The sequence below is a fragment of the Patagioenas fasciata genome, chromosome 3 (assembly GCF_037038585.1).
Source record: "Patagioenas fasciata isolate bPatFas1 chromosome 3, bPatFas1.hap1, whole genome shotgun sequence".
NCBI lineage: Eukaryota > Metazoa > Chordata > Aves > Columbiformes > Columbidae > Patagioenas > Patagioenas fasciata.
This window is the reverse complement of record NC_092522.1, coordinates 24,402,894-24,547,072: the sequence shown is the minus strand read 5'-3', so window position 1 is coordinate 24,547,072 and position 144,179 is coordinate 24,402,894. Positions and strand designations below refer to the sequence as shown.

Genomic DNA, 144,179 nt, shown 5'->3' with positions numbered 1-144,179 from the left:
AAGAAGAATCATGTACGTAAAACTGTCAGATTAGTGTGGGTGTATCTTCAAGGGCCGTGTAGCTAACATGCAAGGCAAATTACAATGGTGGAGCAGTTCACTGTAAACCAAATACTTTGAAGTGCTCATGCCTCCTTGTGAATGTTCAACATGTGGGATCAGGCTCTTTTTCATAAATCCTCTCTCCTCTTTCTTTGAGATTGATCACCAGACCTGGCATGCAACCCAGCACTTACAGCACTTACTTAGTCCCAATGGCTTCTTTGTCATCTGGACACTTCTATAAGCAAAACCCTACAGTAAAGAATCACTGACCTTGAGAAACTTCAGACCCTCTGTCTGGAAGATGTGGAGTAAGAGGCAGCTTTGAATAGAGTCTGGGAATAGAATCAAGTAAAGCACCCTCTGAACTACTCTTCATTATGTTGGCCTGCTCAAGAAGACATGTGGCTGTTTCTAAAGGTGGGATTCTTGGGTCTCATCACTCAGCCCAGCAGCCTGCATGCTGCCTGTGTCGCACAACAGAACAGAGTGGAGCACCAGCAGCTATGGAGGGTGCTCTGGTGTGCTGGGAGGGGTCTGTACAGTGCATTGCTGCAGTCCTTGCTGAGCCAGGAGTGAACCCACTCATAGTGCAAACTAGTTTAGAGGCATGGTGTTACCTCTCAGCAGAATTTAATAATACTTTAATAATATTTCAAACAAGTCTGAACACCAGACAATTTATATCATATACCTGCCCACACAAGAACAAGTAGACTTACTCTGGCCATGTGAAATATGAGGAAAATGCTTACTCACTCTGGACAAGGAACCTTGAGCCAACCGAGATGTTTACCACAGGTAGTTTCCTGGACATCTAGGGTTTCACTAGGAGTCTGACTCAAGAAGTAGCCAGGCACTGCTCTTCACTTGGAGATGTAATGACAAAATGACATAAACATCTTCAGGAGAGGTGCTGAAGGTGTTGCTTGCTAGCTTTGTCTGCAAAGTGATTTTCTGCTCATATCCAAGACATAGAGGCATACAGAAATGATAGAATATTAGCAAGATCATCCTTCAAACCTGAGAGCTTCATGAAGCTCAGTGCAGAAAAGTAATTTTTGTGACTGAAATTTTAGATGACACAAAAATGGAAGGATGTGAGCAAGAAAAGCAAAGCATAAGATTAAAAAGTTCCTCCCATTTTTCTATCCCCTCAGATTCCTCTCTATTTAACCTTAATTAGTTTATTAACTTCCCATGGGTGTCCCGGGACAAGTAAGGCTAGAGGACGGATTTGGAGACTGGTCAATCTACATTGGGGGAACACCCAAGCATCCTGACATTGTCTGCTGAAGGTCTGAGAAGGTGTTAAGATCCTTGGAAGAAAAGCAGATAAACAACATGTAAAATCTGAAGTACGTTGCTGACATCTGATTAGAAAAATGTCCCACCTCAGAAAAAGGTATTTTCCAACACTCCTGCAGTTTCCTAAGATATCTGTGATGTCTGGTGTAGTACACAGATCACCATGCTTTGCTCCTGATGGTCAGTGACCGTTAATTAAAATTTTACTGTACACCCATCTTTTGAAGGATGTCTCCTCAGCTTACCATCTGGAAGGTTAATAACAGAATTGCAGGCCCTACTGCAACACTCAGATCCAAATATGAATTTCAAACACTTCTGATAGCAGCAGCTGTTCAGATCTGCATTTTAGGATGGTTCTCAAAGAAAGGGCCCCTTCTAAAAGCTTGGATTCTGTGTTAAGGCTTTAACAGGGCAAGAAGGGATTCTCTGAGTCTCCTCGATGGACACCACCCGAAGCCACTTTGATGAGTGAACAGCTTCAGCCAATATTTGCTGCCATCTTCCCTTACATGATGTTGAGCCTCAGGCCTGGAATTCAGGTACAAGTAATAACACAGGAAGGTTACAGCTCCTCTTTTAGCATCAGAGAGAGAAAGATTAGCGAAAGCTTCCTGGACAATGAACTTCTATGCCTTCTCTGTGACTCTTTAAAATGTTTTGGGAGACTCGCTGGTGACATGTTCACAGCTATGACAGCCATGGGTTGGTGTTCATAAACAAGCTTAACTCCTTCAATGGTCTTGGCTCTCTCTTTTCCAAAGAACATCCCAGTTCATTATATTTTTTAGAATTAAATAACTGCTGTTTGCTTGTGCCTGGCATTTGTAAAGGTTTCAGAACCAACAAATCCTGTGCTTTAACCTTGGTGTGTGGCTTCAACTTACAACCTCAACTAATTTAAATATTCTTTGCATCCAAGCCATTGCCTAAGAGGTGCAGAGGAGCACAATAACATATAACCCAGGTATGCTGTTCATGCTTGGAAAGTGAGGTTGCATTCTGCACCCTATAATCCATGTAGGGCTGTAGTCTTTCACCATACACAGATTATCAGCTACTAAAGTCAAAAACAGTTGACCAACCTGAGCTGTCCTATGTGCATGGGGTCTTGTTTCCTGGTAACATGTTGCAGCCCATACAATAGAAAAACAGCACTCAGAACTGTAGACAGTGTCCCCCAGAGAAGAAGAATTTACAGCTAGAGAAAAGGCTGTTACTTGGTACAATATTCTGACACTGCTTGGCATTTTGATCTAGTTCTGTTTGGGAAAACATCTCTTAATGGATAATGTCTCGCCTTATGAGCGATGGACAGCAGCTGCTGCAGAGGGCTGAGAGGTCTTTGGGTGATCAGCTGCACTGGGAATAACTTGAAGAGATGAGAGTTAATTAGTTCAGAGTAAACCAAGAAGGGATCTGATTAGCCAGAGTACTAAAAGCCAATTAATTCCAGAACACAGCTAAATGGCTTTACTTAGCTAAGAAAAGACAGCATCTGATAGCTTTTCCAACACTTGAGCTCTGATCACTAAAAAAAGACCTTTTCTTGCCCTCTCCCAGAAAATGTAACTCTGGATCTCTGGATGAGGGCAAATTTGGGAGGGGTTTTGCTTTTTTTTTTTTTTTTAATAATTTCTGCAAGGGTTTGTAAGATACTCAGCTACTCACGAGCAGGGTTTAATGTGGAGAAAAGCTCATCATCATGAACCAGAATCTTTTGGAGAACTGCTATTAGAAGCAAACTGATCTTTCTTGCAAACTTGAGTTGTCCCTTCTTCAAGTGGAATTTGCTGTCAGGCAATCTGGCCACCCTGGGAAGAGCATCACATTAGCCTTCCACCAGCTGGTCCCCTCTTCTCTGTCCTGTATATAACTAAGAACCCAATTATTTTCTTCCCAAGAATTGCACATTAAAATATCTAAGAACTCTGCTTGTGGTCTTAACCCATAGCTGGGACATTAAGAAGTGCATTTCTGGACATTCAAACACCTTCAATAGCTTGCGTTACATTTATAGGAAAACAAAAGCACTGTCAAGGCAGGCAAAGCTAAGAATGTGAGCAAGAAGTGGACCATCTGTGGGCTTGTGTGTGGCTGCCTGTGTGGCTGCTAACACTCAATTCCAGCTGGACCTGTCAGCTCCTTTCTTGTAAGCATGCTGTGAATGCAAATTGACAGGAATCCCCGGGCTTCAAGCCTCAGAACATATTCCCTTATGCAACGCTAATTGTTCACAACAGGAGAGATATCGCAGGAGAGGATGTTTGACTAATTGCATATCAAATTGCACCCAAGCCAAAAACCAATTGCAGAAGAGGCAGTATGTAATTTCAGATAGGAGGAAATGGGATCATGTGAATGCATGAGCTCAACCACTTAGATTCTGCTTCAATTCTCACTAAATATTCAGCAGAATTTGCAAGGCCATAAGCCGATGCTCTGCGTGAATGTGAATCGCATCCATAGCACGTGTGGAACTCTGTCTTGTATAATTCATGAGAATAGCCACACAGGGTCATACCAAAGACTCATCGAACTCAGCATCTTGTCTCTGAGTCTGAACAGTGAAGGATGTATAGGAAAAGAACATAAGAAATAAGATCTGCATAGCATGCTGCTTCTCCTCCTGTACCCTCCATCTACTGACAGTCACTAGTTCAGGGATTTCTGGAGGCTGTTGTTGCTTCCCAGAGCTTAGTGGCCCTTGAGAGACTTTTCTTCCCTGATTCTGTCTGATTGCTTCTTCAGCCCATTCATACTTGGGATATCCAAAACATTTTGTGGCAAGGAGATGCACAATTTAATTATGTATTGTGTGCAGATGTTCTTCCTTTCATTTATTATGATTAATAATTTCATGTGTTGCCTTCTAATTCCTGTGTTATAAGAAAGAGCGAACAATCTTTTCTTACTCTTTTTTTTTTTTTGCAATTTTCACTTCCTTTCATAGATTGCAGATTATTGTTTGGAGAAAGTTTAACCTTGAACTGACGCATCTCAAATATTAAGATGATAAGAGATCACATCTACTTGTCAACTTCCAGCTGTATCTTAATAGGGGGCCTGTTCTGGATTCGAGGTACAAGAAATGATGTCTTTGTAGTGTTCAGGTTTTGAATACAAATTACAGCATGAATCCGCCTCCAGCATTATTATCCACTGGGCTGCTGGGATTTAGAAACTCTTTGTATCCTGTCTGGTAACTATGGCCATTCTCTTATTTCTATACTTCATATCAGATCTGTAAGTACAAGGCTATGCTTTAGGTTGCCTTTAAAGGTATACAGCATTTCAAAGAAAATCTGTCCATGTTCAGACACAGAGGTTTGGCAGACCCCCAGATGTGAAGACCAAAAAAAACCCCAAAACCTTGTGTCTAACAGAAATAGAATGACAACCCTGTCCCCACTTTCTCCTTGTCTTCACATATAACATCATAAACGCTGCTATGAAGGTGTCTCTCTGCAACTGCTCCACCCATGATTGGCTTCTCCATCTTATTCAAAGTCTCATGTATATCTACTCTCATTTTATCCCATGTACCTGCTCCTAAAAATGTACCAGGTGCATCCTTCTAATTGCTTGCCATGGGTAAGCTTCTTGGTTTTGAAGCCGCTTGTATGAAATGCACAGTGGATGTGAAACGGCAGAAAATCAGAGCACTTGCATTTTGTCATCACCCAGTGCTAGTCTGAGTGGCTGTAAAAAACCACAAGCCTGGAGTTTTCAGGTCCCTAGCTCTCAGTACTCTCATAGCTCTGTTTCTGTTATACACTTTTTTTCCCCTTGCCATGTCTGAATTTTACTGGAAGTTCTCAAAGGTAGGAAAAGAGTGATATTTACAGTGCTGCTTTTATTTTTTTTTTTTTATTTGCCAGTGTCTGGGACAATTAACAAGTAAGTGCTCCTTGACAATGGTTCACTTCAAGTATGGAGCATTAACATTCTCATCAAGGGGAAAGAACCTAGTGCAGTTTCCAAGAGCTCGGGTTTTTTAAGGTCCTTTTTAAAACGTCACTTCTGTAGACAACAGAACATTTAGCTGAGTCATTCCCATGCAAACTGAATGAAATCTTCCTGTTGCAGCTCTGTGCGATCAATAGGGAGTGCATCATTTCAGGGGAGTATTTGTATAGCTCAGCATGGTAGTTTGGTTTATAGCATTGCCACGAGTGAGGGGATTCTGGAAAAACTGCCCAGCAAACAGTAAGCAAGGATGACGGCCTCATGGGACAGCAAGCTGTGGGTGACGGTGGTTACATAAGGACCATCAGCCCTTTCTGGCTACCCTGCCCTGCCCATATCTTGCTCTCATTCTCATCTCATGGCTCTGCTCCCAGCGTACATCAGGCCTTAGCAGGAGCTGTGTGTTAGCCAAAATCTAAGCAGGAACTGAGTAAACATTCCCACCTCTAGAAGTCCTGTTCGACCTCCACCCTCCTGTGTGACCCTGTGCTGTGGTTTGACTCCTAAAGCACCTGAACTCTGCCCTGATGCCTGCTAGAAAGGATGCTAAGACAAGGGATGTTCCCAAATTCCTCCCGGAGGAGGAATTCATCACCAAACAACATCTACCTAGTCCAGAATATTGTATGGCAGACATATTCAAAAGACAGAAAGGATAATTTATTGTGCACATCAGCTGTGGGGGCTCGGAAGTCACAGTGGATGACTTGGAGAAAATGAATTGGCACCTGCAATGACATTCAGAAAGCTCTGAAAAAGGCCTAGAGGAAGGAAAAGATATGATTTAGTACTGCTTTCTTCAGGAAACCTAGTTTATGAGAAATTGTTTGTGGCCCGGAAGAGAGAGCTATTGCAGGCATTGGGTACAGGCTGGCTCTGTCACCTTCTGCCCATGGGGAATGCCCTGAGAGACCCGTGCATATGCAGAGGTGCCCAGTGTCCCATTCGCAGGATGGTGTGGGCATGGTTGGGAACCTCTCCTGCCCAACAGTGCAATGTGGCACCACAACTCACCCAAAAGTGGCAATGCGGGAGTCAGTGGGCCAGATGAAGATAACGGAGGTCTTGTCCTCATTGCTGCCTTCCTTTTCTTCCTCCTCTTCTTCCTCCCCCGCTGCCTCCTTCTTGCCTCTCAGCACCAGGGCCAGGCAGAGCTGTAGGCACAGGGTGGTGCCGCTTCTGCAGAGGAAAGGCAGGCAGTGAGCTGGGAGTGGCCTCCTTGGGATCCCACTTACCCTTGGGACAAACATTGGTGCATGCAGCACCAAGGTCCCAGGGCCTGGGGCTGGTGCCAGGGTGTCTGTTCCCTGGTCCCAGGGCCAGGGATGGAGAAAAGGCAGCTGGGCTCTGAGGCTCTTACTGCAACTTGACGATGACCAGTTCCTCCTGGAGGAGAAGGCGGCGCCTCTCACTCCTCTTGCATCCCCGGCTTGGCCTCACGCCCGTGCTCAGCACTGACTCAGTGTCTGTGAGATCCTCCCTGCCGAGTGGAGAGCAGTGGGCATGAGAAATGCTGCTGCTACGGGGCCCGGCTATGCCCACATGACCCCAGCCCCAGGTGGGGAGTTACCTGGAGCCCAGAGCAGAACACAGCAGATGGGAAGGACCACCTCCTTCCACCTGCTGTCAATGCCCCTTGCCTTGGCCTCCACCATTGGTTCCTGACCTCCAACTAGACTTGGTCAACACCTTCGGGCGCAGCTGCTCAGCCGGTTTTCCTCCCTGTCTGCTCATCCAGCTCATGCTTCCTCAGCTTCTCCATGAGGCTCCTCTAGCAGACAGTGTGGAAAGCCTTCCAGAAGTCCGAGTGTACGACTGCTACCTTTTCCTCGCTTCCCAAGCCAGTCATTCAGCTATAGAAGGTTATCAGGTTTTGCAAGCAGGTTTTCCCTTGCTGAGTCCATGCTGACTCCTAGTTCCATTCACCTTCCTGTCCTTCATGTTTCCAGGAAATGCTGTGGCATCCCTAGCACCTCCATGAACATAGGATCCCCTTTTCTTATCAAATACGATAAGTTCAGGGTACCTGATCATATCTGAAGCTGTTACTGAAGTGCTTGTGTGCTCGGCCCTGATTTTGCACAGTTTTTCTTTCAAGCCTGTCTAAAAACGTGACTGTGAACATTACAGCAAACATTTAAGTTGTGCAGGGTCTGTCCTCATTAGTCTAAACAGAAGAGGAGATGCCACAGATGCATGCAGAGCAGGCATTGCTGAACGACATGAAGTTAATTTGATCTTGGATGAAGGGAGCCTTTGATTGGCAGCCAGCCCTAGGTACTAAGGGCACTGATGTGAACCAGCACGTGTGATCCCTCAGACACATTGGATTGAATCTTGCTGCAGTGTCCTTCATTGGAATTCCAATTTTGAAACACCCCAAAAAGCCAAGGGCAACTGGAACAGGAATTTTAAATCAACATGTCACTGTAGCCATTTTAAACCTGAATTCACCTTGTGTTTGAGAGCATATTTCCTTAAGCTATGTTCACGGTGCCCAGTGTGATGATGTTCATGAAGGGCGTTTTTTGTCTCACAGACATGCTGTACCCATGTTTTACAGAAAAGCACATGTTTTACAGAAAGGGAACAGAGATACCAGGGGACACTTGCTCAAGGTCAGAGCAGGTTGGTGTGGTGGAAATGGCAAAAGCACAGAAAGAATGTGGAAAAGGTAGGTCTGGTCTAAACAGGAGGGACTTAAATGACAGTGATATTGCAAGTATTTATACCAAAGCTGAAAGGAAAACACAGTGTCAAGACTATTTACAGTATCTCTTCTTTTTATTCTTAGTATTGGCAATGACGTGGCTTAAAGATAGAATAACTTTGACCTAAAACATTGCACCATACTTCAGATACAGTACGTGTGATATTTTCCTTAGGGATTTTCAACTTCTGATTATTATTCCTTACACTTTCTCATCTCCTCTTTCTCTTTCTCAATTTGACTGCCATTTATTTATGACACTACCCACCTCTGACCAGCCAGGATGTCTCATCTGAGCAATACTCCCAAAGTAAATTCCACTGAGGCTTAGGAGCACACCTCTTCCTGAATCTAGCCACAGCTGCCTTTCTTTATTACAAGAAAATCCAGATACAGTCACTATTTTCAGACAAACTCATGAACTCAGAGAGGTCACATGCAGTGTTTTGTACAAAACCATTAAAAGAGACAGCCTCCTTGACCCATGTGTTGTTTAGCTTAGCAGTAGGTTGAATTCAGTCCTGTACACAAGGCTCTGTGATGCACCACATTTCTCTCCAGTATAAGAGGACTTCCCAAGAAGTACCTGGGTCTAGCTAGCGCTGTTGCACGTAACAGTCCAGTACACAGTGGCCCTTATCGCTGTCTACAACTACCTGAAAGGAGGTTGTAGCATGGAGGGGGTTGGGCTCTTCTCCCTAGTAGCAAGTGATAGGATGAGAAGAAATGGTCTCAAGTTGTGCATGGGGAGGTTTAGACTGGATATTAGGAAAAAATTATTCACAGAAATGGTTGTCAGGCCTTGGAACAGGCTGTCCAGGGAAGTGGTTGAGTCACCATCCCTGAAGGTGTCTAAAAGACGTGTAGACAAGGTTCTTAGGGATATGGTTTAGTGTCATAATCAGGTTAAGGTTGAGCTCAATGATCTTGAGGGTCTTTTCCAACCAAAATGATTCTATGATTCTATGAAAGAAAACCCACTTTGCTGAATAAAACCAGAGACACAGTCATCAACTGTGAGGTGCTTTGAGTTATCCTGTGAGGCACTACATCATGCCACTGGTGACAATCCAGAACGAACAGTGGTGCGGGTCTTACCCTCAGACTCTTTGTAAGATCCTGGAGATGTGAATACAGACTCCTGATCCGAGCCTCAAGACTGAAACTGCCTCTGTTTTCTTGGGTAGATCTCTCTAAGCCACAGATGATATGGCAAAAATCCCAGATGAAAAAAGATAAAATTACATGAAAACTATGTGGCCCAGGGAGGAGAAGAATGAGAAAGGCCTTTGGTAATGCTACAGACAAGACCACTGTACTGTGTGGAGCAGCTAAGAGAAAACATACATTTTAAATAGGTCCCTTGGTAAATGTATGGTTCTTGTCCAGTCTTGCTGCACAGGACACAAATTTTCAGCCTGGACCCTGTAGCTCCTCAGCACATTCTGTAAAAGAGCCATTTGGCAAATATCCTGAACATATGTTAGCAGGTAGAGAGAAGTCAGAGAGTCACAGCATCTCTCTGTTTCAGTTCTTTTCCTGATGCAGAGAGCCTGTGGGATTACATGAGCTAGAACACAAGCCAGAGCAGCTCCTAGCACCTTTTCAGTTACCAGTTTGGACTGTTCAGGCCTGCCATGAACTCAAAAATCAATGTGATACGTAGTGAGAGTTTGTTGATTTGTGTAACTTCAGGGGCTTTGGTAAAAGCGTGTTATCTTGAAAATCTTTCCCCAGGCTTGAAATAAAAGTAGTCTTTATTACAGTGTAGGCTTAGCCAACTGTGCAGTGCCTCTCTGGATGTGTTCTTAACTAAGGCAATACACAGAGGTGGAGTAAGTGTGAAGTGACCTTGCCTGGAGAAGGTCAGTCTTACTAAAAAGAAACCCGAAAGCAAGTACTTCCTTTTACCAGAACTCCTTTGTCATGGGACAACATGTATCTCTCTGTTATGTCTGAGTTAGACACAGAGTTCTCATACTTGGTCTAGGAAATAAAGTCAGCAATTTAATTGTGGTGGTAAATAACCATTTTTCCTCCTGTAAGCAGTCTTTGCTCTCATCAACTGTTACACAGCCTGGTTCACATTAATCACAACCAAATTCCTGAAACCTGTTTCCTTCGACTGGAGACTCGAATCTATCATTCACTCCTGCTACTATCAACCTTGAATTCAGATCAAACTTTTTGAGAACATCTAATAGCAGTTGCCAATTAAATCATTAGGCTGTTATCTTAAATAGATGCAAATGTTACTGGGAAAACTATAAAGTAAACAGCCGTTAAGAGAGGAGATCTCTTATACTACCAAGTGATAATATATTGCTAATTGAGCAATGCTTCATTTTCCTAGGGTGAAAATACGACTGCTGGGAGGTTACAAATCTTGAGGAACTTGGGTGTGATTCCTGTGGATCTTCGTAACTACTGTGCCTCTTGAGCTTTGACACCCTCTCTCTTCAAAGAAAAACATCTGCAAAAGGAGGCAACATTAGTTAAACTTGTGTTTCCCTTATAGCCCATCAGCAAGCATGATTAATGTTCTGAAGACCAGAGAAAATCTGTCTTAGTATGGGCCCAAAGAATGACCTGAAGGATTACTGTAATTTAGTGTCTCATACATGGTTTGTGACGGCATCTACTTTCCCCTATTTGTACTTATAGGTACAGTTTCAACACTAGCTTAAGACCGGTCCTTTTTTTTCATGATAGCATATTTTAGCACCTCAAAGAGCATTTAGGGATTGCCTTTTCTTCTTGACTGCATGCAGTACACACTGCCTTAGAGAACATCCTGGGGGAGAAAATCCTGCATATTGTGTCTGTTGGTGAGTGGCAACCTATAACTCCTCCGGAGAAGGCAAATGCTTGTCCAGTGTGGGAGGCTGAGCAGTGGCAGCCTGGTTAGGCCACTTGTTGGAGTATGACGTGCTGTTACGCACGTTCCTCAGCTCCTATGTAGTGGCAGTAGATTTTTCGCCAAGCTTTTTCTTTCTTGTGCTTGACTTCCTGGGTTCGTCTTTTTCCTTCTCAAGAACCCAGCTTCTCATTTGCCTGCCTTTCATCTTCCCAAACACAGATGAACTAAAAACATAGAGTGAAATTTGCAGCACACTTAGTAATCCCAGATTCCCCCTCTAAGTATCGTTCTCCCCAGGTCTTACTAAACTACTCCTTCACAGGTGGCATCCTGATTTGCCATGCAAGTCCCTGAACAAATTTTCTTTGAAGTTTTGGCTGATGATTTCATTGCTATTCTTCCCCTTAGCAAATCCTGCTGTTTAGGAGCTACCATTTGTTATCACTCACCAATGCACTATGACATGAAAAAGAAAATTGCACAGATGTACTGGGAATGCGGTAACACCTGGCATCTCTGTTCTCTCTTCCTTTCTCTCACCCTGGGCACATGGATTGTCGTGCTTCATCCTAGAAAACAAAATCACAGAATCACAGGATGTCAGGGATTGGAAGGGACCTCGAAAGATCATCCAGTCCAATCCCTCTGCCAGGGCAGGAACACCCAGATGAGGTTACACAGGAAGGTGTCCAGGCGGGTTTTGAATGTCTCCAGAGAAGGAAACTCCACAACCTCCCTGGGCAGCCTGTTCTAGTGTCCTGTCACCCTCACCGTGAAGAAGTTTCTTCTCTATTTTACATGGAACTTCCTGTGTTCCAGTGTATACCCATTGCCTTTTGTCTTATCATTGGTTGTCACCGAGAAGAGCCTGGCTCCATCCTCATCATGCTCACCCTTTACATATTTATAAACATGAATGAGGTCACCCCTCAGTCTCCTCCAAGCTAAAGAGACACAGCTCCCTCAGCCTTTCCTCATAAGGGAGATGCTCCACTCCCTTCATCATCTTGGTGGCTCTGCACTGGACTCTCCAGCAGTTCCCTGTCCTTCTTGAACTGAGGGGCCCAGAACTGGACACAATATTCCAGATGTGGTCTCACCAGGGCGGAGTAGAGGAGAAGGAGAACCTCTCTTGACCTACTAACCACCCCCCTTCTAATACACCCCAGGATGCCATTGGCCTTCCTGGCCACAAGGGCACAGTGCTGGCTCATGGTCATCCTGCTGTCCACCAGGACCCCAAGGTCCCTTTCCCCTGTGCTGCTCTCTAATAGGTCGTTCCTCAACTTATCCCGGAACCTGGGGTTGTTCCTGCCCAGATGCAAGACTCTACACTTGCTCTTGTTATATTTCATTAAATTTTTCCCTGCCCAACTCTCCAGCCTGTCCAGGTCTCTCTGGATGGCAGCACAGCCTTCTGGTGTGTCAGCCATTCCTCCCAGCTTGGTGTCATCAGCAAACTTGCTGACAGTGCACTCTGTTCCCTCATCCAAGTCATTGATGAATATATTGAATAGTACTGGTAATATACTGATATACTGGTAATATATTGAATATAACAGAGTGGAGATGAGCAAGGAGATTAACAAGGCTGGAGCAGGTCACATGCCTTGGCTCATAAGTCTCTGAAGGCTGGACCTTTCATGGATTAGGAGGATCTCTAAGGTGTATATTCAACTAGACTATTGAAACTAGTTCCAAACTTGAAATTTGTGTCGAGTTTGTAGTGTGCCAGGCCATAATCAGTGGGGAAATTTTTGATGCCCCAAGAGAATTGCCATTACTTTGAACGTCTCTGTTCCTCCTTTATTCTAAATTGAGGTTTAAAAGCCGAAACCATGAGGGTTTTTTTTGCTTGAAGATGGTATTACAATCATATCAACATTTTGATTTCAAACATTTTTCCTGTAAATTAAAATTTTGAGGAAAAAAAACACAACTAATCAATTCATTGCTATTCCCATCCTGCTTCAGCTCCACTCTGAGACTGAAAATGCAGTAGATGTGATTTGTTTCAACACAGAGGCACTTTCTGACAAAAAGAGCATTTTGAATAAATGTTTCTCAAGTCGCTGTTACAGAGGTAGGCTGAGAGCTTTCCAACATCTCCCTTTGCCCGCTCTGCTACCTGCCCATTACTCCAACCCTCGTCTAAGCAGCTCGTCAGTGCCATTCGTATCACTGGGATATCAAAATAAAGGGGCTTCTTTATCAACAGGCAGACTCTGAGCTTATCTAAGTGGTTGAGGGAGCTGCCTTGGAGCATAGTTATGTGTAGGAGAGCCGAGTTGCAAGCTCCAGGCATGCATTTGGATTATGCCTTGAGATAAACTGGCATAGCTGAGGTGACTGTAAGAACAACATCAATGGGAGGTGTGCACGGCTGCAGAATGGCATCTTGCAGTACGAAATGAGAAGGGAAAAATGCTCTGGCTTTCCCTGCCCAGTGGGTCTTGTTCATCAGGATTTCAGGAGGTCAGAGAGTTGCAGATAGTAGGTGACACAGAGAGACACTCGGCATCAGCTGGTGTGCAAGCACACACAGCTTTATTTGTGAAATTAATATATTCAGTCCTGACATAGTAATCCAAGATAAGAGAGGAGTCAACTAGAGCTGACCTTATTAGGATGCAATATAATTAATTTAAAATTACTCATTTAGTGAAACTGTGATGATCAGTGTTATCTCTCCAGATGACAGGGTTATTAGCTTCAGGCTGCCTGAGGGCATGAAGTAGGAACCAACTGTAGTTAAATAGAAGGCATGTACATGTCACGTTTAACACATTAACACCCTCTCCCTGTTTTCTCCCCATCATACCCCCTGGCCATACCTCCTTGGTCTTTGACTTGTTTGACCTCTGGCATGTATTAAAAAACTACTAAGGGTCAGTACAGTCGCTATCGGTTGTGAACAAAATTAATCAGAATTTAATTTCAGCTGCTGCAACACTGTGTGAGATACAAGCACTTTCTTCAAACACCTCCTCATTTTCTATCCCAGCCTCCCAGATTTCATTAAAATTACCCAGCTGAACTTTATCTTGCAGTGTTCAGGTCACGTACACAAAATGTTTATCAAACAAGCAAAAACAGCCCCAAACCAACCCCAAATAAAAACAGACTAAGAAATGAATATAATAAGGACATGAAATGTCAGCCTTGGGGCACAGCAAAGGCACAGAGAGGGATTCAAATCAGCAATAAAAAAGATTCTGTTTATTCTTCAAAACATAAACATTTTTCAGATTGACATTCAGCCGCTTATAAAAAACAACACTAGAATCCTAAGAGTTAGTCTAATGATACTCCTTGGTGCTCCCTCACCCCAAACCTCTGAACATGCAGGCTCAGTCCTTGCTTCCTCTCCCCCAGCTGTGCTCCAGGGCTCACCCAAAGCCCGTGCCTGGCCACAGGTTTGCATGAAAGCAGTTGATGCAAGTTGGGATTGGTCCCGTGCTGCGAGTTTGATTCTGCATTGAGGTGTCTCTGTAAGACAGCTCCAGCAGGTGGGCATGGGTGGGAATCACTGGCCACACAACTGTGATGAATACAAAGTTAGGAGCATCCCTTTCTAGCTGGAAGTAAAGGATGCGACCACCTGGAAAACGAGAGGCAACGCTTTATTCCAAATGATTCCCCCTGTCATTTTATTTTTTTTCTTTCCTAAAGAGAAAAAGATATGCATCTCTATAATACTAAAATTCAGTTATCGTAAGGTTTATGGTTTTTATTTGAAATGGTACCTACCAATTTTACTATGTTTTAATGGAGTTATCTTTTAGAATAAATTCACAAGTTTTTTTGTGTGTTCTCAGAAATTAGCTCAAATTTAAAGTTTGGTGTCAACAAAATCAATACCTAGTAGCTTTTGCAATCTGCCCATGTCTCTTTAGAGACTGAAAATACTGCATTCAGGATAGAAATGGACATAATAAACTCCACATGTAAAAAAAAATAGAGATAATTGCTGTTTCAACAGCGAAAACAAGATCATTTCAACAAGGATAGGTCAGACTCTCAGAAGTCTCTTTGGGAGAGAAGATACTTGCAACACCTCTCCATCACTCATACATCTTTGGCTCATTCTGGCCATGTTTCTTAAATAGGTTTCTCAGCTGAGACCTTTAAAAATGGGGTGGACATGCCTGTAAGGGTCTTTCACCTTAATTCTCCTCTGATACAGCTTCTTCTGAACTCCAAGACAGCTCCTAACTCCCTGGTGCCACCAGGCACCAACCAGCTGAGAGCACCTAGCAGCACTTTACGGCAGAGCCCGAGAAGAGATGAAGTTTTCCTCTGCTTGTGAGCAACTGAGCTGGAAAGAAAACTTACAGAAAAGCTCTGCTTAAAAATGTCCAGGCTCTGCCAACAGGAGCTGGCGCATTATCATTTCAGTAGTCCTACCATGCACAATACTCACAGTATCTCTGCAGTTAAACAGTTCCAGCCATGAAATTGCTTTTGAAAACAAGTGATACTAACTCTTTCATCTGAGTATGAACTGCTGATAACCCCTTGACCCTTCCCCATGCAGTGAGTCATGATCTTCACAGTTCAACTCATGTCCAAAACTGAAATGAATCATGCTTATTATTTTTAGAGCTAGCCACGGGCACTGGCATATGTGAGTATATCCAACAAGGATGTTCTGAGGATTAAAACACCCTCCTAATCTGAACTGGAAAGAATGAACTGTTTTATTAGCTGATCTGACCTTTGCTTGTATTAGAGTAAAACTTGTGACTTCAGTAATAACTCATTTTTTATTGCCTTTTATTCCTCTTGCTCCTATAAACTCTGAAATGTGTGGTCCAGATTTTATTTCCTTTCTAATATCACTAGGAGAATCATGTACTGAGTTCCCAAACATTTATGCGGTGCAAATTCACTTGACACGAAGATGCCACTCAGGGTCTAGGCTGAAAAAAATACCAGGGCCTATTGTGTTTGGTGGAACCTGTATTCATCATGATGGTCTGGGACACTTGCTCAGGTTGATGGGTGTCACTGAGAAAGTTAACAACTCTTTTGTTTGGAAACTGAGCATGTAATTTTGTATGGATATCGTGGGTGACAGAAGATACAGGGCTCTGCCACTCTGCATGCGGAGGAACTTTTCATGTTTAAAAGAGGACTTGCAGGGTTGGCCTGGTGTTGCCTTTGCAGTATGACAGACCATCGCACACAGAGGTGCCAACATGATGTCATTTGTGGCACAACTGAGAGTCCAACCCAAGTCTCCCAAGTCCCAGTCTAACAGCACCTCCATGAGAATCCTCTGTCATCCTCCATTCACAGCCTTAGGAAGCACAACGGTAGGAAAGCCACTGGCAGCGCAGTCTGAGGTGCATTGCAGAGGGCAAGCGGTGAGATGGATCCTGAGGCTCAGGCAGCCTCACCTCTGTTTTATACTGGTTCTAATCAGGCTGTGCTGAAAGGCAATTTTTGGATTTCATTGTTTGTGCAGTGCTCATGAATGCGGCACCTGGTACACGTCTTATCCAATTTGAAAGCAGATCTGTCTCACAGATCTTGGTCGCTGCAATGGATGACAGGGAGACTGTCAGGCTGAAGCCTTGTGTTGCTGTGATTGCGTTAAAAGGGCTAGATGAAAAGGAGGCATTACAGTTTGTATACCGTCATCACTAAGAAGCATGTTTGCAGACAGAAATATTTGTCCCTTTGGGTACCCAGGCACTTCCCCTTTGGGGACTGATCTCTATCAGCGCAGCTATTTAAAATTCTAGTGGGTTTTTATTCAATTCCACAAGTAATTTTCTAGAGCTGTTAGAAAACAGGAATTATGAAGGGATGTTTTCAGGTGATCTGTGGACTACAGTCACCACTATCATCAGGTATGGGTTGTCCCTGTGCTGCACTTCTTAGGGGAGCCGTAGGGACCCAGAGAGGTTTTTCACAATTGGCAGAGAGCAGAATTATGTGAAATATTTTCAATACATGCCTTAGTGACCTCAAGCCCACACATTGTAAGTTATTTTTATAGAAAAAGACAATTACAATTTTATAGGTTGCCCTTTGCTTTAGAGTAATTGTTACTGGTCAAACATATTTCAGCCAATTCAATAACTGACCAGAACTGTGCTTTGCAAATACTTTTCACAGTCTCCATTGCCTTATAAGTCTATAAATAAAGATTAAACATATAACTTACCACTCAGTTGCATTTACTTAGGATGCTGTAAAAGCAGCAAAGGAAGGAGGAGGAAAAGTGAAATCATTCTGGGAAGGGCACAAGTTCCTTCTGCTCTGCAACACGTCAACTCCTCTCTGCTCAGCAGAGCAGAAGCTGACATCGGGCTCCTGGCAGCACAGAGAGTGAAGTACAAAGCGCCAGTGGTAACTGCACAGCAAATGAGCACAAGTCTGTTTGATAAAATGTGAAGCAAACACTGGTATCCTGGAAGTGATCTGTGTTCCATCCAGTGGACAATTGTGTCTCAAAGTGTCCAAGATCAAGTGTTTTGGAATAGCCACACAGATGAAGGGATATTTTAAGGGATAATGAAGGGATATCAACACCATCCAGTGACAATAAGCTCTGCATTTTAATCAGCATTTTAAAAAATATATTTCCTTTGATTGGTTTTAAATGTATTACTTCGATATTGTGTTTAACATCTTCTCCTGATGTGAAGCAGATTTTTGTGGGGAGAGGTCCCGGTAAAACCGTTGGCTAAGGAGTCTGGTTTTACAAAATTTGAAAACAAAGGAGGAAAGGAGATACAAAATCTAGCAAGCATTATTATGAAATTTTTGGTTGGTTTCAGCAAAAGATGAGGATAGGGCAAAAAAGATCCAGACCCCAGCTGCTTCCCAGTGGTGGTGGAAACGGAGAGGAACTAATGCTGTGTTAAAGCACATCTGTGCCATTGAAAAATGTGGAATACACTTCAGGTGTTTAACCTCAGTCATGTATGTAGGTGAGTGAAACAAAAAGCGCACTGCTGCCTGGCAGATGTGTTTGACAGTACTGGGATGTGTGTTCCTTCAAAACCAGACTCCTCACACTGGGATTTTGGTTTGCCTATCTTTTTACTGCTTGATAATGATTGCTCTGGCATGGTTTTATTACATATCTGCCCATACCATTCTGTATGTCAGTTACAATGATGGGATAAATAAAGGCAGCTGTGGGTATGGGTTCCTCATTTCTGTCAGCATGATGTGAAAATTAGTTACTCCCCAAATTAGATGGCACTCAAGAACACGTAGTCTAGCTCCTGGGTATTGTAGGACCAATAAAACTGTGGATGTGCACTGCAAATTGTTGCCTCTGGCTGTTGGTTTTAGGAGCTCTGAACAAAACCCTTACATCAAGAAGTGTCTCCACAGCAGTCCCACTGATTTCAATGGCACTACTCAAGTAGTAACTCTGTGTGAATAAGGATATCCATCTGGTCCTCGGAGATGTAGCTGCATCAGCTGGAGGATCTGTCAAGCATTCCCCAAGCTGTCTGTGCTCATAGACATACGGGCTAGTGCAAAATTAGGCCAGGGAGTATGCTGACAGAGCAACAGCCAGAATAATCTGAGCAGTAGATAAAGACCCTGTAACAATCCAAGAGTAGTTCCCCAGTGTAATTAGGAAGCGCACTGCTATGCAATTAAGAAAATTAATTAGAACTAAAAGTTTAGGGAGTGTAGGTTGAAGACATGTTGCAGCACAGTCTTGTCTAGCTCTTTTGAGATCTGGTGGTGGTAGAACTGTTTTTACAGTGTCGCTCAGTGAGTTGTATTCCCAAACTTCTCTCTTGACCATTCCAGTGGCATGAAGCATAATTTACTACATATGTCAGAATACTTCAGCCTACCAAAACCAAAATATGCTGTTCACTTGTTGCTCAATGCAGTTGAATCTCTTTGGTCCAGCCAGGTTCATTCATCTTCTAGCTAAGTTCTGATTTAGGTGTTTCCATCCATCCATGCAATGATCTTGAATTTAGGGATGGAAACATTTCCTCACCAAGTATTCTCAAGTTTATTATCACTCTGTTGCCAGTTACTTTTAAATGAAATAAAGGAGATGTGGCCAAGAGTATTTTACTCTATTCTTTTTTTTTTTCCACCCCCCCCCCCCCAGGAATCCCAAACCATAAGTGTTCATTCAGAGTATCAAAAAAAAGCTGAAACAAAAGAAAATCATATTTCTGCTGTTTGACGAAATTTAATCTCTACTATGTGTCTACTATGTGTAGGAGTTCAGAGAGGCTACATCTTGGTTTGACAAATACCTTGATTTTTCACGACATGCTCATATATACGCTGTTCTGGATTCTGGAAATGCACCTTGTCTTAAAAAAAAAAAAAAAAAAAAGAATATCTATCCTTATTTACAATAGGGCATCACTATTACATAGCTCCATTACATCAAGAATGGTGATAGGGCACGAGGTATTGAAGAGAGATAACCTTCAAACTAGAATATTATTGGCAGTCCTATGGGCAGAGCTGGCCCAAGAATTCTTATGAGGACAGGCAAAATTTAGTCAGTGCCAGGATCACTTGGACCCCCCGAAATGCAGAAGTCATAGACCTTTGCCAATGACTCATCTGTGTTGAGCTCACACCCATGAGCAACTTTTCTTTTGGGGCTCAGACCTCAAGCCACACTGCTCCATGGAGGAGATCAGAGTGCTCTGTCTCACCCAGACTTTCTGTATTCCTGGCATGTAAACATTAGAATTTATTTTGTAGAGTGGTCTAACTTCCAGAGGAAGAATGGAGAGACACCTCCACTCCAATGCCACCACCTCAGCTAGGGCCCCTCCTGGGGATGCAGAGGCTGACTTGCATCATCTAAAGAAAAAGGGGCTTGAAGGAGAGCTGCTCACATCCATTCTAGTTAAGTGCTTAAACCACTACACCACCATCTATGGGAGGAGAGTAAAAGATGTAGGGAAACAACTCCTCCACAGACATATTTCAGATGAAAGCAGTGCTATCACTGTGTTTCAAAAAGAACTGGATCCTCCTGAGATGCTTTAGGCATCCTCAGAAATGTCTGCTGGACTGAGTGTCTCAGAGGACTCTTTCCTAGAGAAACATCTAGTATTTGGAACATGGTTAGCTTTGAGTCTGAGACAGATGCCAAAACCTGAAGAGTGTCAAAACTTAAATATTTCTGCACCTTTAGAGAAACATAACTTTCAGGGACCTAAGCAGTTCAGGTACAATATCTGCAGCACCTCTGAGTGGAGGTATCTCCACAGGCAGACAGCAGCTGAACACAGGCAAGCCTGAGCGGTGCAGCTTTGGAGTTAGGCTTGGATGGAGGTAGGGGCCAGTTTAAGTGAGTGTCCCAACAATACCCTGGAAGTCACTAGTGAAGAGAACTGAATCTCAGGCTCCTAATTCAGAAGGCTGCACTTCACCTTTCTACTAACTTGGCAGAACATAGAGGAAATCCTGGTGTGACCGACCCACATCATTTTTAAAGCCATTATTTTTTCTTGTTGCTCATGTTACTGGTATCACCATACAATGCAGGGCATGAACTGTGAAATTCATTTTGCTTTCTCTCTTCATAAAGCTTCCTCATCGTTTGTGCTCTAGTTAGCTTGACCACTAAAATTTGGTTAGATAATTTCTCATTCAAGCTTTCATGCACCAGACCAGCATGTCTGAAATTCAAACGTTATCAGCATGTATAAAAGCACACACAAAAATCCCAACCCAAAGCTGAGATGAGTTCAAATTAAATTAGCATGTAGATGGCTGGCACTCTCTCCTGGAATTGACTTCATTATTATTAAGTTCACAACTGCCGCTTCAGATAGCTCCTTCTCTCAGGATTTTTACTAAAGGTACTTTACAAATTAGAGGTCAGGTTGGTACTTTATCATTTTCTCTCTTTTTTTTTTTTTTTTTTTTAAATCTACTTTCTTCTGTTTAATTAATTCCATGCTGATTCTTTGTGAAACTGCAAATATTCTCCTAGTTTTCTTCATTCACGGTTACCATCTCGCAGGCGAGGCTTCCCCAGCAGAAAATGCCATCCAAGGCAGAGGAGAGCATCCTTCGTGTAACAAAACCCGCATCCCCACACAGCCCCCAAGGATGCTGCTGCCCCAGGAGCACAGAGACCCCACAGGATGCCCCGCTGCCTGCTGCAACGCTGGAGACCACCAATAATCAACGCTCTGTTTGATGAGCACCATGTTTCCTGAGCTCCAGCTCCCTGCAATTTAATGAGCAAATACGATGAGCTTTTAAAATGTAGCAAAACACAATTTGACATAAATGGTGTTGGTCATAAAGCCCCTTTAAACTCCCAAGAGATCATACCTGCTTTGGCATGTGTGCTGGGTAAATTTACACAGCAGTCTAAGAGCGTGATTACAGCTTGGGAAAACACACACAGTTTTCCAAACTCATACAGTTTTAAGCTAGCTTAGTGACCATGCCGGATATCCTACTGGTATCAACTACCAAATAAATATCTTTAAATAAAATGAAATATTTGCTATTCCAGTCAAGCCTACATGGATGACATTGAAGTCCAGGTATCCAGAGAGCTGTGCCCAAGAACTGGCTTAGGAGTGCTGGCTAATTAGGCAGTTAAGGTGTGCAGAGAAAATAAGACACAGAAATGAAAATTCTCTGGAAATCCCAGATCCTGTGCTGTCTGTAGCTAAGCTGCGGCAAAAGGATTAAATTCATTATTAAAGAGAGCACTGATAATTTTATAATTGAAGCAATGCCACACTGTCCTGGTCTACTCTCTTTTCCCTTAAAAAGCTTCAGCAGACAAAGAAGTAGCCTGGCTTCTTTCAAACATGTGAAAAGCAGGAAGTGCTATGGGTACCTAGTAATAGATCAGTTTGTTTGCTTTTGTTTCTCAATTCAGACCCCAATGGCGAGGAGTTCAGCCACTTTGTAGTCTCTGATTTCACTGCCAGGCCAGTAGCATTCATGGTGGGAAGTTCAGTAGTGTCCCCATGGAGCTCTAGTGTTGAGTAAAGACACAGAGAAAACACCCACCTACATTGAAATGTGCTTAAAGTACTCAAGTGTTTATGATGAAATGATTTATGGTGTTTTCTACACAGATAGTCTAGCAGTTTTCCTGCAGACCACCTTCAAAGTGGTTCATGGCCTCAGCAGAGCACTGGGATGATGTTCCCCTTGGCAGTGATTGCAGCTATTCCTGCTGCTCCACCTCAAAAACTGGTGGTGATGGACCAGGTCTGCAGCACCAGTATAGACCCTGTTATCTGTGTACAGCTTGAATCCTAGCTAGCACGGAGTGAACAACTGAGGAGGACAATGGAAATTCTGCTTCAGTGGTTTTTTTACATATAGCAGAGGAACACTGAAACATTTTACCATATCAGCTGACAAGAAGCATGCAGCAGAGATAAAAATGTGACCATCTGTGCAGTTAGGAGAATAAGAGAGAGAATATCAAAAAGGATGTGGGAATTTAGGGAAATCTTAAATGCTTTAAAGCATGGGACACTGATATTTTCTGTATAAGAGCTAGATCAGGTTACTCCATTTAAAGTAGCCTAGGCAAACCTAATTTGGTGAGGGAGCAGACCAGCTAGCTTGAGCTTAAAGAAAGCATCACTGGTTTTGTTTTTATTGGTTTGGTGTTGTTTGTTTTGGTGGTAGGGCTTTTTTCTTTTTTATTTTAATGAATAGGAAGTGGGTTAGAAGAAATACATGAATGGCATACATGAATAGACAAAACCAGCACTGTTTTATAGAGTTTACTAAATAGGAGAAGAGCATTTTTTTCTCTAAGTGAGCCCTGCATGTTGTGAAGAGAGTGCACACACCTTCTTCCCTGAAAGCAGCAAGAGTCAAAGAAGAAACCATTTTCTCCAGCTCCTGACATTGTTCAGCTCCTGCATGGACAAAAGGCTGATTTGTTCAGCTTCTTCCTGGCTGCTATCCCAGCATTTTTCAGGTGCTTCTTTGGTACATCTCGCAGATCTGTTCTTACCAATTATTTTCTGCTTCTTGCTCTTTCTCTTCCAACACAACCCTCCCCAAGAACCACATTAGCCAAGCCCTCCCGCCCATGCAGGCAGGTGATGCTGTGCTGATGGGGGTCTGTGCTTCAGGTGAGAGCTGCATCAAAGATTTCAGAGACAGAGGAAGGAGTTAATGAGTGGCCAACAGTAACAAGTGAAGTAATTTGCTCTATTAAAAAAAAAGCGAGGATTTTGTGCTGTACGTGCCAGTTATACAGAGAGAGACAGACACCATGGCAACAAGCTTGTCAGGCAGTAGCAGGGCACTACTTTAAGATTAACTATCACTGGGGACATCATTAGTGGTGGAGAAACTTCAAAAGCTCTGGAATTTGGGTTCCTTTCACGCCCAGAATCTCACTTGCTTTTATGGACTTTATTTGAATCTCCTGTCTATAAGCTTAGGCTGGGATGACAACAACAGCAGGCTGGGATTTTGGATGCATCTTGAATAAGATGGAAAGAAGACACGTGCCCACAGTATCTCAACTCTTCCAGGCCTGCCAGGTTGTCTGAACTGTATGGAAATTAAGAACTACCATCGAGTCAGGTTCAGCGGGATTGTCTGAAGTAAAGAATGAAAAGGAGTTTGAAAAGGACTGCTCCTTCTGTGCTAACTCATAAGCCATGGATCTGATCATTAGCCTGCAGTGACGGAAAGGAAAGATCCCTCTGAAAATCTCACATTCTGGGGGAATGAGCAGATGACAGATAATTGCATGTAGGAGGTTGATTCTTTTTATCCTCCTAGCTCATAGGCAGAATCCCAAATTTCCGTGATTGTCTTGCACCTCATGCAGACATTTACTCTGGCGCAAAGCTGGTGTCAGATGCTGATGTGGTAGGATTTATATCCATGGCAAGTTCCTCTACAGGCAACCACAAGACAATTAGTACACAAGGAGTTCAGAACTCTGAATGTGGTCTAATGTGAATCACATTTTACAGGAGCAATGTAGAGAGTTCAGGTTTTCAGTTCATGAGGCTGTAGTGCAAATGAAAACATTTCTATGGGAAAGTGAAGAGAGAAGGGAAAACTCTGAAGAGCACAGTTTTCACACTGACAGGGAACGTATCACGAATTCATGAACCTTAGTGACTTGCCTGCATTATAGTTCTCCGTGAGTGCACTACTCAAATCTACTGGGATCTACAGTGCTTCACAGCTCCAAAAATGAAACATGGCAAATATGCAGGGTGTAAGAGTGCAGAGAGTCCAGATGCCCAAACCCTGGCTCAGCCCACCATGGCCCACTGCTTCCACAGGACCTGCTGCAGGCATTTTAGTCAAAAGGACTGAAAGAACTGATGGGTGCCGACATTTGTTCAGCATGGAGCACAAGGAAGGAAAATAAAGTGGACGTTAATAATCTTTTTGCAGATATGTCAAGTAAAAAGGAGAAATGCATTCAATCCCATGAAAAGGCTTATTCGGAGCAGTTGTTCTCTGAGACCTGATAGGCAAGTGCTGCGCTCAAAGAAAAAATGAAAAAGGAGGTGGCTCCTCTGGAGCTGCCTGCTTCCCAAAGATAAAGGAAGATGAAGAGCAGTACTCTGCCCATCCTGTACAGGTGGGTGAGAGCCATTGAGATAACTATGAAAATTACTGTGATGGGGGCATTTTGCTTAATGTAAAGGGAGAAGAACTGGGAGCATGCAATGGATTTCTGTGTATATTTGAGTTTTCCCAGCCCTGTGGAGAGAGGCCTCTCTCTGATCATAATTGGAATGAACTCATGAACAGCGTATGTGAGCAGAAAGCAAATCTGAAGCTGCAAGCAGTTAGCTCACCCTGCTGCATGGTTAGTAAGGAGATGTGTTGCATACTCCAGATATAGGGCAGGGAAGGACAAGTTTGTCCTACTGAACAGGCAGAGCATTCACTGGAAAATTCTCAAGGTTTTGGAGACCTCCATTTGCACCAGGTAGGTCTGTCTTTGAGGCAGGTGGAGGTATGTAGATGTCTATTGTTTGATGGCAGGCAAATATCTACCATGAGAAACTGGTGGCAATCTAGGACAGCTGCCTGTCAGTGATACGTGCACAGGGACAGCAGGGGAAAGCCATTGGTTCCCTCGCTGGCTGTTTCTATCCTGCAACTTGAACCAAGAAGTATTTCTTTATCGTTTACTGGGAGAGGACCCCTTTTAGAAAGGCAGAGCCGTGCACTGAGATAGATAATACATTCCATTTAGTCAGACCTCTGTAGCAAGCACCAAGAAGAAATGCTGGGAGATGTCAAGCGAGGCTTGGGGTTTGTCACAAGGCATTCTGTGTTCAGAGACAGTCACTGAACAACAGCTTTCTTCCTGCCTAAAGAGAGAACTTAGAAACTAGCAAGTGTGGAGAAAGGCCCCTCTCAAACACAGCACTGAAGAGAGAGGGGGATGGAGCCTTGGGGACACAGATCTCTGCCTGCCCTCCTTCTGCTTCTAGGAAGAAGTGTCAAAGACTTGTTACCTTGTCAGATCATTACTGCGAGTTACAGAAATGTTTTCCAATTGCTAAAAAGACTGCTAGATTATCTTGCTTGTATTGCTGTGATATTACTCTTCATAATATTTTGAAATTAAATGCAGGGAGATGTTTTTAAAAGGACAAAGGTTTCACAAGATCTTAAGAAAGCATAGCACTGTTAGCCAGTGACTGTTAGTTTCAGTTTCTTCTTTAAATCACGATCCACATCAGCACATCCCTCTCACACTCAAGCTCCTGGATCCCCTACACATGCATTTTATGTTCTTCTCCTCACACTTGCCTTCATGAGTCTCTGGGTTCCAACCACTCACCTCCAAATCCCACCTTTGCGCACCGAAGTACACATATGGACAAGCATTCACAGGAAAAAAATCTCAGCTGAAATCACTGCAGCAATTTGCCTATGGCCTTCCATCCTTGCTCCTCATCCTGGAAGACTGAGCCAAGACTCATGGAGGAGTACCATCATATCTGCCTAATTCCCAGTTCATCCTTGAGGCTGTGTCCATGCCTGATGCCCCTGTGCTCTCAGCAGCTCATCATCTGCCTCTGAGCTCCTCACCCCCAGCTTCTGGGGGAGTTTGGCACAGCCAAAGTGGGCAATTGGCTGGAAAGGAAGGGAGCCAAGGCAGCAACACAAATTTTGCCCAGGATCTGAGCATGCGTTTCTCTCTGTGAAACATATGCTGGACATTGCAGACAATGGAGATCCCTTACAGGATTTTTGAACGCTGCTGAACTTTGATGCACAGTCAGAAGTCAAAACAGTGTCACCTGGGACCATCTGTATTGAGTCAAAATTTGTGACATTTCAGCACGACACACAAAAATACTCTGGGCAGGAAAAGTAAAGGAGGTGCAGTTTGGGTTTGTTTGTTGTATTTTCTTGTTTATCTTTTTTGCTTCAAGAGTGATTTTATTTTCTGACAAGGGATCACTTCATTTTAGTGGGCTTAAAATAACTTCGTAGTAATAAAACCAAGTTTCTCTCCCAGCCTTCCATAACAAGAAGAATCCAAGTGAGTGTTTCCATGTTCAGAAGAGCCTCAGGAGTCTCTGCTGAATTCCTTGACCACGGTTCAAACCAGCGTGCAGCACAGCCACTGAAGGAGAAACAGAAGAAGGAGTCAAACCATCTGGAAGGTTCACAGGATGCCACTGGGGCACTCTACTAGAGCTCAGGGAGAACAAGATGGAAAAGGTTGGAGCTGACTTTTAATCTGTTGTACGTGTAGGTTACATATGCTCTGGAACTTGAGGGAAATTTATTGCCAGGTCCTGCTTCAGATATTGCAGGTGAGGTCTCTTCCAAAGGAAGACCAGTTATCCAGGGTAAGCTGCATGACTTTGAAAAATCCTAGGGTCGGAGTACACAATGTACAATTTCAGCTAGATTTAACTGTGACTGAGGGTCACTGGGCTCCCCAGCCATCCTCCTCTCTTTAAGCCAGTCATCAGCTGAAAGGACTAATTGGATGGACCTCTTGGGGCCCCTTCCAGCTGTTTCCTGAGATATATTTGTATTCTGCAAAGGGAAGACTCAAGCTGATTTCTTTATTACAGCTTCAACAGGAAAAATTTGCATTAAAAACAATGTGGCTTAAAAAAAAAAAAAAAAAAAAGAGCTGGCATCTTAAAAGGTTTCTTCTAATTCTGGCAGGTTGATCCGTACATTCTCTGCCAGACAAGAACAATTCCCTGCTGTGTGTTTTCTAGTGAATTGACCACTGCCCTCTGAAAGCAGACAGTGAAACACACCATGTAAGCATCTTCTTGAGCAACCTTTGGGGTTTTGAACATACCTTTACATTTTTGCTTATATAAGGTAAATGTTTATTCTACTAATTCAGACAAGCCTTCCAAGCTGAAGAGCCTTTTCACATAAACAAACTTGCCCTTTGAATCACTATTGAGTTTACCACATATAATAACGATTTTAAATAAATGTATTTCAGTGCAGTCCATTGCTGTAGATTAACCAGTTGTTACTTCAATGTGACCAGCCTCACCTCAGCCAGAGAGAGCTGGATTACTCCATTCTTGTCTTTGTCCAGGAGATTAAACACTTCTGAAAAGTAGAAGAGGGGGGAAAACATTGGATGTAAACCACAGAGTTTGACATGTAGAGAATTAGTCTGACAAAATGTAGAAGTGTGGCTTTTTGCCATGATCTGCTGGAAATTGGGACAAGTTCTGTAAGAGAATATTACAGCTGTTCTTCCCTTTTACAAGTCATTTCTAAGCCACTTGATGGGGCAGAATAGTCAGATCTACAGCAGCAAACTGAGATTTGGCAGCAGGACAACTATAAAATCTGATGCGGTAGCATCTGGTATGATCCAGGCACAAACCTGAAAATCAGGTCTGAGTAAGGACTCTAAATTATAACTGATATCATTTACAGGAGATGGGACAACTTGGGGACCAGAGCACTGACCATACAGTGTAGATGACTGTAAAGCAGTAGAGCATGGTAGGTTATGAAAATGTGTCCCCCACACTCCATGGTCATGCAGTCAGAAAGGCTTTTGCTATTTCTCTGCTGCTTTCTCCAGGAGACAGAATTTTGCTGGCACCCTCACATTTTCATGCAGTTTGCTGCATTCACAGTTAAAAGACCCCAAATACTTATGGAAAACCCAAAGTTTTCAGGAACTCCTCTTGGCTAATGAACAGAGGCACTTACTGAACAGGGTCTCCAGGCGGATCATACAGGCCACAAAGCCATCAAAATCAATGGTCAGCTTGCTGCAGGCGTAGCGGAGGACAATGCTATGCTGCACCTGGTCATTGAGCGTGAAACCTGAAGGCATAGGAAGCACACAAACCACTGACACAGCAGGTTAATATGCTGTCTTTGACATGGTTTATCCATGGACTGCTGCAGCTGCAGGCAGACCCAGATGAAGGATTGAGAACTATTCCTCCAAGAAGGTCTGTTCTACCTCTGCTGTGGGTCCTTTCCAAAGTCCATTGTGCTGGGTGAAGAGAGGCATAAAGTTCTCCCACAGCATTTTGTCAGACTGCATATTTCACATTGTTTCACAGCATAACCAGTCCTATGTTCCCCAGATAAACCCCTAATTAGTGAGTCTTGGTGACGCAGCTGAATAGCAGTGATTGTAGTTGAGCCAATCGCTCACATAACACATTGGGCTCTATTCAGGCCCATATGAGTGCTATTTCTGTCTCTGGATCATTCACATAAACTCCACCGAGCACAAGAGAGATGAAAAAAAAAGAGTGCTTCCCTAGATGGCCCTGAGCTGGCAAGCACTGCTCCAAAAAGTGAATAGCACACATCAGAGAGGATATCATTGGGGCATGCCTTGATCAGGCTTTTTTCACCTTCTCCAGTGTAGAGAAAGGTGGGGTGAGGAAACGAAGGAAAAAGCGGATTTGGACATAGCTCTAAAAGAGGACAGTTAGATTAGGAAATAATGAGGTCAAAAATAGAGCAAGTAATAATCAGATGGATAAGCAATGGTCACAGCATGGACAAAAATATCAGTGGTTCAGAATGCAGAACAGAGGATGATTTTTGATGTCTGTAACAGCAAAAAAAGGACATAGAGGTATGTGACTGTCAGTGAGGGAGAATGACACCAGCAGTGCTGTGATCTGGGAGACAGGAGGGAAGCGAAGACATTAAAGGCTCCACTCTTCTTCTGATGTTCGGTGGGGGGACTGCAGTGAACTGATGGTGTCCCTGAGCAGTACACTCACCTGCCTCTTTGAGGGCATTTCGCATCTCATGGGAGTCAATGGTACCAGAGTAGTCGCTGTCCACTTTCTTATAGATCGTCTGCAGCGGAGAAACAAGGGAATGTGAAAATGGCTTTTCAATGCGTGCCCATGCAGCAATGTGATGGTGCAAGGACAGGCAGGCTTTGGCTTTCATGGCTGGGTAACAACAGTAGTGAATACATGGTAACACAAGGCTTGCCCAAATGAAATAGCCACAGATCTTCTCGGATTTAACATTGGCTTTCTAGTCTACTCTGCAGCCAATGCCCTACCATCCTACCTGCTCCTGCAGATAGATCAAAGCCAAGACATTCGTGCCTACCTCTGCTGCAGCCACACCATCGCTCTGCTGTGTAGACACAGCCTGGCGTTTCTGATGGCTGAGGCAGGGGCTGCCCCTACAAGCCTAAGCTCCTGCTCTTTGAAATGTTCATGAGCAAGGGAAATGTTTCAAGTAGCTACTGCCAAGCAAGGCAGACTGGGTAACACATTCCCATGGGCTGGCAGCCTGCCTGCCTGCCTGCATGTCACACAGCAGCAGACAGGCCATTGAGGAACATATCCCATCATTTGGCAAAAACTGCAAGAGACTAAGTCCATTTTGCTTAGTATCTGAGTTGAGATGACAGATGCTTCCTACTGCAAACAGGTTTATTTTCCAGAATTAGAAGCCACCCAGACCTGCAGCTCAGGCTGGAACTGGCTCTCAGGGCTTGCTCTGCCAACACCAGCCTCAGGACAGAGCTGGTGCCTCCAGCTGAAGCAGAGCTGAACATCTTATGAACCTCCAGGACAGATGCTCCATGCTGACCAGCATCAAGCATGGTAGCATCAGACTTTCTTGAAAGGGATATCATCAAAAAAAGCAGGTCCAAGTTTGACCTTCCTTTAGACTGCTAGATTATGAGTACACTTCTTGGGATACTAAATCCTATGTCAGAAAAATAATTCAGCACTTCCACAAGATTTAAAAAATATAAAGCTGGGGTTTTGTAGGTCCTAAAGCTATGTGCTTCTTGTGTTTGTTGGTGCTCAGCTAGCAATGTAACAACAACAGCAGAGACATGTTCATATGAGCTTTAATACAGCAGGCAGCAGAGAACTGTCTTTGCCAGCAATGAAAGAGGGTTAATCTGGCTTTCCATAAGGTATTGCAAATTATGGAGAGTGGTGGGACCAAGGTGAAAGAGGATCTGCCTGTGTCCTTTTAAATGAATAGTGTTTCTGAGCCCCGGAACAAACTCCAGCCATGAGAAGGAAGGCTTCCAAGTATATCTGCCTGTGGTGACTTAACCCTATCTCGGTCCTGGAGCTGAGAGGCAAGACAGTCAGAAATATTATGTTACCAAATAATTTTGAATCTTCATCCAAAGTGTCTTGAATTCTATCAGTCCCAAGGTGCTGGTCCCATTGGTCTGGGCATGTTAAGGCATGGTTCAAAAATCAAGATTTCTCTATCCTTTGCAAAGCTGGAGAGCTACCAGTTCTGATGAAAACAAATCACTCATCACAGTGTCATCTCAATGCCATATTCATTCTCATTGGCAATACATCTCCACTTCACATAGACATGCACACAGATTTACATTTGCTTAGCTAAAGGCATGCCAGGAATTTCTAGGCTATCTGCGCTCTCAGAGAATGATAGATGGGATTGCTAAATGTATAAGCACAATTAGATCCACTCGCATTTTGTACAGTTAACAGTAGATTAAAGCCCTTAGGGAAACAAAGGACTGGCCTCCCAGTGGACAAGAGTTTGAAAGTAGAGACAGGAACTGCGAATGAATGGAGAGAATCAATAGTAGGCTACACAGTCTTCCCCCATGTCCTTCAGGGCCTTGAACGTCTCTTTCTATGGAAAACTATGCAGAAACAGGGAGCTGGCCCCCATGATGCTGTACTTATGGAGTTGCCCTGTTGGGCTTGGGAGGCTGTGGAGTGTAGGGCAAAGACATCACTTGTCCTAACAGCCAGTGGCCACAGGATCCACAGCTAATCCCTGCTGAGCTCAACATGACCACATCATGAGACCACCAGGAGTGTAATACTAACAGCATGGCTCTTGACCATCCCAGTGCACTGGTTACCTTCCCAGCATGTCAAAGGGGTACTGCGCAGATGTGCTGATCTCTCCTACTGCCTTGGCCCCAAGTGTCCTACAAGCTATGCATAAGGGAGGGAAGCACAAGTATGCACTTGTAGCTTTCCCACTCTGAAGAGCCTGTCTCTGCAGTCTCTCTGTAAGCAGTACCTGACTTAAGATGGAAGTCAAGGTTGTACTTAAAACCCATCTCCTGCCAAGCATGCTGTGTATGCATCCAAAACTGCACAAGTGCATACGGGCAGAAGGTCCCTGCTTCTCCTCCCTGCTAGTTTTAGGGACAAATTCAAGCAATGAGAGATGCAGAGCAGGTGAGAGAAGCAGCTGATGATTAAATGGTTCAGGTTTCTGCCACCCTGAGCTGATAGGGCTGCTTGGCTGAATTTTCTACCTTAAGCAATGTGCCTGGACAACTGAAGAGTAAACTTCACCTTATTTTGTCAGGAAGCTTTGCAAAAGAGATCCAGAAATTTTAAAGGTGATGAAATGACATTCAAAGGATACATCTAAAAGGCTGATCATCTCCCTGCAGGTGTTAATGTTGAATCCATCACTTTTAATATCCTTTCCTGCACAAAAAAAAAAAAATCCAAGTCAGAAATACTTTTAGGCAAATATTTTTTTCTGCAGACAACCTTGGAGGTATCAGCCACCTTAAAAACTTTTTAGCAAAGTAAATGCTCTGTCATTTCTTCCACTGTTCCCTTTCCCTTCAGCTGATAAACACGGCTTTTTTCGCACAGGGGCAGGGGATGCCATCAGTTTTGGGGGTGGTAAGCCTCTCTGTGTCCACAGAAGTTATGCAGCAGCATAATAATATCTTCCCATGGTGGTCCTCCCAAGAAGGTGCAGGGAATATAGTGCCTCTGCAGGGCATTGGCTGGCAGCACTTGGGAGGGGAGCACCAGGTGGTATTTCCCACTCCCCTCCTCATATTAGAGGGTCAACAAGCCCGGAGAAACTCATCTGGGGACAGACAAACCTTGACTTTTCATCACCCTTAGCTGAAAGAGCTCTGTTTCGCTAGCACAGACCCCATCTGTGTGCTGATGGCACAGATGCTCACTCTGCCCAGAGAGCAACTTGCTGTCTCTGCATCTCAGCATGTGCCTTTTGGCTCCATTCAATGGGAACTACATAACGTTACTTACTCTTCGCTAAAACCCGGTTTAGAATAGTTTGAAGTTCAGTTGCAGTCACTTCACAGTCCTGGACAGAAAATATACTTCAGATGTTAACAGGAAACTCATTTGAAACAAACTATATTCATTTGCTGTCAGACATCCAGGTACCATTTTCCTTCCATATCTAAGGCATGTAAACTTTTGTCATTTTTCTAAAACTTTGCATTTACCATCAGACATCACACAGAGGAGATCCTCAGAAACCATGAATATTTCCTAGCCTTTCAAATGGGAAATAAGTGGTTTGTCAGGTGCCATAGTGACACAACGCAATAAACGTCAGCTTATTAACAGGTTTGACCGAATTGGTTGACTGCTTTCGTTCTCAGCTAAAGAGGTTCAGGAGAGCATTTGAGATTTTCCAGGCTTATAGAAACTATAACCAAACAATACTAAAATTGCCCTCTCAAAACTCAAAAAGGTCTTTCTAACTAACAAAATGTTTTCCCTCTTCAGTGCCAGTGGCCACCTGTTAATTAAGAGAAAATCTGATGTGACAGCCACAGGCCAGCACAGCAGGGCTTTGTAGGTACTGAGGTTTGTCAAATACAAAAAATAGAGAGAAAGTTCAGTCAACAGTTTTCCGATTCCTGGGGCTTCTAAACAAAAAGGAAGGAATTGGCCAACTAGGCAATTGTCAGAATTATACACTAACTCCACAGGTAATTTATTTCACTGTGGGATAATATTTTCACAGTTTTCGCTCCCATTACCCCTATTCCCAGTGTTATTCCATGCCCTGTATTACCAAGGGAACAAATCACATTTTGCACCAATAAGTGGAACAATGTAGTAAAACTGCTCTGTTGTAAAATAAATTGAACTGAAGCTGTGAGTTAATAAAATGTGAGAACTTCTTGGTTTTTTGAAGACAGTAAAAAGAATCGGCAAGTCAAATATTTGCATAATCATAACAGAGAGGTCCTCCCAGTCTCTTTCTATCACTTTAATCCACTTACCTCTCCAGAGAGCTTTTGAAATAGAGTCTTAAACTCATCATCTATATCTTTGTTATCGACACGAGGCTAGAGGAAAGAGATGACCGAGAGTGTGGTTTACAAGGTGGTTCAAAAAAGGTGAGCTGTGGATATCATAAAGCAGCTTTACAGGGGACTATTTACAGCAATGGAAAATGAGCACTTGATCTGCGGCAACGGCAAAACAGAGGCACCACTTAAATCACGACCAGCCAGGGGCTGGCGTCATTTGGGAGTAAATATTTTCTATGATTGATGAAAAAGTTTTCTTCTGCTACCAAGGCAGTTTCATGAAATAGCTGCAGAGAAAATGTTGTTGCACCTGGCCAGAGCAATTCAGCAGTTCCTTGGAAGTCTGCTTTTGCAATTGCTCTCAGGCTGCAGGAAGACAATCTGCCCACAACTAAAAAACATTTCTCCTAAGCACAAACTTATACTGTGACCCCAGCTCAGGGGAGAAATAAAAATCCTACCCCAGTTTTGCCCCACATTTTGAAGGAAAATTCTGCTAGGACTAGACGTTTACCTCATATGGTTTTGCAGACACCACATCACCAATCATCCTAAGGAAAAAAAAAAAAACACACAAACAAAAAAACCAAATCACCAACGACACAGAAATTATGAGTTTACCATTTGCCTTTAAAATAATTAGCAAAACAAGTTGTTTTAATATAAGGTGTTAGCAAATGCACAGAACAAGCCCGCAGGTTTCCTGTTTCCCATGCTCCCTATCCCATCTCTGTCTGTCGCACCTCTTTGAACATATTTTCCTTAGGAAATCCAGCTTTGTTGTTCTTGCTTTATATCCAGACTCCTGTTTTTTCATTCAATGACTGCCATTGATACAACCCTTTTTAAAACTGTCTCATCATCATCATACTCCCAAATCCTACGTTCTTTAATTATGGGAACTTCTGCTTCACAGACCTGAAGAATCCAGTTACTGCTTGAGTGCTTGGTGGAGGCCATCTGAAGAGCCATGACTCTCTACCATGGTGTGCGTGTCACATGTAGTAGACTACATAAGAAAATAGGTCCTAGAAACAGGCCTATTTTGCTGGTTAAGGGAAAAGACAAAGCATAGGATGTGGGTGCAACACCTGACCTTTGCCTTTATATGCCTCACCAGCAGAAGAGGAGGCTTTATGGAGAAGATACGCACTGTGTTTTAGCCTGTTTCTCAGAAAAGACTCGCAGGCAGAACTCTCCGTTTTTGTAAGGCTCAAAAGTGGATGGCACAATGAGATACTCTCCCCGGGGCAACTTCATGCGGCTGGAGACTTCACGCAGGTTGACGTAAGGATCAGTCCGGGCTGCTGGTTGGTTCCTTGCGAAGAAAGCACGGTTCACATGAATATCTGTGTTATTTTCCAGCTGTGGGAGATGTGTTTTCGTTAGCAACCATTGGACAATTCACTGGTAAGCCAGACACCCTATTTCAATTGCAGTGCTTTAAAACCATCTCAAGATTTTCTTAACATAAAGAACAGATCCAAAAGTGATGGCATAAAAGATAGCCACCAGGGTTCTGGCATGGGAAACTGTCAGGCAGATAATTATAAGGGGCAAGGATCTTTATAAAGATTATCTTTTCACATGCCTCTTTACAATCTAAGATATAAAAGAAATAAAAATATCTTAACGTGTACTCATATCTGGCCAATCTGGTACAACTTAAGTTGTCCTTAAGTTGTCTATCTATTGAGCAATTTTTGCTTTCACATGCTGCTTGAGGACAAATTTCAATTTCAGAATATTTTTGAGCAATTTATGGTATGGGATAAATCTCCTAATTGCATAGGAACTGTACTCCCTTATTTATTTAAACAGACGGAAGAGAACAGTAAACAGGACAGAGCAGTAGTCACAGCAGTAAGACTTTTGGGGGCACGTTAGATGATTTCCCTAACTTACATTAGTAATACTAAGGGTATTTCTCTGGATTATGTGGAAAATAGTACTTAACTTTTCCTTAATATCAATATACTCTTAAGTAAGTGAAACATTGCATAGCTCATAAACCAACACACTGATGTAAAAAGAAAAAGTAGTGCAAGAATAACACCTCTGCTATAAAACATCTATTCATGACTTTTGCTCCACAGGGATGTCTTTCAAAAAGTGTGATTCAATGATCCACAAAAAGTGCTGTGTGGTTGACACAGGGCAGGGAACATTGGATACAGATAAGGCTTCTGGCTAAGATCAGAGCATACAAAGATGTTACCAAACTCTTTACAATAATTCCATTTTTCTGTTGTAAACTCTAGAAGAATATGTGTTTTTTTCCCCTTTTGTTGTTAAGATAAGATTGGATTTGGTATTTATTCAACAGCCCCAACCCTCTTCCTCATGCAGTCTTAAACTAAGTGGGACTGCAAAGATTAAGAAGCCAGATCCATATCTTTTTCAATATCTGAAGTTCATTTTCCCTTTGCATCTGCAAGGCTGTTAAAAGAACACAGTTAATTGCTACATGACCACACATTCATTTACTGAGAGAGAAGAAAAGGGCTGAAAAGCTGAGACAAAATTGGCAATGCAGGCTGCTAGACCTCAGTAATGAGTATAGGCTGTTCCTACTGCCAGAGGTCCCTGAGGTCTCTTTCTTCAGGAATGAAAAGTCTCTTCACCTCAGTATTGACATCTGGGAGGATTAGTGAAGGTTGAACAGGGTTTCTTCATTAACAGGAGCCCCAGCTCAGAGCTATAAAATGAATGGACCCACAGTGTTTGGCATTATTTCTAAACAACATTAGCTACATTTTCTCTATTTGAGACTGCAGACACTCTGTTCTGCTTTCACTTCTACTAAATAGAGTAATTCTGACCTCTGTTATGCAAACTTAGTGGAAGCTGAATTTCAACAAATATAAATGAAGTCGAGATTGGGACTCAGATGTTTGTAATAAAGTCTTGTGCCTCCGTCACTTGGAAACGGTTATTCAGAACTCGAGATTTTGGTCCAGTGATCCAAGAACAAAGCTCTCCAGAAGACCTGTTATTAGTAAGGAATAAGTCTTCCTGGTAGCTAAATTCTCCTGTGCAACAAGAGGTGCCCATCTGGAGGCCAGAAATCTTCAGCAGAGATTACATACCTCTGGGGGAATCTGAAAGGAAGAGAACAAACCAATGTTAAAGGGCTGCTACATAACGACATCCATCATCAGAAAAAAAAAAAAAAAAATCAGGTAAAGCCTCCTTTAGACACTATTTTCATTTTCATTTACAACCACATATTGTAGTATCAGTTATACATCAAGTTCTAGCTTGTGCGAGAGCTGTTGCGAAGGAAAAACAGTATCTTCATCCAGAGGAATCTATACAACATTTAATTGCTTAGAGAAGCAAACACCTGATATGGTGTTGTGAACGATACTATTAGTTGTAAATATTTCACAGAATCACAGAATGTTAGGGATTGGAAGGGACTTCGAAAGATCATCCAGTCCAATCCCCCCGCCGGAGCAGGAACACCCAGATTAGGTTACACAGGAAGGCATCCAGGAGGGTTTTGGATGTCTCCAAAGAAGGAGACTCCACAACGTCCCTGGGCAGCCTGTTCCAGTGTTCTGTTACCCTTACTGAGAAGAAGTTTCTTCTCAAATTTAAGTGGAACCTCCTGTGTTCCAGTTTGAACGCACTACCCCTTGTCGTACCATTGGTTGTCACCGAGAAGAGCCTGGCTCCACCCTTGTGACACTCACCCTTTATATATCTGTAAACATAAATGAGGTCACCCCTCAGTCTCCTCTTCTCCAAGCTAAAGAGACCCAGCTCCCTCAGCCTTTCCTCATAAGGGAGATGCTCCACTCCATCATCTTTGTTGCCCTGTGCTGGACTCTCTCCAGCAGTTCCCTGTCCTTCTTGAACTGAGGGACCCAGAGCTGGACACAATATTCCAGATGTGATCTCACCAGCGCAGAGTAGAGGGGAAGGAGAACCTCTCTCGACCTACTAACCACAGCCCTTCTAATACACCCCAGGATGGCATTGACCTTCCCCTACGTAAGCCTTTAAATGTTCAGTCCAGAAAGACAATAAGTAAGCTCCACTTTGCTAACCAAAACAAACGGAAAATTTCTTACAGCAGACCTAAAATCTAGTGGTCTACTGCAACTGGAATTTGATGCAAACATAAGGCTATCATCACTAGCAATCAGCCTGAGGATCATGAGATTGTTGTAAGGCAATTGTAACAAGAAACAAATTTCAAGATTTGAGCCTTTCTAAATTAACTGAATTGCTATGTTAATTTCTTTCTCCAAATATAAGGTAACTTTTCCAAAAGCAATTAGTTTTCTCGGGAGCACAGATTCCAGTGAGAGTCACAGGGAGTGTCCTCTCAAGTCCCAAAAGAGCTTTTGAAAATATTGTCCATACAACAATTCTCAGGCCTGAGATGGCCCCTTGAGACCTTAGGTCTTGTTCCTTATAACCAGCATACTAGGAGGGCCAGGAGCTTGGTGATGGGCACACTTAGAGCTATTATCAGTAGGCAATTTGAGCTGCATGACTTAAAAAAGCTCCGCAGGACAGGTAGACTTGAGCATACACCTTTTTGCCTTCTCCTGCAGAGAGATATGCTCTAGGTCACCATTCATGCTGTCCTAACTGGTCCTCCTCAGCCACAGCATCAGCTGCAATGATGTAAATCTACAACAGCACATGACCCAGGTAACTTGGATTGTACCTGGATGTCTACCCAAGATAAAGACTTTCAGAAGAAAGTCTTTATCTTGTTAAGAGTCACCCAGTCTACCCTACTGTGGAAAAGATCATGGAGGAGGACAGACAGGCTGAAATAGATGTAAAGCACAAAAGCTCTGCTAACTTTTCCAGGGTTGTACTCAGTGCTATGAGCAGACAAACATCCTTAATGTGTGAATTCAGGATGCCAATAAGCCAGGGTGCTTGGCACCACACAGATGGCACCTCAGAAATGTGCTCACTGAGAACCATTTGTATATGCAGACACTTAGGCACTAGGGAAAACCTTTCTAGTTTTGAACCATCCTGCACAAAATATATTAGCAAAAGTCAGCCATTCCCATCTGCTCCAGCCTGTGGTGGTTAATGATCTTCATCCAGTGGAATCCATACAACATTTAATTGGTTTTCTCCAGGTAAGATATTGGGACTTACAATACTGGTTGGAAATTTTTATATTTGTTTTTTTCCCCTCACATCACAGAAATTAGAGATGACACTGTAGGTTTTTTCCTACATTACATTTTTAGAGACAGAAGCAACACTGGAAGAATCAGGAAAAAAAAAAAAAACCAAAAAAATTTTTAAAAATTATTGAACCAGAACAATAGCATGGTAGATAATGAATCAAAACAATTTTCACATGGAATGGAAAAATAGTTAAAAAAAGAAGAAAGTGACTACTGAGCACTCATGATAGGCTGTAATCAGAAACACTTGTCTGGAATTGCCAGGCACCCTGAGCCTGCGCCCATTCACAATTTGTAAGAGAAGGCTCTCAATGAGACTGCTGCTAAATTATTGCCTCTAGTTTAACACTGCTTTCCTGTTAAAGTGGGACAAAAACTGGGCCTAAATTTATCTGAATCTTCCCATATTATGTGGGTCAGGAAGAAATAAGAGAAGTATTCGAATCATCTTGCAAAATCCAAATCTTACTGAAGTGTAGTGATGAATGTCAAGATGTAGCCTATCACTAATTTTTTCCAGCATTGAAGAACAGGGAATAAAGCCTTTAATCAGGAACAAACTGTACCTGGTAGAGTGAATAACCAATACTAAGCAGAGCTTCCCCCATTTTCTTCTGTCTCCTGCGGTTCTTCTGCATCAAGCCCACCACTATAGTACAGCATGGCTCATTCAAACTGCCTTCATGGTCATCATCTGGTTCGTCCAAACGGATTTTAAACTGGGGATTGGTCCAGTATGTCGCTAAGAATTCCCAAGGTGAGACAAAAAAGGAGGAGATTTTACTGTCATTGTAGTTGAGATGGCTGTCACTAGAATTACAGAGAGCATCTCTTTGGAAGGATGTTTTCACAGCTATGCTGAATATCAGTTGGAGCCGTGACAAATCAAAGCACCAAGGTAGCTCCTGGGGAGTAATGACCAACAGGGAGGAGCTGATATTGTTAATTCCAGTCAGTCATTAATCTCCAGGAAATGTCCTTGGCTGAGGCTGCAATCATTGCAAGAAGACCAAATGCCAGACAGCCTCTCCAGAGGTCTGACCTGAAAATGAATGGGAAACAACACTGCCACCGAACTGTGACACTTTCCTGGCCTACCCAACCCTTTGGAGGATTATTCCAGTCAGTAGCAAAAGCTGTGTATGCAAGAAAAGCAGACAGAGAAAAAAAAAAAAAACAACCAAGAATACAGCCATGAATTAACTGCTTAGTGGGTTGGTAATCCCTGACAAGGAAATAACTGTGAATTAGATCTTTGTTTAGACTGCCAAGCTTTTGCTTACTGTTTAAACCTCGCAGAAAGAGCTGCACCTCCAAGCCCTTCCCACCAAAGCCTCCTCCAGGTCACAAGCATTATTTTTTTAATTGTTTTGTTTGGTATTTCACAAAATGCCCACTTGGCTGGGTCTTCACCTTGGTAGTTCTGGCAGCCCCCAGCAGTCGAACCCCGTCTCCACTGTCCATTAAATAGGGTCAGATCCCATTTATTGACCTCGTTGCTTGTCAGTGTGTCGGGAGTCAAGTTGCAGATCTCAAGGCGGGTGAACTGCCTTTGAAAATCTGAAAATGCCATCCTGGCATACAGAAAGACCAGGGTTAGTCCATCAGCCTGCAACAGTTGAGGCAACTGCAAATGGATGTCTCTTCCCACAGGGCAGCAAATGACGGTTCTAAAGAGCTGCCCAAAGCCCCATTTTATTGAACTCTGAAACTTGGAACTGAGTTTTGGGAAAGAAAATTTCCAACTCCCTGAACAAGCTGTCTCCTGGCAATGGTTATTCTCAATGGCTGTTACACAATATGGGCTCAGACATACCATTTTCTGTCATCCCCAGCTGTGGGCAATCCCTCATGGACTATGTTCCATAAGTAAATTCACTAAAACTGGTGGAACAAAATGTGCAAGGAGATATCATTCAACAAGAGGAAGAGCTGGCCCTTATGAAAGCATCACTCTGTAGAAAAACAGTCTCTGCTTGGTGCCTTGCTGTAATTCTGTCCTTGATGTTTGTTTTTACTATTCCTAGTAGGTTTGCATGACTGATAGGCCTTGATCACTTCATGCTGCAAGCAGAGGTCTGTTCTCATTTCTCAGTGCCTTATGGTCCTCATAGTTGATTGCACTGGAAGATGGTGGTCATTTATCTTTCCAGACCAGGTCAGAGTGACGTGGGTTCAGTACTGATCCATATAATCAGCTAACTGGGATGGGCTTTCCATTAGGTCTGGGTAAACAGTCTCTTCCCAAGCTGGTAATCTAAACTTTTTCATTAGTATGTAGCATTTAGGTAAAAAAACAAACCTCAAAATGTAGAGCAGCTGAGGTTCATTCTTGCTACCTCATTAACTTTATTACCATCTGGTCTCTATATTTTGGATAAGCACTGAGTCATGCAAGCTCTAATAAAAGGTAATATTTGAATGGGAGATAAACAAGAGGCTAACAATGCATGCATGTCACTAGTAACCCTCTTGTTGCTGGCAGTTTCTCTCCATCCAGCTGAAAGGACTGCTTAAAGACAAAACATGCACAGAAAATCTCCAAAAGGTTAAGCTAAATGAACAATTCTCACCAAAACTCTCCATCATCTACTTGCTTATCCAGAGCCTGTTTTTGCTTGGGATCCACATAATTCCATTCAGGAGCACTGCAGACAAAGCACAAAAGCAAGCTGTTCAGTTGTTGCATTTTATTCTACAACGAGATTAGAGAGCTGGGCTCCCTCTTCAGTTACAGCTGATAAAGGAGTTATGTATTTCTCCAACAACTAGACCTCCCAATGGCAATACACCTGACTATATGGGGCTGGAATTAGACAGCAACCATATTTGCAACAAGTAAGCCCTAAACTGGATCATCGCTGCAAGGTGCCAGAATGTCCAAATACTGCAGACTGGCTGGATTAGGCAACATGCAGCCTGAAAGTCAAGCAGAGCTTCTCCACTCTAAGATCTATTGGGATGCCTCATAGTGTCCCTGGGGAAATGATATAAGCTCCACTGTTAGGGTCATGGGAGAACAAGAAAGCAAAAAGGTGCAAATAGAAAATGTACTGCAGAAAACAGCATTGCTCCTTTCTCATTCTATGTTAATGTGCAGCAAGCTGGATTCTGCTCTGGTCTGCTCTCATGTGATGGTGCAGCTCTGCATCTGTCCCATGGTAAAACAGGTGCAAGAAAATCAGATGGCATGTGTGTGTGCCTGAGGCACCTTATCTCGGGGCTGAGCAAAGCAGCTCTGATAAAGGTAATAATAATTCTAATGTTTATTTTCTATTATTAAGTCTTATACAACATCAGCATTGGTATTCCAGTCAATGAGGACAGGAAACTGAAATCTCAAAGTATTGTGTGAAAAAACATCATGGCCCAAATGTGAAAGTAAAATTTATGCCATTCTAAATATAAAAATAAAAGAGGTGTTGTCACTGTCATTCTCATGAGATTCCAAGACAGTTGAAGCCCAGATGATTTCTGATAGATATTCAAACTTCTGGGCCCCTAGCTTAGTCAATGTCCCCATTTTTTTCAAGATTCTGGAGTAGAAACCAAATACTGTTCTGATTCAAAGCACAGCAACTTTATAATTGAAGCAGTGGCAAAACGGTTTAGCTCTGCTGTATTTCCCAGGAATGGGATTGGTATGCGTAACCTACTGAGGTCCTGGCACCATCAGTAGGATCAGTCTGAGAAAAGCTGCCTGGCAAAATAATGTGGATATGACTTGTTTTGGGCTGCTCACAGTTAAAACGTGTGCTGTTCTCTCTCATTAGAAGGCTCTGCCTGAGCCTGGGAAGCATGTCCGCTGGGCAGAGTGGATCAATATCTAACCTTGCTAATAAATGAATAGTGTTTTATTCCAACTGATTTAGTATCTCTCCTAAATGTGCTTTGTGATTGGATTAACTTGCACAGTCCCCATTTGATTATTAAAAGACACCCAAATACACTGAAGAGAGAGAAGAAGCAGCGTATAAAAACCTACTTATCACTCCAAGCTCCAGTCCATTCCACTTCACCCCAGGGATTTCTAAGCCTCACTAGTTTCTCTGACCGTCCTCGGTAATATACCTAAAAGATCCACAACAAACGGAGCCTGAGCACTTCCATTATCCAAATCATCACGGGGCAATTGCTTTTCATACAGGATAAAACATGATTTGTACTTGAGAGATGCAGTCCATTACAATTTGCGATAGTTAAAAGACACCTAGATGCCTTCCACCCTTATTTTACGTTTTCTTCTACCACCAAGCGAGCCATTAGTGCAGCACTTACCATTTCATGTAACGACAGCAACCTGCAAGGTAAAACATCAGCTACAAAACAGCAGAATATCTACATCCTCAAAAGCAGGAGATGTTGCACAACACAGCAAGGTTGGAAAGAGGTTATTCAGCACAGACACCTCTGTAATGACTCCCGTTTCAGAGAAGCAGGGGTATCTAGGGCTCACTGTTAAGGTAAACCTAATGGAGGAGTTCATGAAAGAGCCTTTTACTCCTTTCTCATTAGTGCTGATGGCAAAGCAGATGTTCCCACGTCATGCAGTACAAATACATGGGGCTGCCTCCTCTCCTGTTTCTCCTTTCCATACCCTTCATTTCAGTAACAGTTTGGTCCACCTTCACATTTTGTATTCCAGTCTGTTGGTACAACACAAGTTGCAGACCGCACAGTATGCTCTATGTAACTACCAGTACAAAGCTTCTGACCTGGCTAAGTACTACAGACACTTTTTTTTTTCTGTAAAAGGGTGCATAAGGCAGCAATATTTTTACCTGGTCAGTCAGAGAGAGACATCAGAAAGTTAAAGGTACTGCAGTATTGCAGCCCCAAGCTGTTTTGTGTGATGGGCTTGGAGAGACTGGCTTACCTCTTCTGCTCCAGTGATAGAGTAAGCGTGTCCCTTTACCAGCTTCAGACTTGTGATTGCTTCTATGTCAGCTGCACTAGTTGTCTGAGACAACAAAAGTATACACATTTAGGACTATATATTGTGTATGAACACAGCTTTCATGAGCTAATCAATATGGGGGAAGATATCCAAAGTGGTATGCACAATGAATATCAACATTCGTGATGCAAAGTATATTAAATAGAGATGACAGGCATGGCAAAAGTCCATCTCCATAGTTACATGCCCCCAAATATGCAGTCCTAGCACAGCAGAGGTTTAAGAATGCACAATGAGATCTAAATCAAAACCCAATTCCCAGCTCAGGTAACAGATCCGGCCAAAACATGTACAAATATAATCTGTAACTTGAAAGAATTTGTACTACTGGTGTAAATAATCTTTAGGATTGAAAACCAAAAGCCAGAATCAGACTACAGGCTACAACAAAGTATCATGTCAAAGAGTTTGCCTCTGGCAGCTACATCTCTGGACCTGAAATGACACAGAATTTGAATGAGAAAAAATACTCAGAAAATGAAAATGTAGTTCAGGAAGACCAGTCTCCAGCTCATGACTCAAAGTATTATCACAGGCTGTCTTGTAAAAATGGAGGTATGACAGGAGTTGGTTATTTAGAACCTCATCCAAGGGTTTTTATAACTGAAATCAATAAAAGTCTCCCATTAATTGTACTATGCTTTTAATTCAGACCTTCCTACCTATGTCTAACACTGGTCTGAACTTTTGCTATAATATGGCCTGGAGCCCTGAGAGAAGGAATGAGGAGTATAAAGCAGCAACAGCCTCTTACATCAATGGAACAGCCAAGAAGTGACCCAGCTCTCAGAGCCTTCTGAATGGTTTGGTACAGGTTCGAAGGAGCCCTCCGCAGCTCATAAGATTCAGAGATGCCTCCAGTAAAATCCTCAAAGCCCTCCATAGTGGACCCTCCTGTGAGAGCTTCGTAAGAGCCATTCAACCTGTGGGAGACATGAAGGTTATATAAGGGGCCATCTTCACCTGTAAGCAATGGCACTGCAGAAAGAAGGGTTTCTAATTCAGTATCTCTCAGTCCATGTGATCATCAAGTGTGATCTGGGACACCAGAAGTAAAGCCCCTTGAAACAGACAGTTGGCAACACCCTTCGTGGACCTATGGGAAACCAAATAATGGGTGGAATAGAAGCTGAATTTGAGTAATGTGCATTGTGTCTAACGACATCCGCTTGGGCAGACAGCTTCTGCACACCCAGGAGCACTTCGTCCTGCTTAGCCACCGTACTTGGCATAGGCCTTTTCCAGCAACGCGCTCCAGAATTCATCGCCTTCCTCTGAGTGCACGAAGAGCAGCTTCCCGTTCTTGGTGGGCAGCCTGTCATCCACCACGACGTCCACCCACTCCCCATACTGCCAGAACTGAAGAAGAAAGAAAAGAAGATGAGAGCTGGTGTGCACATAATAGCTCTACACTATCATCTTCCTACACCTTCACCTGTCATCAGTTCTCCTTGGATAAGCCACTGTAAGGTTTCACTCCCATGTTGGACTCCTCTCCCTTGTAACAGAACCAAACTTTTCTCATCTCTGTGAAGCACTGACCAGGCTTCTTAATGCCTTAATAAAGTTTTGCTAAGAAGTAATATTAAAAACAACTTCTTGGACATAACCTGTGGAATGCTGTCTGTTCTCCATGAAGAGTTTACATGGTGGAGAGTCCAAAAAGATAGGTAGAACATTCTTAAATTTTTTCTTGTCTACTCTTTTAAGGTCAAATCCTTTGGGGAAAAATAATAATAATAATAATTAAAAAATTAAAAAGACCCTATAAAAATGGCGCAAGGAGAGGTCATCCAAAGGGGAAGCACTCAACAGTGTTAATCCCTTCTGAAAACACTGGAAAATGTGTGAAATGTTACTAATACTATTTTTTGCCTAAGCACTTGAAACATTTCATCTAGAATTTGATGCAGTCCTGAAAGGAAAGAAGATAGTTTACACAATACACCCTCTGCTGAGATGAGCTGGTGCAAGGGATAAGTATGTGCTCTATAATATCTCTCCTCACCAAAACACCTCTTTTAGCTTTGCAGGATCAATCCACCTTGCTCAAACCTGAGCCAAAACTCTAGTGAAAGCAGTCCCAGTGTGCTGGGTCTGCAGGCATGGAAATCCAGGCAAAGACACGGAGAGGGAAGGGAAGGGAAGGGAAGGGAAGGGAAGGGAAGGGAAGGGAAGGGAAGGGAAGGGAAGGGAAGGGAAGGGAAGGGAAGGGAAGGGAAGGGAAGGGAAGGGAAGGGAAGGGAAGGGAAGGGAAGGGAAGGGAAGGGAAGGGAAGGGAAGGGAAGGAGGAAGAGCCGCATCAGCCTGAATTCACTTTTCACATTCAGCAGCAACAGAGCTTTGCTTGAGTCGTGCAGTGTGATGGTCTGGCTCAGTTTACAAAGCCTGTATAATTCTCCAGAGCCCTACCAGCTGTGAGACAGCAGAACCTAGCCAGTGAACAGGTGTCATTTAATATTATTTAACTCTGTTCTTCTTTTCTTCCTCTCTTTTCCTCCACCAATTTCACTTACACACTGTAATTCTTGAATATTTACCCTGTGCCAAAGATACACACAAAAAAGCTGCTTTTAGCTAAACACTACAATTTTCCTCTTTCATTCTCAACATCCTAATCATATAGGTACCTGGAAATGAAAGATTCCAGCATAGTCCTTCTGGAAACTCTGAGCCTCAGGAACAACACGGTGCAGAATATCTGGATTCAAAGTGAGAGATGCAATGGCAGCTAGGAGCCAGCAATCACCTAAAAAAAACATGTGTTACAAGGCAGAAAAGTACATTAACAAATAGCGTTTTGCCCAGCTAATCCTTACACCACTATGTCATGCTCTCACCTATAATAAATACAAGCATTAAGTGCTTTGCAAGGTCCTGCTAGCCTCAGTATTGGTTCAGCGATTCATTCTTGTTTTGTTATTTATCTCTGTGCTCATTTTCTACCCAGCCAGACCACACAGGTATCTTGGAAAATCTGAGGCTGATCATGGTGGTGATTTCAATGGTCTAGTTTGGACTTTGCGATTTTGATTTTTGAAAGCTGTGAAACCAGGCTGCTTTATCCAAGCTTGTTAACACCCTCAGGAGACCAAGAACATAGTCAGAGAGAGAAGGCATTTAGGCCATGTGGGTTGCAAAGCCTGGGTGGGTAGTGCAGAGTTAATGACCTGTGGTACTTTAACTAGAACAAATCCACCACTCCCAGGAGAGGCAAGGGCTTAGAAGATGCTCAGAAGAGAGCAAAACCTCTCAGTTGATAGAAGGGCATTGGGACGTCCATCCCTGTCTTTTGGAGAAGATTTGATTGGCAGCAGGAACATCTGAGTGGCTATTGCTTCTTAGACCTTTCTTTGCAGGTCTGAATTTGAACCAGCACTTAGGGCTATTCCTACAGATTTGCCCATGAGTCTAATGGAAGCTGAAGTCTCCTGGGAACTCTGCAAACAGGTGAGTCCTTTCTCTGGCACGCTCCTCATCCTGGAAAGGACAGGCATGCCCAGTCCTCGCTGGAGGCTGGGTGTCTCACAGCTCAAGCTGTCTGCTGGGTTGGTTACCTGCTTGTTGTGGACTGGAGGCTGGATAAGTAGAAGCCTCTATTACACTAAAGGTGCTGCCCCTGGGAAACACAGTGACTCATGGGTTTCTTACAGTATTTGCATACTGCAAACAGTAAGAAGAACTTTTGTGGTTATGTGTTATTTCTGAGGTGTGCAGAAATTCAAGGAAGACAAAGCTGCTCTGAAGGTGGTAACATTTTCCTGGGTTCCTGTGGTTTACCTGTGCCAAGACGTGTTTCTCTGTGCAGGTGCATATTCTGCAGAAGAAATTGGTATAACAACTCTTGGTTCAGTGGAAATAAGCTAACCGAGAAACTGAGGAAAAAGTTTAACCTGTAGAATAATTCAATATCTTAGAGTAGCGGTTAACCCTTTATATTGATTTGGGCTTTCTGTTTTAGTGCCATGATGAATATAATTATAAAGGTGAGATAGTGGGACTTGCTTGGTGCTATGTGTTCTCTTCTGCCTGTAGCCCACTGGGAGGTACCCAGGTGCCTCCTGTGAACAGAGCAAGAAACAGCTTGTCAAACAGTAATTTGAGAAACACCTATAAAGAAGTGGCCCTGGTGTGATGATCTGTAACTACCTGAGCTGGCTGATCTGATATAGCTCCAAAAGTGTGATCCACCCAGTGTGCCAACTCAGATGTTTCTAATGAGGAAGGAAAACCTCGAATTACAATAGTATGTGAGGTACTGCTTAAGCCTTCCTTCAGGATTGTGTTATGTCAACCTGACTGCTGAGTTCAGGAAAAAGCATTCAAGCTGGAAGAGAGTTGAAAACAGCTGGATTATCTGCTTCTCCCTATCTGGTTAATATTCAAGAACTGCTTCTTCCAAGCTCAAGATCAGAGCATCCCAACACATAGGAAGTCAAGGAAGGGAGCCAGGAGACCTGTGTGGTTAAACAGGGAGCTGCTGGGTAAGCTCAAGTGGAAGAGGAGAGTTTATAGATCATGGAAGGAGGGGCTGGCCACTTGGGGAGAATATAAGGCTGTTGTCAGAGGGTGTAGGGAGGCAACTGGGAAAGCGAAGGCCTCCTTAGAATTAAACCTGGCGAGAGGGGTCAAGGACAACAGAAAGAGCTTCTTCAAATACATGGCAGATAAAACTAACACTAGAGGCAATGTAGGCCCATTGATGAATGAGGTGGGTGCCCTGGTGACAGAAGATACAGGAAAGGCAGAGTTATTGACTTCATTAATGTTCATAAATATATAAAGGGTGAGTGTCAGGAGGATGGAGCCAGGTTCTTCTCATTGACAACCAATGACAGGACAAGGGGTACAAACTGGAACACAGGAGGTTCCACTTAAATTTGAGAAGAAACTTCTTCACAGTGAGGGTGCCCAGGGCGGTTGTGGAGTCTCCTTCTCTGGAGACATTTAAAACTTGCCTGGACGCCTTCCTGTGTAACCTCATCTGGGCGTTCCTGCTCCAACAGGGGGATTGGACTGGATGATCTTTTGAGGCCATTTCAAATCACTGGCATTCCGTGATTTACCTGCATTTCTTATGAGAAGATGTTAAAAAAAACTTGTCCTGCTCATCCCACACAAGTGAAACTTGAAGAGGAAGTGTAAGGCAAGTTAAATGCTACTTTGCAGAAAAGCTGTTTGAGCAAAGAGTCCTTACTTGAAAAGTAATATTTCCCTCACAGAAGAGACAGTAAATTAAAATAAAAGGGTTGTGAGATGCTCAGACTGGAAATAGGAAAATGTTGCTGCTGTGCATATAGAAAGTAGAGTCCAAAAGCCTTAGTCTCTAGAACAACTATGAGCAAAAACCTTCTCAAGCTCATGTTCAACTTAGCTCTTTTACAAATTATTTTGCATTCTGTGGAAGAGGGCTCAACTTACTAGCCTAGAAAGTTCCTCCCAGCCCTAGGTATCTATGTATAAAATAAGCAAAATTGGAAGTGCACAAGGCCGGGGAAAAAAGGCTTTGAGAACCCTCTGTTCCAAGAAAATGTAGATGCAGGAAAAAACAAGATCACTCAGGCCTGCTTTGTATCTATTTTTTGAGGCTTTCCTTGGTACAGGTGTATGCCTTATGATGTTATAACTTCTGCTTTTGCTTGGAGAGATAGAAATCATGGTGATAAGCTCTTCAGAGGAGGAAGTTGAAAAGCCTTGTGAAGTTGGAACTGAAGCCCTTATTTTTTTTTTCAGCTACCCCGGATTTTCTTGCTTCCCTGGCTGTTCCTGGCGTGCTATGAAGCACAGAAGACTATTTCTGAAAAGGTGGGGGCCCTGGTATTCCTGGTGTATCCCTCTGCCCCTGGTGAAACCAAGGAAGGTCTGTAGCAGTGTGGAGTTGGTGCTTTCCCAACGTGCAACATTTGGAATGATCTCCCCTTCTTGGTCTAGGCCAGATTTTATAGCCAGTGAAGAGGAAGCTACTCTGGGCTTTGCTGAGGATGGTGTATGTCTGATGCACAATTAGGCAGAAGAATCAGTGAAATAAGAGGGGTTGCCTTAAATATGTTATTTACTTCTCTGACTCAGAACCAAACAATTTAAGAATCTCATCCCCTCGAGATGCCAAATGCAGCGTGAAATCCTTTACAGTTATCTTATAGTATGAATTAACTTCTAAGCATCTGGGAGAGTGAGTGGCACATCTGCCTCCCGCAAACACACCATGCAATCTGACTTCTCGGGGAAGCATCAGGGGCAACTCTGCTTAAAGCATGTCTGCAAATAATTGTATTGCAAGAATCACAGTGGTGAACCTGGCCTTAAAAGTAGCTATGCCTGCCTTGAGCAATGCAGAGTCCTGTCTCTAGACCTTACTTGGGAGCCTAATATCTTTGTCTAAGCTTGTTGCTGAACAAATATTAAACGCGCCCTCCGAAAGGAAGCAGCTGAGAATTGGCTGCTGTGCAGTAACTTTATAAAAAGGAAGGTTCATGTGAGGTGCCTAGGTGCAGATGGTTTGGGGTCATCTTTGTATAAAAGCGACAAGTTACATTCAGGCTCCTGTGATAATGGTTTTAAGATCTCTCAGCAGAGGGCCATGAAGTTGGTGAGGGTTTTGAAGGGGAAGTTGTATGAGGAGCAGTTCAGCCTGGAGGAGACTGAGGGGAGACCTCATGGTGGCTACAGCTTCCTCACAAAGGGAGGAGGAGGAGCAGGTGCTGATCTCTTCTCTCTGGGTCTGATGGGACCTAAGGGAATGGCAGGAAGATGTGCCAGGGGAGGTTTAGGTTGGACATTAGGAAGAGGTTCTTCACCCAGAGGGTGCTGGAGCACTGGAACAGGCTCCCCAGGGAGGTGTCACGGCCCCAAGCCTGACAGTGTTCAAGAAGAGACTGGACAACACCCTCAGACACATGGTGTGAACTGTGGGGTTGTCATATTCAGAGAAAGGAGTGGGACATGATGATCCTTGTGGGTCACTTCCAACTCAGGGCATTCTGTGATTCTAAAACAAGTTATAGAGGATGTAGGAATCTGTCCATACCAAGGAGCTTCCAGGATAGAGCACAGGTTGCCCCTTGTCTTCTTGTACACCACAATGGGATCCTGGCCTATTAATAAGGTTTCTCAGCCCTACTGAATAATATATTACTAATTCTAAAAAAGTACAAGTTGATAGTACATGTTCCTTTTTTCATAGTTCAACATCATTTTGCCAGCATCAAATTTCAGAGTTTTGTTAGTGGTTGTGCCTACAGTGTAGTGTGACAACACAAGCTCCCTAGAAAGGTATCTTGTATAGGACCACTAAAAGTTGTCCTCATTCAGCTGCAGGTTATATGTCATCTTTCAAACTGTGAGGAAACGATTTGATTCTCATCCTAAAAATGAATTCTTAGAGGAAGAGAAAATGAGGCTGATTGGCCATTTAATTAAATATTTAATAAGAATGCACTCCCAAACAATAATAATCAGAAAAATTACAATATAAAAAAAAGGTTTTCTGCTCACTATGTGTATTTGAAGTTGCAGCCCTTTGACTTATAAAAATAAATAGTCTTCTCAGCATTGGCCCTGCAAGGCTAAATCACCTACGGGCACTTAGACTGCTTTCTACTCAGCTTCCTATTTCATGAACAAAAGTTTCAGACAAGTGCCAAATACAGTGTTTACCACTGCTGCTGAATGTGCTAAAAAGAAGCCAGCATGATTCCTGGATCTGAAGTAATTTGTAATGTTGGTAAAGTCCAATTACTTTTCAGTCATGGTCTTGGGGTTTGTTTGGTTTGAGTATTTTTTGTGTGTTTGGTTTTTAATTGGAAATAAACAATTCTGACCCTGAATTTGTGGTAGAAATGGTAAACATGAAACCTAGCTGTGCCTAGCTCTGTGTGTGTCTGTATGTATATATTTATCTATACATGATATTGGAGAATTACTTTGACTGTTACTGTGCTTGAAATAAAATCACTCTCTGCTCACAGATGTACTGAGATGGCTCACGCTTTTAGTGCCATGCAGGCACCTCCTGGTTTACAGAGATAATCAAACTGCGGCAGATATTACTGAATCTTTGGTGACCTGGGAGCTGAGTGACTCCTCTGTATTGATGATGTTTACCCAAGTGTGCTGCACTTGCCGAGGCCATAAAATAAATGAGAAATTTGATTAGTTTCAGTTGTTACATAGTGCTCAGTTTCTGTTTAGCTGCCATCAAAGTGTCTAGACACAAAGCACCTAAACTCTTCATTGACCTGCTGATGGTGACTTTAAGCCAAAAATCCAAGTGTCCAATTCCAAGATCTGTCTGGACAGTTCAGCGGCATTTCTGTGCTGACTGTACTTTGGCTTGTTGCTATTCCAGCAATGCCTGGTGTTCAGAAGGGATCTCAAGACAATGCTCTGGCTCTTGCCTCCTGGTTTGTCAAGCAGATTTGACTTTCAGCTTTAGTCTCTGCTGGAAGCCCTTTTCAGAGCTCATAGGACCTGGGGCATTCTACTAGACATCAAGGAAGCATTGACCTGCTAGCTTCATAATTTCTGGCAGTGCAGACTGTTCCTGCTTTGAGATTTCTAAAGAAGGCATCCTAAAGTTTTCTGTGGAAATGAATTAAGCTCTGCAGCTCTGTACAGAAACTCAGAGGAGCACTCAGCAAAGGAACAAGCTTTCTTCTCTTTGGAATCTCAGAGTTGTCAGCTAATGTATTTTTTGAGATCTAGGAGATCTATCTTTTAGAACAAGGATCTCAAACGCCCCATGGGACTGAACATCAGAAAGGCCATGTATTAACATCTATAGCAAAATAAGTTAATAGTATTAAGTACTCTCCTGCCTACAGGAGCTCCAAAGGTTCCTTCAACAGGTATCAGATCCATCTCAGAGCTGTCAGGCTTTGGTTTGTTCTCCAACCTGCCCATAACTTCTGCAAAGCAGCCCAGAAGACAAGACACATACAAAGTCCACATGGGGTGGACTTTTCAGCTGGTGTGAACTGGTGCATCTGCGCTGGCTTCAGGGGACTTCTCCAGCTGACAGCCCAGGCCAAGGGAGCTGCAGTGCCTGGAGCTCCCTCTGAGCCTTCAGAACAAAAACTGCCCCATGAATATAGATGGTGTGGCTCTGGAAAGCTAATATTAAACTGAGAGGGTCTGAGTGTGTTTCATATTATTTAAATTAAATTTATGCCACTTGCTTAAGAGCTTCTGCAAACAATTCTGCGGTTAACATTCAGATAGCTGCAAGAAAACTTCATTAAAGTCACCTTTAATAGCTAAGGCTGTGTGACTGCATTTCAAGTTGTTACTAGGCTATCAAAAAGATATGGTTCAAAGAACATTTAAAATATTTCAAGTCTTTCAAGTTCCCATCAAACTTCCCAAGCTGATATTCATCTAGCTTATGCTGTTGTCAAAGAAATAAGTTAAATGGAGTGAGACTAACTCTGGGTTTTCTTGTTCCTTTTGTTCATATAAACCCAGACCTGCAGTGTTATTTTTAAATGAAAAGAAACATGTCAGAGCAGATTATTAAAAATAGGCTCTATTTCCCTAAAGGACTTGTTAACAGGTCACATACGTGGCTTATGTAAATATGTATTCAGGATCTGTTTCAGTAGAAGTGTTTTACATGAGGTCTTTAGTAACAAGGACTTTGATATTCAAGGTATTGGATCAAATACCAAAAGAGTATAGTATGCCTCAGAGATGTAAAGCAAATACCTGAATGCTAGAAGGGAAGTCCTCTGTCTATATTCTTATTTGTTTTCGTGAAGGGTCAGTGTGTGTAGAAGCGATTGTAAGCAGACTTGCAGGAACAAATTCGATTATCTTTGATTATTTTTTCTCTCTCTTTTTTTTTTAATTGATTTTTATTTTAGGCAGAGAGAAAATGAAGCTTCTAACAAAAGCAGAATCAGATTTTGGGGCTTTTTTCCTAGGTTGAGGGGTAGCTTTCAGAACTAGCGCTTGGGGTACTGCCCACCAAAGGCTGGCTTGGGAAAGCCCAGAGCCAGACACCATCCTCAGATACACAGGAGGTTTTTGGGTCCAGTTCTGTTGCTACCACTATTTGATGGATTTTGGCAACCCTCCCTACTGAAAGCCCATCTAGCACAAAAGACTGGGAGTCCCCAGAGACACTCAGGAGGTGACAGAAATAAAGAAGGGCTCAGGGTATTTGCATTCAGTTTCTAGACTTAACACAAATAATGCATTGGCCTCTTCTAGTTTGAGAGCAGGTAATAATCTTCAGTTCTTTAGCTTGTAAACTGTCAAGGAAAATGAGGTTTCACTTCAGGCGTACAATCTTTATTTTTTTTTATGCTGCTATAGAAACTTCCCAAATTGGAGGTGACAAGAAATGTTGCTTTTATTGCTTATCTGAAACATTCTCCTAAAATACAGTAAGTGATTTCCCCATACTCTGTTCCAGCATCCACTGAATAAATATCCTGGAGCAAGTATATGATTGGGCATCTTATTTTTAGCATTTGGAGCACAGGCCCACACACCAGGGAATTTTTTAGCAATTGCTTTAATGGTGCTGTGTTTACAGGACCGGCATTGGTATTATTTATTGCCAATGACTTTCAGAAATTGTTTGAATCTCATTTGCACAATGAATGGGCTAGAAGACCAGGAAGGTCAGGAGTACTGCGGTAAGCAGCTCAGGAGGGAAAAAGGCTGATTTCTCTGCGTCTAATCTATCAAATTCTCATTACTAGAGTTTCAGCCTTCTTACGGTTATGTGTAGTCAGGAGAGGTTGCTGCTGCTGTCTTCTGGAGCTGGATCTTATCCACAAGGCAGGCAGGGAAGGCAGCTCCTGCAGCAGCTGTTCGAAGGGGGAATAAAGGCCCCTTGCAGTTCCCTTCTGTCCACTCACATAGGAGCTCGGCTTAGACAGCAGCAAATATTGGAGAAAAACGGGCAAGGAAGTTTTTCTATGACGGATGTCCAGGAGAGGATGAGTGCTGTCTGAGATACATCTCATCAGCATCAGGCCCCAGTTCGAGGAGCTGAGCAGCTCTGCATTTTTTGGCTGTGTTTGCAGAGCGTTGCTGGTGCCTGGGCGCTCCTGTACCTGCTCGCAGCTTTATACCAAACGCTGTGCAAGCAGGAGGAGCATGAAGGGCTCAGGACAATTTGCTTGTTGTGGATGGTATTGTGAAGTTTATGTGCTTTGTTCATTTTTTACAATGTACTTATTTCTGACTCATGCCTGCATGGGACATCCTGATTGGCATGAAATGGCATTACACAGCCTCAGCCCCTGTACTGAACCAGTTCCTCCTCTGCTCCTTGGTTGTCATGTATTTGTTTGGTGTGAAACTGAGGCTGAAACTTGCTCTACCTCCCAAATAAAAATCCTTAATGACCAGGCTACCAGATGAAACCTCCCTGCTGACCCTTGTCCCCTGAGTCTTCGGAGCTGCTCTTGCTGGCATGGTTGTGAAGCCCACTCTCTTGCATCAGAGCAAGTGCTTTCATTATTAGGTTGGTGTCCAGCTCTCATTTTAAGCAGTGAAAAGCAAGTAAGTCAGCCTTCTGATCCACAAAGGAATAATTAGCTTCCTACCTCTAGGAGGCAGTTTGGTTTGGCATAGCTGTTACAAGCCCTTGTATACCCTGTCTCAGGCAGCAATGCTGGTCCATGAGTCCCTTTCCTGGGTATCATCTGCCTCTCTCCTACTATGTCTGGGAGATAGCCAATAAAATTGTCTGTGTATGAGGAATTTTTAAATGAAGCTTCATTTTTTTTTCTTCTAAAACAAAATTCAGAAGCACTGTACATACCCAGCTCTCCTTGGCAGACATCTGTTCGAGTAGCTCCTCCAATTATAAACTGAGGGTTGGCACATAACTCCTGAAAAGACACATTTTCAAAGTATGCATTACCATTTCTGCTCTGAAAAGTTCCCATTTCTTGTTTCAGTGCTCAAAAAATATTAAACACTTTCAACATATAAAAAATGTTATATCCTTTGTCTTCTCTCTGATTAACATGGTGTTAGAAAAATGTTGCCTTATTCAATCGTTGAGTCTGTAGGGGGTTTTGAGGCAAATCCTAAAGCCCTTGTCAGAATTTCTTGCTGCTGTGGGGAGAGAGGTGAAAATTCAACCTCAGCATTTGCATTTTATGTTATTTTGCTGTGGTTTTGGCTCAAGCAGTGCAAATGAGTTTGTGACCATCACTGCTGGCTCTGGCACTGGAGCTGTACTGAGTTTCCACTGCCACCGGTGTGGAGGATGTTCCCCCACCTCGACTCCACTTCCTGGGAGGCCAGTCATACAAATGCTTTTACTAGTGACTCTCGACTTTCTTCCTAGGCCTTTGGGGCCAGCCAAGTAGGTTATGGCAATGACTGTCCCTCCTATCCCAACTCTGAGCCTTCCAACAATTCATGCCCTATATTGGGAAGTTAGTAGTCTCTCTAGAGACAAAAGCCATCCTTTTGTCCCAAGCATTTTCCATGAGCTTCTGGGTGGCAGCAAGGGGCAGTTTATAGGAAACCTGACCTAGCGAGCATGGTTGAGGAAGCCTTGAGCAGTTACTAGCTCTCCCAGAGAGCAGCAGTTGTCAGCTTTGAGCATCCCATGGAGACAGGGACAACCCAGGACTTCTTGTGTGTGTGATGATGAACCAGTTTGTGAACCTCGTCTCGCAACAGGTGTGATCTCAGCTACATCCTTTTTGTTTCTGTGGTTATCCAGATTCACAGCTGTCTCGGTGGGTAGGAGTCAGGAGTAGGTTACCTACCTACACAGAAGAGGTTTTGTGTTGGTTTTTCTCTCCTCTCTCCGAAAGGGTGCACCTGGTGTCAGTCAGCTGCATATGACTCATTACTCACCAAGACACCTGTCCTTTCTGAGCCACTGCCAAGTGCCACATATACCTTTCACCCTTTCACATAACTGCATTTCCACCTTCTTTCTTTCTATAAACCCACTGTTCAAATTGGAAGATAATTCCGTGACGGCAGAGTGTCTAACACCCACTGTCTGAAAACCAGCAGTCACAGCCTGGGGGGGTGACCTTAGCAGTGGATATTTATTTTGCAGGGGGTACTTCTCCAGCAGGTCTCCTCCAGGTTTCCCACTGGGTCCTGCTGCCTGTTTTGGCTGCAGGCAGAAAAGTGAACAGTGACCCCATCAGCTTGCAATCGTGGACACAGTTTGCAGATGGAAACCTGCTGACCAACTCAAAAAGTCCAAGAAATGAGCAGGGCTGTAACCTCTGACAGGAGTCATCTGTGATGCAGAAAAATAGGTCAGATCCAGGTCCCTCCACAGGAGAGCAAAACGGAGGGTTTGTGTCACCTTGCAGCAGAGGTTGGGCTCTGCTCCATGCACAGGGACAAGCCAGTGGGTCCTGGTACCATGTTGCTCTTGCACAAGGAGCCCAAGTCTAATATAATGAGTTTTCAAAGACTGATCTTCTAGGGTAGGCAAAGCCTACATCCACAGTACTTCTTGCTGAAACATCCAGGTGACAGAGCAAGGTGCTGGTGGACAAATGGGGTTGCCAGGGTAGGAACTTGGAGCTATTAAACCTGCGAGTTTCTTCTCACTTTTCAAGTGAAAAAAATAATAAAAATCAGAGCCTTGAAATTTTCCCTTGTTCTCCTTGCCCCCATCAGAGGAAGGTAAGTCGTTCAGAAGTTTTTCCTTCCTTCCATTTTTCAGTTTTTCTTGATGTTGCAAGGAGGGGCAAAATGACAAAGGAGGAGCAAAGCAGGGACAGAAACAAATGACTGAGCAATGAAAGTGCAGAAAAATCACTGAAGCCCTGATTTTGTGGCTTAAAAAAAATAGGCACCTAATCTTTCCTGATGAAAATTACTTTTTTTAAAATGAAAGGCCATTTATAGGATACATGCATTCAGATAATAACGGTCCCAGTCAGTTGCTCTTTAACTGTTATATGTAACTTGAAGTGAGGCAGAGGATTTTATTTAGGTATTTGCCTGATTTCTTAGCGTGTACAGTGGCAAGACCCTGGTGTGGGCACCATTACGACTGGTGGTTGATCACTCCTGGGATGTCCTACAGTCTGTCTGGATACATGTGTGGCTTTGGCATCCATCTCTGGATTGTACCCTGAACTTACAACTCCATGGAGGTGGGACAGAGAGGGAGGAAGCAGGTTCCCATTAAGCAGTTATAGGATTCCTTGCTTTGTAAGGGATTAGAAGGTTAGAAGGTGTTGATTTTTTTTCCCCACCTCCCTTTCAACCTTGCTTCTGCTAACCATGGAGGTAAAGCAAGACAGAAGAAAAATACAAAACATACAGTAATAGTGGATATTCAGGCTCACCACTGCTTTAGCACAGATGTGCAGGTGGACTTTGACTAGATCTGGACCCAGTAAAACAGGCAGTTAAAGGCACTCTTACCGTGGGGCGCTTCCAGACTACCCCCTGGGTTTTGAAGGAGTATGGTCCAAGGTCCTGGTAGCCCAGGGCAGAAGGACAGGCTGGGAACTCCTCATCCTTGAAGAGGGCACCAGCCCGCAGGCACTGCTGCTTCAGGGTTTCATAGTCCTGCTTCAAATACTTGATGGCATTCCTGTTGGATCCAAGCCCATCCGCGGCCGCTCGCTCTTGGCACAGCCTCGCTGCGGCCCTGGACATGCCTGCCCACCCTCCCGGCGCGCCACAAGGCTCTGTCTGTGCCTCCTGGGCAAGAGGAGGTGAATACTGGCAGGTAGGAGGTTCAGGTGGAGCCAGGGCTGCCCTAAGGGCTCCAACAGCCCTGGAGGGAGGAGGCACTACAAGTGCAAATATGTACCCAAGATGCACCCAAGAGAGGGGGCAGGGAGCTGGTGGGGGCCACAGCCGGTGGGGCTGTGACTGTGGGCACTGCCTCTTCCTACTCCCACATTATTTGCTTTTTTGCTGCCTCTTTTTAAAATACACCTTTAATGAGGACCAAGGGGAGACTGTTTTTGCAGACACGCCTGTTTACACATGGAAAGTAATTGTGTGTGTATATGTGTGTGTGTATGTGTTCAGTGTGCTGAAAGTCAGGCTTGAGGACCATCGCTTAAAAAACCCCAGAAGACAGTTTAAAACTCCTTTCTTTCCTTCTGAGATGGGGCTCTATTCTGTTGGAGGGTTGCCCAGCCACAAATACAGGAGCTGGATATCTATTGCTACAGCTTACATGGCTATGGAGGTGTCATTGAGTTTTAAAGTCAGGAAAAGCTGAGAAGTTGAACCTGCTTCTGGCTTAAGTGATCTTTCTAAACAACAAAACAAAAAAAAACCTCTTTGGTACTCTCAAAGCAGTATGATTTATTTTATGAGTTAATTTATTAGCAATAAGAGGCATGAATCTGACAGATCGAGAGATGGCTACTGGGCCACATGACCTGCAGAGGGCAAGGCTACAACCGAAGAGCACGACCTAGGCCAAAACTTGAAAATGATGATACCAGATAGGAGGCATGCTGGTAACCCCTGTTTCCCATCTCCAGTGTGACCTTGGGCAAAAGTCACTGTACCTTCCCCATCTATAAAAACAGGATCTTACCTAGTGAGAAGCTAGCCATCATATTTACCGTCTTTTGGTGGTGCTTCCTGCATATAAAATGTTTACAAGCAAAAAAAAGACAGAGCAAGGTTTGGCTGCAGAAGGCTTCTTGGACCTTAAAAATAGTGGTTCCTGCTCTTGTAGTAGAAAAGTTCCAAGTTTCTACCCTGGCAACCCCCTTTTGTACTGACACAGGGGTATACAACTCCCTGGCAAGGTGGCTGCAAACTTCTGTAGATTCAAGAGCTGAAGCAGGAGTAATTTTCCACGGAGCACAGCTGCTCTCTGCTGTCTTCCTATTTAATGGCCAGGTTTTCCCAGGAAAGCCCACTGTGTGTCCAGCTAAGAGCTGGGTGAATAATAACTTTGTTTGCCAGAGAGTATGTTTGGTGACTACCCCTTGGTAGGTTTAGACAGAAGGTGTGGGGAAAAGAGAATTTTTAAGGACTGAAACCTGTTGAGATAAGGAGTCCAAACAGAGACTAGCCAGGTTGCTTGTCTGCAAATATTTGAAGAGCATGAATGCAAAAGGGGAAACAAATTGAGTTGTTCGGTTCCAGGTGAGCACAGATAGAGAAGGCTGGGCTGTGGAAATGGTTATCTAAAAATTAAATTACTACTGTTAAAACTGAGTAAAGGACAAGGATGGCCAGAATTTTGTCTCTGTTACATTTCAGTACTTCTGGGTGCATCTGTGTACTTAAGCAGAACAGAGAGTGTAAAAATAAAGGGTTGAGGGGAGAGTTTTTTCTTTCCGGGATGGATTTTTTTTTTTCCTGACAAATAGACTCATTCAGAGATACCCACTTTCTCTGCTCGTGAGACAGAATACTGGTTACTTTCGCTTTCTGCACCAGCCTCTTACACTGAAATTTCCTCTGTCCCTATGGCCCAGAGGCACACCCATTTTGCTTGCATGCTGTAAGCTTTGGCAAACTTGTTTATGGAAATTCACGGTGCTCCAACATTTTGGAAATGCCTTTTTCATCAGGAGTCTTTTGTTTCACATGTACTTTTTTGAACATATACTTGATATGCTCTGCGCTCTGTAACTACATTTACCGCTGGCCATGAGTGTGCACATAAGGGGTGAACCCTTATGCATCACCAGCATGTGATCATTATATTATTATTCCAGTAAAATGTGCTATATGATTTTTTCTGTCCTGTATCTCACATTTGGGAAGAGGCTGAGGACAACCATTTTCTCTGATGGAGGCTTAGATCAGGTAACTACCCAGTGTGTCCACCACTAACCTCTGCTCCCAGTGACCTGTGGAACAGCACTTCAAATCCATTTCCAAGCTCGATTAGAGGCAGAATTATTTATTTTGTGTAGAAAGCACTACACAAGCACCATCTAGAGGATATATAAAAAAGGAAAATATGATAACTGTATAGTTGTCTACAGCAAGAACTGACAGTTATTTTTGTCTGGCTCTCCCTGCTTTCTCCCTGCTTTACTTCACCTCTTCCCCTTTCTTCTTGATAGCGAGAGGGTGAGAGAAGCTAGCAGATAGAACAGGATAAACCAGGAAAAAGCATCATCTTGGTTTCAAAGAGGAATCTGCAAATTCCATAAAATCAAAACTGTTCTGTATCTGTGGAAATCTTAAGAAGAAAATAACTGCCAATTATCTAACAGTGCTAGACACATTTTTGCTGTAGTGCATTAGAGGGAAATGAAATGGCTCTCCTGTACTGCAGTGCTTTGCTAATGAGAATTAAAGCTGCTTAGTTGTATTGTAGACCCTACAGCATGAAAAGGGATTAGCTTGACTTAGAGAGCTTGCCTTCTCCTGTTTGAGATGTATGAGCTCCTACCCACAGGCAGACTAGTGCAAGCTATGAAAGGTCCTAAGTGTTTGTCTACAAGATTATTATTTTAGAGGTTGTGATATTTTATCTGAGTATTTTCTACAAGCTGCAGCCTAGTGGTTCCCTATAGGGAAATGCATCTGAAATTAGCCACAATTCTGTTCATTCTTCTGTAAAAGCCAGAAAATTGTTGGCGCTTGAGGAGGAAGAAGATGATGTGCTGCAGCCGGAATGCCTGCACCTCAGGTGTGAAGCCCTGCGACACATCCAGGCTGATCCGGGGTGACGCTTCAGCACCGGGAGTGGCTGGAATGGGTACATTTCGCAAGATGACCCAGGTCTTGCTGCCACCTCTCACCATGTTGGCTGGGGCTGCAGCCAGTCTTGTGCTGATGGGGAAAGCTCAGTCTCTCTCCAAATCCCAGCTCCAGAGGGGAAAGCAATTCCCTTCGTTGTGAAACATCACTGCTGCTGCAAGCCTCCTCCTCTGGGAAGCCATCTTCATACTGGTGGGGACAGGGCAGCTCCTGGGGATGAGAGCAGGAGCCCAGCAGGTTCATTGACCCGTCTCCCCCTTCCTGGCCATTTGCTCCCCACAGTTCCCCCAATATCTGTGTATAGTGGAGAGCAGATGAGCAAGAGGGGGAGGGATGCGATGAGATAGAGCATCACTGAGCCACTCACAGCTGCTGAGTGTGGGCATAGGGAAGAAGAAGCCCATCCTGTCTGGGACTCCAGGCTGTGACTGGCAGCTGGATGCTCCTTATCAGCAACCAGCATGAGCTGCTGCAGCAACAGCTGAAACCACTTTACTCGCAAAATGTGAGAGTTAGTGACTTTTTTGAAGACATACAAGTGTGCAGAGAGCTTATGAAAACGTTGAATTTATTTCTAAAGCTGTCTAGTTTTAGGGGGAGACTAGTGGGTAACTGTTCTTGAGGCTGCTATTTTACCCAGGAGCATTACACTGGTCTCACAGTCAAGTGGACATCGCCCCTTTCTTTGAAGAAAATGGTCATATTGTGGGAGTATGTAGAAGATCAAGGGATGGGCTCATGTAGTGGTTTAAATAAATTCCTTCCCTCTAACTCTTGACTTGTATCCACACCTGCTGCTGGGCTGGAAGTGGCTGACTTCTCAGTTTACATGGCCACAGAGGACTTTGTGGGTAGGCTGTTCAGATGGCTGCTGGTACAACCAACTTCCCATATATTAGGAGAAATTCTGTATTACACCAACATGTCTTTGTCTATCATCAAACCACCTGGGACAGTACAGCCCCTACATGTTTGGGACCAGTCTAACAGGCCATGGTGGCAAATATACCTGTTCTCTGCATTGCCCAAGGTACCTCTTACACCACCTACCTGAATGCTTGCTAGCTCAATTTCCTTTTCGCTTTGCTCCCTTGCTCTTCTGCTTTGGCTCTATCTCAATCCCCATCCCACCGCGAAGACTCTAAGAAAACTCTGGTGAGACTGACTGCACAGCACAGCCATATAATGTGCTTGTACACACTCAATCTTCTTGATCATTGTCCAAGCAGAGGCTGTCGGCGCACTGCACCTACTGGAAAGTGGCTAGAGGAGTTCACGAACCAAAACTGGCTTTGTGGGCCAGTGAAAACGACTGCTTTAAACTAACACTGATTTCCTTTTACCAGGACTATTGAAAAATCAGAGAAGTCTGATCTGTGGCAGCTGTACAGATTTGAACCACTGTGTGGAGCCAAACAAACACCTTTTGAGCAGCTCCAGAGTTCCTGGATCTGTCATGTTAGGATGCAACATGGTTTACTGAGAGTTACACTCCCAGGTGGTGAGGTGCTGTTGTCTCTTAGTCTCCTGTTTCAGCCGATGGCCTTCTTGCCTGTGAAATAATTCAGGAGTTCTTAATTAATTGAAACAGCCAAGAAAAATCATCCTCCGGTGTCACACTGTGTCCTGATGGAGTTTCAGGACAGCCTTGCTGGAGACCTTTGCTAATGGCTTACCAGTAATTGAGTGCACACAGCATGTACCGGTTCTGTTCAGAGAGCACTTATGGCACGGAACATTACTTGATCCACTTCCAGTTCTCCATGTGTGACTGATTTCCCACATGCCTGAATATTCAGCTAAAAATGCCATTCTTCTCTTCACTAAGAGAGCCCTCTGACCTGCAAGGAAGAACCAACACCTTCAAAGCAGAGTGAGGTTGGTCTGCACCTGGTCAGGTTTGGACAACCTCACAGGCAGCATCAGGACTGCTCCCTTGCATGGCCATTATCTACGCAGATGTGGCTGGCTGATGTGGCTCATAACAACCTCATATCTAACTTCAAGACGATTTTGGGGGCCTCCTTTTCTATACTGTGAATTGAATGGGCAGTGCTTACCTTGTTTCCCACATAGTTGTTTACGTAGGACCTGTGTTGAGTATAAGCAGAAGAATCATAAGTGGTTTAAGTCCAAAATCACTAAGCCAATGGACAGTGTTTCCTGGCACACTGAGGCACCATATAGCAGCAATGAAGAAAAACCTCTGATTTGTAATTTTCAAGTAAAACGTCCCACAACATCTCAGCAAACAGCACAGTCGTGTATTTTCTGGTTCTTTAGACATTTTTCAAACAATAATGTTCATTGTAGTTGGATAGGATGGCTCCAAACAACTGTGTAGTACATCCAGGGCTTGATTTATGACCCACAAAAGGAGGTGCCTCTCCTCCCGAAGCAGTGGGACAGCCAAGCGCAGGCGATGGGTGCAGCACTATGGGCTGTTGGTCTCTGCACCACCGCCCCGGGAATGCTGCCTGGCGCCCAGCACGTCCTGAGTCAGACCTAAAATACGAAACAAATGGTTTGAATTCTCCCTTGGAGGGATGCCGTAGTAGGCGGATGCCAGCAGCAGCATTTCAGCCATCCTCAGCAGCAGCACATTGCCAAAACAGAGACGCTCCTTTTCCTGCACTGCATGGTGGGGGTGCGTGTTTGGGGGGAAACTTGCTGTGTGCAGTTTGAGCTGCACAAGGGGGCTGTGGATGGATTCACACCAGCGGTGACAGCAACATGTACTTTGGTTACCACGAGCAAATCAAGCTGTAAATTATTTCTATTGCATATAACATTCAAAATTGTAACAGGATGACAACACAGGGTACATATTCATCTTCGAGCCATAATAGTATTTTCCCTTGGACTTTTTTTCTAAGTTTACAGATTTGGACATGGAGGTTCTTAGGCACGGGGTTTAGTGGTAGAGTTAGGTTATGGTTGGACTCGGTGATCTCGAGAGTCTCTTTCAACCAGAAGGATTCTATGATTCTATTCCATGAATTCTGGTGTTCAGGCAGGAAACACTGATATTTTTTTTTTAATTGATGAATACATGTGGCAAAATGGGAGCTAGGACTGGCACAGATGCAGAGCCCATGAGATGCCCAGCTGCGAGGGAGACGTGCTTCCCTGTGGGTCCACGGCGAACAGAGGTGGACACTTCGGGGGAGGGGGAATCTTCATCCGTGACGCGGAGTGGGTGCGGGTGACTCGCGATGCAAAGGGACTGGAGTAAACCGGGGGCTGGCGCCGGGCTGAGCGCTGGCTGCATCCGTGACACCGTGGGGGGAGGATGTCGGGCGGGGCCGGGGCGGGGCGGCGGCAGCAGCGGGGCGATGGCGGGGATGGCGGCGGCGGTGGCGAAGGAGCGGGCGGCGGCGCTGGGCGCCGGTCTGCACGAACACGCCGTCCCGTACCTGGGCCAGGACTTCGGGGCACTGCGGCAGGAATGCCTGCAGGAGGGGCGGCTCTTCCAGGACCCCTCGTTCCCCGCCGGCCCCACCGCCCTTGGCTACCGAGAGCTGGGGCCCAGCTCCTACAAGACGCAGGGCGTCGTCTGGCGCAGACCCACGGTAGGGCGGCAGCGGCGAGGGTTGCGGGTCCCGGTTGCATCGTTACGCGGCACCACTGCGCTTTTTCACTCGGCTTTTCTCTTCCCCGCCCCGCCCCATAAATTGGGGTTGATTTAATTCTGCGGGAGTGTGCGTGTGATGTTTGCGCTCTCCCTTCTCGGCTCACCCGGAGGGGCGTTTCTCCGGCCGCCGCCCGGCACCGGGTCGGGGCGCAGGCGCCCCCGGGCTCAGACCCGGGGGCGCAGCCTGGCCGGGCAGCACCCCAGGCGGCTGCAAAATCGCGGTTCGCCCGTTTTGTAAGGCTGCGGCCTCTCAGAGTTTTGGGGATGTCCCATCGCCTGAGGTCCGGTGCTCCGCCTGGACAACTAACAGCACAAAAGCCGTTCACATCTCGGGCCTGAATTCTCCCTGGGGTCAAACTGCTTACTTTGAGTAGCACTTGGAGCTGTCGCTTCGGGTAACTCTTTCTGTTAGCAGAGAGATGAGCTGACCACGATATGGAGGTTTCCCTCATGAGCCCTCGCTCAGGCTGCACCCGTGGCTGATGAAGCAGCCCTGTCTGGCCACAGGAGCCATCGGGTCAGATGGACTCTGGAGTGCCTGGGCATCTCTGAAAGACCCTGGTGTAGTCAGTGGTGGGGAGGTAATAGTGGAATGATGTGTGCACGTGTTTAAAAATGCAGTGGACCTTGTGGCACATACTGTGAAGTGATATGGCTGCCCACAAACTTTGGTCACCAGCTCCCGTTTTCACCACGCTTAGCATGATATCCTGTGCTCATCCCTGACCTGCTCCATCTCTGTGGGCTTGTCCTGCTGTTGTCAGTTGCTTAAGTTTGCTGCAGGTGGGGCCTTGTTCCCTTTCATCCCTGTGGATATATGTAATGCAAGGCTTGTTTCCTTCCCAGGAGCTGTGTTCCAGCCCACAGTTCATAGCCGGTGGAGCCACTCGCACAGACATCTGCCAAGGGGCCTTAGGTAAGGGGGAAGCAGAAAGCTGAGTTTTCCATGTAGGTGCTGCGCCAGGACACCAGAGTTTATACTAGGCTGCAACTCACTCTGTAAATATATCCTTTTGCATCCTACCACCTCTCTTCATATGAAATTAAATCTTTCTTGCACACTGGGACGCAGACAAAGATGCACACAGAGGCAGAGATTGTGTTCAGGAAGGAGCGCAGAGCCAGGCAGAGCAGAGAGCTGAGCCAGGCTGAGGCCCTCTTTATTAGCCATTGACAATTTATAGGTTTTACATATATGGGCCTGGACTAAGAGGTTAAACAAGATGTTTTTTCAATAACTGTTATTCCAAACACACCACCCTTGTGTCTGTTTTCAGTCATGTTGCCATGCATACCTCGTGGGCTGCTTTCTGACCCACTCATTCACACACCCAAGCCCAACATTCGCACATCATACATACAGGGGCGGTTTTCCAACCTCAGATATCATTCTCACTGGCCTGGGTTATCACTCCTTACACTCATAAAAAACATACTTCTGTATAACCTGTCCAGGGCTATTTAGTTGGAACCGCACGTCCTGCCGTTCCTGTAAGGGAGCATGTGTGTTTGTGCACCGAGCACAGCCTAGCTGCGTGCACTGAGCAGGGATGGCACAGACTGGTTTCCTGATGGCTTTTCTGATTGGCACCAGCTCCTTTCATGTCTGCATCCGTATGCCTGACAGCAGCCTGACTAATTTCTGCCTTTAGCAGTCTGCTTAGAAGAGCAGTTGCGTGTATAGTGGGGCGTTTCGTTCCCCAGTGGGAGAGATGCAATAGAGAGAAAATAAGTTATATGGAGGGATTCCCAGCTGCTTGCCAGCTCTCAAGGAAAACAAAACTGGGCTATTTCAGGAGGGATGGGCCAGCCTGGGGGAGGCTCCAGGGGACAGTGGGAAAGGGATTGGCTTAACTGGGCTGTACATGCATGACCATCCACATCTCAAAGCCTCTTGCCTGTCAGATGGGGTTTTAGGCGAGTGCCTCTGTGTCTGTCCTCCCAGAAGGCAGTGTGGAGGCTGGTGAGATGGGCAGCTGCGGGGGTGCAAGAGGAAATAAGCTGAAGTTGAAGCAGTGAGACTCCCAGTTATTCCGCAGCTGTAGGAAGAGGGTGTTAGGTTAGACTGATAGAGTGGTTGAGGGAAAGCTCTTGGTGTAGAGAAACATGACTCATATGTGCTGTGTGTTGTGCTTTTGGATTGGCAAAGGAATGAAGTTCTGTTTGCTTTTCATCAGCATAATATTAGCCACACAGTGGCTTCTTATTCTCTAATTCTGCTGCTGTTATTTGTGTTTTCATGTCCAAAAATCTAACGGATAGGGAAGCCTATTTCTCATGTTTTGAGCTTATGTTTTCTTTCAGAAGTTATTCAGGTTGGTGCTTTAGCAACTAGATACAATTTATGTAAAAAGCCCTGACAGAAAAAAATACTTAGATTGTGAATTTAGTTCTCCTCATACTCAAATATCACCTGTGGCATGAATTAGGCTCTGTTGTGTCATTGGTGAAGTCCTTAGCCTGTCACCAGCTTCCTTTGTGTGTTCTCTGCCCAAGTCTGCCCCACCACGACTTTTTTGGCGTAAAGGGTGTCCCAGTGCTTAACACATGTGCTAGACATCTGTCCTCTTTTTTTTTTTTCCTAAACTATGAAATTTCACAGCTAAGGAGCAGCTCAGTGTGAAATGGCAGTTTATTGTAATGCCATTTCAACAACTGGCATTTTGTTTAGATGCTCATTTCTGAAACTATTTAGTTACTTTCTGCCTTCTGCGGGCTTCCAGCTTTTCTATCCAGATGTTGTGGCAGCAAGAGCACTGTAAAGAAAGATTTGTAACTTAGTTTTCAGGTTGTAGAATTGCTGTTGGTAATGACAAACCTTGTTTTAAATTGATGAAAGCATTTGTCTTAACAGTCTTTGGACCAGCTACATGTTCTCATGAGGCTATATGATACTACCAAAGGATATGAACTGACTTATAGTTTATATTGTTTTATCTCCTGAAACAATATTCGAATAGGAGGTTGTTAATGTTCTTGTTTATATTACTGTTTTCACTATGACTAATTACTGCTATGACTCAACCCACTATCTTCTTATGAATATGGCCAGGATTTTGCTATTGCTTGACAGTTTAGTAGTTGATAAAAGATGACATGCTATTGATCTTTTTTCTATATAGCCATTGAGTTACTAAGAGTCTATATTGAATCTCTGCTTTTTCACACAATGAGGCTAGCAGATGTGCTGTACAAATACATTTTTTTTGCCACTGTGCGATCTGACACCAGCATTTGTATCGATCCATTTGTTTAAGCTTCCATTTACTTGAACTTTGTGTGCTGATACTGATGTCCTCTCACATGTAGATGAGGTTCTTAGGAACATGGTTTAGTGCCAGTGCTAGGTGAATGGTTGGGCTCAATGATCTTGAGGGTATCTTCCAACCAAAATGATTCTATTCTCTGATTTTATGATTTTAGGATATCACAAAGATTGCACTGGAAAACATCAGGTGGTCTTGGAAACTTGTGCTTTTTATGTTGCTTTTTTCCATAGGAAGCTTTTGTAGTCTATTTATTACCCAAAAGGCTTATTCACAGAGAAACAGACCTGTGCCCACGTAGAATTTCATCACTATTGCTAAGCCTTTCAGAACATCTTGGAGTACCACAGGGACAGATGAGGCATCTGAAGCACACGCGCCTGTCACTGCTGCAGCAGGCTGCTTGGCAGGGGATGCGTAACCGAGCAGCTCGGCTGATGAGCAGCGATACAGATGTTCCTTTTAGCCCAGGACTCTTCGGTCTGTGGGCCAGATGCAGTCTACAAATGTGTTTAATTATTTTTGGCCTGGACTATACAACTCTGCAATGCATAAAAGGCATAGCTGGTTGTGAGCACAGAAAAGGTTGTCCCTGCTACAAGGTTGCAGTTTGTTAGGTTCTCCAGACACCAAAGTTCTGTCCCTTGGGCTTTAGATTATTCTGGTTTTATTACTTTTTAGGGGAAACTTCTACAGCAAAGTATTTGGAGTTAGAGTATCAGAGCTGAAGTCAGTGATGGTATTTGGCAAAGAATAGCAACACATGGGATGTGGTGACTCATTACAAGCGGAGGGGAGGAACCAAAGCCACTGCCGAGAGGAAGTTTATTCACCCGTAACCACCTTCTCTGGAGGGGATGTCACCATGGTATCACAACACCGGGCCATACACAGCACAATATCTCTCATCTGCTGTTTGGAATCAGGTGTCTCCTCCTTGCATAAAAATGTGTGGAAAAATAATGAATTGAATAGGATTAATTTAGAAAATCAGATGAATGGTTTTCCCATGCTGTCATCCACTCTACTCTATGTGGGTTGCCACAGCCTCATGTTTCTAACCAGAAAACCTCCTGGAGGCCCATGGTGTTAAAATAAATACATTTAATAGCTGTTAATCTACGCTTATGAGTGTTTTAAAATAATGACGTGTCTGAGATTGGCCAAATGTACATTTTTCCTTTGACTTCATACTCTTACACGAGCTGTGCAGTGATCAGAGGAGCTGCCTTCCACTTACAGCCCTCCAGGCGCTCCATGGGGGTGGTTTGCTTGTCTCTGCTCTTTAGAATGACCAATTTTAAGCCCTTATGGCTGTTAATGCTTGCCTTCCAATTAAATTATTTGCAAAATTCTTATTTATAGCTGGAGATTAGGTAAAGGCAGAGTTGGATGTATCGAGATGAGAAGTAAAACAATGATAGCAGCATAAAGCAAGCATGACAGGAAAGATAGTACTTCTTGTAGATATAAATAAACTCGCATCTGTATAATATTCCCTTTTCTCATAACCTTATTCTGCCTACTGTATTGTGCATTTACAAAAATTCTCCATGATTAACCCAGCCTGGCTAACTCCTTTTAAATTCTTCATTTAAGTAACCTGTCTGTTAGCTTCCTCTTGGACTTGCCTTCTCTATCAAAGGAAAGTCACTGTAAAGAGCCTTACAAAAGGGCCAGTTCTTATAATTAAGGCTGTTCGTTAAAGACCCTGCTCAGGCTTACTTAGCGCAGGCTAAAACTCCAGGTATTATTACAAGATCTGTTCTCATCCAGGCTTTGAATTGTCAGGTCTACTTTTAGTGATGACTGTTCAGAAAGGGAGAGATGATATCTTGACTGTGGAGTGCTTTAAAATGTGGAAACCAAAGGGTGGTGTGTCTCTCATATATGCTGTGTCTGCCTTTTAACCTCAAGAAGGTCTTGCCCAGAGTTGTCTGCGTTAAGATCTATGTGTGTCTGTGTCCTGGTTTTGGCTGGGGTAGAATTAATTTTCTTTCTAGTGGCTGTGTTTTGGATTTAGTTTGAGAATAATATTTATAGTACACGGATGCTTTGGTTGTTGCTGGGTAGTCAAGACATTTTTCGGCTTCCCATGCCCTGCAAGATGCACAAGAAGCTGGGAGGGAGCACAGCCTGGATGGCTGATCCAAGTTGGCCAAAAGGGTGTTCCTTACCACACTTCTTCCTTCTGCTCAGTGTATAAGCTGGAGTTGGTCCTAGGGCACAAATACCACCGCTTGGGAATGAACAGGTTATTTGGGCTGCGGGCTGTGAGCAATTGCATTGTGCATCACTTGTTTTGTACATTCTACTATCATTATGACTATTTTCTCTTCCTCTGCTATCCTATTAAACTGTTCTTATCTCAAACCACAAGGGTTTTTTTCACTTTCTGATTCTCTACCTGATCCCACTTGGGGGGAGGGAATGAGCAAGTGGCTGCATGGTCCTGCTTGCCAGCTGGGGTTAAACCATGACAGTCTGGCTCCAAATTCTCCTTAGAAACCAGCATAAAGTTCAACAGAAAGATTTCTACAACAAAGTTGCTGTTTCTTTGTCTTCATATCTGTCTTGATGGGACAGCTAGAAAGTAAAGGAAATTATTTATAAACTCTGCTTATGGGCTTAGAGATCCTCTGGGGGGAGTTTCGCAGAATCACAGAATGTTAGGGATTGGAAGGGACCTCAGAAGATCATCCAGTCCAATCCCCCTACCAGAGCAGGAACACCCAGATGAGGTTACACAGGAAGGTGTCCAGGTGGGTTTTGAATGTCTCCAGAGAAAGAGACTCCACAACCCACCTGGGCAGCCTGTTCCAGTGCTCTGGCACCCTCACTGTGAAGAAGTTTCTTCTCATGTTTAAGTGGAACCTCTTGTGTTCCACTTTGTACCCGTTGCCCCTTGTCTTACCATTGGATGTCACCAAGAAGAGCCTGGCTCCATCCTCGTGACACTCACCCTTTACATATTTATAAACATTACTGAGGTCACCCCTCAGTCTCCTCTTCTCCAAACTAGACTCAGCTCCCTCAGCCTTTCCTCATGCGGGAGATGCTCCACTCCCTTCATCATCTTGGTGTCTCCGCACTGGACTCTCTCAAGCAGTTCCTTGTCCTTCTTGAACTGAATCGCCCAGAACTCTTTCTTGAACTTTGGTGCTTCTTATCTACGGGGGAAATCTCACTCAAAGATGTATTATGGCATTAAAGGATGTATGCTCTTAATCCAGATCCCTAAGCAGCTTTGTGACCAAGACTTCCTCAGTTATTGTGGTTGTGTGGAGTTGTTCACTTATTCTTTCAGTGCTGCTCTCTGCCTGCCCAGCCTCTGCCTTGTTTATGGAATAGAAATACTAATATTTCTTTGGAAGGGTGGTGGGACAGCTGCTCTCTGAGTCAGACTTGCTACTGATTGAAATCAGCACAGTTTTTCTGAGGATAGTAATACCAATGTCAAATACTCTGGGAATTTCTTGGGGTGGTCAGGTTTGCCTGGTTGTGTAAGGCTGTGCAATGTGAACTCTGCTTTATTCTGCAGATTGAGCAATTGAGAGGAAAAACACCTCCACAGCTGACTGCAAACAAGGGGCACAGGACATGCCTCCAGCTGTTTCCACCCACCTGACAGAGCATGCACAAAGTGCCTTCAGCTCTGCCTGAAGCTTTGTTGTAGAGGCCAGGAGCTGTATGGCTTTACCCAGCTGTGCCTTAGGACCAGCAGAGCTGCGCTGACCAGGCTCGGTTGCTCTCTTTCTGGGTTTATCTAAAGTAGTCTGAATGAGGGCATGGATCTGCCTAGCCATGGGAAGGCATCCTAGAAGTCTAGGTAAGTGTACTGGTACTGGCTTTAGCCTAGCTAGTGTAGGTCTGAGATGCCAGGGACTCACTTCACCTCTGAGTTGTGTGTGTCAGTTTGTAAAAGCCTTGCAGAGCCTGGGGTGTGCGCTGGGGTTGTTGTGCTGCTCTGACAGGCACCCATCTGCAGGTTATCAATTATGTGACCTATGTGTTGAGACCAGTTAACCTGATAATTTATATATTGGTGACTTGTCGCATGCCTGTTCCCAGTATTCAAGATGCTTTGAGGTTGCTCTTTGTTACAAGTCTCACCAAGGCTTGCTAATTTTTCCCGAGTGTGAATTATTGTTCTGCTGGAGGGACAGCAGCACAGTAGGGACAACAAAGATCCCCTCTCTTTTCCTTCTTTTAGGATTTTGTTGGTCTTATAAACACCAAGGAGCCTGGAGGTAAAGCCAAGGGTATTGTCCACCCCTGTGCAGTGCTGGGATGTAGATGGAGAGCGTTCAGGTCTCCTGTGGTGTGTGTTGGTCCAGTGCACACATACATTTACATCCATCTCCTTCTCCCACACTGCCTCTGACATATGATACTTCTACTGCCAAAATACAGAGCAATCCACCACTTTCTGGACCCAGAAGAGGCCTGTCACAAGCTGTGACCTCCTTTAACTCAGTAAGGCGACAGAAGGACTGTTTTGTCTGGGTTAATGAATTGACTTGCTGTGCGATGAGTGCCAGTGGGAGAAGAACAAGTTAAGGAGGAAGGAGTGGATGCGATATAATATTAATTCAGAGGTATATATATAGTACCAGTATGGCATTAATGCAGCCTGACCCACAAAAGCCCCAGTCAAAGTGCCAGGGCTGTTTTCTAGCAGGTAATTACATCTTGGACTTTAGGAAGCCGAACTCTTGTCCAGAAACTACCTGTTTGTGGGACTTAATAAAAACGGGATTCTCAGTATAGAAGGAATCTCTGGGCAGTCTCTCCCAGGTGATTACCATGCTGTTGGGTTTGTTCAAAGGCTTCTTTGGTCACCAAACAAACAAACAACAAAACACCCCAAAACAAAACATAAACCACTTTATGCAGGCAGGTTGTGTATGGGAGAGCACAGATCTAAGCTGAAGCCCTGTTGTTGCCTTTTGACAGAAGGGTTTATTTGCAGAGCTCTTTAATGTCCTCCTCTGTAAGGAGAACTTCTGTGAAGGGTAACTGCTAAAGCCCTCACTCGGCTGGGGGCAGAGGATCACACTGTTAATTGTAGATTAGCCCATCTAAGAATGTCTCTTAGTATCTTCTGACCCCAATCTCTTTCCCAGCAAGCACAATTGCTGTGCTTGGCGGTGCCTCTGAGTGCACCAGGGCCCCAGTGGGTGTGCAGCTCCCAGGGAGGATGGTCTCGATGCCACGAATGAGGCTGTGAGAAGAATGCTTTGCAGGGTGAAATGGATGTGCTGTCACAGAGGAGGGAGGGGAACATCCTCATTGCTTCGTAATCTGTCACAGGGGAATGGCAAGATGACTTTCCTGTTTGAAAAACTTCTTTGACACGACGATTTCTCCATTGCAGTACAAGCAGCCAGAGGCAGGGCTGAAGGGAAAGTTTTATGTTCGGTTATTCCCCTCTAGGTCGTGAAATAGTAAAAGCATCTCAGGTTTTGAAATTATTCTGCCATTTCACGCCTTCCACCTTTCATGAGATGCAAAAAGGGCCATGGGACAAATGTCATTCATAGAGCTGCTGCTGGGTCTCAGCTATGAAAAGTGATGAGCAGGCTGGAGGGAGTTGCAGGTTCCTTGTGTTCCTCCTAGTGTTATCTGAGCAGTGCTGGGTTTGAGTCTGAGAGTGATGAGGTGCTGCTTCTCCCTGAGATTTTCTCCCAGTTGCCCATTCGGACCCCAGATTCTCACCTGTGAGCTTTTGACCCTTTTCCTATAGAAGAGAGCTGGCTGTATAGAGGCAGCTGCTTTGCTGGCTTCTGACTTGCTGTGGGTGGCTCATGCTTCTTGAACCTACAGCCCTACATACACTGCAGGGTGACTGTGGGATGTAATACCAATTTTCCTGTGTTCACAAAGCAAGGCAACAACAGATCTGGTAATGCTAACAAGGAGTAACGTGTTAAGTAGTGGGAGTCAGGGGATCACCTGGGTCTGTAAATCCATAATCAACTTGTAGAAGGCTGCAGAAGACCCATGGCTGAGCAGAAAGGTAACCACTCTCTCAAAGTAACACTGGTTTCTGAAAATAATTACAGAAAACAGAAGTAATGTTTATATAGTTGTGGTCTCCTCCTCCCTCTGCTTTGTAGGAGAAGGTATGGAAAAATACTGTCCAGACAGCCTGTGCCCTGGAGCTCTGGCGTGCAGGCTTGGTGTATGTTGGCTCCATCCCAGGAAGGGTGAAGAGGTGTGTGGGGCTGGGGAACAGTGCCTGCCTTCAGACCTCTCCTGGCTCTCTGATGACCAGCACCAGAGATGGGATGTGGGACTAAACAGAGAGGCCTCTAGCAGGAGCCTCCAGAGGTATATGAGGTGAAAGGAGCTTCTATTGGTAGGAGTCTGGCAAGAGACCTTAAAGGAAGTTTGTCCATTGGGTAGATCTCTGGATGGCAAGTCAACAGGCGTTTATAAGCATAGAGGAGAGAAAGGAAAACAGGCTATGCTTGAGAAAACACTGATCTTCTGAGAAAAACCTGTACCCCTGAATACCTACGTATGCCCATAGGCCTGGCTGTTTGCCTTTTCCCCATGCTGCTTCCTAACCTGTAAACGCTCAGTTTTGTTTCACATAGTCCCAGCATGGGTGATAACTGTGCCGGTAGATCACAGAAAGCCTGCTTTTACTTTTTTTTTGTTACTTTGGTCTTGAGGAAACACAAAACTTACCTGGAAGTGGCCTGTCTTTGTGTGCATGCATTTGGCTTCCCTTGGAGGTAAAGTAATGGGAGGGACCATCTCATTGCAGCTCTATTAGTTATCATTATTAGTCATAATGCACAATCCCTATGCAGTACAAACCCTAAAGAATAAAGTTTGAATAAGTAACTTTTTTTTTGCTTTACAGGGGACTGTTGGCTCTTGGCTGCTATTGCCTCTCTAACCCTGAATGAAGAAATTCTGGCTCGTGTCGTTCCCAAGGACCAGAGCTTCCAGGATAAATATGCAGGAATTTTCCACTTCCAGGTGGGTGAAAAACTGGCCCTTGTCTTTTCGCCAGTGCTGTTGGCCAGGAGCTGGAGTGGCTGGCTATGTCTATGTGTTGGGTGTTTCTTGGAACAATCAGAGTGACATCAAAGAGTCATGCAGAAATCCAAGAAGGGCAATGGTGGTGAAGGACGAGAACCGCTAACTAAAGAGCTGGGAGTAGGGGCTGTCTTTGTGGACCTTCCTCCACTGGCAGATCCATCTGAGGACGTGCATCCCTCAACAGGATGGATGGAGCTGACTGCGAGGGGGATTGCTTTTCATCCAGGAAATTGGTGTTAACAGATCAGTGTCCTGGTGACGTGAGTGCACATCATGGGGTGGTGATGGGGAGTTTATTCTCTCTTTCCAGTTCTGGCAGTATGGTGAGTGGGTGGACGTCGTGGTGGATGACAGGCTGCCCACCAAGAATGGGGAGCTGCTCTTCGTGCACTCGGCAGAGGGCAGTGAGTTTTGGAGCGCGCTGCTGGAGAAGGCCTATGCCAAGTGAGTTGAGGCCAGGGTGGCCCTGCTAAGGCGAGGGAGACTGCTTTCACTCCCCTCAAATCTCTTCATGCCTCCTCACAGCATCCTCAGCTGTCCTGATACTACACCTATAAAATGTCAGCCTTTAAAACTTCTAGGGTATTGCTGCTGCTTGACTGCTTCTATGACTGCTTTAGTAAAGCTTTGCTGTCAGGTGCTTAAGACCAGTAGCCAAAAGTACTGGCTTTGCTGCTAGCCAGGAAAAATAGTTCTTGCATCTCAAGGTAAGACTGGTCCTGGAGTGCTGTCTTCTGTCACCTGGACTTGGGAAGCTCCATTTCATGTGCCCTGCGCATCTGTGAGGGTTTGCAGCAGCAGTGCTTCAGCGTGCAAAGCATGCCAGTCCACGTGCCCAGGTCTCTGTTCAGGGTGAAGATGGTCAAAACTGAATTTCTAGTTTTGGTCAGGGAGGAATTCTGCCATCTAACATTACTGTTTTTGATTGTCTTAAGAAACTGAGCTGATTTGGATCAGCTGAAAATCAGACCCATAGTTGTTAAAGGAATTAAAAGACTGGGTGGAACTAGAGAGGCAAATTGTTAGCCCTTGATTTTTTAAATATTATTTTTTCTTCAAATAGTGTCCATGATTTTTGTCATTGATATGACAGAATCTGTATACTTGATCATATAATATTTTATGGTGGGACTTTGCCAGTACAGAGGTCTAAGAAGCAAAGCTGAATGGGAGACAGTGCATTCATAGCCACTGTGGTGCTGTTGAAAGCAGAAATGCTGTGGCAGTTGGGGAACTGAATCCCTCTCTCCGAGAGAAGGGGACAATAGGGAACCTGATGGTTGTGTCTGTGACAAGAAGAAAATAGGGAGACTGATGGTTGTGTGTGTTTGTCCCCTTTCATGCAGGCTGAATGGCTCATACGAGTCTCTCTCTGGTGGCACCACCACTGAAGGCTTCGAGGACTTCACTGGTGGAATTGCAGAATGGTATGAGCTGCAGAAGGCACCACCCAACCTCTTCAGAATCATTCAGAAGGCACTTCAGAAAGGCTCTCTCCTTGGCTGCTCCATTGACGTGAGTTGGCGGGCCTGTTGCTGGACACTCAGCTCTTGCTGTGTGTGCAGACAGCTAGGGGATGTACCTGTGCTCCATGCACAGGAGGTGCACAGAGGATGCTGGTCCCCTCTGCCTCCACTTTTCTGCTCTCCTTTTGACCCCAGAGTGCGACATAGGCACATTCTCTTCTGGGGCATTATAATAGGTTGAAATCAAAATAGGTTAACTTCATGCATAAAAGCTTGATGTCTCTCGTGTTTTTCTTCCTTGAGACTTAAAGATTTTGCTGTTCCATAGGTTCATGGCAACAAACCATACAGGGAACTCATTAAGGGTCCTGATATATACCTTTGTTCTTAAGAGAGCCTGTAGCTTAGCAGCAGGTTGGTAGAGGCTGAGCGGATTTGGACAGAAAGTCACTGCTAATGGCTTCTGCAGTCAGATGTTCAGAGGTGGCAACCTCCATCCTTGCCATAGCATGTTTGTCATAACAATTGAGCCAAAATGTTCCCCAAAAATATGGGCTTTGTTCTGGAAGCAGGGAGGCTCGGACTGTCACCAGACCTTTAAAAGGTTTTATGGGAAAAGATGTTGCGAAAAGCTGAACCTGCACTAGAAGGAAAAGAGGAGCTTTGGCCCTCTTTCCTGCAAGGATTCAGCATTGCTTTAGTCTCACTGAAACAGACGAGTCTAAGTGCTGTTATTATGATAATCACCCTACTCCCAAAGGAGATTACATCTTAGTTATGTCTAAAGGGGAGGTAAACTGTTTACAAGGACCATGTTCATAATATAAACTGAAATGTTTCCTATCATTTTTTAAGTTAAATCAGAGTCACAGGAGAGGAAAGCTTCACAGCAGGAAAAGTACTTGGTTAACATCACTGTGCAACTTTGCAGCTCTTTCAAGGACTGTTTTACTAGTTTGCATTTAGATAAGAATCTGACATCTGGATTTTTGCCCCAGAATGGTACAAATCTCATTGAGGGGTGGGGAAAAGTAAATATATTCTTTTGTTGATAAATGCTGACACTTTCTGTATTATAAGCTAATTATTGGTGAGTTTAGCCTTTGAAAAAATCCTGTTAAATCTTCTCTTCCATCAGAGAAATAGTAACACAGAAGTTACGCACTACATGGAGAGTGCACTGTGAGCAGTAACAGGGCATGAACTGACAGCAGGAATCCTGCTTGATACCACCCTGCCTGTCTTTTAAACCTCAGATTTGCTTGTTTAAAGATCATGCACTTTCTGAAATGGTAGGAAGGCAACGGTAAACATATGTTTCATAAAGGTTTAAGTGTCTTTAGAGCAAGATGTCGAGCAGTCACTTTCTAGCAAGAACCGTTTTTTCTCTGCAGTATTGATAGGCCAGACTGCTCGAGTGTTGTAGTGGCCCTGAAACAGTGAGAGGGTGATAGGCCTTCAGGTCATAGAATCATAGAACAGTTTGGGTTGGAAGGGACCTTCAGATCTCATCTAGTCCAACCCCTCTGCCATAAGCAGGGACATCTTCAACCAGATCAGGTTGCTCAGAGCCCCATCCAGCCTGGCCTTGAATGTCTCCAGGGGTGGGGCATCTACCACCTCTCTGGGCAACCTGGGCCAGTGTTTCACCACCCTCATTGCAAAACATTTCTTGCTCACGTCTAACCTGAGTCTCCCCTCCTTTAGTTTAAAACCATTACCCCTTGTCCTGTTGCAACAGGCCCTGCTAAAAAGTCTGTCCCTGTCTTTTGTATAGGCTCATTTTGAGTACTGAAAGGCTGCAATAAAGTCTCCTCAGAGCCTTCCTTCTCCAGGCTCAACAACCCCAACTCTTTCACCCTGTCCTCATAGCAGAGCTGTTCCATCCCTCCAATCATTTTCGTGTCCCTCCTCTGGCCCCTCTCCAACAGGTCCATGTCTTTCCTGTAATGAGGGCTCCAGAGCTGGATGCAGGACTCCAGGTGGGAGCAGATAGAAATGGCATCCAAAGTGTAGCCTTTTCCCTTGATCTCCTGCATGGCAGGTCTGAGGGTGGTGGTGCTGGGGAAAGGTGACCTCTCCCACCCCGCTGCAGAGCCAAAGGGGGTGTTTTGACCCAAAAGCAAAGCACTGGGGCTTGTTGGATCTATGTATGATCCCCGATGATACCTGGGCAGCCTCAGACCAGTCATCCCTTGTGTTCCTCCTGGTACCTTGAGAACAAGGAGCTCATTGCATGTTCCCTTTGTATAGTGTTCGGAGATGCACAAGAGGGGATGCACCACACGGAGTGTTTTGGAGCCAGGAGGGAGCTTTGCTGCAGTGCAGGGCTTCTGGCATGCATCCCATGCCACAAACGTGGGCCCTACGGGGCTCTAGCACTGCTACACATGCTGCATCCCCTCTCCCTGCTCTGCCACACAGATCATTCTCGTTTTCTCTGTGCAGCAGCTAAGCCACCCCTGCGGCCTCCCAGCAAAATTAAAGCTCCATTGGAGGGGGAAGCTTTGCTCTGTTGGATCCCCTTCCATGGGGGTGGCCATGCTCACTGACTTTCTCTGCTCCTCCAGATCACCAGTGCGGCGGAGACGGAGGCAGTCACTTCCCAAAAGCTGGTGAAGGGACACGCGTATTCGGTCACCGGGGCAGAGGAGGTAGGTGAGCTTCCCGAAAGGGGTGAAATGCAGCGAGATTTGCATGTAGCCCTTCCCAGGCTGCGGCAGCCACAAAGTCACCTTCAAATTGGCAAATTCTTCCGTCTCATCCATTTTGTCAAATCAGGTTTTGAGTCCCTTCATTCTGAAGAAATACCGAATTAGTTGGTGTGTTTTGGATAAACACAAACTTGACTTCTTGGGGGTTTGACCAAAAAAAACCCCTGTTTTTTTCATGAGCATTGCTATTTCCCACTGAGCAGGGCGGTGGGAAGCTCTGTGCAGATGGCACACTACCCTCCTGGTGAACAGGCACCTCAGAACATTTCTGTGTAGCAGGCAGCACTGTACCTGAAATGCACAGCAAGATGTGTGAGAGACGTGTGCTAAGCAAAAAACAAACAAACAAAAAAGTTATTGTCCCTTAAATGTGGAACAGCACCTTTTAGCAGGGCATGGTGCTGGAACGCAATGTGCCTGTCCAAGAGCAGGTGACTGGCAAAGCTAAGGCAAGTGAAACCAGAAGAAGCAGATCATGGTGTCCTTCCAGGTGTGTAATGGACTGGACTTTCAGTTACTTCACCAATAATTGTTTCTGAAATAATTTCTGAAACTTTAGAGTGAGGCGTAGAGAGCTGCTGACGTGCTACGCTGAGGTGAAGGCTGCTATCAGACAGGTTTATGTGTGAGCATTTGGTTGTCCTCTTGCAGCAAAAAGCAGCAAAGGGGGAGTTTGACCATAATTCACGAACAGACATGACTTAGCTAAACTTTTCCATTGGAGATCTGTGCAGGCTTTGTAAGGATAGTTTATTTCAGGCACTGGAGCATCACCTCTGGACTTTGCACTGCTCCTGCTCTGTGCAGCTTTCTTGCCTTTGGGCTCCAGCAGTGCACCAGCTCCTTCCTCAAATTAGTACCATGTGTTCCCCATAAATACTGGGCGTTCCCACTGAAACTGGTACAATTTTGCTTGGCCTCTGTGTGCACAGAGATCAGCAGATAACAAGCCAGAGCCTCAGCACAGCATGAAGAGGGGCTGATGCTGCTGCACTGCGGGGCATTCACGTGGTCAAAGGGCTTGTGGCCAGACTGAGTGTCCCATCTCTTGTAACAGGCTCATCTTAGACGCAGGTAAAGTGAAAAAAGGCATTTGAACGTGAAAAGGCAGTTTATATACAGATGACAACTTTAGAGAAATAACCCTTTGTGTAATACCTGCTTTTTGGCAGGCCTGTAGCAGCTTTACATTCCATTTGCTTGAAATTCTGTCACAGGTATTTTTCTTAGCAGCACAAACTAGACATTTTGCTTATCATGAGGTTTGATTTGTGCATGCTATAAACCTTCTCTGGACAACCTTGGGTACATGGAACTCTTTCAAAATATTTTGGACCAGATGAGAACATGTTTGTGTATATACATTGTCATGCATAACACCAAGATACTTGCTCTTTCATATTCTTTAATTCCCATAGGAAAGGTGGAAGGGAGAGCAGTTTTGAGTCGCTGGGTAACTCTTCATACACTTCTGATCCCATCAGGTGAACTTCCGAGGAACAGTGCAGAAGCTGATCAGAATCCGAAATCCCTGGGGGGAAGTGGAGTGGACTGGGAAATGGAATGACAAGTGAGTAGATGGCTTGTGTGTTGCATACAGGCTTTCACTAGAGGGGTTCAGTCATATTTCCACTGTCATCTGTCTACTGACTACCTCAAATTCCTCTGTAAGTCACATCTGGATGTGATGTTTGCTCTCTTTCAAAGAAGCATCCCATCGCTGTCATCTCCCATGTGGGCATTGCTTCATGCAAACACATGCCTTTGTGTAAGATGCAGTGATTCGGCTGGTGGTTCCTAGAAGCCCCTCTGTAGTTTCTGCTTATTTAACAGCCTGGATTCAGCGGTGAGCTTCTGAAAACTTGTTTTCTAATAAGGCTTTAAAAATCCGTTTCTCTTGTTAGTAATGAAAACTGGATTTAACTCACTTCTGTGGCTGGGCAGTATTTATCCTGAGTCTTGCTTTTTCTAAAATAAAGCTCCATTTCAGTCAAGTCATTAGCACTTTTCTGCAAATGAAACTTCTGTTTCTGATCCTTACCTTGGATATTTAAGAAGTGAGGTATTGAATATCCCAGGTCTCTGAATTTTAATTCTGCTATGATTTGAAAGCCCTGGAGCTGCTATCATAGAATCATAGAATGTCATGAGTTGGAAGGGACCCACAAGGATCATCGAGTCCAACTCCTGTCACTGCATATGACAATCCCAGAGTTCACACCATGTGTCTGAGGGTGTTGTCCAGTCTCTTCTTGAACACTGTCAGGCTTGGGGCCGTGACACCTCCCTGGGGAGCCTGTTCCAGTGCTCCAGCACCCTCTGGGTGAAGAACTTTTTCCTAATGTCCAACCTAAACTTCCCCTGGCACATCTTCCTGCCATTCCCTTGGGTATCAGCTAAATATTGTGGAGTATTGCAGTTGTGTGGAACTGTAAGAAAGTGAAATCATTATGCCAGAACAGCTACATTAGGGTTTAACCTTTACTGTACCCTGTAGTTGATGTGGGATTGTTTTTCAGCTGCCCAAACTGGAGTGGTGTTGACCCTGAGGTGCGGGAGCAGCTGACTAGGAGACATGAAGATGGGGAGTTTTGGTAAGTAGCGCTGGGCTTCCATTCAGCCTGAAGGGAATGTCTTCTCTTCTTCTTTTCATACAAAGTAACCTCTCCCAGTACACACTCCATGATGAGTGAGCAAATTCACCCCAAATCCTAGTGCTAAATGGCAGTGGGAGAGAGGGAGGCTAGGCGAGGTGATTGCATTGAAAGCCTGTCCATTCTCAGGAAACGTTGCCTGTGGCATTGCTTCCCACAGGATGGCGTTCAATGACTTCTTGAGACATTACTCCCGCCTGGAGATCTGCAACCTGACGCCAGACACCCTGGCAAGTGACAAGTACAAGAAGTGGAGCCTGATGAAGCTGGATGGGAACTGGAGGCGTGGAGCCACTGCAGGGGGGTGCAGGAATTACCCAAGTAAGAGCACATGGTCACCACTGGGATGGAGAAACCCTTTATACATGTCTGCTTGGACTTTCTCTGGGAACTGATTCGGAGTGACCTATGGAGGAGGATGTACCTAGGGTATCTGGGACTGACATCTAAAAACTGCAGGTTTTTGGGAAATGTGGCTTCCCAATGAGGGTCTAGTTGTGATTGTAAAGGCAGGGAGGGGAGTATTAGGTTTCCTGCTCGCAGCTGATTTTGGAAATCAGAGCAGCATCTGTCCTAGCTGACATGTATATACCAACACGGCTGCTTTCAGCCTCTGAACAGTTTGCACAAATCTGCTTCCCAGACACTTTCTGGACAAATCCACAGTATCTACTCAAGCTGGAGGAAGAAGATGAGGATCCTGATGATCCTGAGAGGGGCTGCACTTTCATCATTGGCCTGATTCAGAAGCACCGGCGGAAGCAGAGGAAGATGGGAGAGGACATGCACACCATCGGCTTTGCGATTTATGAGGCAAGTAAGGCAGTACAGGTGCATGGGAGGAAAACTCACCCTGTAAATGGGGTAGTGCAGTTCTCAGACTGGGCTTTTTATCAAAACTCAACCAGGTTGAGTCAGACACCAACTGCAGCCAGGAAATTCCACTTAGATATTTAGAAGATCACCCTTCACAAAAAACAGTGGTCAAGCACAGAGACAGGTACTTGGAGAGATACATGGAATCTGCATTCCTGGAGATATCCAAACCTAGGCTGGACAAAGTCTTGAGCAATGTCATTAGTTTTGATATTGGCCTTGTTCTGAGTAGGGTGTTGGACCAAATGACCTACAGAGGTCCCTTCCCACCTATAATATTCTGTGCTTCTAGTTGATGAGCAGAAAAAGTATTCAAAAATCAAAGTGCAGAACTCCAGTCTGACCTTTGCTTGTCAGGCTGAGGTGAAAAGCAGCAGAATGGGAGCAGCCATGGTAGGAAGCAAACTTGGGGAGCAGAACCATCCAAAACACCTGTAAAACTTGTTCTACTGAAAAAAGGGTCAGAGATGTGTCTATGTTAACTCCTTAAGCAGGACATTTTGTTCTGAGCTGCAAAGCAGCAATACTTAACTGGCGGTGAAAATAAGAATAATGGTCTTGGCTGCAGATTGCTCTGTATCCATAAGCAAGATGTGCAACTGCTTGCCTTCTCAATATCCCAGCTTTGGAAAAGCTCATCCAAGAGCCTGATCCCTGTAGGCAAATAAGATTTAAAGCAAAGTTAGGTCCCCAGAACCCATAAGGAAACAGAGAACTGCATTATTGTCTTGCTTAGCCCTTGCCTCCTCTCCTGATGGTGGAGAGGTCAGAGGTTCAGGACAGTGAAAGAGAAGATGGGAAATAAATAATGGAGAACCTGAGTCTAGAAAAAACATGATAGGGCACAGGGTAGAGTCAGCAGAAAACCACAACCAGCCTGGCTGTGTCTGTGCTGGCCCAGGTGAGCCCCACCAGCCTCTGGGATGGAGCTGGGAGCAGAGCCAGCGGTTGGGCGACATGGGCTCAGCGCTCACCTTCCCCCTCGAGCTGGGTGTTTATTTTTCAAGAGTATGGGTGTACCTGGTAACCAACAGTGAAAAGCAGCCCTGGAGCTGCCATTCAACAAGCAAATAACTCTCTCCTTTTCTCCTTGCAGGTGCCCCCAGAGGTATGTAGCATGCATTGGTGCTCAAGGTGCAGAGTTGGGCCTGAATGGCTTGTGGGAAGAAATGGTTCAGAGGATCCTCCTTTGCTGCAGGACACTATTGACTGTGCAGAGTCCAAAGTTAGAGGCCATTTGTTCTGGAAGGGGCTTTGAGCCCATGCTGCATTTTCAGAGTGTCTTGCATTGGGATGAGAGCTCCTTGTACTGCAGAAACCCATCAGAGCTGTTCTTACAGGGGTCTTCTCCCAGCCCAGCCCCACACCTGCTTCCCCAGAGCACAGCTGCTTTTCTGAGGTTTGCACAGAGTTCATGTTTGACGCATAACTGGTATTCCAAGGAGGTGTTGATTTTCATTTCCCTAAGCACAGCCTTCATCCTTTTCTCTCCATTTCTGCCTGCAGGTAGCTAACAGGATGCCCTGGGCACTAGAGAGGGGTGTGCAATGCAGCGATGCTCGTGCAGTACGAGTCAGGGCTGCATACGCCTCTGAGCTGTTGCTCCTCATTATGGTTGGACTCAATGATCCTGAGGGTCTCTTCCAACCAAAATATGACTCCTCAGAGGAACGAGTGAGTTTGAGCAAAATGACGGGGTAACCCCATTGCAGGGTGTGCAGTACCTGTGAGGGTGCCTGCAGAGCAGCTGGGGCCCCTCACAGCTCCCCAGGCCATGCTCAAACCAGCTGCTGCCACACAGAATGGGGTTTCATCAGGAGAGGCAATGGTGCTACTTGTTAATTGCATTTTTCATGTACCTTTTGAATGCCTTACCAGTACTCTGTCAGCCACTTAGCTCTCACCCTAGCAGTCCAAAAACCTGATTTTCATAAAAAGAGACTCTAACTACAGTCCTCCTTTTCCCCAAAAGATGGAATTTTATCTCCCCCATGGCAGCAGGTCTGACAGGTTTTGCATTCTTAAAAATCCGGGAGGACGGGAAGGGAGAGATTTTTGAACTGTGCATGTTCCTGATGTTTGCTTCTAGACCCGAGCTAGTCCACCGGCAAAACCTGCACAGAAGAGTTTGTTGTGGAAGATGTTACACTCCAAATATGCTTGTAACTTTTATTTCCTTCCTGGAGCCCTCCATAAGAGACCTCTCTGCCTTACAGCAGCTTGGCTTCAGAAGCAGAGCAGGGCTGCGGTCCCCTGGTGGCACCAGCTCTGGGGACCAGAGGGACATCTGTACTTAGCCATCTTGCTTAGAAGAAAAGTAGTTGTGGAAGAATTTACCAGATGTCTTCACAAACTGTCCATCATCTGCAAAATATAAGCATGACCCAAATGATTTATGGAGGTGATCTGTAAAATACGTTTGCACCCACAGCTCAGGAGTACTGTGGTGGGATGCACCCACCTCCCTTTTCTTTTGCTTCTGTTGAACGGACTTTCTCTATTATATTTTTAATTTGTGAATACAATTGCATGCAAACTGTGGGGTTTTTCCTTCTTTCTTTGTTTTTCATAAGTTTTCTGGCCAGACGAATATTCATCTGAGCAAAAACTTTTTCCTGACCAACAAAGCAAGAGAAAGATCAAACACCTTCATCAACCTCCGAGAAGTGCTGAACCGATTCAAGCTCCCTGCAGGAGAATATATCATTGTACCCTCAACCTTCGAACCCAACAAGAATGGGGATTTTTGTCTGAGAGTCTTCTCTGAAAAAAATGCAAACTCCACGTATGTAGTTTTTTTGTAACTCTGTAAGAGCACTATTGGCATGTGGGCACCCTCTCGTCCTTCTCGTGGGTGTGGAAGGATGGAGCAGCACAGGGCTCCTGCAGGAAGGGGGAAATGAGCAACCACCTTTGTGGATGGGGTACCGGCGAGTCTTGTTTGTCCCTGGATTCCCCATGTGCAACTGAGGAAAGTTTGAGTAAATTTAGCAGGAAGGAATGGTGGAATAACAGTGACAATGACAATGATAATAATAATAATGATAATAATGTTACGTATTAATGCTATTTATTGATATAATAATTTGATTTTAACATAATTAAATATTTTGTATGGTTGATATTAATATATCACTGTAACAATTATTTAGTGAACTGTTATTATTTATTATTTCCAGCACTACTTGGGCAGACATTTTCAGTTATTGGGCTGTAGGCAGCTGAATTGGTCTGTGGAGAGAAGCAAACCCCAGCGAGCAGCAGGCTGGGCTCTCTGCTTGGGAGACAGAACTAACTGCATGTGGTCTTGGCTGTCTGGGAACACACTGATCACAAGGATTGATCCTCACACCTTTTAGATTAGGCTGGAAAAAAATTCGAGATACTTGCTCAGCCGAACGATACCTTTGATGAAATTAAAGTGGGTTTTAATGGAACTGGCTCAAACCACACTGTTAACTGCGAAAAAATTTAGACATGTCACGTCTTAAAGGGCAGCTGGGCTAAGGCCTTGGGAAGTGGTGTAGGATCATCTGTATTGAGCTCCCTCATTCAAAGCAAGCAAAAACCTTTCTACTGTTCTGTAATTGTTTGTTGCATGTTTCTGTGGCAGTGAGAAAACTGGGACGTCGGTTGTGTGACAGCACATTCAGCTTTTGATGAGCCCTTTGTGCTTATGCACCCTCCATAGTTGGGATGCTCCCACAGCAGCTGGGCGACAGTGTTAAAACACTTCATGCACTCTGGCACATCCAAATGACTTCAAGGCTCCCACTTTTTGCAGTTTTAAAGGAAAAAAAAGAATTAAAGTTACTAGATAAAGTTTGACTTGCACCTGAGAGCCTGGTCCTGGGCTGGGGTCTGTAGGCAGTAGCACTAAGTGACCCAAAGGGTCGTGTCTGACCCAGAATCCTATCTGTTGCTCTGCAGAACATTGCACAGTTTATAATGTGTTTTGAATCTCTTGTTGCTGTAGCTGGCAAAATACTGTTCTCGCTGGTGGGTACGCAGTGTGTGGTTAATTAATCCCGTAACTGTTGAACACATTGTTATTCCCGTCATTTAAAGGATCTCTCTTTAGCTGAGACTTAAAGCAAGGGCATCAGAAAAGTGACTTGTTTTAATTTCATTTTCTTTATCTTTCTAGGGTTATAGATGATGAAATTGAGGCCGATTTTGAAGAGGTATATCCTAAATATTTTAAATTGAAATCATTTTGTCATAAATAAGTGGAGTTGGAGTGCCTGTTCCCTGTGCAGGGCAGCATTTTTCTATAGGCATTAGCAAGAACTGGAAACAGATCTTTCAATGTCTATGGTTGAATGTCCAGCAAACGCAAAAATCATAAGCAATCATGGAAACACGTGTTATCCTTTATCCAGAGTGGTGAGCTTGGGCTTCCCAGGTAGAGGAGATCATGTGCTCTCTGCAGAGGTGGCAATGGGAAATTCCCTTTGTTTTCCAGGAATCTGGGAGTGCAGCCCTTTAGCTACAGGGGTGTTTTAGCACGTGATACTGTTTCTATCAGTAGTGGCTCATCATATGTTTAGACTTGCTGCAGATGTTTTGCCCACTAATGCATCTATCACTCTATTATTTTTTTCCTTTTTTTTTTTTTTGCCAAGATGAGAATTTTTGATTGATTTTAGTGAAGACAGCTAGTCTAATGGTAGAGAGAAAGTAGAAAGAAGTTCGGAATTTGGTTGTGATTTTTTTTAATACAATAATTAAAAAAAAAAAAAGAAAAAAGCAGAAATTTTCAGTTCCTGCAGCATTTGCAACACCAGCATTTCGAGGCACCCCTGAAAATAAAACTTATCAAAATCAAAGTAAAAGCGCTCTGTGCCTTCAACTTTGTCACTTAGATTGTGTCTCACTAGAGGAAAGGAAATGTATTAAGTCCTTCTCGGGCAGAAAAGTTCCTCCTTTCCATGTTCTCTGTTTCTCTCTTCTAGACTGACATCAGTGAAGATGACATTGAACCCAATTTTAAAAAGCTTTTTGCACAGCTAGCAGGAAGTGTAAGTTTTTGGGCTTTTGTTTGGTTTGGTTTGGTTTCTTTAAGGACTTACTGGTAATGTGTGTGAGTGGGTAAGAGAGATGCTTCCCCCAGCAAGGAGTTTAATTCCTGTGCTGAGTCAAATCTCCAGCAAGTACCTAATTGTGTGTGCAAAAATCTGTGTAGTTACCCATCTGCTTACACAATCGATTTCTAAGTGCTCCTGTTCTCTTCAATTGACTTTTATCTCTGCAGGACCCTAATTCTGTCCTTCAGGTGGAGGATTTGGTGTCTGTGCACAAGGGTCTCTCTGGGAGACAGGGAGGGCTGGGCTGGGCCTTCTCTGCAGGCTGCTCTCGCCTGCCCCAGGGCTCAGACAGACCCACAGCCCGGCCTGCTAATGCACAGCAGGGCTGCACTACTGGGAACTGCTGGTGCTACTTGGAATGGGTGTGGGGGGAGCTTACTGCTCGCGTTTCTATCCAAGGGAAACTAGAGCTCCAGGGGATGCTTGAGTTGGGCCAACTGACCCAAAGGAGTCAGAGGCTGCTTTTGAAATGGTGTCTGAAGCTCCCAGAGAGAGGGATGGAAAGGAATAGAATAGTGATGGATAGGATAGGATGGATAGGATAGGAATATAATTGGAATATAAATGGAACAGAATGGAATGGAACAGAATAGAATAGGAATAGACTAGATTAGGGATGGAATAGAGTAGAATGGAATGGAGTGGAACGGAATAGAAGAATAGAATAGAATAGAATAGAATAGAATAGAATAGAATAGAATAGAATAGAATAGAATAGAATAGAATAGAATAGAATAGAATAGAATAGAATAGAATGGAAATGGAATAGAATAGAATGGGAATGGAATAGAATGGAATGGGAATGGAATAGAATGGAATGCGAATGCAATGGGAATATGAAGAATAGAATATATCAGTTGTTTTCCTCTTTTCCACAGGATGCAGAGATCTCTGCCTTTGAACTGCGCAACATCTTGAATAAAGTCATGGCTAAACGTAAGTACCTTCCTCCAGCTGTGCCTTTGGGTGGCCACCAGCAGATTTCCAGCACAGCTGTGAGAGCACAGACTGCAGCGCTGGCCTGGGCAGAGTCAAACCTCTGGGCTCTGCCCCAGACCTTGGCTTGGCACTCCACACTGCCAAGGCCACATGCTGTCTCTGCTCTTTTGGGAAGCTGTGCCTGCACTGAAGGTGTGTTTTACAGGATGTGTGCTTTGGCAGGGTGCACGTGGGTGCCTTTTATACCAGCGGCTGCTACTGGGAATTGGCTGCCAGGAAGAGGGATGGATTTGATTAATGCTTGATAGTAATCAAGAGAAGGTATTCCTGTTACTTTAATATTGAACCACCCAGGATTCAAACAGCAGCCCAGCTAATGATGTGGAGTGTCCAGTTAGCAGTGGTGTATTGCTGGTTACCAAGCTTGATTTGATGTTCTTCCCTTGCATGAAGCTACCTACCACTGAAGGCCATGTTGTCGACAAAAGTCCACCCTTGTCTTTGCAGACAGACAAGGGCAGGAAAGCTTTACCTCTGTTTCTTGCTTCTGTAGCACACCTACAAACTAGACCAGCTGGGCTGTTTGCTTGAGGAAACATCACGGCTAACTTTTGCCCCAAGTCTCTTTGTCAGGAAATCAAAGAGGGATGTTTATTAGCATCCATTTGCCTGCTTCACTGCTGTGTCCCCCTCATGCAAAACAAGGACCGTCCTCTGAACATTTCCCAAGAGCTCTGTCATTCTTGCCTGTGTGTCCTCCCACCTGAAGCTCTTCCTCACTGCCCACACCTCTAAGTGAGCGTTGCCTCCCACTCTGCTGGATGCAAAGGAGATGGCTGAAGCCATAGCTCACCTCCACATGGGGGGTACCTTAGCAACATCAGGCAACCGTTTCCCATCTGGCATTTGAGGGAATTGTAGGAATATCTTCATGCAGTTACCTTGACCGCAGCTCTACAGGCACCACATCCTCCGCAGTCTGCCTTGCACTAGGTACTTGCCGGATCCCAAAGGCTTTGGATGACATGAATAAACCCCAGAGCAGGAGGCAGCACCCCCTGCCACTCGCTGCACTCAGCTGGCCCAGGCTGTGGCAGTGATGCAGCTGGACTCCCCTTCACAGAGTAGGATTTAAGCAGGCAGTGAATTGCCATTGAATAACTAGCAGGTGTAGATCACAAACAAGGCACAACACTAAAGTACACGTCACATAGAAGCAAAACAAAACAAAACAAAACAAAACAAAAACACCAAAATGGTAAAGCCATCTTGCCAGTTGCAAAAGAAGCCACCAATGACACAGAAGCAAATAAGGGCTAAGGTGTACATGCTGGGTACAGAGCTCACGAGCAATTTAGGAAGGTGCCATGGTACAGCATGCAATCATAATCCTGTCTTCTGCTCTTTCTTTACAGGCCAAGATATTAAATCTGATGGCTTTAGTATTGAGACATGCAAAATAATGGTTGACCTGTTAGATGTATCCTTTAAGGCTGTTCCCTTGACTATATTCTTCTGCCAGCAGTGGTGTAGGTGATCTGTTGCCTTTGCAGTGGTAGGTCCATACTGAGGTACTAGTGACTCCTGAGGGGGAAAAGCTGGTTTTACTGTGGGTACCCTGAATAAAAATGGTAGTCCTTGCTGTTGCTGCTGACTGGGGCTTATGCATTCTCCCAGGCAGCAAGGAAAATCCATTTTCAGACAGGAAGACCAGCTTTGAAGTCTCCACAGCTCTTGCGTGGTCTGGTGTAGCTGGAGACAAAGTGGAGTTTGTGCTGGGAAAAGGCACCTGACTCTCAGCATGGATTCTCCTTAGCCTTGAATCCTTCATCCTGCACTTTTGCCCTCCTAAGAATAAGGGCAAAGGTTTAGGATGAAGGATTCAAGGCTAAGAATAGTTGTGTTCAGTTTCTCTGCTGTGGGAGTTGAATTACGTAGGCAGAAAAAGGGAAAATTACCAAAACAGAGTGAAGCTTTGCTATAATTTGGTGTAAAATATGGCATTCTGTAGGGACTCCTTAACTGTTTTTTTGGGAGTGATGCAATGACCAGGTTCTTTTGTTAGCTGTATGTGCAAATACTCAAGTTGTCCAAATAACAGGCTTGGTTGTGGCTTTTCTTATTTATAATCCAGACTCATGCTGCTATAACTGTAGGTGTTGAACAAAAGATGCAGCAAAAATGACATCATCTTGGCCATTTTATACACCTGTTGAAAAGCCAGAAGGAACAGAAAGAGCTGGTGAAATGATCACGGTTTAGATGAATAAATCATCTTATTGATTTAGAAAGACAATAATTCTTGGACAACAGCTGTGTATTCAACAGGTTGAGTCCTTCAGAGAGGACTTAATGGTTTTTTAAGTATTAAATCACAACTGCTTATGTAAGTAAACTCAGCACAGGGAGGGGAAACGTATTTTCTTCCTTCCAAGAGCTTGCCTTAACTAAAGAAGAATGACGGGAGCGGTAAACTGGGACTGAAGGAATTCCACACCCTCTGGACAAAGATTCAGAAATACCAGGTAAGACTCAGCCTTTTGTCAGAACATGCAGCTGAATGTAGAGGTGATGGAGTGATGGTAGACACATTTGCCTTGGCCAATGTATACAATCACACTTCCCAAAGCAGGGACTCTCTCTTCAGCTCACAATGCATTTGTGGCCTTAGTCCCCCAGATTTTGTCCCTTGGAGTCCAGGAGTGTGACTGCTGGTCCTTCAGGCGCTCAGACGATGAAGAAGAGGTTGCCACCCTTCCTGCCTTTCTCTTGGAGGGGTTTTTGCTTTGTTTTAACTGGTGTCCAAATATGTTTAGCCTTCCCAATTAACAGTGCAAGTTTGATGTCAGTCTTGCTGCTTGCTTTGACAGTGATAGTGCCATTTTGCACAGGCGTTCAGGGAGTTCTCTGGAGTCTGTATCTGCTCCGGATACTGCATTAAAAAGACTTTCCAAAGCTGCTTTTAGACAAACTTGGAGATAAGTATCTGGTCCTTCAGACTAATGTTTGCAAACGCCCCTAAGCAATGTGCAGGCTGCATTGCAAAATGCAAAACTTCCAATGAAAGCCAAAGCATGCTCTGAATTGTTGGCATGTTTTGACTTTGAGCTTTGTATCCTGCAGAAAGTTTACAGGGAAATTGATGTGGATCGATCTGGTACCATGAATTCGTATGAGATGAGGAGAGCGCTGGAAGCAGCAGGTATTTATATCCGTCTCTCTTTAGGATTATATCAGTTTCAGACTAGGTTGACAGATGCTTGCTAGTTGCCTGTGTGTTACTTACAAGCTGAAAAAATCCTGTATTCCCAGACCTGAAAGGACTTGGTTTAATTTAGATGCTCAGCCTTTGTGTAGCAGTGCCTTGCCATGAAGACACTAGAAGCAGCTCAAATGAATACCAGGTTTGCAGTTATTTTCTTTAGTGACCAGCTTCTGGAGAAGCACAAATAACTGCAACAACCTGGTAGTGTACCAGCATATTGTTGTCTTTCAGTGAGTCTCTCTGGGTGTATATGGGTTTGGCATAAGGTGGTGAAACTGGGATACTGTGATCCGGGAAATGGAAGTGGCTTAAGCAAGGGCTGATGCTCACAAGAGCATTAAAATATAGTCAGTTGCTCCTGAGACCACTGAAAAGCAAATCTGAGTTTTGATGTTAAGTGAGGGAGGTATCGCAAAGCTGTATGATCCCAAATTAGCTTACCTTCTGGAGCCAACTTAATGTCCACATTTGGGCTCTCTAGAGCTTCCCCCTCAAGTCACCACTGCTTCATCTCGGGTCTCAGTGCACCCAGTCTGGCAGCCGCCTCGGCCACCTGGGGAAGGACCACAAACTGAAGCAGGTGGCTGTGTCCCCTAGGAAACCGAAGTACAGGTGTGGGAGCGCACATGTGACCTAGTCACAGCTCCTCATCTCTCCACATACAGAAGGGGTTATTGGGAGTTTCCAAAATGGATAAATAATACTCTTAAAATTTGAGAATTTAAGTAGCTAATTGGATTTCCGGCAGTACAGAAGGTTGGGGGTTTTTTGTTGGAGATTTTTGCTTTTTTTTTTTCTTCCTTTTTTAAAGGCTTGATGTTGTGCTTTTAGGGTTCAAGTTGAACTGCAAGTTACATCAAGTCATTGTGGCTCGCTTTGCTGATGAAGACCTCATAATTGACTTTGATAACTTTGTCCGGTGTTTGATTCGCCTGGAAACCCTGTTCAGTGAGTACATGCTTGATAACTAGACAGACTCTCCTGCTTTCTGATTTCAAGTCCAGAACACGATATTTGGAAAACTTTGTACTAGAACTGAGGTGTCTACAAAGCTGAGCTATGGAATAAATCTGGCAACCCAGTCTGCACACTCCTCCTTGATCTAAGAACCAGCCTTTTAGGCCAAACTGCTGAACCAGGACCGGTCTTCCATGCAAATAACAATGTTCATTAAAAAACAAACACCTCTAGATTGACAAATATTGTTAATATTACAGACTGAGCCATTAAAAATGTCCAGTCTGTTCATGCACACAAGTATACAGTAACTTCAGGGTGGCCCTATCTGGTTTGGTGTGTAGACTGTTGCCAAATTTTAGACTCTGGGGCTGAATTCCTTGTTGATCCTGGAGCATAAGGAAGGGGAAGGCTTTCCAATTAGCTCCTATATTCATCCTTGTCTCTCATCTCTCTCCTATCACAGAAATGTTTAGAAAACTGGATACTGAAAAAACTGGAACAATAGAATTGAACCTCGTTAATGTAAGTTCATTTAGCTCTATAATGCTTGTTGGTGGTGGGGTTTTTTTTGTTTGTTGGGTTTTTTTTTCCTGAGGGGAGAAGGGGTTTAACAGTAAAGACTATCTTGCTCCATTCTGTCTATGTACTCACATATATGCTAGATTCATAAAGCTTATGTATTTATAAGCAGTCTTAAGACAGGTTACCCTTTTTAAGATCTACCTACATCACAGTGTATTCTCCTAGCAGACAGACAAGGTTACTGTAACCCGATGTGACTTATCACTTCCTGGCAGTAACTGCAGCTGATACATGTGCAGGCTTCTTTCTGCCTTTTTTGTTGCCAACAGGATGAAATGTAGGTGCAGTAGTGACTCATGGTGTTGACCATGTCTGCTTCCTTCTGCACCAGGCGTGCCCTGTAGAAAGGACTAAGTTAGGAGAAAACTGCCCTCCTACACACATTCAACTTATTACCTGAACATAACATTTCCAGACCTAAATGAGCAATGTGCAAAATCATCCCCAAACTCTTCTGACTTAAATGAGTTATATATTTAAATCATTCAGGAAAGACCCTAAAATTATTTCACTAACAAGAGACTTTCTTCCTTATGCTAGAAATAACTTCCTACAGGTATTTCTACTAAAGTTAACCTTGGGCCATTTTCCTCTCTCGTTACAGTGGCTGTGCTTTACTGTCATTTGAGCCACTGCCATCGGCTCAAGAGACCACAGAAAGAGCAAGATCAGGTGACAATGAAGCAAACATACAAGTAATATCCCAGCATTAATGTGCCTTAACATACACATGGCAAATTTTGCACACAGTTATACAAAGGAAAGTGTTCTACTTCAACAACAGAAGAATCTGTTATGGGTCTGAAAGTCTTTTATATGCTACTACATATCCTCTCTACAAAAGCTTTAATTTAGTATAAATACTCAGGTCAAATTTTGAAAATACTGCTTTGCAAATATCTTTGTATTTAAGGTGTTTTCCATGACTTCTGGAAGAAAGCACATTATAGCCTGACAGTCTGGTGCTTTTTCAGTAACAGCTCTGCTCCATCCTGTGTATCTGAAACTAGCAAAGGGATAGCATTTAGGAAAGATGCAGGCCCCTTGTATGCTTTCTGTCAAGCTACAGAATTATTCTGGTTAAAAATTCAGTGAAGAATTTGAGCAGCAAGTATGTTTGACCAAACCAACAATTCTTTGCCTCCTGACCACTGAAAAGCCTGGAGCAGGATGCTGTTAGCACCAGAATCTTCCAAGAGAAAGCCCCTGTCTTCAGACAGAATCTTGATTTCTTGTATCTTATTTATCTTCCTTTTGAAAGACAAGAAAAGTATTTAAATAAAAAGATAATAGTGGAACTTAAGTTTGCAAGACTACTATTCCTTTTACAAATAAGCACATTTTTCTTAGACTCCCACTGAGCACATGCAGAGTTTTTCTTGTCAGGAATAGAATATGTTGTCTTTTAAAGGCAAAAACCAGCATTCTGGAGCTGACCAGGCACTGACAGATGCTCTGGCTGTATGTCAGCTGATGAAATGCTAAATAGTCTGATACTTTATCTGATACTGTAGAAGATTAATGCTTAAAAAAGCAAAGGTTTCCAAGACAGGTAGTTGATACTATATACCCCATAGCCAACCTATTAATATCATGAGGCTATGAACATAAGCAGACTGCTGCTTCCAAGAGTTTTCACTACTTAAGTTTACTTACCTAAGGAATTGTGTCCTCCTTCCTACCAACAATTTGTGTATTTATAGGCACCTTTTCAAAAAGCAGAAAAACATGAGGCTGAAGGGTGAGGCAGTGAGACACTTCACTAAATAAAGATATTAAATATTGTACATTATCAAATGATTATTCCCAAACAGACAGATATAAAGGATAGTTCCATGGGAAAGGCTTTATTAGGAATATACTTGTACCAAGTTTTTTTCTTAAGTATGTTCCTTAGCTTTTCAGGTTTACAAAGGCTATATGCAACTAAGAGATTTGGCTCAATTTTAAATGCAGATGGTCTTGAACAAACAGGGGAGGAAAGGTTCAATTTAATACAGAAAGTAGGTGAATGTCAGCATGATATAGGAAAGCAGCATGTTTTGCTGTTAAGATTTTCAGATGGTTCAATAAAAAATTGACACTAAAATACTCAGAGTTAAAGCTTAAGAGGAGAGAGAAGTTGAGTGGTATCACAGTTGAGTAGAAACAAGTAAGTTGTCGTGGACTACAGAAAGTTTCTACATTTAGTTTTCAAAGTACAAAATACAATAAATACATGAGACCCTTTGTAAAAAGAGGAATCTAAAACTACATTGTCTGTTACAGCACATAATATTTTGAATATATGGAATTCCTAAGATGCTACAGCATTTTTTAAAGTTATTGCTTAATGGATTGGTCACGTGGCTGTCACTGTTCAGATGCTTCTTCAACAAACATTCTGCTTCCAGCAATAAGCATTTGGGTGCTGCGCACATACTTTTAATTTCTCCCATCTGGAAAAAAACTCACGATAAATTTGGACGAAGCCAAGTTGTCTGTTTCACGATGATTCCTTCAATGGTAAAGTGAAAAAGTCCTTGTATTTAATGCAGAAAAACGTGAAATTCTTTTCTGCTGCTTTTGAAGAAATCACAGTGGGTACTTGAACATAATGGCTTGCTTAGACCAATGGCAGCAGAATTTCATTTGCTTGTAAGCATTATTTCATCTTGTACAATGCCCTCATCCATTTGCTAATGCATCAATCCTTCATTTGTTTTCAAAGCACATTCTTCATAGCTTTCAAATTACATTGTCATTGAAACCAGTCTCGTGATACTGGAAACCACACAAAATGATTTTTTTTTTGTAAGTCTTCCATGATTAGTACTTCAAGAATCTGGCTTCTGTGCTACTTCATGCCAAGCTTCTTTGTCTAGGTTTAATCCTTGGATACAGCTAAGGGTAAAACAGAAATAAGATTTTAAATTTTAGTGCTTTAAAAGGTTACTTTTATAAAAGGAAAAAGAAAAAAAGAAAACCCACTATTTGGCAATACAATTCTAATGTAATCTCTAGTACCAAAGTATGGCTATTAAAAACACCCAGAGCACTAACAAATATAAATTAGGCATCCTTAGGCAAGCTTAAAAAATACTAACCATGTCAGTACAAAAGGCTGGCACTGAAAAGTAATTCAGTACCTTCAGCTCTACTCAGCTGGGTGGGCTAGGGAAAGCATGGGGCTTTGTAAGTTAAGAGACTTTTGTGATCAATGAACTAGAGGATTTTTTCCCTGATTTATAAAAGAAATAGAGAGGTAATTCTGGTTTGCTTTCTCTTAATGCCTATCAGCCTTGACAGGAAACATCTGGGTGCATAAGAACCCTGGCACTGTAGGAGCTGTGGATAGTGGGTGGCCAGATAAATTCATTTGACTGCCCAGCAGTAAATCAGTAGCTGCCACTTTTTGGCCCCCAAGCTCTGTGCTGCTCACACATTCTGTCTGCACACAGAGAGGTCCAGAGACAGACTCAGCTGCAGGGTGACGATGGATGGGGGACAGCTCAACACAGCCGTGCTGGGATGCTTGGCTCCTTGGATCCCACTTGTAAAGGGCTTTGGGAACAACCACGGTCCTGCAAAGCATGGCCACTGGCATATAACAATAGAAGGATCCACTTCATACAATTAGGAAAGATGAATCCTCCATGCTCTAAATGGTGTCTGCATTGTGGGTTGTTTCAGCTAAAGTTCGCTTTAAACATGCCCTCTTCTCTCTTCAGCCAGGCTCTGGCTTTCTTTTCTTCCGTGGTCAGCTAATGATTAAGGGAAGACCAACAACTTCACCCACAAGGTTTGTCTCAGCCTGCTACGACTTCACCACTAGCAAAGATGAAGTCAGTCAGTTAAAGTAGCACACCACCTGATAGTGTTCAGATTATTTCATTTGGTATTAAAAGTCAGTATTTTGACAGTATCATCTTATTTGCATTCAGTTTTAGAGTGCTCACACAACTCAGGGAGCTAGTGAGTCACTAAGAAGGGCAGAGTACGGATGCAGATAATGTCATCCTGGTTTTTATTCAGCACACCTAACTGCAAAAAGATAAAGCTGCTATGATAAAAATAACTTAAGAATATACCAAACTACCAAATATCTTCCTCTGTGCTGAATATCTTAGCCTAGATTTGAGCTGCTATATTAGGAGTCCACTAATTGCTTCTGAGAATAACCACAAAATGCTTTGGTAGCCCTAAGTAGCATAACAGAACAGATACAAGAGAGTAACAGTTAATATCGGTCTTGGGTAGTTTTCCCCAAAGCTTGTTTGGATTGTGCTGTGCTTAGAAGGATGAATCAGGACCCCCATTCTAAGCTGTGTTGCCTTGTGCTTTTTATTCCAGAAGCACAGATACTCCTTGTGTTCTTACACATCTGTGCTCAGGCTGAGTGCACAAGCGAATGAAGCAGTAGCAAGTGCCTAATTCACCCTGGGGCAGGGAAAAAAAAAACCCAAACAACCCACAAGCTGCCATTTCTGACCATGTTGTACAGGGCTGATGGCTGCTCTCAATTTAGAAACGTTCATGACTGGAAAGGAGAAAACTGAGCAGAAATACTACGTTAGGGAGAATTTGACAGTACATTGTGGGCAGGCCTGACCTGAAAGTCATACAGAAATTAAAACTGATTTTGCATTAGATAGAGTCGCTCTGCAACACCTAACCAGTTTAAGAGTAAGGATTATCTGCATGAGGAAGGAGGTTCAGCCTCTTTCAAGCATCATACATCAAATCGGCTAAAATTCACAGCAGTTAATCTTTAGCACTGGCAGAACCTCTTATCTCCAGCAGCAGGGCAACTAAATATGTATGAAAAAGCTTAATGGAATTTTTTATACATGTCCATCTGCTATAGTTTTCTAGCAACTCAGCCATGAGGAGAAGCGTGGGGACATAATTGAAAATATGTATTATTTGTACACAGTTGATTTTAATAAAAAGGTAGTACAGAACATGATGAGGAAAGGAGCGGTCATCAATTAAAGGCCTTTGACATATTGTTAAATATTAATTAAAGAGCACAGGAGAAAAAGATCTGCCTTTATTTGGCAACACGATCTCTCTTTCAACACTAGCAAAAGATAGCCATAGAATTTTGCAGTGTTTGTCTTTAAACTCTGTGAAACCATCTCACATCACAAGGTGCACTGTGTACACCAGGACAGGGAAGGACTCATGACTCATTCTTCATACAGGTTTAGTTTAAGGCCCTTTGTGCTAGTGTATCATATTCTTAAAAAAGGGAAACCTTGTTCTGTTCACATGCTCAACAAAACCTTATGCACACATCCCGTTCCGATAAAAGTTTTGGGTGGGTTTGGTTTTGTTTTGTTTTTTTTCCTAAGATGGTAAAATAAGGTTCTATTAGAACCTGTTACATATAGCAGGGTAGTGATACATGCTGCTCTTTTATCTACCCATTAATATAATCTATGTTAGGTATCTAGACAGAGGGCATTAACCCACTCTGCCAAGGTGTTCAACTCCCCAAAGGAATAAGTGGAGAACATCCACTCCTTCCTCTTGACTTTTGAAATTGCACCCAGCCAAGATGCATGAGAATAATGCTGCATATACTCCACATATCAGGGTGGGTTTTTTTGACTCTGGAAATATTAAGGACTCACCCCTAGGAGGTTGCGGGGAACGTAGCCTTCCTTGTCATTCAGCCGTGCCCACCACCACTCAATTTCATCTTCATCTTCCCGGCGCAGGATTGTCATGCAGTCTCCCTCTTTCATTGAAAGCTCATCATCATTTTGAGCCTCATAATCCCAGAGTCCATAAATCACTCCTTTGTTCATAATCCCCATTTTCTCCTGGACTCCTGCAATGTTAAAAGCACAGAGCAGCTCAATACGACGACGGAAAGGCGACAGGGCAAGGAACAGCCAGGAGGGAAAACGGGGTGACAAGTTGGAAAGAGTGCTGTACTCTAATTTTTAAACACTGACTTCAGAAACACAGTTCTGTTAAACTGCATCTGGATCAAGGTGTTTTGGAGTACATGCCTACGTCTTGCAGATGTTTAGAACTTGCTCATTTTACAGCTGTAGCCAAATACAAAATACTATTCTTTCTATACACATTCCTCAGTTTCTAAGCAGCAAACTGGAAAAGGTACCTTAATCAACCGTAACACAAACTTTCTCCTAGTGAATTATTCCATTTTAAAATACTGAATCCTACTGGATAGAAAACTAAATGCAATTTTGCTTAGTCCACAGATTTTGATGCTAGTTAAACAGGTTTCCTCCCTTCATAGAGAAAATCATACACTTGGCACCAAGAGATGTACTTTTCAAGCTCAGTGAGGAGATTATTTTGAAATATGCTGGCTGAGCAGCTGTTAGAAACTCACATCTTGCATGTTCCACAAAAACGGAAAAGCAGTATTACAGCTTTTTACACTGCTATTACTCTAGCCTCCTGCAGGTAGATGACACTCCAGCTACTAGGTGCCTAAGGGACAAGAACTACGTACAAAACATGCAGTCAAGTACTTTAAAACCTCATGACTAATAGTCATTGCACCCCAGAGGGAATTCATTCTTTCCGTTAAAAGATAGATTTGATTCAAATTGTAAGACTACAGGGAAACTAAATTTAATATGGGATTTCTTTTTAAATACAAGAGGAGAAAAAGGCCAGAAAGATAAAGTCAAATTCAGTGCTTACTAAGCTCTATTAAGACAAACTTGGCAATACCTTTCTTGGTTCTGAATTAGAACATTAGAAAATAATCTTCATTTAAAGACACCAGGTAACAGATATGAACTGTCTACTGAGATACCCATACGACTTTTGGTTTCACGTAAACCTGTGTAAGATTCACCTGATCCTCACCTCACACTAATGTATTTTTCAATGCACAAACCTAACTCATTTAAAGGTTTTTAATGTAGGGAAATCTTTTGTTCCTCAGATTTTCTCTATAGGTTGAATATTATGAAGTTAGTCTTGCTGGACCTCATTCTGTGACTAGCAGCTGGCTAAAACCTCTCTCTTTCCAAGAGGCACCCAAGGCATGGGCATACACCTTAAGCATGCAACTCACCACTCCATCCAAAAATACAAAAAGTGCCCGCTGAGTCCCTAGCATGCTCCAGAACTCAGCTGTCATCACCTACCATATAAGAACTGGGAGCACTGGGTGTAGCCTTCCTCCATTTCCTCACACTTGTCTGCAGCTGTCTGCATGTCACTGTAGGTCATGGCAAACACAGCTGCACCTGACTCCACCAGGAACTTGCACACCTGCACGTTATTGCACGATGCTGCACAGTGTAACGGGGTCCTGCAAGCCAAGAAGAAAAAGATGACACGTTACTTATACTGCTTGTAGCAGTGCTTACTGACTCCTGGGAGCAAACCACTTTTATGTGTGACTTCCAGCAACCCACACTGTGTCATGAAGGGTTCCCACCAGAAGCACTTAACCCAGGATGTCAATAACAATTGCTTTTCTCAGATAACAGGCATTACCAAGAGCTGCTTGAACCCTAAGTCTAGGTTTCCATATGGATCTCTAGTTATGCTACATCTTTATAATCCATTAACATTTTAAGAACACTAAGACAATAAAAATTAAAAAATAAATCAATATTAAAAACACACTCAGAAATCCTCCTCACATCATGTCTCTTATCATCCAGACAATCACTTCAAGACTTGACTTGCTGACAAGTGCAGGTAATTGGGATAACTACTGAGCTTAGGGACCACAAGCATCTTTATTCAGGCTGAGGCCTTAGACACTTCTGTTACAGGCAGAAGTAACAGTAAAATCACTGACCCCTACGCCAGCCTTTTCCAAATAAGTTCCACAGCTACCTGTAAGAAGGATTTGTAACCCATTATCAGTTGCAAGACTAGTTCATAGGTTGTGTTTTTCTGCTTTATTTTGGTTTTGGTGGGTTTGTTTTGCTTTTGTGGGGTTTTTGTTGTTGTTTGGGGGGTGTTGCTTTTCTTTTTCTTAAGTTGTCTGACCATTGGACAAAGAAGAGGAGAATTTTGCAGGGCTACATACTGCCCATAGCACATGTAAACTATTGGCTGTCTCACAGAGAAGAATTTCAGCAAATGGCCCATTATGCATAAACTGTCTTCAATATCTCAAAGGAACAGAGTGATTTCCTGACAACTGTACCCACACTCACACTTTTTCCATACACGGAACATCAGTATAATTTTGTTATTTTCTCCTCTGCATGTTCCCATATGATCCCCCACAGAGCTGTTGCTCTGCTGTGGAAAAGTCACTGCCAGCTCTATAGGAGCAAAGTGAGGGACCTTCTGAGGGACCCGTAGCAGCCAATCATAGGTCTCTTGTGACAAACACCTGTAAGGTACCATTTAATGAAAGCCTTACCATCCATCACTATCTGCAGCATTCACGTTCACACCAAATTGCACCAGGAACTTCACGATTTCCGTGTGCCCAGCACACACAGCGTTGTGCAGCGCAGTAATCCCTTCATCGTTGGGCATGCTAGGGTCTTCAACCTGTTCAGTCAGAAAAGAAGCCATGCACGTTGTGGTGAAACACCTGACAATAAACATCTCTTCACGCATAAAAATTAGTTTTCTTATTCTGGAATATGATTTTCAGCCATATTTCTAAGGACACAAGCAACAGGCAGAAAACTACAGCAGTAACTCTTGCGAGAAAACTCACAACAAGCTTGCAGCCTCTCTTTAATAGTGAGAACCTAAAACACTTCAGAGAAATACTATCTTGATAACTTATTAAAGGCATGTATGACAAAGCCTATTTAAACTGTAAGCAAAACTGGCATGGATTTTACTTATCAAATTACCTGATAATATGCCAGATAGGGGATGAAACGCTACATAAAAAATTAGGAAAAAGTCCTGCAAATTTGTAGCCTTGATGCTAAATACCCAGCATGGATTTAACACGCTTAAAATCAGCATCCAAGTGGCCATGTGCAGCTAGGACTTCTCAAGTGCAGATTTAGTTGTGGACTATTATTTTTAGCTTCCTCAGCCCAGAAAAGCTTCAACTTCCCAGTTTGAACCAGGATAGCTATTCCCTCTCTTACAAGTTTGCGTTCGTACCTCATAAATTATTCTCTGCACTAGGTCAAACTCCCCTTCCAAAGATGAATCCAGAAGCAACGCAAGGGGATTGAATTTCACTCTCATTCCATGCCCAATTCTCTCAGAGCCAGTTTTACGCAAGTTTGTCCTCTTCCCCTGTGAAAAGGTAACAAGTTACAGGCATTTTTTTCCTAGGAGGAACAAGAATATAAAATTGCATATTTGGGAATGACAGCAGAAATGACCAATTAAGACTGTTTAATATGAAATTTAGACTATTTTCTACCAGTGCCCTGTCACATTAGGAATATAGTAGGTTACACACATTATGAAAGATCTCTGCCTTTATATCTAAACAAGGTCACTAATCAACTGAAATACAAAAGTCACCTTGATCAAACACATCAGCAAAACAATAAACTCCATAATTCCTCAAGATCAGGCAAAAAAAAAAGAGCTTTTTTTTAATTCAGACCACTTCAGCATTAACTCTCAAAGCTGTTACACAAACCAAGCAGTACACTTCATGAAATAGGAAATTTAGCAGGAACATAAACAGTTATGGAAAACAGTTTTGGAAAGAATATAGAACCAAGTGCAGAAACGCTTTAGATGCTCCCAGAGATACTGGAAACCAAGTATTTCTATAGCTGAGTTTGTACTCTTTCCTGTAGGGAACACGCATGTATTAGCTCAGTGCTCTCCCCAGCTGGCTGCACAGCACCAAACAAACACTATTCACAAGGGGATGGAGATTTCTGACAGATGTCCAAGCAAAGATGAATAGAAATGACTCATGTTTTGAAAGAGCAAATGTGAAGATATAAGAGCAGATTCCCAAAAAATACTCTTTTGATATTATAGATAAATCAACAGGCAAAAGTACAGGCTCTTTAAAGAGCCTGTCAGCACAACGCAAGTATTTAAATATGAAATAAAAAAAATCGGGCCGGTTTCTTCTCTTCAGTCACAGAATTATTACAAAACCAACAAGAAATGAGTTCTTACATTTTAGGAAATCCTACTGCTCAAGTTTCCTTGTAAAAGGGAGCAAGGACAAAGCATGAAATCACGCAATGACTACTTCATGTAGAAATTACAACATTAAAAAGCACATTTAAAACTTTTAATTCCTATGCACTGAAGTGACGGAAGAAAAAACACTTTCATGTATCAAGTTACTAAAATTCATGATAGGTTTTAAAAGAAACTACTTGAGGAACTGAAACCAGTCAGCATTTCTGTTCTACAACAGTGAGATACCACCGTACCCCGCACACAAACTAAGTTTCAAAACAAACAAGATGGTAAAACCCTGCCTACCCTTAGCCCAAAGAGACTCCATTTTGATGCAACTTGAAAACTGACTGATGTTAAATCAGGTTCCAAACAGAAATTCAGTAAACATTTCAGAAGAAGAAGTACATGCAGTTGATGTCTATAAATGAGTTTTTAAAGCAGAAAATAAAGAAGTCTGTTTCTCCGTATTTTTCAAGCAAGGCACTTTTGGATAAACAAACGCAATCCAGGATTAAGATAATTAGTTTCCAACTCATATCAGCAACAGTGGGAAATGCTTGTGAAATCTGAATCTGTGCCTCAAAAACACTTTTTATTTCTTTTAAGAAGGAAGTGTAGTTTGGGTGTAGTAGGCAGACTTCTATAAGGAATGTTCTTTACAGCCCAAAAGAGTTTTACTGTTTACGTATCCAATGCCATTTCAAATTTACCATGTCATTCATTCTAGAGACAGACTTTTCATTACTGTCGTTCACTCTGGAGATAAGAGCATCACACAAATAGAACAGATACCCACAGAGAGACTTCCAGCCTATTTGTGTGACTGTTCTCCTGCATCTGCTAAAGCTCAGCAATACAACACACAGGATTTATGGCAGAGCTTCAGATGTCTTATTAACAGGGCACCCAAGTTGTAGGCTAACTCGTACTTACAGGAGGCAAGGAAAACTGTCCAGTAACTTCAGGAGGCCTCATATTGAGTGAGTCCTCTCCCAAACTCTCTGGTTCCCCTGATGGATAGGGGGGTGGTGGGTATGGAGGATATTCTTCCATGTATACCTCCAGTGGCAGTGAAGCTTCTAGGCTTGGTTCTTCCATTTTCAGCTGTGTGAGTTCATCACCATCTGATACTCCCTCAGGTACAGTGTCCAAAGCTATGGAGGGAAGAACAGCTTCGCTCTGATCTGCTGGTGTGTTCTCTGGTTCCTCAGCGATGGCTGGTTCTGGCATAGAAGCAGCTGTTTCTTTCTCCGATTCTGCACTTAGATAAGGATTTGGGATCTCCACTGGGCTTTCAGGACTGGCTGCTGATGCCGTCTGTTTGGAGGGATGTGATGGAGCTGAGATAGTCTCCATTGCAGCCAGAGTGGTCCTCTGATACAACAGCTTCTGAATATTAGGCCCATTAGGTCCTTCTGGCTCAGTAATGGAGCTACGTTTCTTCAGTGGTCTGGGCGCATTGGACAGCTTTTTCCGTAGTGCTTCCAGATCAGCATCGCTCTGGTTGCGGTACGGGTTGGACAAGAACGGCAGCAATTTGGTTGGGCTAAGAGGACGGGGTATTCGCTCTGTTTCGTGATTCTCATGAGCAGAAGCTGTTGTTTCCATCTCAGGTTCTGGACTGCCTGGCTTGCTTTGGAGGTTTGAGTAGACATTCTCCGTCTGTGGCAGCTGATTCTGTACACCGGCTCCTGCCATCACAGGCTTGCCATACACTGCAGAGAGGGGTGGGGAAAAAAACAAGTGTGAATATTTGATCAACAAACCTAAAAAGAGCACGCAATCCAATTCACCTACATAGGGCAAAGGAGCACAACAATATGACAACTGAACAGAACCAATCTGGTAACCAAGTTTACTGTTAGTTATCTTGCAAAAGCAAGACAAATATTTGCACTTTTTGTTAACACTGATATATAGCATGTAAAATCCACCTAAGATTCTTACTGCTGCACTAACCTGCTTAATTCCCTTGAGGAACAGTTTTATACCCACAGATAAGGTGGAAAGTAGATCTGTGATCTATCTGAGGTTTTTTAAGACAGAAGAGAGGTAGAGAACCACATACTTACCGCTTGGGAAGTGCGGTGCTCTGGTCTGTGCCCTTGTCAAAGCGCTCTGCACTGCCTGCTGGAAGTTCTTCCCAGGAGTCTGCTGTTGCGTGTACATGCTGTAAATTGAACTTGCAGCCACAGTTTGAGGCTTTCGAAACGGTGGGAGTGAGGCCTCTTTGGACGGCTGAGGGGTAAAAGGTCTCACGGCAGCTGCTGGGGGACTCTCCTGTTTGGAGGAGGGAAGAATTTGATCCTGGCCAGAGGAAGGACCCACAGGAGGTACAGAAATTCTTTGCTGGATCTGCTGAGGAGGATTGGAAGGCTGCTGTGCCACTGGTTTTTGTTTGTTCCCCATAGTCACAACAGCCAAAGGCAGCTTCTGCAGGTTTCCATCAAGCTTTGTATCAGAAGGTTGCAGATGACTGGCTTGACCAAAGTAAGGCAAGTTTATCTGTTTTGGTTTAGTGGGGACAGGTGGTGGTACCTTTGTTACATTTTTATTGGCTGCCTGAAAGACACAAAAAGAGTTAATTAACATTAAACAGCAAAATATGTTCCAGGAGTTCTGCTGTGAAGGACCCAAGATTCTCAAAGAAAGGTAGAGTATCTCGCATTTCTACTGCTGTTGCAATACTGTTCACGTCATCATTGGAAACATGAAGAGACTTCTTGAAACATTTTATCACCATAGTTGTTTACACTTAGAACCCATTCTCTTCAATTCTTTCTGTAGCAGTTCTGTTTAAAACATCAAGCAATGGCAGTGCACAGTAATTTCTCTGGAGATGGCAGAGGCACTTAGCAGCATCTGGAAGCAAGAAGCTTCTTTTCCAGCGGAGCACTTATCCCTGGTTCTTCTATGTTACTTCACCCCTACCTGCTCAACCATGCCCTCGTGACAAGGTTTAGGTGGGCAGCTTGCTGCAGCCAAGTGTCTGAAGGATGTTGCTGCACTAAACAGTGAAATGAGTGTGTAAATTTTTAAAGACCCATGCAAATGCCTCTGTGCATGTAATCGTTGGGGGATTTGTGGGGGGGAAAGTGTATGCATACACACTAGTACAAATAACACAGCTATTTCTTTGTATTCAGTCAAAATGTAGATTTTCACCACAGTGACTTTAGGGAATGACTGAGTTCCCAACCACCATTAAAAGCCTAGAATACTTTTTTCCCTTATAAGTAGTCTTTTAAAAGAAGACCTAGGTACTTCTCCAAGAGTTTCCTGACAGTAACATCTGAAGAGCTGTGTAGTAATCCCTGTCAGATGGAACGCAGTAACTCAAGTTTCCTGCACACCTGTGCTTCTCGCAGGAGATCTTCACTGCTCTGGTTCTTTCTCAGCGTGCCGAGCCCAGCAGACTGGTCCACAGAATCAAACATTGAGAATGGACGCACTTTCTTCTCTTTGTCTCGTAAAAAATTTTCTCCTTCAGCTGCTGTTACAGAGAGAGAGGGGAAGACTTTAAAAAGGAACAACACAACTGTAGGAATAAGAGTCCTGTTCTGTGCAATACTCAAGACTTGGGATGTTTTTTGTATCCATCCTTCCCCTGCGCTAAGGACCCAAGGGCCTGTCAAATGTTGTCTCTTGCAAACTGAACAGGAGCATGTTTTAAGGCATTAGTATCTGCTTCACCACCTGAAATGAAAAAAATCTCTGCAACACCATACTAAAGCTCATATGGCAATGTTCTTTAATTTTTGTGTGTGTTCTCAAATGAATTCTACATATTTACTGAAGCGTTTAGAGACTGACACCATTAACTAGATTCTCCATATTTTAAGATTAGCCAAGCACATAAGAACATACCTTGTCCTTCACTAGTCACAATTCCTTTTCCTGAAGTCAAGGCTGAACCCTGACCAATATGATTGTCGGCATTTGAACTACTCCAGTCAGTGGCAGATGGGGGAGGTTTTGCACTGGGAACTACAGAACCTAGGAAAGAACAAGTGGAACAGATTAAGCTAAAATAATGTTTCTGCGGTCTTACTACAGGTAGGTTTTTCGGTAAGAGTCAGGTCTAAACAGTGCACAAGTATCATATCCAGGTGAACCGCTACAAATTTTATCACTTTCGGTTTTTGTTCATTTGTTTTATTTATTCATACTGTTTTATAAAGAGAAAGCAAAACCAAGCTCAGAAACAACTATCAAAGGAGCAGCAAAACTATTTGTCCTTGCACATTTGCACTTACCATCATTCAAAAAAAAACTTCTAGACTGGCTTCTTTCCAGTTAGCAAGAAACTTCCCTTGGATATTTACAGTAAAATAAAAGTGACAGGATGGTAAGAAGGGATGCATTAAAGCAGAAATAGATCCTGCTGTGATATACAAAATATTAGAAAAATCATTTGTATGTTCAGTGTGCACACAGGCAGTGCATTAAAGCAGATTTTTACATTTTCTGGAGTAGATGTCCAGCCTGATTCAAAAATAGCTACAACAACACTTGAAACTTGCTGTTAGTTTCAATATTTCACTAAATTATCTCTATTAAATTCTAAGTCATCTATTAAAATAAGTAATATTACATTCAAAGAGTAGTGATAAGCAGCAGGCAAAAAGTTTCAGTCTGGTAAAGTATGAGATACTATCTCTCTAGGAAAGCAGTTGTTTTACCCAAATGCTAACAAATGAGTGAAGTTTTAAGGCTGTAAAACAACTCAAATTGCTCACTAAAGAGCCTAAGTTTATAACACACGGAATCATATAATTTCAGTGCTTATAATATATATTCACTAGGGCAGGAAAGTTGCAAGCAGCAAGACTGACATCTCAAATAATACTTTTCTTTAAAAAAAAAAATGACAGAGCTAGTAGTTAAGAAAACACAACATTTCTGGATAAGAAATATTAATTGTAAGCTGTTACCTGCCGGAACCTTAGCTTGTGAACTGCTCCCACCTCTCATGTTGGGCAGAGTTTGTGTTTTCAGTGGACCATCAGGTACTTGCAAAGCTTGTGTCCCATCTGAAAATGCTGGTTTCACCAAAAGTTCAGGTCTGGAAGCAATACGTGGCATAGTAGAGGACTGGATATAAGGACCTACTGCTGCCACTCGACTTGGAGCAGAAGCCACTGGCTGGGATAAATTCCCATCTGAAGAAACCTTCGGAGTAGGGGAAAAAAAAAAGAGAAAGAAAATTTAAATAATGTTATGGTGCAGTACCCATCTATCAGAGTTTGAAACAGAAATCAAGAAGGATAAAACAAGTAGAAAAAGATAGAGTAAGTAGGTTAACACCAGCGTACCATGAAAAATACAAGACTATCACCATGTATGGATAAATACAAGTCTAGCATCCGAGCAGCCCGCCCTACAACCACATTTTTACTTCAGACTGTATGAGCCACAAATGAAATTAATTGTTATTAAATATCCCACACTTACTGGTAAGTTCTCTTTCTGTTGCAGAGCTGCCTTTTTCTTCCACAGGCGTTCTCGCAGCTCATTAACACGCTTGTCCATGACTGCCACCTCCGAGTTGCGCTTGTTCAAACACTCCCTCTGTTGCTGCAGCTTGGCATTCTGCTCCTGGTTCAGTTTGTTCCTCAACTGAATAAATTCACAAAGTGGGGGGGGTGGGGAGAAAGAGAAAACAACAAAAATCAAAACAAATTAACTTTCAGGATGGGGGACAGGAAACAGTTACAAAGAAAAAAGCCTTCTAAAAAGTCAAGTCATCCTGGCAAACTCAGATTATTTTCTCGGGAGAATATGTTGGTTAGTCTCCAAATTTTGCAGAAAGGAAAGGTATAAACACTGCGTGCTCCTTCGCCTGTTCACCTAGAACCCTGCACAGCTGGCCCCCTCCCCTCAGCACGCAGGCAGCCACGCAGCTCTGCCGGGAACAGGAGCAACAGGATTTCATTCAAACAAGGCAAGAAATGACCCAACTAACTTTTAGCCCTGGCTCACAAGCCGGCTTTGCATCGTTACCTGCAGCTCCTTGTACAGGCGGTCGAGCTCAGCTACGGCGGACTGGTTGTCGTGGTAACCGTCAATCCGGCCGTTCTTCAGCATCTCCAGTTGCCTGGTGAGTTCCTCTACTTTTGACACCGCCAGCACCAGCTCGCGCTGCTTCTGCTGGAACAGGCTGTTCATCTGTTCAATCTCCTCCACTGCAGAGGATGAGAGAGCACAATAGCTGCCCTGAGAAACAGCCCAGCGTGGGCTGCGGCCCAGGAGGCGGCGAAGGGGCCAGGGAGCAGCGCCGGCTGCACAGAGGCGGTCGCAAACTCACCCTCCCTGTCAAACCAGCTCTTCCTTGAAGCATTTGTCAAAGCAAACGCACGGGCGAGATTATATAAATGGGGTCTACTTAGAGCACTAATGGGGAACGAAAAAAGAACATACTTCGCTTTCTGAAGTATGGAAAGAAAGCAAGCCACGTTACAGGGCTGAATTTCATCTGTAGAAACCTAAACTCACTTCATGCTGAATTCCACAAGAAGACACTCACTCAACCACAAGGCATATTTAAGATACTTAAAACTATGAATTTAGGTCACAGGAACTCAATGACAAAACACTTGAGCTGTTATATTAAACAAAGACTCGGAGGGCTTTTTAGGGTCTTACAAACAGCTGCCGTCAGCTGCTCCCACTGCCAAAACTGCTGCGTTATAGAACAAAGTTTAAGGAATCAGAAAGAGTTCAAGCAAATACTGAGACCAGACCTGCTGGGGAGCGTGCAGGGAAGCAGGCACACATGCTTTGAGAGCTTGTATTACTCTACCATCCTTGTATTCCTTCAAACCGATGTTTATTTTGAGCAACAGAACCCAAACAGAAAACACATTCTCCCCACAGAAAAACACTTTTGCTTTATCTGTAAAGCACCATACTTCCTAATAGAACAATACATGTTTTCATTTGAGTCCAGCTGGAGGTGACAAGTTCTGTGCAATATGTATAGAGGAAGAAAAGGTAGGCAGGAGAATGTGTGTTGATATGAGGTCTGAAATAAATTATGTTACATCAACATGCTGAACTGCAAGCACCCAACTAGTACTGCAGCAAGCAGGCAGTAGTCGGATTTCCATAATTAAAAAGAAAATACTCGGCCAGTTTGGCCGTTAAGTTAGCTCTTGCATAAGAGGCAACGTGGGTATCACACCAAGCTTTGTTACAGGTCAAGAAGAAAATAACACTAAATGTGTGAGGTATTAACATCAATGATGGAAAAAGCTACTATGGTACACAAAGGTATTAAAGTAAGAAAAAAAAAATCTACACTGTAATTAAAGAGCAGATATAGCAGGCTCAAACACAAGTTGCCCTTACAGGATATTTTAAAATATAGTAAGAAAAACACATTTTGTTCTAGGTCATTCGGGAATTTTCTTGGTAAATACAAGATGTGAAATTGTCAAGATTAACATTTCCTGGAACATCGTAACTACCTCCTCTGAATCACTGAAATCATCAGAAATTTTAGAGTTCCAAGAACCACCTTTCACGAATTAAAAAAAAAAAATAACAGGCTGCTTTCCTCAAATCACCAACTCACCTAATTTCCCATTACTGAGTCTTTTTTGCTCCACATGGCCTTTGAGTGCTCTCACTTTCTTGAGTTTGGCTTCCTGATTCTCAGCAATTTCTTTCAATCGCTTAAGTTTTTCCTGTTCAGCAGCTTGCTGTTGCTGTCGCTGGTCTTGCTGTTTCAGGAATTTCAGACGCTGCTCCTGCAGTCAAGACAAGGGTAGATTATTTTTTTTTTTAATCAACTTATAAGCTACTGACAGAAACGGTCTCAAAACTGAAAAACAATCAGCACAGCAGCTCAAATCAGCTTTAGCCCAGTATCCTGACATCCCAGAGTGTAAAGGGAAGTCTGAGAGAACAGAGCAAGCACGTAATGATACTGTCCAAATACAGTCCTCCAGGTATAACCATTCTGTAGTACAAGAAGTGACTGAAACAGAGGTGGTACCCATGTCTCACAGCCCTTGGTAAATTCTTCATCATTGAAATTACTCAAAACCCTTTGAAGGCTATGAAAAACTTTGGCATTCATGTTCCATGACATTTGTCAATCTCATTTAATCATTATTTGGCTAAATACAATTTCCTTTCTACCTTCTCCATGCTGCTTGTACTGTACAGATCTCTGCCACGCATCACACTTCAAACAGCTGTAAGTCATGCTGGACAATATTAAATACTCTTTATACAGAAGGTATTCCATAAACTATTGATCATTTTCACTCTTTGTACTTTCACTAGCTCTGCTAGAGCCTGGAGATGGGAATCACTGTACACCAAAGCTCTGGAAATTTGCCATTTCCTGGTAAAAAAAAATCACCCTTATCACAAGACAGAAGAATTCAAGACATGAGAAAACTTTCCTAGTGACCTGGCCCCCATTTATGCAACAGACAACATCTCAGTGGAGTGATCCTTTTGCCTCTCCAAGAGTATAAGGGTAAAATAACGTGCTATCAGTTTCTGTATACAGATTTCTATAGGTTAGAGCTAAAAGAAACCACTAGATCATCCACAGAGACTTCCTTTCAGTCACTGGCTTCCAGTTCTGGAGACAGTAGGTTATTCTAGTGGCAGGAGAACTACTGAGACTTTCCCATGCACCCACTAACAGCCAAGACTATCATTGCTTACTAAGATTAGAACTCAACACTTCTTAAAAACAAAAAAACCTAAGCCACAAGTCATTTTTAGAAACAGGGACTCTCATGCACTTTGAATCAAAAAAAGAGGAGCAAAAGTCTGAGCTTGCCTCCTGGAGAAAGCCAGGCAGCACCTGCAATGTATGCACTAGTTTAGAGTCAATCCCACATAGGAAAATGTCAAAAAATAGCTATTACAGCTCATGTCTAAAGAGAAAGTGTGTATTTCCCCCTCAGAGTCTATTTTTAATATTGCATCTGATTTCAGAAGGCAGGAAAGAGGCAATGAAAAGCCTCTCTTTGGAACAAACCTGCCTTCCTGGATATCCTTCAGACAGGCAATATTAAATCAAAAATTCTCTCTGGCTGACACCCACATGACTCTTCTTCTGCAAACCACAGGCAGACGACACCTACCTGATAGGTAGCATCCAGACTTAAACTTTTTTTTTTTTTCCATCTTGCATGATTCCTTTTATAGAGAATATATATATATATATATATATATAATGTTTCTGGTTTCATATCTATAGTGACTATAGCATTATTTCTGTTTAGGAGACCAAATTACCATGACCCGTGAGTGAAACAGCCAAAGGTTATGAAAGTTAAGGCTTCTCTTCTCTATGAAACACTGATCTCTGTTGGAACCAAGAAGAGGGCTACATTCTACCATAGCAAATTAATCTGGGCAGAATAGGTATTGACTCTGCTGCTCAAGTTCAAGTGAAAACTCTGCTCACTTGCCCGATTTCTTACATTTATATTTGCATATTCTTCATATCACTTCTTACTATAAAACAGAAATGAAGTTTTATTGGCTATTTTGACAGGCCACTTTTGCAGATGCTTCAGAACCATTAGAAAGCCATAGTTCGAAACAGTCCCAAGATACGCATAGTGAAAGCCAAGGGAACCAAACAAGATGCTAAACATGGGGGGCACAGAGCTCAGCTATCTTGAAAGGAGAGTGAGATGGCTTCTGACAGAGCAAGAGGAGCAGGACAAGAGCCTCAGAGCAGCCTTCTTCCCCTGTAGTGTGCATCTGAAAAGCACGGAAACACATCCATCCAGACATCCAAGCGTTCTTCAGGACGGGCTCGCATTTAACAATTCTGTGTCAAAAGCAGCATTTTCTGTTATATTTTCAGATCTAGTGAGTACCAACAACACCTAAGTCAAATATGAAATTCATACCACCATTCTGCAGATGCATTCAGGGTATTTTTTCCCCTAAACTACTCAGAAGCATCTTTCGTACTTTCATTAGCTTTTCAATTATCATTCAGCAAGCATTTTATAAATCACTCCTCTAGTTACTTTTATCACATACATGTTATCTTCTCCAGACAGCTGCCCCAGTAAACCATGCACATTGAACTCTATCAGGAGAAAGCAAGATATCATTACAGGACAGCATTATATCCAGAGACAAAAGTGTTTTTCAGTGATCAAACCCGTGAATGGCTGGTCACCACATGGAACACAAATAGGCCTGGCAGAGCCACCAGGAGAAATGATAACATATTCATTTTATATGCTCTATCCTTTTAATTAGCTATACATTCACTTCCATCACTGGCATTATTTTAATGTTTTACTACTGGATATTTGTATAGGTTGACTTTCAATGTTAAAAAGAGGGAGCCAAAGAAAGGGTGCTCTCTGCTTATAAGAGATGAAAAACCTCCAAATCCCCAGCCCTCCCTCCACCTCATGTGACTCTTACTACCTTTGATCCTGGTTGTAAACAACCTCATTCCAAACTCACCTTATTAGCCAGCATTTGCTGTTGAGCCTCAATTTGTTGCTGCTGGCGTGATGCCATCTCCTGAAGTTCAGCCAGTGTCATATCCATCCTCGGAGCAGTGACCTGTTTAAGAAAACCCAGAGCATGCTAAGTCCAGAATTTTTGATTTGGCTAGCATGCAACTCAATAGAGCTGCTGCAGAAAAGTATTATCAAGTTACTTTAAAATATAACACCACAACTGAATATCCAATAAATTAGAAAGAAATAGCATATTTCAATGGTAAAAGTATAAATAGTTGTAAGCTCATACATATGCGTAGCTCAATCCGGCAACACACAAGCTGACATCTCTTGAAAAATTAATATTTCTAGCAAAATCCCAGAAGCATTTTAAAAGAGGTGTTCCTGAGCCCTTTATAATTAAGTTCAGCATGAATCAGCTTTGACTGACTGAGCCTAGAATGTTCAGCACATGGCAGGATGGATCTGTGGTTGTAGGTGTATCGCTGCAATTCAAAGCACTTCAACGTAAGTTGAAGAAAATGGAAAGTTTAAATATAGTGGTGGAAAAAATCCCCACCACCTTCAAAGATAGGACTATTATTACGCTAGTTATCTATTCACACTTTTCCTGAATCTAGATTCAATCTTATATCTGTAATTATATCTTCTGGAGCATGACTAAATGACAGACAATGGATTCAATGCCAAAATGCTAACTGCTCTCAACTTGAAATCTGGAACTAAAGGATCTCTGACACAAAACTGAGTGTGAAAATAATCAGTGAACTGAAGGAAGAAAAATGAGCTACACTTTTCAGTGGGAGTAGAGAAGGGAAAGTATACTGAATTTACTGCTCTGAGATCACCCATACAAACACAGATATGGCAGCCAATGTATCTCAGAGAGATCTTAAAAACTGAAAGCAAGGGTGATAACTTTTAGAGGCCTTCTGTCTATTTTAAAGCAGTCATTAGCAATCTCTCCAAAAGAGTCTCTTTGTTTTCAGGACAGGATTTGCACCAGTATCTCAAAGGAAGGGCAGCCTCCATTTTCACTATACTGGCCATTGCACCAGGCACTTACTCCATTCTCTATTCTTCGCTCACCAGGCACTTTCACACCATTTCTTTTTAAGGCTGGATCTTGAGACCTTTGTCCAGTCCCTATATAGAAATACAGGAAATACAGGAATAATCAAAGATGGTAAGGTATTTTAGGATTTTTCTTCTCCCTTCAGACGCAGCATTCAATACAAAAGGAGAAAGAGTACAATCATCTGGGTTTAGAACTTGCACACCTGTTTCTTCCCATGTGCTTACCGCTAAGAGAAACTTAAAATGTTTTGTGTCATCAGTTACAAAGAGGTTGCTGTTGAATGTCAACATTTATTTTTTAAAAAATAGGACTGTTTAAAAACAGACTAACCAAAAAAAGCTTAACCAATAGTATGCTATTCCAGTATTTCTCCCATGGTCCACAAGCAGTTGGCCCCTAGTAAGTCTGCATTACAGATGCATAGTCACAAAAATACGTTGCCATATGCAAATGACAACTCGTTAATTCAAAAAGAGTCATTTGGACTGGTGACTTTAAACCAGCATTTAGATGTTGTGGTGAATCCGAGAGGATTCTAAAGAGATTAAAATGGGATGTACAAAAAAAACCTTGAAAAGCAAAAAGTAATTTTCTTAATAGGTTTCACATTTAGGTGTAGAATGCACAGATACCATATTCTCAGAGAACTTGACTAGGTAGTTCATTTAATGCTATTACTGAAACTAATACATATGTGTAGACTGTGGAGAATCATCGAAGAACCCTATCTTGTACAACGTATGCCAAGTTTACCACCCTGGTAATTATCCAGGTGAAACATCTTAAGCCCAAATAATACATTACAATACTGGAAAACAGTTCAGTTACTAGATTTAAAAGAAGATATTATCATAGATCCCTAGATATTTAGCTGTGGCTAATACATTTAACCCAGGATGCACTTGGATGCTTTGGTGATGACCAGCTCTAGAAAACCTGCAAAAGTTTTAATTTGGTTTTAACATCCCCAGATCTGAAAAGGGAAGATGAAGTACTTACTAAAATGAACAAGTTTTCTGTTACTAGCATTCTCTATTCATAAGAGAAGAACAGTCAAACCAAAATGGGCTGCAACACCATACTGAATACCAACATTAATAAATAACATACGGAAGCTGTTAACCTGGAGGAAGGAAATGAAACTTAGACAAATGAACCAGTTGAGATCGACACCTACCTGCTTCCCGGCAGGGAGAGCGTTCATGCCGAAGAAAGAAACGAACCTCACTTCTCTGCATCCCAAAGCGCTGCAAAATATCCAGCATCCGTTCATTATCAGCTATGGGACGTTCTGAAAAGATAAAAAGCCAGTTGACCATTACATCTCTATGTAGCTTGGGCACATACCAAAACAAAACAAAAGTATCTGTCCATCATCTTTGAACACGTGTTCTAACTCGGTGCAGCACATGCACCTAACCCTTGCCCTCACCCAAGGCATTTCTACTTTTCCCTTTGGAAAGCACTGCATCACTCCTTGCCTCTGAAATTAAACCAATACCTCTGAAAACCAGATACGGCTCTTTCAAAATCTACCCCCGAAGGGAGAAGCTGAGGCACCGTCACAGCCCAAGGGGAAGCAAACAGTCAATTTAGAGCTTTTGGCTCTAGTGCCTTCGCTTTGTGTTTGCAAATGATCTTAACCAACTCACCACCCCAGGAAACGTGCTGCTGTATCTTCTGCTCCGCTCCTGTGGTACCTCGAACTTCCCTCAGTCATTCCCACCCCTTCCTCAAGGGTTCCTCTGCCCCGATTCCTACAGGGACTCATTTACTTCCTATTCTAACGAGAATTAAGATGCAGAGATAAGCTCACAAAGAGGAATTCTTCTCATAATGCTTCCCTAGGACTGGGACTACAGCCCCTGTGTTCAAGGTCAGGCAGAAGCTCTCAATACCCCAATGAGGCTCCCAGGCAGCACCCAACAGGTCTGATCCTCAGCGAGCCACCACAGCTCCTGGCACTTTAAGTGTTCTCCTACAGTTCCTGTCAGTCATACATCCAGCTCACTCTCTCAGGCAGCTCACTTGACAAAGTTCAGATGACAAGCATTTCAAAAGCCACGCTTCTGATAAACCTAGAAAAGCCAAAACTATTTTGGATTCATGGCTCAAAGAAAAGAAAGTTGAGACAATGAAAGGTGATTTCAATCAGAACTCACTATTCTTTTCAGACACTTAGGACAAAGTTTCTTAAAAAGTCACATGCACAACATCCACTTAAGTTCTTTTCCTGCTCTTGTTCTTAAGTTCAGAATCCAGTCACATCTCTAATTTTTAAGCCTCACTCGTTGCATTTTGATATTGCAAAAATCCAGTGCGAATCTATATTTACTCCCTTCATTTACCAGTACTCCTCCCTTTCTGTATTACTGTTCTTCCAGATTTTACACACTTCATAGCTGAGCATTCACAGAGAAGATATAGTTAGAATTACTCATTGGCCTCTAAATCTTACATAAAAGCAATTGCTTGTATTATTCTAGACATTTTACCAAACATTTTTATGTCTATTTTAAAAGGGATGGCAAAGATGTGGTCAACATATTATAGCAGTCAACTTTGTGTAGTCAGGATATTGTCATAGTATCTTATGACAACATCCAGTACCCATGATGAGGTTAGATCCATTTCTGCTGGGTGCCAAACAAACAGAATATATTGTTCCTGGCCTGAGAAATAAGAGAAGCAGAAAAAGATTGAAATTAAATACCTCCACTTTTGCACCACTGTTGTTTTCCTGACATTACTTTTGTTGAATGTTTCCTTTCATTATCTAAGCAAAAGGAGCAGGAAGAGAAAAAAAATCGTAGAGCAGTTCATTCATAATCAATGCAGAGTCTTTCAAAGTCAAAGTTGGTGCTAAGTATAAATGTCTTCAGTTTCATGAGTAGAAGGGATTCTAACATATGTTTTCAGCATGTGAAAAGCTCTTTTCAACATAAGTGTTTCTTTAAAAGAAAAAGCTGCAGCTGTGCTCAAGCAATCTAGGAAGGAAAATTTCTGGAGTCACTGTCAAAAGAGATTAGCTTTACAGAATAAGCAAGTAGGTCACTGTTACAGAAAAAGCAGTCTCTTGGCGGTTACTTGTCTAGACAGCTAAAAAAGCTCTTCATCTGCTAAACCTTTTTTCAAGAAAAAAAGAAGGCAAAAACAAACAAACAAAAACCCCAACACTGCCCCTGTCAGATTTCCATCTTAAAGAATATACTGCAAGCTTATGAGACAGATTTCTAGCAGCTCGGTAATACTTCAACTGAAACTCTATAATCAAGGGAGATGCCCTTTACACAAGGATTCTGTCAACATCACTCAGTGACTTCAAAGGAAGGTCAAAAAGATTTTCAAATACCAAACAAAACTACATTTGGAAAGCTCGAGAAGAAAGAAAGAAGAAAGAACAATCAGACTTTTTTTTTTTAATTCCCTGCCTCATGCAGAAGAAAAATATATATATATACATGCACACACCTTTTGTTTGCTTTCCACAGTGGCCAAGGTAGTCACCTCACAGAATTCTGGTAATAGGAAGATCAAGAAAGTTTGCCCTGATACTCATCACATTTCAAGGAAAACTGGGAGGACAGGGAGAACAGAAAACTTGCCCCCTTCAGGGAGCAGAGTGCCTCAAGCACATTTGCAGCAATCCTTCAAAGTACACTTAAAAAGGTCTGACAATAGAAGCTAAAATTCCTGAGCAAGTGTCAGAAAGAGACAAGGAATCTAAGAAGGATCTCGCTAATTGAAGTCTGAGAAGTCACTCTCCACCATAAATCTTTTGTTTCTACCCCAAAAGGTTAGCTGCCCTGAGAAATATTTGTTTTAAAATTAAGTTTAATTTGTTCAGTGTAAAATGAAAACAAAATAGAAGTCATGGCACATCTTGGCAACACAAGATAGCAAACTTTACTGACATCTAAAATAAGGCTATGTAAAAGCTACAAGTATTTCCCTCTCCTGCTGCTGCCTGCCCTGCACAAAAAATATCAAAGATACCCATGAAAACGTATCTTACAAATGTTTGCTACTGGATGTTATACAGATGGTTGAGAAAGGGTATGTTTTGCCCAAAACAACACATACTTCATCCAGTACTCAAGTCTTTTAATGCTACATGATTTGACACTACTGCATTTTTTTTGCTACCAAGTACAACCTAAAACTGTGCACAGTTTCACATACACACACACACACCCCCCAGTGTTTGCATACAGAAGTAAATAATTAGTAAATACAACTGGATCACTGAAGGGAATGAGAATAATTTGGTTTCTAAAACAATTGTCCAGGTTTGCACTGTATAAATGATTATACTTTTTTCAGCTTTATGACAATAGTTGTGCAAGAAAAATTTAGATATCTCTTATCATGGTATCACATGACATGTTTGCAAAGACTAATCTCCCAAAAAATTATCTGCTTCACCTTGTTTCTGTATGCAGATTATTTTCTCACATCTCCTTGAGTACCAGAGAGGATGACAAGTTGATTCTACAAATAAACCTCCATGTATTATGCAGTCTCGCTCACCCAGAAGTTCACTTTTCATTTTTTTTTAAACTTAAAAAATATCAGAAACACTACATCTCTGTCAGAAGGGGCTAAAAATCAAGAGACAACTCAGACATTGTTTGCTATTAAATATCCAGCCAACCAAAGACTTCTTAGAACAGGTCTGAGCCTGAACCAACAGCAGAGGACGACAGGAACATAAGCCCTTGTTACCTGATAATTTTCCAATTTTGTTGAAGCATCTCAAAAAAAGTTGGATCAAATATCATTCTTTTTCATGACTTACAATCCTATCCATGACTTATCCGTTTTACACCCCTGGATGGCTACCAGTATCTAACGAGTACCACGGAGGCAGGAGATAGTCAAGAGTCCTTTTCCATTTAAGCCATGAAAAGTTACCCATACTTCAGCTTTTTATTTGTTTGACTTGTTCTCCAGTTCTAGTGAAGCATTGCAAGCCAGGGAGACTTGAGCTTCCAAGACAAAAAAAAAAAAAATTTATATTATATATATATATATATATATATATATATATATATATTCAGCAAGAAGAACGAGGAAGAAAAAAAACCATAAGCGACCACATACATAAAACCCCCTTCCATTTTAAAAGGACAGGGGAGAGTCAAAAGTTTCTACATCCTCCTTCACACCCACCACACACGTTTAGAGCACATCACATTGGGGAATTCCTACTACTTCTAGTAACACTCCTTCCCTTCCAAACTCTCAATTAACACGATCGAGAACAATGAAGGTGTCATCAGAAAAAAGGAAGTTTTCCTTTGCCACTGCACGTGAAAACAGTGACGCGGGCTAAAAAAAAAAAAAAAATAGATAGACATATATATATATATATCTTCTGACTGGGCCACAGAACCACTGATATGTACTACTTGAAAACCTCCTACAGGCTACTGGGATCCCACTGTGGGGAGAAGGAGGAAGAGAAAAACTCCCCCCCACCCTTCAGAGACTCACTTGAGTCAGAAAAGGGCCGCATATGCAACAAGAACATCAATGTGCTCAATTCCCCTTCTTTTACTTTTAACTTTTTTGGAAGTGTGAGCCTTTCTGTAGATATATTATCACACAGCAGGTCTGATGAAGAGATTAACAGAACTGTAAGGCAGAAACCCTCTGGGACAGGACCATGGTTGTCAGGTCTCTGTGTGCCACTTTATTAGAAGCAGTGCATGCCAAAGTAATTCACTAAGTGCAGAGCTACCTAACCCACCTGAGCCACACCACACTTCAGCCAGGTGGCACTCTGTCTCGCCAGGCTCCTTGCACAGCTCCACCACATCTCTGCAGGTTGTTTCAGGGGTCACTGGCACCTCCGTGAAGTGCTGCTCGTTGTTACTGAGGTACACTGTCAGAAACATCTGGAAAAGACAAAGGCAACAGCACACCGTTACTTTCTAACACAAAGCCAGACTGCACGTAGGAGTCACAACAATCTCATTAAATGCATTATTTTCAACATCACAGTATCATTCATTAACTACTGTGCGTAACAAATCTCAAAACAAACCCAAACACTTTTTACAACACAAGTGACGCTTCTAGAGACACTACAGAAGTAATTATCTGCCCAACTACATTTCATTGCTGGAGGATTGTTTCGTTTAAAATCTGGACCTACTGCTCCTTTTTTCTCTCAAGGTGATATGTCTGGGCTGCTCCCAGCTCACTATACATATATGCTGCACCTATTTGGTGCAGCAGGAGAAACAGTCATCTGGAGTTCGCAAACACTTTTAATAGCGAAAAACAATGGCTATTACATCTGAAAAAAAACAAGACACCCCACCCCCCCAACCAAACAAAAAAACCAAACACCCACAAACAAAACACGCCATCACCAGAGCTTACTCAAAGCTTACTACATAGGCAGTGAAGCAGAAACCCAATTGCACTCCCACAACGCATTTCATCAGAAGGTTTCTTAGAAACACAAGTCAACTTACAATGTCCTGAATCTCAGCTGGAATACAGGGTCCCCCCTAAACACCATTCACAGGAAAGTAAGGATATTTTACTTGGCTTCCTCTTCACAGCTCTAGAGGGATCCTTCATTTTTGGCTATTACTTTGTACTAACACACCACACAGCTACATGTTATTCTTGCTCATGCCTTTCCTGCCACAACTAGAAAATGAGCATTTTAAAAATTAGTTGCCTTATTTGACGTTTCATAAAAAATATTAATGACTACTACTGCCTCTGAACACCACCCCTCTGTATGTTATTAATATTAAACTGGTATCAAAGTTTAGGTGCTAGCCAAAAATTAATGTCAATTCTCTCCTAAGACCTATTCTCAACTTCAGTATCAACTGGCTGCTAGTCGCATCACTTCTAGCAACACAAAAATCAGTGAAATGTCTCCAGAAAGTAATTACTTCACTAAGCATTTCAAGCAATAGAAATCTTATCAACAGGCTGCACAACTCAGTTTTTCATACAACTGGAAAAGCTGTTTTGCAGGAAAAGACACAAAACCTTACCTGTCCTCATTTTTAGAGAGTAAAAGGGGTACACATCCCTAAGAACAACACTTCAAAGGTCCAAAAACGTCCAAAACAAACAAGCCAAGAGAGGTATAAATATCCTTCTAAATTTAAAGAAAGGAGGGAAAAAAAACACAACCAGACAAAAAAAAATCTCAACAAAAAAACCCAAACCACACACCAACACGTTACCGCAAACATTACTTTTGTAGGTTTTTGTGAATACTCTGGAGTATTTTTCATGCCACTGCAGTGAAATTTAGCCCCATCTTCTCCACAGTTTTAGGAACCGCTACTTGGGGATCCTCCTGGAAAACAACCACACACAGGCACATCCCTTTGCAGGGTTTTTTTGAGTGGTGAGGTCCCCTCTACGTACTATAAGAGAAGTTGCCTTTATTCTTTAAAAAACTTATATTAAAACACTCCACACTCAGCATGCCTTATTATACAGAGCATAAGTATTCATCCCACTTGTGGCAGTATAAATACTTGCAAATAGTATTTTGGGCCCTGGAACTGCACTAGATTCAGCACCAAGAGCATGTAGAGTTTCTGATCTCTGGTTTTACTCAGCTCCAAGATGACAGTTTCTGATATATTCCTAGAGACCTTCTACAAACATTCCTAGAGTGGAAAAAAGTCTGCTGAAAGAGAACTCAAGACTGCCTGTAATCCTTAGGAAAATGTTCAGATCCCCCAACCATTTCTTGTCACAGTTTACAGCACAGCGCACTGAAGTACTGACCTAAATTAAGAGACAAAGCTTTCCAAGCAGGAACTCTGATACTCAGCTTTAATCTTTTGCCATTGAATGTGCTGTCTTTTAGACGTGGTGCTTTCTAGAGGAGGTCAACAGTAAGGGATGCCATGTGCAACCAGGTGAGAATACCACTTAACCACAATTGGGACAGAAAAGTATAAACCAAGAAGATCCCAAATAGCTTTACAGCAGGGTTATACAGATACATAAAACATATCAACACTTCACATTTAACGCTGTACAACCTTGTATTCGGAACACCACCAAATCACACAGGCTGTGTATCTGCAGTAACATTTGTTAGTTTTAAAATGAGCTCACAGATGGGAATTAAGATAAAATTATAAAAAACATGGTATTATACACAAAGCAGACCTAATTTGACCCTAGCAGGTCTGTTCACTCTTCAGTGTGCCTGTTTATATCCAGTTGTTAATCCTTAGGATTTACCAATACAGACAACTACACAGACGGGATCATGAGTCGCCATTTCCATCCACTATGCTCAGGATAATTACTAATACATTAAGCCAAGAGCACTCAAACCTGATGTGTGGGGATAATTTCTGAGACTTTGTAGTGTCTGCACTACCTCTATCCCATGTATTCTAGGAACTGGGGAAGAATAAAAATAAAGGCAACCGAAGCCTGCAAATTCCCCCAAGGCATACCTCAAAAAGTCTAAAGCAACTAAAAGGCTATGAAGTTGACATAACTTCACAGATACCTCATCCCACTTCCCTTTAGCTCCAGGGACAATGCTGAGATGATTCAGAAGTCCTCTAAGCATTTGTGTCCCTCCTCTCCCACCCAAACTGCAGTCACTTTTATCACCTTGCAGGGCAGAGGCAAGGAGCCAGCCCTGACTGCACATCTGCCTGCACATCTGTGAGGTCTCCTGGGGAAGCCCAGGGCAAGCACTAGCCAGAGGGCATCCAGAAATGTCTCTCTCCCAGGAAAGGGCTGCAAAAGGCAAAGCTGGTGTGAACCAAAAGCCTGCTATGTCTTCTTGGCACTGCTTATAACGCTTGGTGGCTGCTGTGGCTTCCACCACCTCACACTGGGATGCCAAGAAATCATCCTTCCCCTGGGAGCGTTTCAAATGCAACATTTATTAACCACCCTACCAGCCAGTTTATATTGCTGTTTGATCGCTATGCAGCAGCAAGAAAGAAAGGAAACCAGAATACTCTTGCGGCATCTTGTTCAGAAGTTTGAATCCTGTAGATTGTATCAAGCCTGAGCACAAAGCGATCTTTTGCTCCTCCCTGAAGCTGAAGTTAAGAGAGGTATACAGGGTGTTTCAAAAAGAGGTACCCAATTTCAAAGCAGCATATTTCACAATGGCAACATGTTACAATTACACAAACATTTACAAATGGTTTAATGAGTTGTCAAGTTTTAGTAATCTTTTAGTAACCCTAATGCCCAGTCCTTTAAAGTGGTGAGAGTTTTGTTAGTGGTTGCAGAGATACAGTGACTTCAAATTGAGTCCATCTTCTTGAAACACCCTGTATATTGGCATCCATGAATTGAGATAGAAAGAAAAAAGAAAAACCAACATGCAAAAAATTCAGCTTCAAGTGTAATAATGAAAGACTTGATCAAAAAAAGATGACAAATCTCAGTCAGATGTAACACTTCTTTTAAATAGAGCATCCAGGCAAATACTGAAATATCTGTCAATTCCACATAGCCTTTAACCAGGGTTTTTCTTCCTCCCCTAGAGATTTAATGATTGAGTTTTAGGAATGCCCAGCATACAGGCTGAGCACTTTTAAACATGAGTTCAGTTATTAAGTTCTAAACTAAAGATTTCCCCCACATTCCCCACCTCAACCCCAAGATGTACTCACTGTTTATAAGTACTAGAGGCTTTAAAATATAAAAGCGTTCCAGTACTGCGGCACACTTGCAAGAAACCAGGGATGCACTATGTACCTTCTGAAACAGTTGCTTTTAAAAATCACCTCACAGATTTCAGCTGACTCTGCTACATCTTCAAAAAGAAGAAGTTTGCAGTTATGGAGCCACCACAAATGAGGCAGTTCGATCGGATGCACCAAGGACACAGAAGGGATGACCAAGGACACATGAGCTAAAGCAAGAGATAGTTTTTGCAAAGAATGACTGCAACCTATGACTTACAAACAACTCAATGGCAGAGCACAGAACATAAAGAAGGCCTTCATGTCTCAAAAAAGCCTGCCATTTAAGACACAAATCTAAGAAAATCCACCTTGGCAGGAATTCCAGCTTTGAGTCCTCTCAGCATGAAATATAACCATTTTGTTCCAACCCATATTACTTATGCATCATCTCCAACTCCAGCCACTAAGTCTGGATGGTAACACACCCAGGAACACAATGTGGCAAGAAAAGCAACCAAACAGGACAGAATAAGACATCAATTAAAGCAAGTCACACGCCACTCTCTAATCCTCCATCTCTCTTCTGCATGTCAATCCCAAATAGCCTTACATTTTCCTGCAAATCTGACCCACTTGTTGCTAAGCTCATCAACAGGGTCACTTCATATAATTGCATCAATGTTAAATACAACATATTATAATAATGGTTTCATAATAACACATCTCAACAGCTGCAAAGATGTTCTCGACTGAAAGTAAAACATTTAAGAATGGCTAGCTCTACAAAAGGGCTAGGCTATGACCACACTACATTTTGGGTCCTGCTCTGTCAGTTTTTTTAAACAAAATGAACAAACAACTACAAAAACAAATAAAAACCCCAAACCACACACACACACAAATAGCTCTCAAATCTGTTTGGAATACAAACCCAAGTAAACACATGCCTTACAATTCACATACTTCCAATGAGGCATAGTTTCATATCAAAGACCTCATATCAATCTTCTCCTTAGACCAGATGATGTTGATTATTGAATAAAAAGGGGAAAAAATGGAAATGTAATTGAATTTCTGGTTTTGATGATGTTTCTGTAAGGATCAGACTTCTCTTACTCCTTACTTTTTATAGAACTGGTAACACATTTCAGGTATTAAAAGGCTGTTAAATTTGACATTTTCAAATTAAAATATAATAATATTCAATTATTCAGGATGCAAGTATTCAAGGAAAAACTATTATGGTGCATGATGCAAATTAAAATACAAGGACTTCGTTAATTACTGAAACTACCCGAGTTTAACAGATGAATATCCTTTTTCCCTCCCCTACAGTTTCTAGTGAAATAACTAATCTATGTAACAAAATTTCCACAACAGACAACAATCTTCCGGGGCAAAACTCAGCCCCTTATAAGATTATTATAATCAAGTACCTATTTAAAATAAATAAATAAGTAAATAAATACACACACAAAAAGACACACACAAACACAACAAATACATCTTAACCCTGTTTTGCACCAGCTGCTGAATTCCTAACTTTATGTAGTCTTCCTGCACAGCATGTAACATACAACACAAACTGTGGCACTGATTCAATTAGTATTTTTCATCTTCAAAGCATCATATGACCAGGAAGTCATGACACAAGCAAGCAGTTTCATACTTTACAAGCAGGGAAACTGAGGCACACAAGAAAGCAACGACATAGACAAGAACATTATTCGGTAGCCAAATAAGAACACTGCCTCTGGAAATCGTGATTCATTCCATTACCTTGCATTAGAGCTAATAATATAATTCTGTACCACATTCCTTATTCTCTGCATTTTAGACCGAAACCTAATACCCTTGAACCACACAATACAAGTGCTGGGGGTTTTTACATTTCCGTAAGACAGCTAAGTAATGGTCTCAGCTTGCATTACAAATTTTCTTAGCCTTCATTTTTAAGGAGGTATTAAAAGTCACTCTTAAGGTGGACAAGGTAATGCTGTGCAGTAATATCTCCGTTGTTATCTGAGTTATACCTATAATATTACCCTGCAAATTGCTCAATATAGGCAATGTATCTTCCTACAACATGGAGAGCATCTACACCTGATGTGCTCCAAAAAGGAGCTTGTAACATGCCCTACAATGACTTTTCTACACAGTGTGGTTACACAGTAGCAATACATATCAATACAGATTTCACAAGTATGCCAAATAGCTTTTTTTAAACACTGCGTGGGATGGAAAAGAACTACAACAATATAATTTACATCCTGAACTATAATATCTTTTTAGAAGTTAATTTTAGTTAGCTGAAGAACTAGCAACTAGAATTTTTAGAACAGAAGAACTATCAGATTTCAAGTAGAGGTGACAGAAATGAGAAATAACTGCTTCCACCCACAGACCCAGTACCCACAGTTTTAACCACAAATGAGTCTTCCCTGATAAATCTAAAACCTCTCCAAACAAGGAGTTTTAAATGGACATTTTGCATCTTACCTAGTGGGAACACTGATGCTGCACCTTCCCAGATAGTCATGAAGAAATCAGCTGCTAGAATAGATATTTTTGCTGACTTGATGCAACTTTCTAAATAACAGAAGACAGTCTGCACAACAGCACATTTTCCTGTTCTGTTAAGCAGCATTCTGAACTGGTGCCCAGTTACAGCTCTTCATTTAAAGCAAAGTATAACACAATAATAAAGTAATTCAGTGATTCTTTAACATCAGGTTTCTCAGAACCTGAAAACAGTCCTTCAGTAGGCAACATCCTTGCTTATTGTAGCTGATAGAGGATTAAGGTAAGCAAAAGATTAAGGTAAGCAAAAGATTATAACAGACTTACTAGAAGATATGCCCACAGGATGATTGCTATCCCTGATCCTTTTTATATTCAGCTGTTCAATGAAGCCAGGCTCAACAGAAACGCAGAGTAAAGTTTAGTATCTGCCTATAGCCACACCCAAATGCACGAAGTTCAGTCCTGGCTGTCTCACCCGCCACACACACTGCTCCGTTTCTATTGTGCTGGCTTTTGGCCATAAATATGAGAAAGGAAGTTATGATGCAAGGTAGGTGGAGTACAGTAGGAAGCACCGTGGGATTGTTCACATTATTCCCAGTCTATATAAAGCACAGCCCTTTTCCCTTTCAATTGTATCACAGGAGAAAACAAGACTGAGTCTTTACTCTCAAAGGCATGTTAGTTTCTGCTTGTATAGATTATTTTAAAGATAAATTTATTATACATTTGTGTTTTATCTTTGGTAAAAATGTCGGTTTTTTCTAGGACTTAAAATACAACATACATCTATGTGCACTTTTGGAGAAATCGGGGGGGGAAAAAGCTGGAAACAGCAATGAGAAAACTTTCCCCTTCCCTTCCTGTTTTCCTCCCTCTAATCCTTAATGTAGAGAGAACAGAATGAAAGCCGTCTGCTTTTGGTATATACTAGTTACACTGGGCAAACACTACAGCCCAAACGCCACGTTATGTCTCATTATCAGGCACACATCTGAATCATCATTAGTGGAATCTGAAGAGCTGCGAGGAAAACAGTCCAAGTTCTGGTCAAACCATCGTTACCATCTGAAATTCATGGATGCAGGTTTGCAACTCTCCTGCTTCACGGACTGCAGCCTCAAAGACAGAACTCAGTGCTTCACTTCAGACTTAAAATGTGGAAGATGCGATTACAGTCCTCCTGCCAAACCTTATAGAAAATCATCACCTTAGTTTACCCAGCTTGATTTTGTGAGATCTGTCAGGCATAGCTCAGAACTGGCAAATACAGGACTCCTAACCTACATCCTCCCCCCCACTTTCAGTAGAGTATTACACACAAAGACATTAAGAAGAGAGCCTTCCAAACAAAAGACTTTTACTTTGAACCCAAGTTACATTTTCTGACCTGATGTTTTTCTTCAGTTGTTCTCATACACAAGAAGCGAGCAAAAGTCCTCCCATAAGCCAGACATCAGACAGGCCCATGAAAATGAAGCTCACTATTTTGGATGAACACTAAGCACAGGAGCAAAACACTCCACACTCCTTGGTTGAGCTCCCACATACCACTGAAGGCAAGAATGTCTCAAATCAAATGTGGCTTTTGAAGCCACTTGTACTTTTGCACTGTGGGTACCTATTGTAACATCAGCATGAAGTAGAATCACAGAATAGTTTGGCTCGGAAGAGACCTTCAAAGGTCACCTAGTTCATCCCCAACGTTCTAAAATATACAGGCCAGTTTGTTTGGTTTTTAAGATATATAAACTAAATCTGTTTCAGTAACGTATATAGGAAACCACAGCCTTTTACTGAGCACCCACATTTGCCAACACACGTACAGCTCATTCTGCTCAGACCTGAAATCCACACTTGGACTTGCACCAATGTAGTTAAACAACTAAGAATTAAGGGTAAACAAACCCTGACTAGCACATAGCAGCATGTTCACAGATCGCCTCCCATTGCCATCTGTGAAGTTCTTTTCCTTCACACATTACCACCCCCGCTCCAAGTAATCTTCCCCTTTCTCCCCAAATCCTTCCTTGTGGATCCTTAGAGCCACTGCTTCTCCACTGTTGGACACTTTCACCAAAACCTGCTGCAAGTTGATTGGCAGAAAAGCAACCTACACAGAGTGTTTGGACTTGTACTGTTGGTGTCCTACTTGGAGCTTGCTCCTCCTCCTCCTGGAGTCAGCGAAGGAGAACTGACTGGGTCTTGGGAGGCTTGCCCCTTTAGGCAGACACTGCCGCATCTTCTGCCTTCAGCACAGCATTATAAACACTTGGTACACAAGGAGAAAGCATTTAGTATTACTTTCAGGCAGATAAAAATTTCTTACAATAGGTACTATGCTCAACACAATATATCCATAGGGGTTTACAGTTGCTCCTCCTCCCGTTCTTCAGTATCGCAACACACACTGCACCTAACGAGAGCCTGAAGTCAAGGCAACATCCAAGCAGAATGAGAGAGGTTATGAACTCAACCTTAAACCAGAATCATCTCAATTTTCTGTATTTGCATCAAACCCAGAGGCAGTCTCCGTACTAAAAAAAATTAAAAAAAAAAAAACACACTACTAAAAGAAAATAAAAAAGAAACTAAACTGCTCTTGCTGCTCCAGAGCTTTGCATCCCCCCACTGGGAATAAGTGTTACTGTTCTCTCAGCTTCCTAGACAGCTAGAGGTCAATAAAAAGCCACACCAAGTGCTGCCTGTCAGGACACTTGAGGATTACACCTCTCAAAATAGTCCCTTAAGATGCATGTATATTCTTACAATGAAAAGAAAGCCGAGTATTTTTCCTGGTAATCAAAAAAGATTTTGTACAAGCCAGGTCCCTTCACAGAGTAAAACAACATTACACCTGCACCAGGGATAAAAAGTGTATTTAACACAACCCACGCCTAAACAAAACAGGCTATCACGGTAAATTGGCACCTACACCACCCACATCACACCACCCACTGCCTAAGACACCAACTCTTTACTGGGTTTAAAAATACTCATTTTCTGCTTTTCCAGCCAACATATAATAATCTCGCCAATAAAAAGACCATCGACATTCACACCAGGAAACATTTGACCTCAGCCCACCAGAACATGAAAGTTAAATCCACATTTATCATGCAACAAGTGCCTGATTCATGCATCAAGCAAATGTGTTACTTTCTACTTATTGGCAACAGGGGGCTGTGCCCCTGGGAGCTCCCATGCAGGAGGCAGAATACTGAAGTAGAAAAGAGGATTTTTTTTTTCCTGAGTCAATGTCTAATCAAGAATAAGAAGAGAGCAGCAGCTTTGTGATTTACCAGCAACATAAAACAATCATGTAGCAAGTCAGAAATAAAGAGGAGTAGAACACTGGTTTACTCCAATCCCAGCAACTTCATAGAGCTCAGTGCCAAACACTACTCCTTCCATCACATTAGTCACCCCTGCAGGAAAACAGCTGCCAAAATCTGTGTTCTACCACCATGAAGCAGATCTATGACAAACCAAAATGCTCATGACATGCACAGGTAGGTCAGAGGACACACCATTTCTGACACCTGAAACAATAACACATGTTTAACCACATGGGTAATTCCAGTGTGGGCAAAGTCACAGGTTATACTGTTCAGGCTGTTCTGTGATAGAGCATGATCAGTCTGGTATCCTAAAGCACGTTAAAACAATGTAAAATTCAGGGGCAATTTAGCACACCACGGGCTGACATCTCCTTTACACTGCACCCCCAGAACATGCTGTTCAGCCACGTACCTTCAGGACAAACCAAAAAGAAAGAAACCCCAAACAGGAATTTCAGACCACACAGCACAACAGTCTGCATGCTTTACTGCTTTCAAGGTCAGCTCGGGCTTCCTATATACTTGCCTCCAAGAAGCGGAGGCTTCCTGCTACATGACCTTCTCAGTCTCACCAGGATAAACATATGTTTGTGTTAGTTCAACTTCATCCTTGCAATGAATGAGAATACCCAAATACAGTGCAGAAATTCCCCTCCACTACCATCTCTCAAGACAACATGAAGGTTAAGGAGAGCATAAGGTAGGATCTGACTGCTACATCTTAGCTGACCTACATGGTGAGCTGACACAGACAAGTCATGCTCTTCTTAAATCCCACCCCCCCTTATGTCTGATTATGCAGCCACATGGCATATCCCTTTAACCACATAAGCCTTTTTGTTGTTTTTTTGCCATTAGTGTAGGTAGCCTTTCCTCCCAACCATCAACAAACTCCTTACTAAATGCACAGGGAAGCTACAAAACACACGTGGCTTTGGGTGGGGATGGAAACCAAAGGAACAAAACCATCCATTTGAGTAGCATCCTACTATTAAATTAATTAGGTATCATGTCACACCATACCTTTATAGTAGGGTAGCCCTTCCCAATTCACCACTGGTTCTGGGTGCGAACATACTCCTGCTGTGAGGGAAGTGTACCCTGAAGAACAACCCTCATTATAGATACATGGAATAGTGTGGGTTGGAAGGGTCATCTGGTCCAAAGTCCCTGCAATGAGCAGGGACATCTTCAACCAGATCAGGTTGCTCAGAGCTCTGATCAGCCTCGCCTGGAATGTCTCCAGGGATGGGGCATCTACCACCTTCTCTGGGCAACCTGGGCCAGTGCTTCACCACCCTCATTGTAAAAAATTTCTGCCTCATGCCTAGCCTGAATCTCCCATCTTTTAGTTCAAAACCATCATCCCTCGTCCTATCACAACAGGCCCTGCTAAAAAGTCTGTCCCCATCTTTCTTACAGGTCCCTTCCAAGTACTGAAAGGTGGCAATAAGGTCTCTCCAGAGCCTTCTCTTCTTCAGCTTGAACAACCCCAACTCTCTCAGCCTGTCCTCACAGCAGAGCTGTTCCAGCCCTCTGATCACTTCTATGGCCTCCTGTGGCCCCTCTCCAACAGGTCCATGTCTTTCATGTATCAAGGGCTCCAGAGATGGATACAGGACTCCAGGTGGGGACTCACCTGAGCAGAGCAGAGGGGCAGAATCATCTCCCTCAACCTGCCAGCCAGACCGCTTTTCATGCAGCCAAAGATACAGATGGTCTTTTGGGCTATCAGTGGACTCAGATGACTTTCACCAAGTGCTTGTCAGACCCAGGTGACTGCCAGTACACCAAGAACAAGCAGACAGTGCACGGCAGCACAAGCAACCAACACATCCACCAGCAATACTAAAGACAATCAGCACAAAACGCCTATGCTTGGTGATCATGTCTATTTGACAACAGATTAAGTTATTACACAAAGGCATAAAAGGTTTTTGTCCTACCACTCAGGCTGCAAACGCACAGGAAGTCATTAGTAACTGTGCAGATACCCAAGAATATTATACTACCTCCAGCTGGCACAGAAGACACATTGAGCTTTTGCACCAAAACAGATGGATCTTTGTTATTTTGCAAGTTAAAAGTGACCAGCAACACCATCCCAACACTGGAAGCAATGGATGTTCAGATGGTCCAAGTCAACCACGTTATAATGGGATGGTACAACCTACCCAGTACAGCAGAACTGGGCAGAAATCTTGCCCTGACAGTCAGCCTGCTAGCCCACCAAGCACCCTGCCTGATTGAACCTTTGCTCCTGTAACACCAAGCTCTACATGCTTTAACTTTCATCGGCAAACATTCAGCTACTAGAACAGAAGCTGCAGAAGGGTGGCAGATTGTACAGTTATCGCTGTCTGACAGGTTTTATTTAAGCGCTGCTCACTCTCCAGAGCTCTCTCTAGACAATACCAGGCTCTGTGCAGACACACCAGTCGAGAAGGCAAGGAAGGGAGAGCTGTTCACGAGAGCAACACAGCAGGTGTGCTGAGTGGCTCTCCACGCTGTCACCAAAGTCACAACAGTGATCTTCACAGATTGCCTCATGTGAAATGGTGGTCACCAAGGCAACGTCACAACTATTTTAAATGAATTAAACAGAGTTAAATCAAATGAACATTTATATTATGCTGGGCTCCTCAACAGATTTCTTTCGCCCCAAGAACTCCAGAAATTTTTCCTCTCAGCCTATTTCATCACTCATTCTGCTTCCCTGGAGGTAGAAAACTTTTTCTCTAACCCAGCCCCACTAACTGTTATTCACAAGAGAAGCACCCTAAATAACAATGTTTTTGTGCAACACTGGGAAACCACACTGCAGAAAGGCCTCCTGGGCAAGAACTGTGTACAACAGCACAGGAATAACGATGCAGAGAACAGCAGCATCCAGTGTTGTTTCCATAGCTTTCCCACACAAACCCTTCCCTGTAGTAAAACTTGTTCTCAAAAGGCTGGAAGGCACAGCATGGCTTTGGGGCAGCATGATAAGTATGCAATGCTCTTCAGAAACGTGGCTTATACACGACCCATGGCAGAGTCACTTTGTCATTTTTGGTATTTCACAAGAGAGTTTCATGGCATTCTCCAAGGAGGTCTGGAGTATTTTGCATGGCCCCCACACACCCTGCCTTTCACCACTTCGTGACACCTCCCTCCCTCTTTCACAGGCAGAAATCAGTCACATTCCCTGCCATGTCAGCTTTTCGTGACCACTCCATTATGTTCAAACACACAGAGTCTTACCGCAGTTGAGACCAGAGAACCTAGAAGAAATTCCAGGAATCTCATACTTTAAAGGGTCTTGCCGGCCCTGGGATTCCCAAAGACGGCAGGAATGGGTTTCACTTTTCCTGAGAAACCAGGCCAAGAGCCATCAATCACTGCTCCTCATGGCTGAGATATTGATCTGGGTGAGGTTCTGCATTCAGGGAAGCATACCACTTGTGTAGGATGAAAAAAGGTGCTTGCACACACTTTAAAAAAAAGTACACCAGACAAGCCACCGTTCTCAAGCAGTAAGGAAATTGCCACAAAGTTATAACAGTGCACAGGTATGACAGAAACAGCTGAATAAGCCCCAGCTACAGGGCATAAGAGCCTTCCTGCACATTTCTGTGTGATTTGCTAGCCCAGCCAGTTTGCACAACTTCAACATTGTCCAGCAAAACTAAGGGTTAGGGAGGTGAGATCCCTGTGTGGCTTGCTGAAGGGGCTCAAGGCTACTGAAACCGAAGAAGGGGACAGTCATCCTGCAGAAGCCTGCACACCTTGAGACTGCAAGGGGACGCTCCACAGCAGCGCTTACATGTGGTCTTCCAGCTCCTTACTGGCACACTGCAAGGCTGCAGCATGTTCGCAGATCCGCAGGCTTCTGCTCCACTGGATACCAGAGCACACGGGTGGTTTGGTGCAGCGTAGAGCTCAAACAGGGTAACAATATCAGTATTAAAAAAGAAGCCACTGAAGAAGATCTAAGAAAATATGGATTTTTTTCTTTTAAGTGACAGAAGGAAACTGTCGGTAAGAAAAGTACACAATTCCAGAGACTCTTTCTTAGCTTTAAATCTAAGGAAACAAAAGGATTTAACACTATTGCACCAGAGAAAACTAATAAGCTAAGCTTAGCTCTAAATTGCTCCTTAAGCAGTTAAGCCCCACAAAATAAAGGTATCATAAGACAAGGAAAATCTCTTATTTGAAAGGAAAAAAAAAACAACCCACAACAAAACCCACAAAAACCACCACGTGCTGCTTCTACTATCCAAGATATGCCTTAAACAGTGAAACAGGAACATCAACTTTACACACATGTAAAGGATTTATGAACAAGTACTTCTTTTGGGGACTGTTCTCAAGCACGAAACAGAATGAACTACCATCAAGGTTCTCTCCCCATTCATTATTAACCCTACAGAAGTAGGGGTGCGGGCAATCTAAGTGCTTTAAGCGAGACCATTTGATACTTGTGTTGGATATGGCAGGCTTGTTCCAGCTGCACTACAATGTACCAGTCGGTTTGACTCTACAGGTCTCCCAAATCCCAGGCTCAACTCACTGCATAACCTTCAACAAATGGCTTAACCTCCCTGCAGCTTCCACTCCCTTCATTAAATGCTCTGACCCATAGCAGTTAGTATTTTATAGAAGAGATGTTTGACATCAAACAACATCAGAAGCTTTCAAGCCAGCAATATGAAAATGTCCATGTTCTTACTTCAGAGTTTGGGTACCATAACTACAAGCCAGGTACATTGCAGATAAAGGTTTTCCTGAATCAAGAGAACCATGCAAAACAATGGATAACTGCAGTACATGTTTGGTTTTAAAATGTATATGCTTTACTTTGCTAAAGGATGAAATAAAGATGCAAGAGTAGTATTTTTAAGAAATCAAGAAAAAGGCAAGTGTTCCCCTAATAAAATAGGTGCCAATAAAAAATAGGGCACTACACACAGCCATCTATCGAAGGATCATATCAATTAAGACCTGGAATTATCACTGAAGCATAGAAGAAATTGGTACAGAAATGATGTTACCGTTTCAGTAACAAAATTATTGATATTAACGCCACAGCAACAAAACCCAAAGGGCTCATCCTTTATAAACAACCAGGTTCAACATCCATGTAATGCCAGCGCTATGGCAAAACAACTGGTGAGGACACACGCACAACTCAAAACACCAACAGAAAGATCCGGAATATTAATGATTAACAAAATGCAAATAGCAAAAGCAAGCGTAAGACTGGTTTCTGCTTTTTAGCATGTCCAACATCGTAAGTATCATGATTGTGGTTCTTTTTCCAATTCACTTGCAGTTCCCTCTTCATGAACATTTATCCCAAACAGCAGCAATAGTTGTCTAACACTATATTAAACAATGTTTCAAGTCTTTCATGTTCCACAGAAAAGCCTGAAACCTCTACAACAGTTAAGCAACAGTGACTAAGATAATTAAGTATACTTCACATGATGTCCAGGATTTCTAGTGACCTTTATACAGAATTACCATCCAAGTGTTTGAGAACTGAAGATCAAAAAGACTTCGTTTGACTCACAAGTGACTAAGCAGAGAGAAACCAGGCCTAAAGATACTAAAACTGAGAGCAACGAGAAGAGTTTTATCTGCTTGTTACCTTTTGAATAGGGGTACCTTCCAGTTTCCAGAGCATTAAATAAGTTTTTACAGTTCATGGGAAGTCAAAAGCCCAGTGACTAACAGGATCTGGGGGTTCCTTTGTTATCAGTGGCCCCCCACAGAAGGAATGGAGAAGTCCTCCTCCAGCTGTGCCACCAAGCCATGGGAGGCAGCTGAAGTCAGTCTCCTCGGGGTTATCCAGCTCCCTCTTCAGAGAAACTGTTTGGCAGCAAGACACAACTCTGCCCGGAATTAAACAAGCTCAATAACACACACAGTGGGAGAGAAAGGAGAGTCCCCGAGGCAGACTGCTAACAAGGACAGCGGCTAGACAAACAGAGCATTTTTAAGACAGTTTCTTAATCAATAATTTGAAAGGAACACTAGGCACATTGCCATCCTGCTAGTTGATTTTGCTGAAATAACCTTTATACCTGCCTCTTTTCAAGTCCAACTGACTTGCATGTAAATTAATCTCACAAAGCAGACCCTACTCACTAATAAAGTGGAGATCCCATCTGGCAACACTAGGAAGAAAAACTACAGAAATCCTGTGAATTATCCACTCATCCTAAATTTCACCACTGCATACTAGCCCTTGAAACAGTAAATGCAAGGGCCCCACAAGGCAAACACCGAACTGTTGAATAGATCTGAAGCAGCATAATTAGCTATTCCCAAGGCCTCTACAGCTCGATCTGGTATGAATTTGTAATATTGCCCTTCCCCCACGTCTGATAAAAGCCACACAAAGAAACAAAGTTATTTAACATACTGCAGCGTAATATGACACAAATTGCAGATGGGTGGCTAAGGTATTAAAAAAAAGTCATCTGAGAAACTAAATGCATCTAAAACTATCCCTGGAACAATTATTCATGGGACAGTAAAAAGAAAAAAAGACCTTGTTGTAACAAATTGAAAGAGGGGGAAATAAAGGTACTCTGGGAACCTCATGGTAATATTTCATATTAAATGTAATGACTGCTCACAGTCTAAGAGAGAAGTGTAAGAGGCAGAAGTTTAGAGGTAAGAAAGTTCAGCAAAATAATCACCTAAACTGTATTCAGCAGTCTAGACAAACTGAATTCCACATTAAAACGTCTGAATACAATCACAATATTCAAACTTTCAGGTAACATTAGATGTAAATTTAGTTAAAAGAACACACAGCAGATACTAAATATTTCAAACAGATGAAGACATGAAGCATGTGCTTGGAAGAGCTCACAGTCTGAAGTCCCATTCATGCACTGAAATCCATGGAGGCAGACAAGAATAAGTGTTAATGACTTGATAAACCAGATCAGGGCATAAATAATTAAAAAACTACAGGGAACAGGGGCTGAGATCCTACAGATCACTTATTGGCATCATAAGTTGTTCAATTATAGGGCTGAAGAGTGTCTGTTTATAAACTTATAGCTGGTTGTACAAAGCACAAGTGATTCATTTCTGTTACAATTTCTTTAATTAAGCAGCAAAAGCGTTCCACAAGAAAACTGCCCAAGATGGGCTACTACAACATTATTTCAGAATCCACGTGGCAATTCCAATTAACTGCCTAATGGAGCAAGAAAAACAACTTTAATGATAGAGGTTTTTTTAAAGGTTAAAAAACACATCTTAAAAAAAACCCCACACATCCACAAAGTAGCGAGTATTCTGCAATGAAATAATGTACTTCAAGCCCAGTGCTCACTAGACTTAAGAGCTCAGAGAACACCACCTGGAAGAACGCACTCAGACTTTAGAAGGAAAACACTACTCCATATACTATCAAAGCTGCAGCGCTATACTTAGAGTTAGAAAAGCACACACAGTTATCAGGAAACTTAAGTTTCAGAAATTTAAGTCACTTCTGATGATAGAAGGCAAAACTAATTTAGAAATTTAAGCACTCACTAGTTTGCCAAATTAGTCCCTAACCCCAACAGTATAACTGCCTATCTGGATCAACCTTGATTTCAAGGAGGCTCCCAATAACTATTGCACATAAGACAAAATGGACCCTAAACCATCAAAGGCATTTTGATCCAAAAACTTCACTGAGCATTAAAGGTTAGCTGAATCTGTGTTACCACCTACTATGTTCAAAAAGTCATTTATCCGGTATGCATAATGATGCAAATTATTTCTCAATACATGCTGATCTTTAGGGCAATGATGTAAAATAAGGGAGAGAGCCCAATTATGCTGCAGAAAGATATGCTATTTTTGTAAGTGTTTCCAGCTCCTTTTCACTACTTAACAGTACCAGTCACACTCCCACAAGCCTCCACAGATGAAAGGTGAGACAACTTCACACAGCTTGCCAGGATTAACCCTGTTATTACCTTCATCAACACAACTACACACAAATTAGTTCATATTACACCCTTATGCAGACTTTTAATCACACTGTCCTGACATATGGTTACAGCAGCAGTTTAGCTCCTATCTGTCATCACCGCAAGGAAAACATTCCCATTTCAGGGTAGTCTCTCAAGACCAGGAGTAGTTTTGCTGCTACAGTGGTTTCCAGGCTTTCCACTGGCAGCTCCTCAGAGGTGAATTCCTGGCTGGGCTCACTCACACTGTCTGTGCTCCCCACTGGAGGTCCCAAGACATCCTCCAGTGTTATTTAATCCCATGCCCATGCTACCTTCTAGAGCAGAGATAGACATAAAGCAGAGAACTAGAAGTCTTATACAGTCAATTTTATTTGCAGGGTGGGAAAGAGACACTGTAAGAAACAAAAAATTTTGCAGGTACTTTATGGCCAGCCTACTTCTTCTCATTCAAAGCAGATGAAGATACTCAAGTCCATGAACACCTCATTAGTGCGTAATAAATAAAAGATCACTCGGATGACCTGCTCCCTCCTGACTTTCTTCAGACCTTCATTCTCTTCCCCACCCCAAACTCTTTCAACCTCTTTTTATAAGGAGAAATGAGAATTAGTTGGGGGGGGGGGGGGGGAGTGGGGGAGTGGGGAAAAGGAAGAAATAAATGAGGAAATCTGTAGAAATACTTATAGAAAGAGAAACATTAAGAATTACTTTTGGCACTGCATTTTCCATGCTTTCATATTCACATCCACATAAGTGTATTTACTTATAAAATGTTTTCAAAGTGGCTGTTTATTTGCCCTACAGCAAATGGACCACAGCACTTTAACACCCTTTTCCACTGTTTAATATAACTGTTGGACATCTCCCTCTGAAGATTATATTAAAACTCAGGATTCTGTTTTTGTTGGGTTTTAAGATGAATTAAAATTCTAATACTCATAGTATTTTTAATTCCCTTAGCCACATTCAACCCCCACAAATAATTCATTATTCACAGTAAACACAATGTGAAAAGGCTGTGTCCGTCCCTTTATTTATGGGTTAAAAACCAGAATCACTAATGAGTTGACTCATCATCCAAAGAAAAGTCTGAGCCACCAGGGCAATACATACTCTGGAACTTGTCACCTGCAAACCCTGATGGGATAAGACTGCTCCTGCTTGTTTTCTCCTTTATTTGACTTCAGTGACAAGGAACTGCCCAGCAATAACATCCACTGGAGATTTTGCTGTTATATGAGGGTGCTTACCCGGCTTGGCTTTGATGTGGGTTGAACACCTTATTATATTTACTGCTTGTTTTTCTAAGTTTTCGTAGGTAGACAACACCACGGTTTCACAACACATTGGCTATTTAATCCGTAGTTCAATTCATATTCTGTCCCTGTTCCTCCCTCATTAGTTACAAGAATAGTCACCCAGCCCTCTCTAGTGCTCTGCAAGATCAAATTATCACTCATCGTTCCCTCCTAATTGCAGAGGAAGAACCTCGCACAGAAAGCAAAACAAGCATCCCTGAAACACCTACATACTTCCAGAACGGATTCAGTTTCACCTCCCAGTACAGTTCCTTCCTCACTTGCTCCAGTCAGCTCCTGGAAGAGTTAAACTGCAAATAATCTTTAATAGAAGAGCGCTGTTGAAAGGGCTACCTATGCGTGTAAGGCTTCTCAGTATGAAGCACAGCAAGGCAGGCCGTATAGCCCGGGGGAGGATGGGGGAGAGAACATTTTAAAGCACCCTCAGCTCCGAGTAAGCAGGTATTAAGCTTGCTGGGATTTTCTGTACATATTCGAGTCTCTCAGAACAACAGATTATGCATTTCCTGAGGCATCTCTGCTGGTAAAACCAGGTATTCAGAGCCAGTCTTACTTTTTAAGTAAACCAGAGTTATTTTACGTCATCACCTTTACGTATTTTGTGCTGAAAACCAAGCAAAGCTGCTGTGAAATGAAAGCATATTTCATTCAACTTCAGCTAACAAAAAAAGTGTAGATTTAAAATTAATGGTAAAACTCCACTAGGAAGTGGTCCTCCCTGTCCCTTTTGAAACCACTTTCCTGTTCCTTCTGAAGTGTTAAAACAGAAACACCTCCCAGAGCAGGGCAGGTTTAACACACATAGAGCCCCAAACAACTCCTGAAATTCTCCCAGGCCAGGATGGGAACACCTACCCCTGAGAGCTCCTCATCACTTTGAACCGCAAACAACATGGACACCATCTTGCTCCTAGAGTCCAGGCAATCGAAAACACAACCATCACCAGCCCCCAGAAACAGCCGAGGTCGCTCGTTTCAAGGCAACTTTAAGAACTTCTTAACATTTAAAAAAAAAAATAAAAAATAAAAAAGCAGGATTCAGAGGAGGTGTCTGTTTACCCCGCGGGCAGTGGACCGAGCAACCCCAGTGGGGCAGCCATAGAATCCCCCCAGGAGTGGGGCGAAGCGGGAAGATCCCGAGCGCTGTGGGCCCCTCTCCACCGCCTCCCCCCGGCCTCACCGCGATGCCCCGCGGGCCTCCTTCCCCCTGCGCTGGCTCTGCTCCAGCGGGCCCGTCTAACAAGTTGATCCCGGCGTAGAACAGAAAGAAAAGGAAAAGCTGAAGGGGAAAAAAAAAAAAGGGGGGGGGGGAGGGGAAGCCCCGGTGCGGCCGCGGAGCCCGCACAGGGCAGATAGGGGGAGGAGGGTCGCCCCCTCCACGTCCGCAGGATCCATTTTCCCTCCCACTGCCCCGCTCCAACTTTCCGCGCCCCGGGGGCGGCCCCCGAGCACCACCCCCTGCGCTGCTCCGCTCCGAGCCGAGACCCAAGGTCCTGCACGCCCCAGGACTCACCGGCATCATCTTAGAGCCGAACCGCATGGGGGCGGCCGGTACCGGCCCCGCCGCCCGGAGCGGGAGAACCGGCGACCCGGGAGACGGAGGCCCTGCGCTGCCGCTGGGACGCGCAAGCAGACCTGTTGCGGGAGCCACCCGGCTCAGCCCGGCCTGACCGCCCGCTCTGCGCTTTGTTCCCACCGGGCACCGCTCTCCCACCGCTGCCGTCGCCCCCGGCTCCGCTCCGAAACTAACCCCGGCCCGGCGAGGAGGAGCCGCCGGGCCCCGCCTGCCGCCCACCCCCGGGAGGGGTTGGCCCGCCTCCTACCCCCGGCCGAGGGAGTCGCTACTTCGCGCCTGGTCCCGGCTGACCAGGGGCTCAACTTCCACGGCCGGGGTGGCGGGATTCAGCCCTCCCGCCGCGGGGCCCGGGCCAAGTCAGGGACTCAGCGCGGGGCTGTGGTAATACGAGACACGTGTGAGTCCCCACGGGGCACCTCCCCACGCACATCCCTCCGAAACATAGAGGGCCCAGGGAGGGCAGGGGCCCACGCAGCCCCGGTCCCTCCCCTCGGGAGCTTCCCTGGATCGGCAGCGGGGAATCGCGGGCGGGAGGCGACCGGCCAAGGTCAGGCTTCAACACTGGAGTCGCCCCCGGCCTGATCTGCCCCCTGCCTTCCCCGCCGCCTCAACCTGATGGTCCTGACGATAACCTCGTTTTAGCTCACCATGTACGCGACTGATTTTGCATCCTTGCTCAAGATCCGTTTTACTTTTTTTTTTTTTTTTTTGCTATTTTTAGTTGGACCTGGCAGTCGAGCTACAGTGGCCAAGTCAAACCTCGCAGAACAATGCTGAGATACCAGAACAAAGTCTTAGAGACCCATATTAAAGCTGGTCTATTCGAAAAACTACCCCACAAATCTTTTACACCCACTGAAGAGGAGGAAATAAAAGTTTTCCTTTCCCTGAAGTGCGGGATACACATTTCAAACCCAGGTACTTTGCTAGCAGCACTTGAAAAGCTCAAGGAAGGTTTGGAAGGGAAGTATGCTAAATCAGCACCGTTACAGGGCTCTCCCTGCAGGAAAACCATCTCCATCTGTTTTCTCTACTCGTCTTAAAATCTTCCCAGCAATTAAAAAGGATAAAGGGGAAGAGGATTAGAAGGTCCCAGATGAACGCAGAACAAAACACAGATCTAATTTGTACATATACATCTCGGTATAGCAGTTAAAAAAAAAAAACAACCAGCATTGATAAAAACTCCAGGAACTCCTATGCCATAATCACGTATTGTTTAATACACCAGTCTTGCGGCTGGGGGGGAAGCTAAGAAAAGAGCCAAAAGATATTTCTGTAGTTGTCTAATTACAGCAATGAAGAACAAAAGACACTTTTTTTTTTTTCCTACAGTGCTTTGAAATGCAGCAATATTTAAAACGTGTCCCAGAAATGCCACGCATTTGTCTTAAACCTGCTGTACAAAGTCTCCCCGCCCACGGCTCACACCTCCGGGAGCGCTTCGCTTTCGGAAGAACCACCTGCAGAGGGGGCAGAGACCGAGCCGGGGGGGCAGCCCAGCGACGTCCCCGTGGCCGTGACCGGTTTCAGCTCCGCTCGGTACGTTTTTCTTCCAAGCAAGGGGACGGCTTGGGCGGTTTCGGCGGCGTGACCCCCGGCGCAGCCCGCAGCCGCCCTCCCGCGGTGTGGGGCCCCACGCCGCCGAGCGCCGCTCCCGCGGACCTCGCCCCGCCCGTCAGTACCCGCCCTGCCGCCAGGGCCGGCCAATGAGGAAGCGCCGGCGGCGGCATGACATCACCTTCCTCGACACCTATTGGGTACCTCACGAAAACAGCGCGCCGTCTCCTGGCAACACCGTGGCGTCACGGCCCCGCCCCGTGACCCTTCGCGCCGGCCGAGCCGCCGCTGTCCCCGGCCGCCTCCCGGCCCTGTAGTCCCGGGGGCAGCGGCTCCCCTGGGCCAAGCCGGCAACTTCGAGCAGCGGCACCCGCCGCCAGTTTGTCTCTGCGCGGGTGTGTGGCTTGAGGACTGGAAACACCCACCCTCAACCGTGAGCAAACCCCAGCGTCGCTGCTCCCACCGGCGTGCTCCTAAACATCGCCTGTACGTCACCAGTGGAATATACACTAAATAATAACTCCTTCTTATGGCCCCGATTCATATGTGGCTCACTTCTCCACTGCTCGGCCATATTGCTCAACCTCCCCACAGAAGGTTTATAACCCCAGTTTTCATTTGGTATTTTTTCAACTCAAGCTTTCAATTTATTTTACAAAATAAAAATGTTACAGGCCAAAGCACATGGCAACGGAGAACCGAAGTTCCTCTGTAAAACTGAATTTTCAGGAGCATCTATCTAGTAACGGATAAAATAAGGGGTATGATCATTTGATGTATGCCCCAAATATAGACACAAATTATTTCTAAGCCTGTAAAATAAAACTGAATGTAAGCCTGTAAAATAAAATTAAAAAAAAAAAAAAACCCACAACAACAAAAAATAGAAAAGAGGTTTTGGATATGTTTATGTGTATGGTACCTATATATTGCTAGCG

General features: G+C 43.3%; 3 protein-coding genes across 7 annotated transcripts; 1 reads left to right on the top strand and 2 right to left on the bottom strand.

The window, feature by feature from the left end:
- Positions 1-26,448: 26,448 nt before the first annotated feature.
- Positions 26,449-58,134, bottom strand: LOC136099579 (calpain-8). Of its 2 annotated transcripts, XM_065833941.1 has the most exons (21): positions 57,898-58,134; positions 55,298-55,367; positions 46,152-46,270; positions 44,747-44,880; positions 44,276-44,444; positions 43,441-43,524; positions 42,550-42,635; positions 41,138-41,212; positions 39,978-40,138; positions 39,131-39,306; positions 36,483-36,494; positions 34,547-34,758; positions 33,908-33,944; positions 33,364-33,429; positions 32,372-32,429; positions 31,725-31,789; positions 30,463-30,531; positions 29,096-29,174; positions 28,056-28,172; positions 27,379-27,437; positions 26,449-26,472 (listed from the first exon to the last, which is right to left on the bottom strand). In XM_065833941.1, the coding sequence occupies exons 1-21, from the start codon at positions 58,132-58,134 to the stop codon at positions 26,449-26,451; spliced, it is 2,109 nt and encodes a 702-aa protein (XP_065690013.1). The 2 variants fall into 2 exon arrangements, with proteins under 2 accessions (XP_065690013.1, XP_071663402.1); XM_071807301.1 differs by lacking the exon at positions 26,449-26,472 and having other exon boundaries at positions 27,342-27,437; positions 33,902-33,944.
- A 6,351-nt stretch (positions 58,135-64,485) lies between these two features.
- On the top strand, positions 64,486-94,972 carry CAPN2 (calpain 2). Its single transcript, XM_065834510.2, has 21 exons — positions 64,486-64,742; positions 65,651-65,720; positions 74,945-75,063; positions 75,437-75,570; positions 76,473-76,641; positions 79,163-79,246; positions 80,791-80,876; positions 81,826-81,900; positions 82,121-82,281; positions 82,604-82,773; positions 83,933-83,944; positions 85,410-85,621; positions 86,984-87,020; positions 87,792-87,857; positions 88,802-88,859; positions 90,278-90,342; positions 91,319-91,387; positions 91,986-92,064; positions 92,959-93,075; positions 93,551-93,609; positions 94,274-94,972. Exons 1-21 carry the CDS (start codon positions 64,506-64,508, stop codon positions 94,295-94,297), a joined length of 2,103 nt encoding a protein of 700 aa, XP_065690582.1. The 5' UTR covers positions 64,486-64,505; the 3' UTR covers positions 94,298-94,972.
- A 518-nt stretch (positions 94,973-95,490) lies between these two features.
- On the bottom strand, positions 95,491-141,868 carry TP53BP2 (tumor protein p53 binding protein 2). 4 transcript variants are annotated; one of them, XM_065834847.2, is made up of 18 exons: positions 141,619-141,868; positions 121,040-121,187; positions 116,465-116,578; positions 115,276-115,355; positions 114,208-114,309; positions 111,320-111,494; positions 109,747-109,928; positions 109,198-109,362; positions 108,678-108,915; positions 107,611-107,739; positions 107,097-107,236; positions 105,816-106,305; positions 104,677-105,458; positions 102,742-102,879; positions 102,032-102,165; positions 100,791-100,957; positions 99,288-99,487; positions 95,491-96,552 (listed from the first exon to the last, which is right to left on the bottom strand). In XM_065834847.2, the coding sequence occupies exons 1-18, from the start codon at positions 141,643-141,645 to the stop codon at positions 96,511-96,513; spliced, it is 3,453 nt and encodes a 1,150-aa protein (XP_065690919.1). In that variant the 5' UTR covers positions 141,646-141,868; the 3' UTR covers positions 95,491-96,510. The 4 variants fall into 4 exon arrangements, with proteins under 4 accessions (XP_065690919.1, XP_071662054.1, XP_065690921.1 ...); XM_071805953.1 differs by lacking the exon at positions 141,619-141,868 and adding an exon at positions 140,961-141,101; XM_065834849.2 differs by lacking the exon at positions 141,619-141,868 and adding an exon at positions 127,797-127,895.
- Positions 141,869-144,179: the final 2,311 nt, after the last annotated feature.

Bases quoted from the DNA above. Each gene is read 5' to 3' on its own strand.
- LOC136099579 (XM_071807301.1), bottom strand. From the start codon at position 58,134: ATGTCCAGGGCCGCAGCGAGGCTGTGCCAAGAGCGAGCGGCCGCGGAT. The intron at 33,430-33,901 runs GTCTAGTCCTAG...TCTTTCCTCTAG, and splicing joins CAAAACCATATGAGGTAAAC to CCTCGTGTCGATAACAAAGA. The intron at 32,430-33,363 runs GTAAGTGGATTA...TTTTCTGTCCAG, and splicing joins TTCAAAAGCTCTCTGGAGAG to GACTGTGAAGTGACTGCAAC.
- CAPN2 (XM_065834510.2), top strand. From the start codon at position 64,506: ATGGCGGGGATGGCGGCGGCGGTGGCGAAGGAGCGGGCGGCGGCGCTG. The intron at 75,064-75,436 runs GTGGGTGAAAAA...CTCTCTTTCCAG, and splicing joins CAGGAATTTTCCACTTCCAG to TTCTGGCAGTATGGTGAGTG. The intron at 85,622-86,983 runs GTATGTAGTTTT...TTATCTTTCTAG, and splicing joins GAAAAAAATGCAAACTCCAC to GGTTATAGATGATGAAATTG.
- TP53BP2 (XM_071805953.1), bottom strand. From the start codon at position 141,008: ATGGTGTCCATGTTGTTTGCGGTTCAAAGTGATGAGGAGCTCTCAGGG. The intron at 114,310-115,275 runs GTAAGTGCCTGG...TTTCTTAAACAG, and splicing joins AGCGAAGAATAGAGAATGGA to GTCACTGCTCCGAGGATGGA. The intron at 107,740-108,677 runs GTAACAGCTTAC...GTTCTTTCCTAG, and splicing joins ACAAGCTAAGGTTCCGGCAG to GTTCTGTAGTTCCCAGTGCA.